This window comes from Eleutherodactylus coqui, chromosome 3 (assembly GCF_035609145.1).
Source record: "Eleutherodactylus coqui strain aEleCoq1 chromosome 3, aEleCoq1.hap1, whole genome shotgun sequence".
Lineage (NCBI taxonomy): Eukaryota > Metazoa > Chordata > Amphibia > Anura > Eleutherodactylidae > Eleutherodactylus > Eleutherodactylus coqui.
Window position 1 is genome coordinate 261,136,704 of NC_089839.1, and position 121,430 is coordinate 261,258,133.

The 121,430-nt window shown below is 46.0% G+C and overlaps 1 protein-coding gene across 2 annotated transcripts; it reads left to right on the forward strand.

The window, feature by feature from the left end:
- The first annotated feature begins 5,214 nt into the window (after window positions 1-5,214).
- Window positions 5,215-118,355, forward strand: FNBP1L (formin binding protein 1 like). Of its 2 annotated transcripts, XM_066597363.1 has the most exons (15): window positions 5,215-5,347; window positions 65,897-66,012; window positions 84,878-84,931; window positions 88,214-88,361; window positions 90,026-90,088; window positions 91,355-91,459; window positions 92,681-92,809; window positions 96,083-96,229; window positions 96,520-96,723; window positions 108,179-108,288; window positions 109,712-109,844; window positions 110,791-110,885; window positions 112,816-112,961; window positions 113,261-113,419; window positions 116,484-118,355. In XM_066597363.1, exons 1-15 carry the CDS (start codon window positions 5,324-5,326, stop codon window positions 116,489-116,491), a joined length of 1,641 nt encoding a protein of 546 aa, XP_066453460.1. In that variant the 5' UTR covers window positions 5,215-5,323; the 3' UTR covers window positions 116,492-118,355. The 2 variants fall into 2 exon arrangements, with proteins under 2 accessions (XP_066453460.1, XP_066453459.1); XM_066597362.1 differs by having other exon boundaries at window positions 113,261-118,355.
- Window positions 118,356-121,430: the final 3,075 nt, after the last annotated feature.

Here is a 121,430-nt window from a genome sequence, read left to right on the forward strand (position 1 = left end):
AGACATATCCCAGCCACATTCAGACATTAACCTCTCACATGCTGCAGCTGTGCAATATGCATAACAAGAGACTAGACAGTTTGCACAGCTCATCTACACAAAAGACATGACATGTACGACACTTATGGAGGGGCCAGAAATATAGACTTCGAGCCACTACACTGTTATAAATAAATGACTTGTCATGTACTGCCTTGGGCCTCCATTCTGGCACAACAAGTGAAGGGCCCCACTATAAACCCCACATGCCCTGTATGCACAGGGTTTCTTGTCATGGAACAATCCCTTTTACGGTATGTTCACATGCTGCGGATATCTCTATGCTGTACACATGAAAATCTACATCACGTTCTAAGACCTGTACATACTAGTATATTCTAAACAAAATGTACAAATGATTTTGAAAACTTTCATTCTGTGCTGAAGATACACCCCCAAACCACAATGTAGATAAAACTCAATGGATTCCAATCGGGTGGTATTCGCTAACAAGTTAACATGTGTCGGGGCAGCCTTAATGTTGGATTTCCACATATTTGATCATTTGTTTCCAGGAGATAAGCGTTTTGCCCAATATGAATATGAATGTCTCTGAGAGCGTTTGGCGAGATAGCTGTCAGGCATCGCATGATCTCATGTGTATGGGAGACCTGACAAGTTTGGTTTTCTATATTAGGAGCTTAATTTGAGGCTGCACCTCCCTTGCCTTTGTAGGACACTCTGTTTTTTCTTGCCTGAAGTGATGTCATTACTATATTTGCACCTAACGAGTATAAAGCATACATTTCAAGTCATGCTCTGGAATCACGAAAACTTTTTACTCCCACAAACAATGGAGTAGATAATATGAAAATATCTTTACTGCCTGCAGCAACCAATCCCAGCTTCCATTTCGTATAGTGCTAATCAAAAATATTGCTATTAGGCCCATTTATATGTAACGATTATCGCTCAATGAATTACAGTGAATGCCAAAAAAAACGCTCGCTTGTCGTTAGCAGTTTGTTAAGCTGACTTTTCAGTCAGCTTAAAAAAACATTGTTGGCTCGCTGGCTTGTTGTCCTGTCTAAACGCTCCCTGCTCATAGTAGGTGAAGCGCTAAGCGAAAAGCGGACAAGAAGCCAGCGATCCAGCGGCAAGTCTTGCTGTGTAAATGCTCTGCACGAGCGCTGACGACCTTAGTACTCATGCAGTTTAATAGACTGTTGGCCTGTTTATATGTCCATTTGCATATCTCCATTGACTTCTATGGGGACTTTTGGTGCGCAAATGCACAGGAAAGCAGACAGTGCTGCATATTTTTTTGCGCAACTGAAATGCACAGGAAAAATAAGCGCATGGGAACAAGTCCATTGAAATCAATGGGTTCTATTCATTGCGTATTGCGCACGCACATACACCCATGTGAATCCGGCCTTAGGTGCACATCTGGCAAAAAATCACAGAGAAAATCCCGCAACATGCACTGTTATTTTGTCTGGTAATATGCTGGGTGGTGTGACAGACACTGGATGGACCCCATTACAGTCAGTGGGGTCTGTCAGGTGCGGCTCGTGCCCCTCATGTGCTGATGAGACTTGGACCATTTCATAAATCTCCACTATTGTTTATGAGAGAGAAGGTTTTTCATGACCTCCAGAGGATGTCTGGGAATCTCTGAATATCCCCGTTACATGTAAATACAGTAATGACAGCACTTCAGCCAAGAAAAAGGGTTCTGTAAATGAAGGGAAATTACAGCCTAAGGCCTCGTTCCACGAGGGACCTAATCACGTGAAAATTCTGTGCGCAAAAAATTGCGGCTAACTGCACACAAAATCGCGTGCATGGATGATTTTTCTATGCAGAAGTCCCAAGCTTTAGCCGCGATCTTTCCACGGCGAACGGGAAGGACTGAAAATATGTGCTGCTGGAAAAAGAGATGAAGGGAATCCCTGGGGAGATGAAGGGATGCTCTGGGGAGATGAAGGGAATGCCTGGGGAGATGAAGGGATGCCCTGGGGAGATGAAGGGAAACCCTGGGGAGATGAAGGGAAACTCTGGGGAGATGAAGGGAAACTCTGAGGAGATGAAGGGATGCCCTGGGGAGATGAAGGGAATCCCTGGGGAGATGAAGGGAATCCCTGGGAAATGAAGGGAAACTCTGGGGAGATGAAGGAAATCCCTGGGGAGATGAGGAGAAACTCTGGGGAGATGAAGGGAATGCCTGGGGAGGTGAAGGGAAACCCTGGGGAGATGAAGAGAATCCCTGGGGAGATGAAGAGAAACTCTGGGGAGATGAAGGGATTGCCTGGGGAGATGAAGGGAATCCCTGAGGGGATGAAGGGAATCCCTGGGGAGATGAAGGGAATCCCTGGGGAGATGAAGGGAAACCCTGGGGAGATGAAGGGAATCCCTGGGGAGATGAAGGGAATCCCTGGGGAGATGAAGGGAAACTCTGGGGAGATGAAGGGAATGCCTTGGTAGATGAAGGGATGCCCTGGGAAGATGAAGGAAAGCCTTGGGGAGATGAAGGGAATGCCTGGGGAGATAAAGGGATGCCTTGGGGATATGAATGCATCCCTGGGGAGATGAAGGGAAGCCCTGCTACAGGGATGAAGGGAGTCCCCCTTCTGCAGTGCTTCCCTTCATCCCCGCGGGGACACAGTGCTTCTGCATTTAGTGGCGTGGCAGAAATTACTCTTCCTCCCTTTTCTTCCAGCTCCCATAGGAGTCTATGGACACTCCTGCGTATAGCACACTAAAGATAGGGCAGGATCTATATTTTCACGCAGCATGTTATTTCAGTTGCTGAATTTTAGTCGCTGATGTCCTATTTTTTTAGGTGCGATTTTTTTTTTTTTTTTTTGTGTGTGCCTAAAATTCCTTTGTCTGAATGTTTCCATAAGAAACCATTGGTCCTAATAGTCACGTGTTTTTGCGTGTGTAAGTTAGCTGTGCAAATTCCCTAGTGTGAACGACGCCTAAAATTAAAGATGCATTCCATGGCTGAGATGGGAATATCCATCCTAACACCCCAACCACCAGTGGCCAGGATTACAGAAAACACCAAAGTGGCCGATCTACTCTGTTTCCGTTACTCTTATAGTTGGCATGAATGGAGTTCAAACAATATTGTAGCTGGGTGGCCGGGAGATCTGGAGGTAAGTGCGGGTCCCAGAGGTAGGACAGACATTTATGGCTTATCTCTTATTATAGTCTATCAGATCTCGCCACAGACATATGATGGTTGGCACGGCCTTACACAGCACGGAACAGAGACAGGTACCATTTAATTGTGTGAGGGCACTTTTATCTCCAGAGGCACAGAGTGAAGATGTTTTTGTTAGAAGCACTACATATAGATCACACATATCAAACACAAGGCCTGCAGGCCAAATCCAGCCTGCCGCCTCATTTTATGCGGCCTGCTGGCCACGCATTAAACCTTAAAGAGGTTATCCAGGCAGTACCCACAGGGAAACACCAGGATCGGAGTGGAACACTGCCCCAGCCCCAATGTATCCTGCCTGGATAACCCCTTGAAAGGAATTTTACTCATCCCCCTTGCAACTCTGGTCCTGCGGAGCAGTGCAGAGCCTGGGACCGCTGACGTGTGCGCTGAGGTGAGAGGTCAGCGGTCACAGACTCAGCAGAGGCTGCCGCCGTATTGTGGCTGCAGGCAGGGTGAGTGTAAGACCTGTAGGGATGCTGCCTGGCCAGAGGCCAATAGGGTGGTTGCTATTGGCCTCTGGTCGGACAGCATCACTGGAACTACTATGGGAGTAACTGGGGCTACTATGTGGGTCATTGTTACCACTGGGGCTACGATGGGGGTCACTGTTACCACTGGGGCTACGATGGGGGTCACTGTTACCACTGGGGCTACTATGGGGGTCACTGTTACCACTGGGGCTACTATGGGGGTCACTGTTACTACTGCGGTCACTATGGGGGGAGGGCCACTGTTAGGGCTCTTTCACATGGGCATAAGCACATTTTGGTCGTGTATACACTGCGTATTTGCGTGTCCAAAAAATCGCTTACGCCCGCATTTTTCAGTCACCCTGGCATGTTTTTATGCCATTGAAATGGTGCGCAAATGCACAGTGAATACTCAGGTTTCCTGTGTATTTAGGCCCCCTGCACATGGGCGGGATTTCCCGCAGAATTTCCGCCTGTGCCCGCCTGCATATGATTGCATTACAAAACGCAATCCTATGCACACAGCCGTGATGTGTCCGTGTGAAAACACACGCGGAAAACAAATCGCGGCATTTTCTATTTCTATGCGGGTCTCGCAGAGGCCCGCACAGAAATGTCAGTAGTGACGGGCCAGCTCCGCTCTGCGCATGCGCCAGCTGGGCGGCAGCCAGCACGCAGCGCAGAGAGGGGACGCCGGGAGCGGGTGGGATGCAGGTCTCTGCAGGGGCACGGGTCTGCATCTCGCTGCGAGAATTTTCACAGCAGGATCTGACCCGGCCGCCTGCGGGCGGCCTTACTGCGTACTTGTGCCCGCCCATTTACTTGCATGGCATATAACGCTGCACATGGCATGAGAAAAATACGCTCAAGTGAACAAATCAATGGAAATGAATGGGTTCTATTCACTGCGTGTTACACTGTGCCAATCCGCTCATGTAAATCCGTCCTGCGTGAGATTGTACGAAGACTGGTGGCTCAGGGGAGTGGGCCATGCCTCCCTCCACCACTACTAAGCAGTGGCTACGAAGGAGAACACTATTAGTATGTGGTGGCCATGGGGGGCAGTATTACCATGGGGGGCATTGTCGGATGGGAAGAGTGTGTAGAGAGGAGTTACGGATGGAAGAATTCTCCATGACGGCCCGGATAGAAAAGAAAAAGGAAGGCAGATGTTGCCAGAACTGTGATTACTGGAGGTAACCGGACTGCAATCACTATCACTGGTATCTAGTATACAGGGATGTTAGTGGTCTACTAAAGAGAATGTGATGTCAATATTGTCTAATAGAACGTATATATATATATATATATAGATGTAGCATTTTATTTCTTGTGCCCCAGTTCAGACTTTGTCCACCATGAACGCCCCTGACCGCGGCTCCACATTTGCCCTCAGGTAGAGCCCAGACCCGCATCTCCAAGCCGCTGGTGGGCACGTTGGCACCTCAGCTCCCTTCCTGCCCATCCCAACCTCCTCCTCCTCCTCCTTCGGCCATTCCCGCCTCCTCTCTCCTCCCTCTCAGGCTTTGCTCCCCCTTCTTCCCAGTCTTCACACAAGGAAGGAGCTGCAAGCCCCGAGAGCCGCCCGTCCTCCCGTGTAACTAACCCCGGAGCTAGCAGCCCTCCTACAGCCGGAGCCATGAGCTGGGGCACGGAGCTGTGGGTGAGTGGCCTCCCGCCCGCCGCCGGCGGTTACCGCGGGGTTATTCCATGGGCGCTATTGTTTGGTGTGAGGGAGGAGGTGGGGGTGTGAAGGTGACTTGGAGGTCCGGGCGGCCACCTGTGTGGGGACGGCAGGACGGACTGGCCGCGCTGCCCCCTCAGGTAGCCATTGCCGCGGCCGTGCATTGTGCTGGCGGTGGGGTGTGTGCACACAGCCAGGTGAAGGGCGGCTTTTGTCTTCCTGCTGCCAGCAGACAGATCACACCCACTGCTCCATCTCGCTCCAGCAGCTGCTGCTCTGGGGGTCTTCGGTGGTCTCACCGGACATGGCAGAATACCCCCAGGTTATGGATGCCGGATTTTTTTTTAACCCTTTCACAGCTTTTCCCATTGTGAATAATAATTGACCCTTTATAATCCCGGCTGGAGTCAATCCCAATCCGCTTCATGTTATGGCCATTTTATGCTCTAGTCGCCAGTGATTGTGAGCCCGTAGGCTGTAGGGCACTACATGGCGGCGTGAGTAGTCGGTGACTATTGTGCCCACTCAGGTGACAGTATGAGGATGACTGGATCTGCTTCTGACAAGGCTATACACCCCCAGCCGGGGCCTCCGTGGGGCGCTCTCAGGGGCCTGCCCTTGTCTGCTGCCAGCCGCAAGGGGTTCACATACTTATGGCACTACAGAGAGGGGATATTTAGGATTGTGGGACGTATTTATAGTCTATACGGTCAAATACGCTTTGTGGATATGCGGTTCTGTGCCTGACTAGTAGGTTGTTTCCTGTGCCGCCGGCCGCCCGGGCTGCAGGATGCTGTTTTATGGCAGCCTGTAGTCTACCGATGGCGCCGGGGCTGTATGGTGGGCTAGGGTGTAAATGCGACCCTACAGTCTTAGGTCGGTCTCACACGACCAGATTTCTGTTGTGGAATCCATGATCGCCCCCCAGGCGGACGACCCGCGGTATTCCGCATACATAGAGAGAATAGAACACTTGCATCTCTGCTTAGATCAGCGGACTCTAAATCGCGGCATGTTCTATTTCTCTGCGGAATCCGTGCGGACGGCTTCCATTGACATCAATGGAAGCTGCCCGACCCACAGGCCTTTCGCCATTGATATTGCAGATAGACCGCAGGTACCCGCGCCATCACCTGGCGTCATCGCGGGAAAAAAGAATACTTAAAATAAATCTGTACTGCGCGTGACGGACAGCCATCCGCCATACAGAAAAGCGTGCGGGGATGTCCGGTTGAGGAGCAGGAAAGGAGAACTCTCTGGACGAACGGATCCGCCATATAACGGAGCAGAATAGCGCAAAACAGATCCCAATTACAATGGTCCGGTCTTCGCTCAGCTGCGGAGCTTTTTACCGGAAGAAGTGCTGCATGCATGGAGGTTCCAGGTAGATGTGAACCCGGCCTGTGGGGGTTTAGGCCTAAATCGGCGTAAGGCCACGCACACACGAGCGGATTTGAGTTGCGTGTTACACAATATATCGCTGCAATTCAGATACATTGATTGTGGCTGTTACGCTCACACTTGCGGTTTTTCATTATGTGTAATACGCAAAAAAAAAAACAAACAGCATGCTCTATCTTACCAAGTACTACGTGTGATAGAGCGCCATTCTCCGTGGGTGCGTACAAAGCGCTGTACGTACAGAATAACACTGCGTACGTGTGGCGTTTGTCACTTAGCGACATTGTGTATACAGTAGGAAATAAGAAATAAATTAAACCAGGGATCCAGTGCGGGGGATACGCTGTCATGCGCAGGCCCGCACTGTGGAAAAATGCTGTTATCCGCGCAGCGCTTTAACCACACGCTCATGTGAGCCTGCTCTAAGGGGGATTCGCATGTCGCTGATTTGCTGCTACAATTGACAGGCTGCGATTTAAACTCCGTATCGCATGTCTTATTTCTGCATGAGAACATAGAACATGAGAACTGTTAAAACATCATTCATTTTGCAGCTACTGCAGATGTCGCAGGTTTTCCTTGCGGGGGGATCTGCACGGGATAACCATGACCAAACCCCCCACACATGTGGAGCTTTAGGGTATGTTCATGTGAGTCCGGCCGAACGCTTCTGGAAATCCTAAGTCTGTTGTAGAACATGTCTTTGGATCACGCTTCCAGATATGATCATGTGTGTCCTCATCTGATTGGCGGTGGTCAGAGTTTTAGGAAGCGCAGCTCCTGGAGGGTGGAAGTTGTGCTTGTAGTTTAGGTTTGGACCCGTAACCACTTCCTAATATTGTATAATAAGCCGGTGCGGCCGCATGCACGGTGGGCTGCAACGTCTCCAGGAGGGATGAGTTTGTCTTTGGTCATCCACTGATTCATAGCAGATCTGCAGATGTTCTGGACACGTCTGATGTTACACGCAGTGTATGTATGTACGTGTGTGTATGTATATATATGCATGCGCTGGATCGCTGGCCGTTCAGGGGACTTGGCCAGCGAATGGGAACGACTCGATCACTTCTTGCACACGAAGACTTACCAACGATTGACCAGTGATTCGTATGCCTGCATAAAATGAACAATAAGCAGATTATTTTTCGTCGTCCAATCACCGGCCGCGTTTATGCTGAACGATTATTGTTAATTTTCGCACAATTCAACCACTTTTGAACGCTACATGATTAGTGTAAAAGAGATATTATACTGGATTGTGATTGGCCGCGGTGCCCTGTTGTTCCTGTCCTTCTATACATTAATATCTCGCTCTTAGTCGGCTTTACACGGGCGGATTTGGCTCGCAATACGCAGAGAATAAAACCGAATTGATTTAAATGGGTTCATTGCCATTTCCGTATTTTGCACAAACACTTTGGTTGTGCAAAAAACAATATTTTTAAGTGTATTTGCGCGCCAGAGCTCCCATAGAAGTCAATGGAAGGTGTGTGATTGTGTACACAATATACAAGGAGAGGCGCTGTGTAATTACGCTGGAAAAATCTGGAACTCATTAAGACTAATTGGCCATTTCAATCGGTGCGTCTCTTTGCCGCGCGCAAATGAACATTCCTTGCGGGCAAAAAAAAGTGTGGTAAAATATGCCGATATGCGCAAAAATAATTCGGTGCAGAAGAACGCAGCACTCAGAGACATGCACGGTGTTGCGTTTTTGTTTTTTTTTGGCGTGTGCAAATGTGCCCACTTTGCACCTGCAAGAAGTACAGTAAACCGCACACGTGTGCGTGCAGATACAGAACACCCTTTGTGTAAATGAGCACATGAATACGCTTAGGCCCATGTGACACCGGCGTTGGGGACGTTTCCATGATTCGTTACAAAATCCGCAGCGGAACGGCCGTGCCGCCCGAATTTTATATGTGCGGAATGTCCGTTTATGTTGCAGATTTTCAGGTGGGTTACTCCTTTTCAAATGAGAGGGTGAAATCGGTACTATTTCCGCCCTGTGGGAGCATACCCTCCGGGGGCCATACTGTGCTTGTCCGTGAAATGTTCCAATATTGTAATAATCTCCAAGTAATCACATGCAGATATTTCCTAGGCTCCATATGACTCCCCGTTAGAGCGTGTGCCGGGCCCAAGCTGGAGGCTCCTGGACTGCTGGTAATATCCGCTCAGGTCCAGTTTCCCATCAGTAGATTGATTTCTGTTAGCCAGGAGTTATTTTGTCCCCTGAAGCGCCATATATTCTCCGACCGCTCACAGGCGGACAGATGCCGCTAGTCACACGAAGCTTCACAACTTCCAATCTGATCCGTCGTCTTGCAGAGCTCTGTTTGTATCTCCGTATTGTGGGCAAGATACTGGATATGACTTCTCAGGATGTACAAGGGATGTTCAGGGTTAAATCTGTTAAAGGATGTTGTGCTGTAAATTGATAAACAGATTCCATGATCAACAGATGACAGTTTGGGTTACTTCAACACAAATTTTGCTATACAAATCCTTTGTGATTGCTACATTGTAGCTCTAACATTAGTGTGAGACCAGCTTCGCCCTCCTGTGTATTGCAGTAAGATCTGGGCAATTCTATCATTTGCATCGTAAAGTGGGCATATTCTCCCAGGCAGGCAGAAACCCTGAGCCGTGACTGCCTTGGGTTGTATAGCTATATATACATACAGTGGTGCAGGGGTAGCAGTTGCCACCGGCCCTGGAGCCTTAGGGGCCCCAAAGGCCCTTCTAGTACATAAGAAGATACCAGTATTATAAATAGCACATGGTAGGTAAGGGGCCCTGTTACACATTTTACATCAGGGCCCGAGAGCTTCTAGTTACACCTCTGTACATACACCCTGTTTTGGCACTCTTTGGTACCAAAAGTATATGATGGCCCAAGTGATGCCACTTAGCCCACAGAGAATGGATGTTAATGCATATTTGCTGCCCTCCCCTTATGCACCCACAGACTTTAACGTCCATGAATACAGACCACAATATAACATGCTGGCATTTGTTTCCTTTTTATTCTCCTTATTTAATTTTTTTATTTAGTTTTTACTTGCAGCATTGGTTAGTTAAAAAAACAACAAAACACGACAATTGCGGTTTCTGCAAGCGGAGGAAAAATGGCAGCATGTTTGGCACATGTTTGTGCGTATTGCACACGGGCAGCTTCCATTGAAGTCAATGGAAGCCGTCCGATCTGCGGCCCATTTGTAATTAATGGATTCTGCGTCATCGTCTTGCGCCAGTGTGCGCAAATTGTTTTTTGAAGGACGATCTGTACTGTGCATGTCCGATGTCGGGTCCATCCGCAGTACAGATGAAGAGAAAGACAGACAGGTATGCACGAACGCCGCTACAGTCCGGGTCGGATTCTGCTGCTGGCTCCCGCATGCGGAATCTAGCTCTGCTGTGCAGGGCGCCTAATGTGTCATACGTGAACCATGTAAATGGCACTTTCTGTCTGTTTTGATGCTTCTGGGCACAGGTGAATGTTTTACACGCAGTAGCAGACAAGTAAGTTTGGCAGTCGTCTAATAAAATAGTCAGCGATTGTCTGGATATGGAACAAGTATATTTCGCAGCTGAGGGTGATGATATACAGGACCACTTGTGGGATAAGGAAGTAACGAGGGCTGTACAAGTACGGATGTAGCTCATTCAGAGTGTCCAATGCTTTCAGTTGGGGTCCGGAGACCTCCGTCATGCCAGGACACACTTGAGGACGCCATCCTTGATACGGATGGAGCTCAGCACAGTGTGGTTCGCCCCTTAGTGAACAGAGAATGGTTTATGGTGCTCACAGGACTGACCGCTTCTGTTTAAATTCTATTAAATGGGGTTGTATCCGATCAGAAAGACCTGGTTGCTTTCTTTCTTGAATGGCACTGAGCTGCAATACCAGATATAGACTGTAGACTGCAGTGGTGCTATTTCTTCATGCACATGGTCGTATTTATATAGGGCCCAAGTGCTGCACCTATGGAAATCTATCGGCCCATGCTGTGCCTTTACAACCCTTCTGAATGATTTTCTAAACGATAATTGGGGCATAAAATAGCAAACGAACTAAACTGAGCAACAATCGTTCCATTTACACATTGGCCAATGACTGGACGACGAGCGAGACTCGTGAGGTTTGCGCTCCTCGTTCAGCTGGTACCGGCTCGGGCGCTCATCGTGCCGTTTAAACCCTGATCATTCAGTATTACGCATAGGAATGTGAAACGCTGAATAAGAAGTCCTCTGAGTCTAAACGGGCTGCCGAGCAAGTTGATGATGTCACCAGCTCGTCCCGTCGGGCAAACGAGAACCATGAGATTCTCAGCTAATGGCCCTTTTACACAGGCCAAGTATGCAAATAGTGCAAAGATTCTAGGGCACCGCCGGTTGGAAGGCAGCTTTCCTGCAAGTCAACATCTGACTTGTAACAATGACTGGGACTGTAAACCAAAACTTCTCCAGGAGGAGACCATAACCATGTAGAGACAGCTGTTTCGGGGTTTTTTGCCCCTCATCACTGTACTGAAGGTTGCTGGCAGAGTGAAAGGTCCATGATACGGATCAGGATGGGCATAGTTGTCCCAGCAATGATTGTTCTGTGCTTTTACACAGGACCTAGCGTCGCTAGTGAACGCAGATGGAGCGGGCCGGAGATTGTAATGGCTCGCCCACCTCCATTCACAGTAAGCAGGCAGCCATTCATAAGTGAACGACTGTTTGCACGGCCGATCGTCGTTCTGTTCTCTGCATGCAGAAATCCGAACAAGAAACAAAAAAATTCTCGTTCAGTCGGGGCATGCATTTACAATGAAGGATAGGCGCTCAGATTCTCGCTGACTCGCAGGAATCTGAATTATCATCAGCCCATATACAATGGCTTTAGTAAGTCTCCTCACGCTTACTAGTTGCTCTGCAGTAGGAGAAACTAGACCTCTCCCAACCCATCCATTTCAGCCAGTATACCTGATCCGTGCACAACTGTGATAGTTGCGTACTATTTGTAGCGAAACATGACATGTTCCATGTTCCATCAAATATATAACGAGTGAGAACCGCGAGGTTCTATTTAATATATATATAAATTTATAGAGAAGTTTATAGGAAAATGCATGAAAAAAAACAGCAACAAGTACAACATACATAAAAAACCACTGACTTGAAAAACACAAAAAATGAGGTTTTAATATTTAATGTTCCCTCTCGTCTAGAATTGGTTGGCCCCGCACCCAGCAAAGTGATGTCATATGCTTGCAGTCCTTTCCCCGCCCCGCGGTGCCTCCTATCTGTAGGTAGTAGTCAGCAGATGACCGGCTGTTAGTGAACTTTGCACACGTTGTTGGAGTATTGTGTACATGTCGTTGGCACCTTACATAGGGGCTGTGGTTTCCAACCCTTATATCGGCTTTGTCCGCCCCTAGAGCTGGCAGTCAGTGGAGGAACAGGCATGACTTGTATGACCCGGTTAGTCTAGAACCCCTCCGATGTAATCTGAGCACCTCCAGCACAGGATGTCGTGGATTACAGCCTGAGATCACTGAATATTTGTGAAGTGAATCAGGAGTCTACGTTGTAGCAATGTACGTTCTTTGTATCTTTTTTTTTTTTTTTTTGCATTAAAGTATCTCTTTCTTCTGAGTGATAGAATCCCTTACAACTATTTCTGTATTCCCTCCGCCGAGTCTTACAATAGTGATGTGAGCTCCGTCTACAGATGTGACTCGCTAGATATGTAGAAAATATTTCAACTTTCAGCCTCGCCGCATGCGAAGGACACCCTCAATACTTTTTTATAGTTGCCATGGCAACTGGTGAATTACAAAGCCGAGAACACACACTGTGCATTTGGATGTTCCTAAGATATGCCAGTATCATTTGGCATCAGCCCCGCTATGAGGCTGGAGTAGAGCTTAGGCGTCATTCTTACAAAGGGCTGCTTCACCGACCGTCTCGTGCAGATTTTAAATAGATTTCCAGCTGAATTGGTTCACATGATTAAAATAACATTTTCTCTTACGTTCTTGTTACTTAGTAATACGATTCGTGGGGTTTTAAGAAACTTTACCTTACATCGCAAATCCTGCCGTTTGCTGCCATGCAGCGTATGGAGAGGTCTTCTGTTTTGAAAAGGTTGGGCGTTTGAGGGCGCGATTTTCTGATGCGTTCTCTGCATTATAGTTCCATTAGTTGGCGCCGCTATGTATGAACGTATTCGATTTATTTAATAGCTGATTAGCATATTTTTGGCAGCTTCTGCACATTTGTAATTGCACTTTGTCTATGGAGACGTGGAGCCGGGTGTGTAGGATGAAGAGGACTATACGTTCAAGTAAACATTTGAAGAATGCAATGGTGTTATCAGATAGATTGTTGCATAATTACTCCAGTAAATGAGGCTCCTCATTCCGGCTCCATTAATCCTTCTTAGAATTGGGTGTATTTTTTGCTCCGGTTCCTGGTATGACGTATCGTGCAATACCGTAATGTCCTTGTTAAAAAGGGATTGTCCAGTTTAGAGAAAAACATTTTGTTCCACCCCATTCGAGAGTCCTGTGTTAATAATCCCGATTTAGCTCCGCCCGTCCCATTGCAAATAGTGGCGAGGGGCGGAGAGGGGGTGGGAGCTCAGAGCACTGCTCCTGACTCTTCCAGCCTCCTCCCCCTGCAGAGAGGGACACTGTATATCTGACGGGCGTGAAAATCCGGCCGATATACGGTCATCTGAATGAGCCCTAAGGCAATAATTGAAAAAATGGCGAGCACACACTGAGATTTCAGATACAGAAACAATAATGTTTCTGTTCAAGATAAGAATAGTAGTCATTAGAAAAAGAACTTTGCCCAAAAAAGAAAGAAGAAAAAAAAAAGCGTGACAGGACACTGCATCAGTAATGGTGGTTTCACGTTTGCGCTTGGGGTTCCGCTTTCCTGCTCTCCGCTTGGGCAGCAGAAAAGTGGAATCCCCGCAGCCGAACGGCTCAGTCTCTGGACAGAACCGAATAATCCCGGACGGACCCCATTGACTATAATGGGGACTGTCCGCTATCCGCCCAGCCTTTTTCTTCTTCGAAAATCCCCGACCGAAGGTTCTGAAGCAGATGTGAAACCAACCTAATAGGCAGAAAAGTATAACAAAACAAATAGCCTCAGTATAATCGGTCTACACATTTCATACCGGCTACTAAGGTATGACAGCAGAAAGGTAAAAGATTAGCCCAGGAAGAAGGGGTAAGAAAAGAAGATTGGGCAGGAACGGAAGAAAGGATCAGTAAAAATCAGCAGGGAAAGAGGCAACATTGTAACAAAGCTGAAGGAGGGGAAAGAAAAGGGAACCAATAGACTACCAATGCTAAGGAGCAGGGAAAGGGATCAGCGGCCAGCAAACGTTGTAATTTCTCTACAATTCTGCTTACATCTTGAATGAGATTTTCACTATTTTTGCATCTGAACTCTGTGTGTTGCCAACCAGTTTGATCGCTAGTGCTAGACTAGCCAAGGCCAGGATTTCATACCGTGCCAACCTTGGGGGGATTTCTCATGCACCGATGTGGAGAGTATACCAACAATGGTGTGATCGAGGAAGAACATGCAGCAAAAGGGATCATGTGGACATAAGCAACTCATCGGCAGGGGTCAGAGGGGGAACTCAAGAATTGTCCTGACCAGCAGGTAGTGCGCAAGCAAACTGCAGTGGAATACAGTGCTGGTGCTCCAACTAATGGGTCCGGAATCACAACTTCTGGTTCCTTAGCATGGATGCGCTATAACGGCAGATGACCAGCTCCAGTGTCATTCCACTGGATTGAACGCCGCAGTAAAGAGTGCCTGTGTGAGAGCGGCCTAAGGGAAACGGACAAGAATCCACTGGTCAAGAGTACAAGTGAGAGATTGCAAGCAGCATGAATTGCTGAACCCTTCCTGTCAGGTGTTAACAGTTCAGACTGATGGAGTAATGGTGTGGGAATGTCTTCTTGGCACACCTCAGGCCTCTGATACCAGTGGATGAGTGCCATCCCAAATTACTGCCCTTCCGAAGACCAAAAGAAGTCCAAAGCCTTACTAGATGGGCATCTGTGTATGGAACAATGTGCTGAGAACACTCTGTATTCTTGGATGTATCTTCATATGGTAGACTGCTATAAATGGTAACACATGAAGTTGTTCTAGCTATGGATCCCCCTAAATGGGAGGCCATCTGTAGAGTTGATGGAAATATAAATGCTTATCCAGAGGTTAGTTTTCCTGTCTGCACGGATCATTTGTACATTTGCCTGTTGTAAGATGTATGATGCCGCCGCCGCTGGGTTTGTGTTGTTGGAATCACACACTAAATGTAGCAGAATATCATCATTGTGCACTTACCAGATATGTCTGCAGAATGGAAATGCAATTTAATACAGTAGGTGCCTGGTAAAAATAAAGGGGATTACCACTAGGCATTTATCCCCTATCTACAGAACGGATGATAGATGTCTGATCGCTGGGGGTCTGATCGTTGGGGGTCACCAACGAATCCAAGACCAGTGCACCCAAATGCCCGATTTGAATGGAGCAGCAATGAATATGCTCTACTGCTGCACCATCCGCTTTAGTGGGACTGACAGAGAAGGAAGTGCTTGGCAATCTGCTGTCACGACATTGGCTAGTGCAGACTGTACGGGCACCATGTGAAGGCCAGACCTGGCTTATAGCCACTCCTTATGGTAAGTTCACACGCTGTAGAAAATCTGCAGCACATTTGTGTCAAATCTGTACCAAATGCTGCAGATCTGTTGCAGATTTCACCCCCTCATTTGAATTATAAGGTGTATTCCCGGTGGAAATCTCGGGGTTTGGCCGCATCGAAAAACCGTGAAATTTCCGCCAGCGGTACTTAGCTACTTAGCTTGGCCGTACGCATAAAAAAATAAGACATGCTGCGGCTGGTGAATCTGCGCCGGCTTCTGCTGGCTTTGCCGTGACGGATTCGCCGTCCTGTGTGGACGAGATTTCTGAGAAATCTTGTCCACATGGCTGACTAATCCTGCAGTTAGCGGCCGCAGGCGGAGCTGCTGTGGTGAAATTCCGGATGGAATTTCCACGGAAAATCCGCCCAATGTGAACCCAGCCTAAATGGACATGCTTTACATTTTAAAGACTTATTGGGCTGGGTTCAAACGGGGCGGATTTGCCATGGGATTTCTGTGCGGCAAATCTGCCCGTGGCTCCTAATTCTGGGATTAGCGAACCACGTGGGCGAGATTTTGCCACTTAAATACGCCTTATAGGAGTACTTCATTTTTTCTATTTTTGGCTGACTGGGATCTGCCGTTTGGGATCCCTGTTTAACCGATTCGCAAGGGTGCAGTCAATGCAAGAAGTAGAAACCAGTGACCATAGTGCGACGGCCGGCAGCTCCCATTTGAACAAGAGCTGCACCTGTAATACCATCCTGGCCACTGCACTATGATCGGCGCTGACTGCAGTGACGGCAGTCCTGGGAATGGGATTTTCTGTGTGGATCCTGAGCAGCAAAAGAAAAAAGTCCCTGAAAACCCCTTTAGAATCTGCAGCCCGGCCCCCGTGGGTTTTCTCTGCAGCATGTGGATGGGATTTCTTAGAATCTCATCTGTAATACTTGTACTGTAAATGCTGTTGGTTTTCTGTGGAAAATCCCCAGCATTTCCGAAGCGTGTGAACAGACCCTTATATCTCAGATAGACACGCAGGTATGGCTTCGCTGTTGGGAAGTAGCGCGTTGCTCTGTTTTTCCGTAGCGCAAGAGTCTGGAAAGATAATTAGCAGATGAAACAAAGCAGATTAGCACAACTGGCATGGCAGAATGGTAAAGATTAGTGCAACCCTTTGACTGCCAGACGGGATGATGAATTGTAGCCTGATGCCCATTGTTCTCTTCATGCTGCTAATCCTCGGTAACTGGTATGTGCAAAATGTGAATTTTAGAAAACCTCCCCAAATTTACACTGGAACAAAAGAAACCGCTTTGCATTCGTTAGTCGTCGTATGTACACGTAAAAAACGTTAGATTCCTGATTGTATTAATATTGGGGTTTGGAAAAATTTTCAGATAATGATCAGATCTGGTTGATTCACCCATCGGGTTATTCCTGTGCAGCGACTATCACTAAAGTCCCACCCTCTGTGATTGCTACCTGGAGATCTTCAGCTGCCTTCTCCGTTCTCAGCTTGTGTTTTGTACATGATGCGAGCGCACTGTTACAAAAACAAACAAAAGAACACAAAGCGAGAATAATCTATGATATTAAATAATTCTCCTAATTAGTAGTCCTGCAGACAGGGGGTGTTGTGCAGTGGTGGAGAGCCCAGTTCCCACCGCACCGTATCAGTGTATGAGCCGGCAGGTATCTCTTGCTGCAGGATTACACAATGACATTTGCTGCTGTCATCGTCAGACTCCGCATGCCGCTCTTGTTAAGCCCTTGGGGTTCTCGGAAGCATTACACTTGAGAAGTAATGTGCAGATCTCAACTGCCTATACAATCCGTCAATATCACCGGTGGCAATCAAAGCTCCGGCGCTCCCATATGCATTTCTTAGTCATACCTAGTTATGTGTAAGGTAGATGACATCCACTATGGCGGATGTTACAGTCCGGACTTGGAATGTCACCCTGCTTGCTTGGAATAACACACTAGGAAGACTTGCCGCTCAGACAACAATACAGTTTCTGTAGGAAAGGGCATGTCCATCATAGGTTATCACTCAGCTCTAATTACACAAGACTTTGAATATAATTTTAATGCCTTGACAGAAGAGGATTCCCCCCCCCCCCCCCCCCCCCCCCCCTATATTTTTGAATAGACAATGTGATAACTGGCAGAAGTGCAAATTGCTCTATTTACCTAAAATGAGTTTGCGTTTGAAAAATTGCTCTAACTTGCTGTCCACTGCCTGTTGTCATGTGAAGTCTGTTTTTAGTAGTACCTACAACCGAAATGGAGAATGGAGTGAAGTAGGGTGTTGTCTTAGAAGTCTGTGGAGGAGGTCACTGCTGGAGGCAGACAAAGACTGGCAGTAATGTGGCTGCACCTTGTAGTATTTTGTCTTCCTCCAGTGCTGTATTCACATCTACACTGCTCAGTACGCCTGTATAATGTCCTCTGCTGCTCCTTTTAGGCCAGCTGCACACAGGTGGATTTGCATTGCGGAATCTGAAGCGGCTGTCTGCCTCCAGATTCTGCAGCAAATACAACCCATAGCATACAGTAGAAAAGCGTTCTTGTTTTTTCCTGCCCACGAGTGGAAATCAATTGTGATTTTTCGCTCACAGAGAAAAAATCACAGCATGCTCTATTTTTAGGCGGATTCCGTGCGGATGGCTTCCTTTGAAGTCAGTGGAAGCCATCCGACCCGTGGCCCTTCCATAATCATCATTGCCAAAGGTTGCAGGATTTGTGTCATCATCGGCGCTGCAAAATCTCTGCTGCGCTTGTGCGCCGGCATGCCAGCTGAACCATCCGCAGTACAGATTACGAAGATTCTGGACAGGTATGCGGGGTCCCCAGGTGGGATCCAACCCATTCGTGTGCAGGCGGCCTTACCTAGAGATAAGTCAGCAGAATCTCCTCTTCTCACTGCAATGTATAGAAGACATCATAGCAACTAGTCTACACCCATCAGCTTAGGGGTGAGAACTGAGAAATGGATCTATATCCTGCAAAGGGCTAACTGCAGGACACCATCATATATAAAGGAAAGAAAGTCATCTGATAGTTTGCCTGCACTTTAAAGTTTCATATGGCTATGCAGTTTCTCAGCAGCCCTGCAATGTGAGGTAGTATGTAGGTCACATATATGTCATACTCTGGGATTTACTCAATCCGTATGTGAAATGATTCATTTATCAGCGTGAAGCCGTTGGGCGCCGCACACTCACCTGGAAATACTGAGCTGATCTGTACCAGCCACCCGACCTCTGGGGGGCGCCTCTGTGGGCTGATATATTGGCGGTTGGAGGATCTATTCAATCCGATACACATTTTATTAGAACCTTGGATTGATATTGTTCATCTTATCAAAGTGAAATTCCATTCATTGGGACGGCATCAGATTTAAGACTAAGGGTAGGTTCACACAAAGCGGAAATGCTTCGGATTTCGTTGCAAAATTGTCCGCATAGGAAAATTCAGAGCATTTCGCCAACATGCGAACAATACCCGTAGGCCGCTCTCACAGGCGCTTGAAAAAGCGCTTCCTCTTTTTACCGCAGCGTTTACTGCGTCTTCAGCTGCGTTGACGTGCGTCCTTGACAGCATTTTCAGCACAAATAAATAAACGCAGCCGAGCAAGCTGATCATGCCAGAACTGGAAAAACGCGCAACCACATTCTACCGTGTTTTCAGCGGCGCTGAGAACGCACCCCATTCATTTCCATGAGCAGAGCATCGCATTTTAAAATGCAGAAACGCATGAAAATGGAACAGGCAGTGCTTGAAAAAGCGGCATAATGCTGCATTTTAATGCTTGGCTGAGAAGCCCCATTGAAGTCAATGGTCGTGATTGACAGCGTTTAGCGCTGCGCTGAAAACGCAGAAAAAAAGTGCCTGTGTGAGCGGCCTATGGGAGCATTCCCACAGCGTTTTCACTACCCAGTGGTATTCTATTTAGGGGTTATATCATAGGTGCCAAAAATGATAGGAATCCCACGTGCAGTGAAAACCGCTGTAGGAACGCTTCCTTAAAGGGGTATTTTAGGACTTCTTAAAAAAAAAAAAAAGGTTTTCTATTGATGACTGGCAGGGAACTGCTGCTCGGATCCTTGTCAAGCAGCTCATTCTCGGGGTTGCTATCCCTACGATCAGTGGAGACAGCACTGACCATAGAGTAGTGGCCTAGGTTGGTACTGCAGGTGCAGCTACTATTGAAATCAGCAGGAAGTACACTTATAATAGCAACCCGGCCGCTGCGCTGTGGTCAGCACTCCCTGTTTCTTGTGCTAACTGCAATGACAGCGACCCCCGGGAGAAGTCCCAGCGGTGGATCCCAGCCAATCATCTAGTGATGACCTCAGGAGTAGAAAAAAAACAAATAGTCCCAGAATATCCTTTTAATCTTCTGATTCTACCCAAACTAGTCGCACCATCTGGAAGATAAAAAGGGCCGTTTTATACGAATCGTGCAAAAAACTGCAATGGCAGCTGTGTATCATATATACACGTTGCCCTGTCGCTTTAAAGACCAGAGACCACCTAGCGGTGCCCGTAGCTTCTGGTGTGTGCCAGCGCTGCCTGCTATTCTTGACTTTGGATGCCAGGGGCGGTGAGCTATTCCTAATGACTCTCATCTTGTGACTCCTGCAGCGACGGCTTCGCACTTCTGCTGTAATAATATTCATAAAAATCAAACGCGATGACAGCCTCCTCGTTGACAAGACGAGCGCCTAGAACTAGAATCGGATATCTTCTGTTTACCCAAATATCCCATGGCGTCAGATGTGAACTGCACCCAGAGGAAAAGGACATAACCGAAGAGAAGCAGCCAATCCGGCGGCCTGTGCAAAGTATCAGCGGAGGAAATTCCCTGAAACTTGTCATTAAGTCAGAGAGTCTATCCGAAATGTCCTACTTTGTCATCTAGTGTTATGCCAAGTATGGCTGGTTAATAAGTGTTCCAAAGCCAAACCCATCTGTCTCATGATGTTCTGCAGTCAGCCGGGCGGTGACTTGTCATTCTTGCACAGATCTGCTAAGGCTATGTTCTTGTTAATTTGGCGCGGTCTACTAACTGAGCGCAGATAAAAGCAATTTGATTATTAATAGCCGCACAATATTGTGGGTATTGGCTACAATACAGCTCAGCCAATTACAAGGAAATGGCTTTTTTTTTTTTCTGCACTCGATCAGAACATCGTACTGACATGTACGGGACGCGGTTTTGGCCGCCAGGCAGACGTGAAGTTTGAAGCCAGCCTGAATCCATTTCCCCCAAGGCAATATATTGGTGCCGGGATAGACAATATTGTAAAAGTGGGTCTCGTTCTGTAGTTATACAGGACTATTGAAATTCTAGATATTAACCCCTTCATGACCAAAGTCAGATTTTCACATCAGCATTTCATACTTAAAAAAACAATACATTCTAATGGAGATTATAATTAAAAACAATTTTGGGGGTGACATACACTTTCCTATGGTACCAGGACAGGCCAGTTTCTTTTAAATTTTATGGGGGTTTTTTATAGCCAAAAATGAGCAGAGATGGCATCAAAACTTTTTTTTTTTTTTCATTTTGTTCTACTTTTAATTCATTGGGATAAATTTAAAAAATTCATACAAAAAAAATTATTTTTTTACCCCTGTGCGTAATGATACCAAATATGTGAACTTTAACCTATTTCATCGCTATAATACCCAGAAACAAAGGTCCCGTTTCTTTATTTCTTGGTATTTCCTGTCATTAGCTGGTATTTGTGTACTTTCACCGCTGTGTTTCTTGCTTTCCATGGTGGAGAGCTGATTATTACATCTCCCCGTCACTTTATTAAGGTCAAACTGACCCAATATTACTGGCAGAGGACTATACCGATAAAGTGCAGGACATGCTGTGTATGTACGGTCTAGCGTAACTATAGAGGGTGCAGGGGATGCGGTTGCACCCGGGCCCAGAAGCCTTAGAGGGCCCATAAGGCCTCTCTTCTCCATATAGGGAGCCCAGTACTATGAATAAAGCATTATAGTTGGGGGGCCCTGTTACACGTTTTGCATTGGGGCCCAGAAGCTTCAAGTTATGTCTTAGTGCAGCATGGTTTAGGTATGGGTACGGGTACAGATAGAGGGGGGGCCCCCAGCTCACGTTTTGCATCAGGGCCCCTGAGCCTTTAGTGACGCCCCTGGTTCTAGCTGTACGTGTGTGTGTGTGCGTGCGTGCGCGTGTACACAGACGTGAAGAGGTTAATGGTCTTTTGGTGGAAAAATGCAACTGACAAGCCCCATTCTTCTGGCCTCATGCACACGGCATGCACAGATTCCGCATGGGGATATTGCTTGTGTACCTTGGTAATGATGCTACGGCACATGGCAGCGTTCCCGGGCGCGGAGTTACGACGCACATTGTGAGAATACTTTGTATCTTACTACTTTGCTCTGAGGAGGTAACTACACATTCCATTGTACATAACTCTTGTAGCTGTCTGCTCTGCTCTGGATACATTTCCTTCCAGATTCCTGAAACAACTAACACATCTGTTTGATATTCAGCGGAGGTCTAAAAGGCCTCCGAAGCCAAAGCACAATGGTAATTTAGGATCTAGTAGTGACTACCGCAGAGAACGGTGGGTAATATAGCGTAGGAGAGGTCCTTTAGAGGGAAGTTGTTCTCATTGTCAATGATCACCATCCTACAGCATATACATGCCAGTGACGTGCAGCGCGATGTGTATTGGGGATTCATGATGGGGATGGATTGCAGAATAAGCATTAAATCACCTGACTAATCTTCCATATTGTAGTTGAGTATAAACAGGTATTCTCCCGTTAACTAATTTGTAAAATTAGAATTAAATGGCTGAAAACAATAAAACAAAAGGTACATACTTGTGCTCAGCTGCACAGACAGCGAAGTCAGGTGACTGCTGCCTTCCAATCAGAGGCTGCAGCATCACTGCCCACTCTCCTGTCCCCGATGGTGTCAAGTGGGCAAGGGGTGACATTGGACTGTCAAGTGTGGACTGCCCATTGAGCATATCAGTAGCCAACCTGAGAGCAGCTTGTTTGGGCAAAAGGAGGTGAGCATGGGAGAAAACACTGTAATGGCCATCAGGCCTTGGATGCAGAGCCAATTGGATAAACCTGCTGACTTTATCCAGGAACGGTTCCTTTTTAAGGCTTCCTACACACGGCAAACGCGATCTCAGGCTGAGAGCCATGCAATGCATTAATGGTCCCATTGAAGTCAATCAGCGTTGCGTTGCGTTCCGATGAATACGAACAGATTAGGATATGCAGTGACTTCTCTTTTGCTCTTGTATATGACTTCATTCGCTTGCCTCGCAATGCGGCCTAAAGTGGAGAACAACCTTTATCTACTTTCTAAAAAAAAAAGTTGCATATTTCTTTGTGGCGGACCTCTGCTGCTTTCCATAAAGTTGGAAAAATGCATAAATGCCTTATAGAAGCCAAAAAGACACTTTTTTTTTTTTTGTCCTCTGTCATGTGAACGGAGGTTGATAGATAATATTTAAAGGGGGATTATGGACACTTAACCCCTTTCAGTACTAATGACCTGATCGATGGGGCTTTGCCATTTGGTATCCTTAGCGATCAATTGATTTCAGAAGTCCACGCTGGGTTCGGAGCAGGAAGTACTATAGAAGACTTCCCTCCCGTTGATTTCAGTGGAAGCAAAGCCTTTTATAGCCCTTCCGGCTTCACCCCAATGCGGATGGAGCTGTTAACATCTGGCTCACTGCAGTGCACTGGAGGGCTGAGACTAGGTGATCGCCGGGAGTCCTGAACGGTGGACCCCCATGGTCAGCTATTGGTGACCTATCCTGAGGTCATCAGTACTAAAGGGTGTTAAATGTCCGGAATATACCTTTAGCTTACACATTGGAAACTTTTTTTTTTCTTTTTGTAACTTTCCGCATGTGAATGCCTCCTTGGTCGTTACTTTTCATCCACTCCTGAGGGTTACTAGCAGTTATAAATATGACTATTTTTTATTTTTTATTTTTTTCCTGCTCGGCAGACAGAATCTAGATAAGGATTTGGGTTGAGTAGGAGGATTGTCTGAGGTTCTGCGACAGAAGACAAATGATAGAAGACAGAGGAAATAGGAAATCAAATCCTTCCCAAGTCGCTGCTTGTATTGTTTACATTCCTTCTCCTAAAAAGAAAGTAGTGGCGGTAGGTGCCAGCTGCGCTCCATTAGAACGTGGTGTGGAATTCCTTTCCCTTCAGCGGTTTTCAGCGGTTTCCCCTTTCGCCTGCACCCCGTAGTGATGACTGTGGGACTTAATAGTGAGACTAGAAAATGGCTTCTGTTGTTCCGCACGTATAAACTCCGTCTTATTTGTTGGCGCAGCTCTTGTTATAAGTTATCCAAATGTAGCAAAAATGGGTGAATGGCGCACATTTAAGGCCGCCGTCCATCTGCAACGCAAAATGGATCCTTGCACTTCTGTTTCTTACATATGGCCATGGCACGTGTGGATTCTGCGAAGACCTATGAGTCAGTGAAGAAACGATTTTGAAATGCTTGCCAGCAATCGCCGATGCAGGTTTTTGGAGGAAACCCACACAGGTACATAAATCCATGCAGAAGGCACCTTTGGTCGGATATTTTTTAAACTTCCTTATTTAGTTGAGGTAGAACAGAAGGGAACGGAGAAAGGACCCCCCAAACCGTGCAAATGTCGTATGCAGGTAATGTACAAACAAGCATGGAGACCATAAACTGATAGTCTATACTGAATGATGCAAAGGTGGGCAACTAGATAGTGGGAGGAGAGCAGAACCCAACTGCTCCCTAGGGTCTACCCCACGGTTTTCAAGAATAAACCAATTAGGAAGTAGAACGGGACAAGGAAGTCCAGGAAAGTGGGAAAAGGGAGAGAGGGAAAAAGTTCCATATAAGGGGAGGGAAAGAGAGGGAGAACGATGAGGGTGAGCGAGGATCTCAATGCCAGGCTCAAGTCGGGCTCAACCGGTTGAATCTTACAGGAAGTCGGCACATTCCGCTGAACTCTGGGATTCCATCCAATAGAACCGGGTTGTAAAAATCTTTGTATGAATTAAACAAGGCTGGGGGTAAGGTCCTCCGTTAGCATGGCATCCTTAGTTTTGGAGAACCATAATGCCATGGCAGGGACTGATTCCTGTATCCTGAATAAAGGAATGTAAGCTTTAGCCATCATCAGCAGGTAACATAATAAAGAGCGCCTCTACAGGGATGGAGAGGGAGTGCAGGCCCCAGATGAATCAACTCGCCTACGATGAAATGTATAAACTGTTGGATTTTATCCCAAAAATGGAGAGCGGATCAGAAAACAAAGAAAGAAGCCCCCCTTGTCACACCTCCAATGAAGTGGGCTTACTGAAGGTATAAGTGCATGAAGCAGAGGCGGGACCCGTTTATAATGGACTTCTTGAAAGTGGGTGAAGACAGACGCTTTACTTGCAAGAATGCAAATATGGTGTCGCTGCTTCAGGGACAAGGACAGATCCAGGATGCCCTCTCATTGCAAAAAAACATGGGTGATTGGTCTTATAGGGGGATTGAAGCAGAGTATAGGAGATGGGCGACACGTGATGAAAGGATCCAGTGCCCGGGCAGAGCTGCTCAACAGCAGTCTTGGGATAGAGATGTGTGGAACTGGAAAGCAAGCAGCGGCAAAACCACCAACATAAACCATCTGCAGAAGGCCAGGCCGCCCGTCACCTAGATGAAGAACCATTCGTTTAGTGGCCAGGACCCATGCAGTCTCGGTCAGATTTGAACCAGGACCGCAGTTGCTGCATGACAAAGGCTGCTACCACTTTTCAAAAATCACTTGAAATGCAAAGGAAGATTGATGTCCAGTAGATTTGGTATGGTGCCAGCCCGCTACATAAAATGGGCTTGCATCCCCAGTAGTCGGGTGGGTGGGAACCCCCCATGTATAGCACATCAGCAGTGTTACCCCCCTGTGTGCAGGACTGTGGAATCTACAATACTCCCCAAATGAATTGACTCCTTGTTGACAACATCCTGTAGACTTTAGATTAGGGACCCAATTTAGGATAAGATTGAATGTAGAAATTGATAGTAGTAAGACTGCCTGAAGGGGTCTGTTACACGTGAGGCGCAGCCGCCATGACCGCACGTGGCTTACAGATGACTGCAGTGCAGTTCAAGCACATTAATTTGCTGAAAATGTGTTCAGTTAGGGCTCATGCCCACGACCATGTTTACACCGGGCATCACAGGCTTGTAATATGCGGTGAATGGAATCAGTGAAAGACAATGGACTTGCGTTGATCCGTAGACCCTGCATATGGGCAGCGTTTCCATACGCATCCCTGCTCTGAACAGAGCGGGAAGTTAAAATGAAAAAAATCACCCTGCATATGCCCGTGTGACTCGTGGGCATGGTCCGTGCCATGCACATCTCTGCCAGCAGAGCATTTGGCTGACAAATGTGTGGGGAGACCCGCAGCGATCCACACATACGGCCGTAGGCATGAGCCCTTCATGTCGCTCTGATGCAGATTTGTTCTAGCAACCCCATGGGTTGAACTAAGATTTAAAGTTCTCTCCTACTTGGTTATCTGATTGCTGGGGGTCTGACTGCAGGGACCCCCACTGATCAGGAGACTGGAGTTCTCCAAGGTCTTTGAATAAATGGAGGGGCAGTCAAGCCCACACCCTTAGGGCTATCTCCAGCAGTCCCATTCATATGAATGGAGAGGGGTGCGTATGCTTGGCTGCTGCTTCATTGACCTAATGGTGCATGGGACCCCCCCCCCCCCCCCCCATTCTTGTGATTGATGGTTTCCGCAATCAGACCCCGCCGGTCAAGTAGCTATCCCCTAGACTCTATATAGTTAAGTAGGGTAATGAGGTAGATAATTCCTTGGTGTTCTGTCCACCTGAGATCTGTACATTCCTGGTATAGACCTTCTTTTTTTTTTCTTTCTTCCTTCATGTGTCTGAGTTTCTGTTTTTTTTTTGTTAATAGCAATGACAAAATTAGAATTAATACTTTAAATTAGTGTTTGTCTTAATTGCTTACTCTTTATTGTTCTCTACACCCCGCGGCTCCAGGAGCTAGGCATACCCCTGACTGCTCGTGTTACTGATTAGTAATTATTGTGCTCGTTTATGAAGCCTCTGCATGTCCCCGTTTTATTATCTCCTTTGTTTCAGGAACATGGGATCTCCCTTGTGTTGGGTTGAGAAATGTGAAGTCTATTCAGAGTTTGTAGCTAGAAAGATACTTTTGGTGTCCCTTTAAACCTGAAATCTCTCACTAAGGCCTCCTGCACACGGGCGGATTTGCATTGCGGAGTTCGCGGCGGGCGTCTGCCTCCGCAGCAAATACAGCCCACAGTATTCAATGGCAAAACGGCATTTCATCTCCACGAACGGAAATCGATTGCGGAGAATAGATCGAGGCATGCTGTGATTGTGTGGGTTATGCACGGCCAGATTTCATTGAAGTCAATGGAAGCTGTCCGTCCCATGGCATATAGTGGCATACGTATCCCCCCCCCCCCCCCCCCCCCCTCAGCGACGGTGGCTACTGCTCATGCGTGGCGGAGGGCCGGCTGGCACATCTGCAGCGTGTGCAGAAGCCACCAGACAGGTAAGCTGGGGTCACTGGCCGGACAGCTGGTCGACATCCGCTGCGGGAATCCTGCATGCGGCGTCCGACCCGCCCATGTACAGGAGGCCTGAGGCTTTTACTACTTTTTTTTTTTTTCCAGTTAATGGAAGTCTTTCGTCGGATACAAATGACATTACTGATAGAAAGTCTAGAATATGTCTGCCATCATGGGTGTTCCTTTTTATAAGATTTTCCTGGGTAGGGAATAGTGGCAAACTAAAAGAGAACAGCCATACTTTCCTCTGAAATGTTCGCCCTACCAGTACAGCCACTCTGATGGACGATCGGCCCGTGTAAACAGGTAACCGTTCTTCATTGAACGACTGCCTGTTTACTGTGAATGGAGGCAGGTGGCCAAAAGCTAGCTTCGGCCCGTTCCACCTCCACTCCCTGAACAATCATGGCTCCTGTGTGAAGCTCATTGGGATGACTGTCAGGCGCTTAGCTTCCTAACAATCCTCCTGTGTGACCGGACTCTTACTTCGTAGAGTTCAAAAAGTTCCTTCTTTCTTGGAGCAGTTAGAAATGGCCATAACTTGATTCTATCCTATACATATAAGGAAACGGTGTCATGAAGTTGGTGCCCTCCGGCCCCTGATGTACAGGTGAAAGTTACACTTCAAAGCTATTGTTTGCAAAACTAAAAAAAAAGTTGAGTTTTGCTGGAGTTTTCCCAACTTGTTGGACAAGTATCCAATACTTTCCTTCCCAGTGCTTAATAGTGTATTAAAGCCTCTATTGTAGAGTCGGACATGGATTTCTCCGCTTATTGTAACTTTTAGCTTAGAGCGAATGTAAAACGATGTGTTGGGAAATAGATGTTCGCAGACTGGAATTCCTATCGCCTTACCTCAGTTGTCCCTGGTGAGGTTACACATCCAGCTTGTATCAATGCCTTGGCAGGAACATGGCCATTTCATTCTCGAGAACATGTCATTTTTTTAGTACTTCCAGCTGAACTGGAGGGAAGGGAGGAATATGCCTTTCACTGAATACTTCCAGCTGAACGGGAGGGGAGGGAGGACTATGCCTTTCACTTAATAGAAGCAGTATGGCTTTTAACAGCTCCCCCCCCCCCTAACAATGATTTTACTGTGGGAAGCAGCAGATCTACTATGTTTTATGATGGATAACAAAAGCTATTCTTTATATACGGCGCTACATCAAGTTTTCTTTTGTTCAATAGTATCATGTAGAACCCTGTAAATGACATTGGTTATTTCCAGGTGTAATTCTGCGCTTTTTCAGAATAAAAACAGAGTTGAGTTTTCTGCCAACTTTATTTCCAGGTCTTTTTATTCTTATACATTGTTGCTTTCAGAATTGTCCGGGTTGCCCTTGGAAACAGACAGCAGTCCATGTCCACTCTGTTGTCAGACATGTTATTTGACAGCTTGGGTGCAGTCATACGGGTGAGGAAATTGTGAGATGCACAACAATACGGCCCGTTATTTGCAATAGGTGTATTTACATGGGTGATTTTTATCTTGCTGCGAGATGGAAAGTTCACAGCATGTTCCATTGCGAGTCTCGCAGGAGAATAGTACATGCAAATGGGCAGTGTCCCGCACGTCACTCAGAACACAAACCGTAATCGGAAAACAGTGCATTATGGGAGCACATATGACGGCTACACTGTCCATATACTTTAGATTGTTAGCGGAACATTTGCTCACCCAACAGCTATCTCTCCTTCCCCCCCCTCCCCCCCCCCCCCCGCCATACACTTGACTCCGCTGGGTATACGTATGTCTTGTAGGTAGCGAAGGGGGAGAAAGCCAGACACCTTGAGTAGCTGAGATCCTTATCTCTCGGAAGTCCACCATATACGCTAGACTAGTTGGTCCCTCCAAGGTAGGTGGGTTAACTGATCTAGATCTGATGTGTGTGGCCACCCTAAGGGTATGTCCATATGGGACAGATTTGCTACAGACACATTGTGGGAGAGATGTTAAAGTAAAGAATCTCAACATGGTGTCTGATAAGCATCAGACAGGAGGCTGCACGGAAGTGACTGCAATACATGGAGGCCTCCACAGTGTAACAGGCACTCAGCTGAGATGGAAAAATGTGTTTCCGGCGGAGCGGGCCTTTAAAGGTTGTTGATGGCAACAAACCAGTTTACTATGTTTTTAACGGGGTTTTCTAACTTATTGATTTATATATAGTCTTGGTCTCCCAATGTCAAACTATCCAACAATCAATATATTCACCGTGATGTCAGACCGCTGCTTTGGCAGTCCAGCACCATGGCGTCCGAGTGGTCACGTCAACCAGCCAGCAGACCTGGTGATATCCCTTAAACCTGACCCAAGGCTTGTAGAGGCCCGAGGCAGGTTTACAGGATGTCACTTAATGACATCCTCGCCGGCTGCCTGTTGGCTGCCGCAGTCAGGTGGGTAAGTAACCCTTGTGCCCGCTGCAGCCTGATGTAAACTGAGACCAGGGCAGCGGGAGATGATATTGTGTTTTACTTTTTTCCCTGGGCAATGTGTACCCCACTACCACTGATGTTAGAGGTTCTTGGAAAACTCCTTTAACTTTCCAAGTTGCCTCAAAAAAATGGTAGATGGATGCTTGGTTGTACTAAGTAACATTCACCCAGTCCTTCTTGTTACTGGATCCTTGTGTGTATTTTTCAGGTGTTTTGTGGTACTGAGAATGCAGTAATCCTGGTGATCACCTGCATCGTGCGCTACCTGCGACACTGGGGGCGGAAGGGGGTTGGGGGGATGGACTCTTCTGATTTCCTAGAGAATCCCGTTACTGTTCACCTATTCAGTAGACAATCTGCTTTGCACGGGACCTTTGTCTGTCCTCGGGGTTAGACCCTTCTTGGATCTCAGACCGACTTTAACCTTCCACCTTTACCTATTTGTGGGTCCAACATGTTGAGTCTATGGTGGCTTGTCGCAAGCATATCTATCGGTCCTTCCCCTTCCAGGATCCTCTTCTTCTTCGTCACCTTACATCCTCTGTAAATGTTGCCGATTCAAAAAAAAAAAAACAAAAAAACCCCCCATCCAGCTTCGTTTTCCCCCATACTACGTTGGGTAGCCGTTCCTAAAGGCGTGTGTAGAAGGAACGATTATTGGTCAAATGAGCGAAAGTGAGCGAATCGTTCGCTTCTCGTTCGTCGCCCAGTTCCTGCAGGTCTAAAGCTCATCGTTGGCTCGTTCACTTCGCCGTCCCGCTTGTTCAGTGCTTCACATAGCGAATGTAAAACACTGAATGAGAAGCGAGCGAGCAGCGGTGACGTCACCGGCTCATGCGGATGACAATGGTGCCGTCTGCGAGGAGCCCAAGACTATGTCATCATAGGAATGTGCAGAGAACACATCCCAGGGTTATTTAATGGTCGCGGCAGGAGCCGAGGTAGTTTACATTCTCCAGATACAATGGAGTCTAATGTTGGTGTAGTCATTGTATAATGATTTACTGGCATTGCTGTAAATCACTCACTGATCCCCAGCGGCTGCCACTTTCCCCCAGTGTCACGGGGAGCACAATGGAGAATGACTAGCGGTTACATAGCGCTCGATCACTGCTGGCTTCTTGTATAAGTATAGGCTTTTATTTCATGTACTCAGCATTACCAGTCAATACTTAGAGCCGGTTGAGACTCGTTTGCTTTATCACGGTGACGTGCCTCTGTAGTGATCCTGGTGAATGGCATTGTGGGGATGCCTGTGACTCTATGTACATACCTGACAGCCCTGTACCATGTGTAGCGCAGAATCTGCACATTCTCAAGATGTCTTCTATGTGATCACAGCTTGGCTAATCAATCATTAGCGGTCATAATAAATAGAATAGCAGCTGTTGGCGCAGGCAGGCTGCCTCCGAAATGATTTTTTAGACTTCCCCTAGCTCGGAAACCGCTATGGTTGCGTTCACGCTTGGCGGTTTTGGTGTATCACAGCAAATAATAAAATAAAACGTGGTTCTACAAAAAAAAAATCATTAGATCGTTAAACTTTTTTTTATTGTGTGTGCATTTTCATTGATCCGTTCACATTTGCATATATACCTTGCAGATAACACGCGTGTAAAAAAAATATGCAGCATGTTCTATTTCACCACGTATAGTGCATGCACATCTCTATGCGTTACGTATTAGACGCGGTGCATAGGCAATATATTGCGTATGTGTGGCCTTTCATCCGCAGCACCGCTAAGGGACAGCGTGGACGTGCCCTTACATGGCCCACATTGCAGCCTGCAGAACACATTTGTAATGTATTAGTGTTTGCTGTGAACCAGAAAAGTAACCTTTGCTCAGAGTACAAAGTAATGGCTCCCCCCCCCCCCCCCCCCCGACCCTTCCCCGGAGAACTGGTAGAATAAATTGCAGCAAGCGTTTAAGTTGTACGGCTTGTACCTTCTGACCACACAACTAGGATCCAAGCATGGAGTCGTCCAATGAACAGGCTGCTAACCAAATCTACGGAAAGCTGATCTCCACATTACAACCCATATCCGGCTTCTCTAATTCAGAGGTCCCCAACTCCAGTCCTCAGGGACCCCCAACAGGTCAGGTTTTCAGGATATCCTATGGTAAGAACACCTGTGGCAATATCTAAGGCACTGATAATAACTACATCACCTGTGCAACACTGAGGACATCCAGAAAACATGACCTGTTGGCGGTCCCTGAGGACGGGAGTTGGGGAACACTGCTTTAGTTGACTCGTTGCTAGAATCCAGCTTGCTTCAGATTCTGCTATTGTAGGAGGCCGTGGAAGCTGCAGCAGTGTGAATGCTGACTGATACTAAAATGTACTCTGTGTTCCTTGTATCCCTTCAGCAAATGTTGCTTCAATTGCAACTGGGTTTTTACAGTCATATGTAACTATTTAGGGTGGAGCTTTAACTTAAAAAGGGGTGGGAACGGGCTCAACTGGATGCACATTTCTGTTTTCAGCCTAGCATACCATGTCAAATGTCGAACCCCCCCCCCCCAAATAAATAAAATAAAAAAAAAATAAAAAAAAAATATATATATATATATATATATATATATATCTCACACACACACACACACACACACCCCTACCCCTAACGCGCTGTCAGCTCCCTGCATGTCTTCCCTGAACCTCCAGCAGACTTGCTTGAAGTTCTGGTCAGGAGTTTGAAAATCCCCCAGGAAACTCTGCCTTTTGATTGGATGAGTTGCCGTGCTCAAGAACCAATCACAGCCATTCATTTATCTCTAGCTGTACATTAGTGCACCTACTGTTTGCAACTTGACAGCCCTAGTAAATGCATGGAATCCCTCACAGCAGGGCATGCTGGTAAGATGCCACCTTTCTTATGTTACAGGCTCTAAGGTACCCATCCTAATGTATTCACTCAAAGCCTTACAGCGGGTGACTTGCTGGGTAGTCTGACGACTTATGACTATCTAACATGAGGGGCGGTCCAATGTCGGTAAAATCTGCATCTTCTCCAGAAGCGGCCCCACACGTCTATGGGCGGTCTGGTATTGCGGTCTCTGTAAAACATACATTTTGTGTTTTGGGATTTCAATATGAAAAATATATAACTCGGACAGTAACTTCTCTTTGCTGTATTAAAATTCTGCTTTATCTATCTCTGATTTCTGTTAAGTTGGACGAAACAGCGCTGCATGCATTTTGTCCCGTAAAATGCCGGACGGGGACTAAAACAGATCCCAGTCTAAGCAATGCAGTCTATTTGGCGCTATTCGGATCAGGCCTAAGGCAGATTAGTTTGTCCGATGGATTGAGTTTTCCTGCTCCCATAACGGAACAGAAAAAAACCCCCACAACACTAATGTAAAGTAGCCTTTAGTGGGAAACGCCTCATTCACCTGGTTTGCGGCTCGTTCACACAAGCGTATAATACACAGTGAATTGAAATGTGCGTTCGCATGACAAAATACCCGTCATTCCCAGGAAGATGCCCCACAAGAGCCCATTGAAATCAATGAGCGTGCATGAAATGCGCAGAAAGTCTGTGTATTCCCTTTGCATATATGCACAAAATGTGTTTTTTGTTTTTTTGCAGGGAAGCCTGCTGGTGTAAGTGCGTTTTGGTCTTGCAAACATGCAACATATTGCACATCCGAAACGCACTTGAGTCTCTGTGAACCAACCCTTAGTTTTCAACCAGAAGATTGAGGCCTGTTTCACACGGGCTACGCGATATTGCCGCAAGAAAATCCCATTGGCGGTCCATGTGGTATCGCTGCGCTTTCTCACGGCGATAGTGATTTTGTTGTGCTACAAAGTTGCATGACTTTGTAGCTCTACGTATGAGGATTTTAAGGACAGATGGGTGGGGGTGGGGGGGGGGGTGGGGGGGGGGGGAGCTTGATACATAAGCCCTACCCCCAAAACAAGCCCTTGCTGCAGGGAAAAAGAACAAAAATAAATACATCACCTAAGAAGCTCTGCTGCGTCTTCTCCCCGGTCCCCAGCACTGGTCTTCAGGTATCTCTTCTGGGATTGAAAATTCCCGCCTCCAGGAAGCGTTGCCTCTGATTGGCTCAATAAATGGCAATGGTGATTGGTTCATTGAGTGCTCAGCCAATCAGAGGCAGTGCTTCCTGGAGGCAGGAAATTTCCAATCCCCGGCCAAAAGTCATACCTGAAGACCAGTGTCAGGGACCAGAGAGAAGATGCAGCGGAGCTGGACAGCGCTTCTAGGTGCTGTGGTTTTTTTTAATTTATTTTAATTTTTTTTTTGGGGGGGGGGGGGGTTCTGCAGCTATGGCTTCGTCTAGGGCTTTGACAGTAGCATTTCCTACTGTCCAAGTTGCTTCGCACCGCACGAAAACCAAGTTTTCATGCAATGTAACAGAGAGCAAGGCTCCATAGGGAAACATGGGCTACAAAACATCGCAAGTCGCGGGCATATTCTGAAATCTGCAAGTTTTTTGTCTCGCAGTGTCACGTTTTACAAATCACCGCAAATGTAAAGGAATCCATAGGTAAGCTTGGGCTTCACATATGTGCAGTTTGTAGCTTTGTCGCAACGCAAAAAAATTGTGCAACCGTGTCGCCTTGTGAAACAGGCCTAAGAGTTAACTATTTAACTGACGAGCCATATTATGGACCATGCAACCGGATGCAGTGTCGTCACAGTGTGCCATCAGGTGCCACTCTGGTTTGTTGCACTTTGTCTCCAGAGGATCTCTGGAAATGGGCCTGGTGACCATGTAGGAAAGGGTCAGAGGATCTGAAGCACGTCATTCAGCAGCGTGCTTCCTGTGCACATGGCTGTTTAATTATACCCGTGTACCAGCGTCTGGAGCTGAAGTCACATGGAAGGAATCGGTCAGGAACGATGATACATTTCTAGACGGATATTTCCAGGTCTTAAGAGAAGCTTCCGATGGTCACTCAGTCAGCGGTTCTGCGCGGTCCGTGTGATCCGCTGAGCGACTATTATAGAACGATGGTCACTCAGTCAGCGGTTCTGTGCGGTCCGTGTGATCCGCTGAGCGGCTATGCTTGTAGCAGGCAGATTTGTTGCAGCGGCTATAATGCTGGATGATAAAGCTGAAACACGTTTGTCTAATTTTATAGCACCTATTGGTAGACTTGGTTTACACCAGATTTGTGGTGCAATTTTGGCATACTTTGCCGCATTTAAGTCATACCGGTTTCCTGCTAAGCCATGCCGCCTTGGCGGGGGAGGCACAGAGGATTATTCTTTTTGGTACATTGGCTTTATAGGTCTCTAAAACTTGGTGCAACAACGTAAAATGTAGCATATTTTCTGCTGTACAAGTTGTAAATGCAGTCATGTTAGTAAATCTGCTTTATCGTGTGCCCGTACACATAGAAGCCATTTGCATAACAAGCAGTTCTCTAATATTTACCTAAAAGTCCGCTTCTGAAAATACCGGAAAAAAAAGGTGCTTAAACTTTTTCTTCTGTTCAAAAGCTGCGCCAAACTTTCACTCGTGGCGTAATCGTTGTGTGCATTCCACAATGGGAAAACCCACAGTAATGACACTGGGAAACCTCAGTGGCGCGGATTTGAAGGTGTGTTTCTTTTTTTCCTCTTCCGGATCTGCTGTAGAGTTTAACCCTTGGATTTCATGGGCCGAGTTCTACAGCAGAAATCGGCGGCATAGGTACGCTGCGGATTTGTTGATCTGCACCGTATGACGGAGGCTTGTGCGATCTCCTCCACATGGCTTGTGCTATAATATGCTGCTGAATTTAGGCAGCAAAATCCGCCGCGTTTCCTACCCGCGTGAAGGCGACTTAACATTTCCTAGAGCTTCGCTGCAGGGCAGCAGGAACCAGCTGCTTTATGGCAGCCTGGATCTGCTACTCCATAGCCATTAGCAACATTGTGTCCAGCAGAGACAGAAATTGTTACTTTCCTTCGGTCGCCTTTCATGTTGCTGCATCGGCACCTCGTGGGGGTGAAATGTCCTTTTCTACTGTTCCCTATTTGTTTTACAAGTCAGCAGCGTTACTTACATTCCCTATTGTTACACTTCTGGGCACTTTCTATTTTGGGTTACTGTTGCTTGTGGAAGGAGTTCTTCAAATATTAACTATGTATTAGGAGGACTGTAGGTGCCGATCTAAGAACACATGAGAATAAAGTAGAGAGCAGGCAGCATGTTGTGTGCCGGAGTCTCATCATGGCTACCATGTTTCCCTGAAAATAAGACCTACCCCGAAAATAAGCCGTAGCATGATTTTTCAGGATTTTTAAGGATGCAGAATGATGTTTTAAGGATTTTTGAGGATGCTGGAAGTATAAGCCCTACTCCAAAATTGAGCCCTTGTTACAGTTAATAAAAAAACGACAATATAAATAGTGTCCAGGCAGCCATACATGTGTAAAAGGAAAATCTTTTGGAGCAAAAATGAATGACACCTGTCTTATTTTCAGGGAAGCAGGGTACATATCTAAACTGTACTCCGACCTCTAACAATACCCAGCTTGTATAATGGGCTTCTAGTCCTCCTTGCCCACTAGTAGGGGCATTTGCAGGACTTCATTGTCTAGTAGCACCAGTTTGATAAAAGCAGCCAATATGTCTAAGTAAAAATAATTACGTATGAGAATTATGTAAACGGTTTGGCAAGTCGGTGGTGACTTTAAATCATTTACCTGGACACACCCAGCCGAGCGGAGAATGCCGGTGATCTGTGTCAGCAAGTGAAACCACCTGCTCCGAGCCTCGCCCTCCTCAATCACTTATCTGAATCAATGGGGGTATAAAATGAGCCGGCAATGCCCGTCCAACCTCTGCTTTGTCTCTGGATGGTGATCTTTATATAGCACCAACATATTCCATAGCGCTTTACAAGTCAGAGGCAACACTGCGTACAGGATTCAGCCATAGAGCTTACAATCTATCACCTTTTCGTCTACTTAGAGGACTATATATTTACATGGACTGTGCTTTTTACTGGAAGGAACAACCCTATAACAGACTTGTAGTCGCCTATATGCCACAGTGCTGTCAGCAGTATACAGATGTTTTAGGAAGCCTGGCTTTTTTTAGGTTATCCATACACATTAGATATAGAACTTGGTCCATGCGGCTGCTATAAAGTATATGTCCAAAGCAGCGTGGACAGCATGGTGGCTCCCATAACCAATCAGGAAATATACGACGGTATAAAATGTGTATTTGTATCTGGTTTAAATGAGTAACATCATAGCTGATACATCCCTTTTTTAAAAGCAAATTGACATTTTGTGCAAGCTACTTCAAATCTGTATTGTGTTCTGCTGATGGTGGAGCTTAAAGCGTACCGAAGTCTTCAGATGATTTTTCAGAATAAGCTGCCATGTGTACATCACTTCATCCTCAGTACATACAGTGACGTCATTCAGTCTGAGGAGCTGTATGGATGTGACTGTGCATGGGCTGAAGTGTTGTTCGACATGGCGTAGTCCTTCAGTGAGGCACAGTGTCTCCAGCATTTGGAGGAGGAGGGAGGGAAGAGATTCCCAGGCAAGTTGGGCAGTGGAGCCTCCTATCAGATGGTGCCGAAGTCACAGACTGCGTGGGAAGTGCAAAATATGGATTTTCAAGGAATGGTATAACTGAGGAAGATATATATATATAATATGCAACTAACAGATGGAACCAACACTTATATATAATATATAATATCTAAAAAGTGGTGGATCCATCTGTTGCATACTATATGTAATGAAAAGTGAAAACCCAAAATATGAGCCTGTAAATGCTATAATTACAACTTGTCCTACAAAAAAACAAGCCCTCACGTAGCGATGTCCACGGAAAAAGAAAATTAAACTTAAGGTCCTTTTTAGACGGAACGATAATGTTCAAAAAAATAGTTCAAACACTTTTCGTTCGTCCATTTTATGCTGACATAAAAATCATCATTGGCTCATTCACTTATCGTTCAGTTTAAGCAGCGCTCGTTCAGTCCTTCTCATTCACTCATACAGCGAATGGGAAAGACTGAACAATTGCTAGTTTGAATGAACCAATGATGTATCTTCGTGTATAAATGGGCTGCAGAGCGAACTATGACGTCATTCGAACATAATGGTTTTGTTTGACGCTTAAGCTCAGGACTGAAGAGGTTAACTGTAGCGGGATCATTAAGGGGAGTTAAACAATCCGTGACAGCATCCTCAATGCCTCCTCGTTGGTCTTGTGTAAGAACTAGGGGTAATTATACATATATAGACCTTGAATTGTCTGCCTGTCTTGTTCTAGGGCCGGTTCGGCAGACTGGGCGGCCCGACACGTTGATCTAGTTTTTTTGTTTTTGCTTTCCCCCTATAATTGTACCACGTTGTGAGAGTGAAACGTTTGTTAAATGGGTTGCTTTTGTAAATAGCTGATTGTAATAAGTATTCTCTGTCGAGGCTTCGCAGTGTTTCCTTCTGTGTTTACATGTGAGCGATGCGAGGCGGGTGTGGAGTATAATCAAATGAATTATAATGGTTATGTCATAAGAATTATTAGGCTTGAGATGACGATCCCGCCGCACGGCCCGCCGCTGCTAATGGCTGGATTAGGAAAAAAACCTTTTTACAAGCACGTGAAGAAGACACTCCTTGTTTGGCGGGTCGCTCTTACTCCTGATGGCCTACTTGTGTGTTTTTGTTTTTTTTTTTTTTTTTTTACAGATTTATTTTTAACTTTTCATAAACTTTCTTTAAATAAATTTCAATGAAATATGAAGAAATAGAAAACTCTTTGGAGACCAAAACATAAATTGAAGAGCAATCCGTTTTATCGGTCACAAGTTAATTTGGTTACCTCTACATGGCCCCGTAGTTGCTCAAATAAGACAAACGACTGCTGAGCGGCTTTTTGCCCAAAGCTTGAGCGATTGCCCGCTTGCAGTGACTGAAGGTGGCCGGGCCAGGCGATCTCCAGCGTGCTCTGCCTCCACTTAAATGGCCACCTCTCCTTTGCAAAGTGCAGGAGTGATGGGCACTTAGTGTAAAGCGGCCTTTAGGCAAATATAGGCACCTGCATTCTTGCCTGGATCGTTCCTGAAGAACCTTCATTTCATTCCAGTGGGTAAAGCCAGCAGTGTGCCAGCTTGCTGAGCCGCCATACACTTCTGCTGCTCTTTCACAGCCATAGCTGGCTCTAGCTGCACAGGACGTTCCAGTTATTGGAACAGCTGCTGATCCGGGTTTAGATATCGGGACCCGACTGGTTCAGTTCCTGGTAACGGCATCTAGATCAGAACCCATCCCATGCTGCAGGAACACTATAGATGGCAGGTCCCTGCAGCACAGGAACGATCAGCTGTCCCAGTAACATTGGGACCTGTTCCCACTAGTACTGTGACAGACGTTTGGGGGGGTTTCCTGCTGAATGGGATAAGTCTAAATCCCTGAATGTGGAAGTGCTTTCTCATTCCGGTGGTAGATGGGGAATCCCTGTGCCCTCAGTGATGATGAGGATTCCACTGGGGCTTGCAGGCATGCAGAGAGGATGTGCATCCTGTCTGTACGGTATATCTGATTACAGTCCCTCTCGGTGTATAGGGACAGCAGGGAACACACAGAACATGTGCTGCCTGCTAGCCTTGGTCTCTATAGACTTAGAGAAAAAAGGTGAAAAAAGACGCCGCTCTCCCCCTACAGAGGCTGCAGCAAAAGCTAAGTGAGGAAGATTTGGCTACAAGAGTTTCGTATGTAATAGCGTTCTACACGGGAGAACCAGAGGATTAATTTTGGGGGTAAATATGAATTGAACAAGCTAGCTTAAAACCTAGCGTGAGAAAATGCATTGGTTTTTTTTCCCTATTGGACAGTTTTTCTCTTAAAAAAATGTAATACCCTCTCCAGTTTTATATAACAAGGAAGCCCTATGTGTCCTCAAAATAAAGGAACAAAGTATTTTGGGCTAGACTAATACTGGGGAAAAAAATCACCCTTAGAATACAGCAATCCAAATGGGGACATTTTGCTCTGCGCACGAAGGCCCAACACACCTCTGGTCATGAAGGGGTTAAGAAGATCCACACCGCAGCGAAGTATAAAACACAACTTCTCTGTCAGATTTCTAAATAGAAAAAAAAGTGTGTAAGCCGCGCAAAAGCCAAATGAAATAGTTTATTTTTTGAATTTCAATATTTATTTTTTACTTTACAGAGGGGAAAAATATAAATTAAAGGCCATTTGTATCAATAAGCTTCTTTACCTCTAAGGCCGCTGCACACGGCTGTGACGGGCTCCGCCGGGGAATATTCCGCGGCGAAGCCCGTCACGGCGCCCCCCAGAGACCCCATACTTACCAGCGGATCCGGCGTCTTGGGTCCCGCATGACGCTTCGGCGTGACGCGCCGCAGCATCATGTGACACGCCGGCCATGTCACAAGACACGCCGGCCATGTCACAAGACACGCCGGCCATGTCACAAGACACGCCCACAGTGTCACAAGACACGCCCACAGTGTCACAAGACACGCCCACAGTGTCACAAGACACGCCCACAGTGTCACAAGACGCGCCGGCGGTGGGCGGAGAGGCGATTTCACGCTATCTTCCGCTGTGCTACAGCGGAAGATAGCGTGAGCGGACGGCTTCCATTGACTGCAATGGAAGCCGGCCGCACGCACACCCGCGGCAAATAGAGCATGCCGCGGGTGAGGACGGGAGATTTCACGGTGCGGAATTCCGCGATGGAATTCCGCACTGTGAGCCCTGAGCTATTAGGTTCAATAGAACCTAAGAGCTGCGGGCAACGCGGTGGAAATCCGTCCGTGGGAAGGAGGCCTAACTCCAGTAGACTGCCTGCCGTTACACATTACGTCTCGGTCCCCGTGTCTCGCACGTCGCAGGCTGCGCCGGATTATGTGTGTCCGGCTGTGTGAAAGTACATGTTTGGAAATGGTTTCTCGTAAACCTGCAGACAATTGCCTCCGGCCGCCCGGCTTCTCCAACGTTCACAGCCTGACTACTTGCAGAATGTGTTGGGTGAATTCCTACCACATACCGTACCGCCCACCACGGGGCACCTCTGGTTTCTTTGATGGGAGCTGCTCTAAACATTGTGATTTATGCGTTCCTTTTTAGTTTTTGGACTTTGGAAGACCTACTGTCCTCAACATATTTGCTGAATAATTGGAATACAAATTCCGATATTAAAGGGGATGTCCGTATTAGAATAATAAAGTGAACTATACTTGCCCCGTTGCGGCCGCTGGGAGGCTGTAGAGTCCCATTCCTGGACTCCTTGCATCATGGCATTCTGGATGTGAGCATAGATTCCAGGGGACTGAACGGTGATGTTACAGCCTCTTATTGGCTGCAGTGGTCACCTGACTTCCTTGAAATCTGTCACAGCAATCACTGGGACCACAGCGGGGCTGCAACGTTGAATCCCAGTGGCTACGGTGGTGTAAATAATCACTTTATTTCAATACAAGGGAGCCTATTCAAGTGGGGTTGTCCAGTAATCAATCAGCCCCTTTTAATTAAAATATCTTTGGGACATCACTGGCGAGACATCAAATTTCTGCACATCACAATCCAGCTATTTCTGTTTACTTCCCGTGAACGCACTGGACTTTGTTTATTATGTTGACTTAATAGCGGGGGCAAATTACATTTTAAACCACACACAAGTTATATGAAATTGATCCGTGTGAAGCCAGTTGATTTGGCTAGTGTGTGCAGGTATATAAGTGATGGTCACAGCTCACCTCCTCCCCCTCACTGCACAATGACCTCTGCATAGGTCACAGAGCATGTCTACAGCATTCTCTTATGAAAGTCAATGGCTCCTCTCCTGTCCTTTTGCATTTATAGCCCTAGAGTTTTGCTGTAAAGCATCCCTAAATGCTGTTTACTGTTGCAAAGGCAAGATGGCCATCTTATAGTCATGTACAGAAAATATTGTAGAAAAACCCCTAGAATCAGAAAACTTTTCACCATAGTATTAATTAACAAAGCACGTGATACATTCCCTATGCCATTTAAAGGGAACCTGTCAACTGCAGCATCCTAAGCTAACTTATGGTGTTAGGCAATGTAATGGAGCCGGATGTTGCATTTTTTTAATACTCGCCCGCTGCCTGGTTCTCGCCCACTGAAGTCCGCATGTGGGACAAGAATCTGACTTTTTCCTATCCCGGGAAAAAATCTAATACGGGAAAAGTATGACATTTTCAGCTGGCATGCAGACTTCAGCGGAGGGCACTGCAGGAAGCGGGTGAGTATAAAGAATGCAGCACCCGGCTCCCTGTCGCCTCACCGAACCCAATCAGTTAGGTTGTGGTGCTTTAGACAGGTGAGAGGTTCCCCTTTAAGAGGTGGATGTTGTGGCGTATGGTCTGTGGTGTGAAGCCGCCCTTATAGTACTGCCGCTCATCTATAGTAAGTTCTGTGAATATCTTGGTGACCTCTCATCACCCTTATTACCAGATCTATTCGGCAGGTCTTTATGACCCCATACGTCGGCCTTGGTTAGCATCAGCTTGCTGCGCGGCGGACAGACGTGTCTTTGCTTGCAGCTGAAATGTTTTGGATGTGTAGCTCTCTAGTATACAGATTAGATGTGAAGATGTTTACAGATCCGGCGCCCCCTGTTCTAAAAGTTAGCGTTACTATAGACTATGGCTTATAAGTCTGTCTTCCTACTCTGTTTTTGGAGAAGAAAAAAGGAATAAAAAATTGGAAATAAATGGATCTGTCCCCCCCCCCCCCCCCCCCAATTGATTTCAATGTTTCTTCTTTTTTTTTTTTATCCTAAAGCTTTCCATTTGGGAATTAGAGGGAATTCATTGTGACCTTTGAACCCTATAAACTACTTTACGAGGCTCAAAGGCCAGAGGAGTCTGGGGGGGTGGGGGTCGGGGGTCATTCTCACCAGGCACCCTGTTCCAGCATTGCTGCAGTAACAGTGACGCTTTACAGCTCGCGGTGTGCGCTGTCCCATTCTTCTCTATGGAAGAGCATGTGCACAGAGCAGGCTGGGGTACCGCTTTGAAAAGGGCCCCCTGGCGCGAATAAAACCCCTCTCCCCAGACTTTCTGTTCTGACTTTTTGAGCCCCGTAACATGGTTTATGGGGCTCAGAGGTCATGGCCGGTTCCCTTTTAAGCAACTTACTAAATAGTCTTTGCTAAAAATTTCCCACCATTTTGCTGCAGTTGAACCTGTACAACACCTTCACATAGTTATAATGGGTATTCCCATTTCCGGGGAGGCCAAATCGTACAGGTCCTAGATGGGAAGAAACGCCTGGGGAGTAGTAAGATGAATTGCATAGGCTGTGTAACTCATGGCAGATTGTTGCACGGAAGGGTTTCTCGCACTCCTCAGCACCCGTGTCTGTAAGTATGAGGGAGAAGGGATGCCTCACAGGCTCTAAAAGTAGTTCTTACAGGAATGAAGCTGTGCCGATACATGAGGGCTAGTGAAGGCAGCAGCATCCTGGATGCACAGACCTCACATCCCGTAGATCAGGGGTCCCCAACTCCAGTCCTCACGGACCCCCAACAGGTCATGTTTTCAGAATATCCTATGGTAAGAACACCTGTGGTAATGTCTGAGGCACAGACAATAATTACATCACCTGTGCAATACTGAGGAAATCCAGAAAACATGACCTGTTGGTGGTCCCTGAGGACTGGAGTTGGGGAACACTGCCGTATATGACTGGGAGGGACACTCGCACGTGAGGAAAGTCCAAAACCAGGAGCCAGTTGCAAATCAGAGGGAGGGTCAGATAATGAATGAAAGTTGATGCTGCAACTTTTAAAAACTCAAGGTAACAACTAATGCGTAAAAATCGTCTTTTCCGTGCACTTGTATCATTAGCGGGTCACAGCTAGCCGGAGCTTTCTACCGCATAGAGAAGGCATCACAGCCGCTTCTTGGGACCAAACCTTTATTCTAGCTATCAAGGAATGGTGGTTGTTCTTAAGGAGTGCCCTGCCATCCTCCATTGCCCAGAGTAGGCTGGATATGACTCTTTAAATCACCATTTTTCCTTTACAGTTCTGTAATTCGGGTTCATCCTCGCACCTTCTGTCAACTTTGTTTATCCTTGTTTCTTTTTTTAAATCTGATTCATCCTGAATGTCATTTTATAAATATCCCCTGTAGCCTGTTGGCAGGAGACGTGCCGATGTGTGATGTGGGAGGCTGACGTCTTTCGTACCTTGCTTTAGGTGCTGCTGGTGTCGGGCTCTGTACATCCTTATGGAGGGGGTGGAGAGAGGGGCGCAGACGCGCTCCACTGCAATGTTGTGGTAGTGAACTGTTCGCATTCGTGAGAGGAGCCGAGACGGTAGCTGCAAGCGGCAGATGGTATCGCTTTATTTAAAGTCGTCCATATGGATGGTAAATGGATATAGGTTCCTCCGGAAGTAGTTATGGGTATCAACAGTCTCCAACAGCTACAAATACCTAGATTTGTGTTTGAGTCTGTATATTAGTACCGCTAGTGCGCAATTCTATTTAGCGATTTTGCTTTTCAGTCACTTTAAATACAACATTAAAGGGGTTGTCCGGTTGAGAGGGTTTTTTTTTTTTTTTTTTTAATTTTTAAATGCAAATGTGTTAAAATGACCAAAGCAGTCCAGTGCTGCTGACCCGCTGTCCTCCTCGTCTTTGGCTTCAGCTGTCAGGTGGCAGCTATTCCAAAACAATCAGAAGCCCCAGAGCTTTGGTGCTGTTCTCCCGACATCACCACTTAGATGCTGGGAGCCGTGATGCCAGGATAACAGCATCAGACTGCTGCATCCTCTGATTGGCTTTTGTAGTCAGGTGGAAGCCATTCCAAAACAAAGACCGGGAGGACCATGGTGCTGCTGCTCTGGACCCCCCTAGGGCAGAGGATGAGTAAGTAAGGCAGTTTTTTGTTAACACATTTGCACCTATATTTAAAAAGTTGTCAGACAACTGGACAAGCCCTTCAAGGCAGTGTTCCCCAACTCCAGTCCTCAGGGACCCCTAGCAGGTCAGGGCTTCAGGATTTCCTCAGTGTTGCACAGGTGATGTAATTGTCGGTGCCTCAGACATTGCCACAGGTGTTCTTACCATAGGATATCCTGAAAACATGACCTGTTGGTGGTCCCTGAGGACTGGAGTTGGGGACCCCTGCTTTAAGGGATTGTAAACTGACAATTGCAAGCTGAGAGAGGATGTTGCAGGCATTGCAACTGATTCTTCATAAAGTGAAGACAAACTGCAATGAAGGAAAATGGAAAGTCCGTTTCTTAAAAACCCTCTAAGGCTTTCAAAGAATTGCTCTTAAAGGGACCCTCATCCAAGATGGCCGCAGCATTTAATGTCTTAGACTACCCTTGCACTACCAATGCACTATGTAGTCAGAGAAACAGTGCAGTCATCTTCCTTTGCAATTAAAGTGAACTAGTATATGCTTTAAAATGATTACTAAGATGGTTAATTTTAAGCCCTTACTGTGTATTGCAATGACAAGTTTTGAAGGAGGAAGGGGTTAAATGTTCATTTTATTGGGTTAATTCAGAAACGTAACTCATAAATGGCATAAAGTGTCAGTTTGCTATAAGTTTAGTTAGACGTTCCTGCGCTCCACGTGTGCACTGTAGGGATTATAGGTTTGCAGAACACGTCTTTGAAGCCCATTGATTTCGGTCGGGCTGAATGTGTCACTGCCTCGGACATGCACAGAGAGTTGCTCATGCTGTCAATAATTACATAGTTATCCCAAGTGTGTTTATACACTTCCCCTCCCTTCAGTGCATCATCTCCGACCCGAGGAGAGTCACACAGGGCTGCAGCTGCACATGAGGAGTTTCCGAACGTGTCGTCCCAACAAGTGAAGAAGGGTCACTGGAAACATCCTCTTAGCAGGACTGGAGAGGAAAAAGTGAAGAAGAATAATGTTGGCACCAAACTGGGAGTAAGACGATACATGGGCCGTCTGAGCCAATCGGGATAATGCATAATTGGGAAAACATTTGGATATATTGTCAATTTAAAGCCTGCGTAATAATATATGTACAGGAAAATGTATTTTTGGCCATTACCTAGTCTTTCATAATCCTGTTCACAGCAAATGTACTTTGCACCTTTGAGACGCAGAAGCAGGATTTCATTAGGTTTTCACACATTGTCGAGTTATGGAAGAATATATTGACACCTCGCAGCGGAGTCTCGGTGTTTACAAGCTGCATGACGGCACAGAGAAAGTTAATACAGCAAATGGCAAGTTTTATACCCAATTTGTAGCGCTCAGATGGAGGGTAGGGGCACACCATTTAAAGTGGCATCAAAGGTTTGGCTGTGTTAATGGGACACCATTTGGATGAGATATTTTAAGATCGGGATGGTTTTCTTTTGTAAGGTGGTTCTGTGCCCTAGAAGGGCTGGTAACAAACCTGACAAGTGGAGTCTATATTTGTAATGCAGTTGTGAAAGAAGGAACCAATTTGTTAGGGCTGAAGGGGGCCATACACATTAGGTGAATGTTGGCGGGACTGGTTGACCATTTTAATATATACGGGGACTTCTCAACTCTCCCCCTATGGTACATGTCTTGGCAAAAAGGGGATTGGGCATAGTGAGTTTCAACATGCCCAATCTTTTTTTTTTTTTCCTCCTCTGGGAGATAAGCTGCCACCAGAGTTTCCCTAGTGAATATGTAGGATTCAAGAGGACTATCTGTTAGTAGGAATAGCCATCGTCCAAAAGAGCTTTCATCAGTAGCTCTTCTTTGCTTGGCTTTGCTGAGCACACATCCATTATGAATGTGAAGAGGGGAGTAAGCTGCTGACATATACATGGTGGTGGCTTATGTCTTCTAAGAACAAAAAAGGATCAGGAGATGATAAAGTCCAACAGCCCGATCTTCCTTTCTCCCAGCATCTGCTATTGGAGGGAAATTCGGGACACCTCTCTCATATATAGATGGTCAGCTGGAATTGGCGAGTTGGTCTGACCCTAATGTAATCCGTAGGCCACATGTAAGAGTCCATTCTTACCATTTGACCCTTGGTAACTAAGATTTGGGGGATCCTGGGATCTTAAACTCCATCCAGTACTGAATTTTCCGATTTTGTCACAAAGTTGAGTTTTCATTTCCAGTTTCTTGTATCCCGATACTGCCTGCGATTAGCTTTGTGTTTGCAAGGAACATTATGGGTAACTGAATGTTAGAAACTAAAGTTTGTGGGTTATTCCGCAGCGAAGGAGTTACTTGATGAAACGGTCATTACGTAATAAGATAAAATAAACTTCTTAAATTGATCTGGCATTAGCTTATTCCACTTTAACAATGTCTTTCCCAAAGGGACATGAGACTAGTAATCCTTTCCAGAAGGAGGGGGGATCTGTCATCTGTTTTGAATTAGTAACATGTCAGATTAGTATTGGATTGGAATGTTCTGGTAACTGAAAACTTAACTCTGTTTCTGTGTAGGAAAGTTTGGTCATAAAAATGTTATGTATATTGTCTGCTTTCGCGCTACTAGGATGGTCAGCGATGGCCGGGCCAAGTCCTGCAAGCAGCGATGACTATATAGATAGCGTTAAATGAGTCCAATGCCTCACTTTTGGTATAATACAGGATTAATAGACAAATGAGTTTACTTAGCCTTTTTTTCCTTCCCTTTCACAAAATGCATATGGTGACTCTCCGTCTCCCGTTCCTCCCAGTCAGTCTACATATGGTGACTCTCCGTCTCCCGTTCCTCCCAGTCAGTCTAAAGCAAATTAAACAGTAGGCGGATGAGACTCATGAATTTTCCATGTCTTCTACAGATTTCCATATGTACCCCTTTAGTGGTGTCCTAATGTATTGGATCTCTGGATGCTCAAGAGCCAAAATTTTATGCATTGCAGGCTTTAGTTGACGGCACTAGACCACCGGCACCTGGAAGCAGGAATGGGGAAGAACAAGTCTGGCTGTACACATTAGGTTGTGAACTGATTATATGTGTGTGGCGGTCTCCTGACTGTGGATGTCGGGGTAGATGGGAATTGGGCATCTGTCCAGTCCCCCCTTTTTTTGGGGGGGAGGAGATGAGCTGCTCTTGCTATGGCTTTCATCCACTCTATATGTGGAACACATTCCTGCTGGGCTTTACTTGTATATGGGGGTGTCGGGCAAAGTGACTGTCGGCTATACGAGTGTTTGATTAACAGCTATCCTACGTGCATGGGTAGCCTAGATCTCAATCCAAAGTTGAACTATGCATTGTTTTTATAGGAATATTTTCAGTAGTCCCATATAAAATAAAATATAATATATATAATATATATAGTAATGTAGTTTGTAAGGCTGAAAAAGGCATCCGTCCTTTTATCCTGCAATGTTGATCCAAAGGAAAGCGCAAAAAAAAAAAGTTATGCGGTGGAAACTGTCTTCCATAACCTCTCCATTTGTAGTAGAGTTTGGCTTTTCCTCACCTGGTTTTAAACCAATTGCACAGCTGTTTGCTTCAGTTTAAAGGGGTTGTCCAGTTGTCAACTATTGATATCCCATATGCAGATAAACTGTTTGATTAGTCAGTGCACTCAATTTATGGCTCCTGCCCACAGACAAATTTCTGCTATGGAAAACTTGGCGGGCGGACGTCCGCTCTGCGCATTTACAGCAAATACTGCCCATAGCATGCTATGGGAAATCGATTCTTCCTGCACACTTGCAAAAACGAATTGTTTCCGCAAGCGGAGGAAAATTCGCAGCATGCTACATTTTTTTATTTTTATTTTTTGCTGATTCTGCGTGGACAGCTTCCAATAAAGTCAATGAAAGCAGTCTGATCCGTGGCCCTTTGACAATATGGAAAGGTTGCAGATTCTGCTTTATCGCTAGGCAATGACATGGTAAAAGCAGGAGTTAAATGAAAATCTGTACTGTGCATGCCCGACGACTCGCCATGCGGACCATCCGCAGTACGGATGCAAAGGAAAGTTAATCGGGTATGCACGGACGTCACTGCTGGCAGAGCCAGGTTCCACATGCGGAATCCGTCTCTGCCTTGTGCAGGAGCCCATACTGAGCTGATTTATGCAGTAAGCAGGCAGCTCCGTTCACACTGCAGTGGCCAGACTTGGTATCCCTGGCAAAGTTCCCATTGAAGTGAATGGCCTGCAATATCAAGCCTGACCACTGCAGTGAGAACAGAGCTGTCTGTAATGAGACTCCAGGCTCATTGAGGGTTTTGGAAAGGGACAATCTTCTCATTGCAGTCTGCAATGTCACAAATCACAAAGGCAGCCCAATAATGAAGCCGACAATGTCATGTCAGAACAAATACAAGAAACCTTCACGTCCGGGGATTATAAATCTGCAGGGGGGATGTTATGCTTTTGGAACCTTAGAACAGAAATCCATTTGAGAAATTGATGTACCATATACGGACTACCTTGTAAGCTCTCCTGGCACGGAGCTGGTACGATAAATGTACAGTTCATCGTTTCAGAAGGTCATTGTTATAATGTATGTAATCGTATGTATACTTCATAAAACGTTTGTCACGGCCGAGGATGAAGTCAATGATCGGGTCCCATCTCTGCTTAGTTTGGTCGTGTTTGACAAGAGTCTCTCTGCACTTTATGTAAACCTCGTTCACCGGCCAGGAAGTTTTTACAAGTTACCAGGATGGGAAAAGTCCTGGAGGAGAGAACAGATGGCCTTGGCTCCCAGCCGTTACACGGAGACCTCATCTAAAACAGACAGAGCACATCTTGTAAGTGTTCATGCTTCTTCATCCAGGAAGCTGATTCACAAGGGTTTGGGTTAACTACATAGAATTATTGTCATTAAGGTCCATGTGAAATGGTCTGTGAGCAAATTATGCCTCATTTTACACCATATGGGTTTGGGGGAAGAAATCCCTGTATTATAGACATGCATTGATGATCCATCGGGCCCGAATGGATACATAAAGGAAAAGACGTGTCAACCCTGATTTAGGATAACTAATTAAATGTCTAACATTCTGAAGGGCTTGGTATTTTTCAAGGACACTGTCTGCCATCTAGTCTCTTCCATCTCTTTGCTACTCTGTTCATGTACATTTGATACATTGTTGCCAAGTAGAAGGGTGCAGACTAGACAGTGATTGTAGTTAATGATACTGGGGTTGGTAGGTGAGATCTAATCAAGAACCTTTGTAATGGGGCCTCCATTTTTATTGTATATGGAACTTTACATATAATTTAACCCATTAGGGTATAGACTGCACTGTTGACAGTTGATTTGGAACCAAACTTGCGAATCGCTACCAGTTTAGGCAGCTCCTCCATTTCCAGTACTAAAATAGCCGTACCCACTCTCTTTTTCCCATTATGACTGCAAATTGTTATTCTTCAAGAAGCAATAAATCTTCTAGGAATGGTTTGACCACTTTTTCTTATTTTTCTTTGTACTGTTTTAGGTTCTTTTTCATCCAGCAGAAAGAGTGGCTCTCGTAGTACTGTAAAAATATGCTGAAGTTGTTCTTGCCCTCCTGCTGTTTTACTACGATGTTATATAGATTTTTGTTTTAGTTTCCTATTGATGTGGAGTTTCCCTTTCAGACCTTTATGGCTTCTGGTAATTCTAGGAGACTAACTGAAAAAGTGACATCATTATGATGGATGGGAAGACTGTAGGATTTCATGGGTTAAAGAATGTGTTGGCTATGCTTAATAGCCAATTCTATCAATAGGGTAATATGGTGCAACAATTGGCAATTTTTAAAGGTATTTTCCAAGATTATACTATTGGTGCCCTGTCCTCAGTATAGCCCATCCTTGACAGACTGGCAGGGGTCTGACACTTAAACCCAATGTCAACTGGAGGGCTTGATTTGTGAAATCTGCATGGAAGATCTGCAAATCAAGCAGCCCATAGGGAAACATGGGTGTCTGGAAATGAAATGAAGCATGCGGATTTGATTTGCGGACTTTTTTGGTCTGGAAAAAAAAATTGCAGCATGCTCCATTTCAGTGCAGTTTCTATTAAAGTCAATGAAAGCCGATCTGTGTCCCATCCGGAATTAAATTGCGGATTCCATAGGAAAGCAGGAGTTTAAAAAAAAATCCACTGCAGTGAAGAAGAACATGAAGGCTCGGCAAGTAGAAGACCCGCAGTGTCCTCGGGCAGGGCCGGATTCCGCAGTGGGCTCCCGCATGCTGAATCCGATCCGCTCCTAGACATGAGGCCTTAAGTGGGACTGAGCTTGCAGGGCTATTACAAGTCATCTGTATAATGTACGAAGCTGTGCTAGTTCCAACCCTAATGAGCAAGTTAACACTTGTTTGTTGGCTGATCTGATCAATCATGTGAGCATAACATCGCTTGCTATATGTGGTTGTACATCTCCCCGTTTGAGCTTGAATATGTACAGTTGACCAATGATAGCTTGCTTGTCCCCATAAAATCGATCTGCTATGTGTGATCTGCAGTGAATGAGCGCCGATCAACAAGCTGCATCAGTCGATCGTCATTACAGCTGGACAATTCTTGCCAGTGTGGCACCTAGGGGACAAATCCCGAGCGGGTCCGTTCTGACATATCGGAATGAGTGGAAAATCCCTTGTATTACATAATTGGTATTGCTGTAAGACTTTTCATCCACATCACCATTTCGGGCCATGGCCTTGTTAAACCAGTATGTCTTTGAAATTACATTTCCCCTAGCAGAATCCTCTTAGTCATAGTTACATATCTTTTACTTGTGGTTTGAAGACTGTCACTGGGTTGGTCCCCCGCCAAAACATAAGTTGATTTCTGACCTTTTGGCGTGTGTTATTGGTGGATGCACAGGATAATTCTGTAATTTGGAGTAAGCTGCAATGGCCGGCTGATTTTACCTGGAGACAATGGCCTTTTGTTGAGTATTACACATCAGTAACCCTATGAGGTCATACTGGAAAAATGATAAGCAAGTGATAATGTAACCCGTTTGCTGCTGAGGCCTGGCCTACCACAACAGAAAAAATCAACTATTGCCATTTCTGATGGATGAGGGAGGTATTTTTGTCTGATCACTGGGTGCACTACATACAGGGCAGCCAGTGTCCTTTTTAGAAGGATACTGATAATGAGTATGCCCGCTCATCTCTAGTTAAGGGCAGATACCCAAGCGAGCATCGTCCTTTTCAAGTACCTGATCTCCTTCAGAAGCTGATGTTGCGCTATTTCCAAATCAAGGCTGCTGTAATAAGTGTTCTGAAGGCCTTTTCCACTAATGCACAGAGCTGTAGGCCGGCTGTCCACGGGCGTTGCGATATGCCGCTGTGGGAGAACACTTGGTCACGGTGATTTTCTGTGATGAACCTATCATTATAATAGGTTTGTTGCGGCGTGCCACGATTTTTATATGCAAGCAGAAAATCGCTGTGATTTTCCGCTCGTGTACATCGCGCTGAGCGTTCCATAGTTATCCCATGGAAAGCATTCATTGCGTTATCCGCGTGCGGATTATCTCCGCGGCTAACGCAGTGAAATATTGCCCGTGGACAGGAGGCCATAACCCCCTCAGTGGAGGGTCACACAGGCTGGTTATTGGTCATTGCTACAACAACAAAAAAGAAATCTAGCACATATTTTAGTTCCCCCCCCCCCCATATGCACCCCATACTATATTTATGGTGGGATGGTGGGGTAACGTGGTCCTGCTCATGTTTGCGGATTATTTAGTGGTAGATGGAGCCCATACAGCTCGTGCCGCATGCAGGTAAGGCTGCTTTATACGAGCCGATTCTCGTGTGAAAAAGCGAACAAGCAAGTCGCGTCGCCGTTGTCTCGTTCGCTCTCATGCAGCCTGTTTAGACAGCCAGACAGCCCCCCCCCATCCCCCATGATGACCCTTGATTAGCAGAGGAGGTTTTACTTCCCTTATTTAGGCTACCTACACTCAGGCGGGTGCGATATCGGGCCGCACTTGGCAGCTTGCGTTTTATCCGTGGATGTGAGGATAAAACATAAGAGGAATCCTGATGCTTGATAGAGGATGGGAAGTATATGCCTCGTATCACACGGCCGGCCATGCATTAAAGGTCCCATTGAAATCAATTGGTGTTGCATAATGATGCTGTGTGGGCTGACATCGCTCGTGTACAGGGCGCCATCCAAAAGAATGGGCTTCATACTCACACGAGATTTGTGTGTCCATCCTTGACCCTGTATAGAAAAGGTGGGCAAAACTGAACTTTGTGAATTGCTGCCTCTTTATTTTTCCTGCCTTTGTTTTATCTGTATTATTATTATTATTTATTTATTTTTACATTTTTGCAGCTTATTTTCTAGCCTTTCATGTAAACTGCAGGACCTACAACCCTGACATCAACTACCATGTTTCTGGGGTTTTTAGTATAAAGGACTAGTTTTTGGAAAGTCATGTGATCCTTGGATTTAGACTCCCTCTCCAGTTCTAGAGGATACATCTTGCAGCGTCTCCCCTTTCCATTCCCGATGTTGTAGACCAAGGGATGTAATGTAACCCCTCTCACCGGACTGTCATGCCGGCCGTGTACATCTCTGATACAAGACTGCACTGTATGGCGCTGCCGCTCTGCAGAGCCCCTCTGCGGAGTGCGAGGCAGCGGCCTGGCCGTGTACTTCTCTGATACAAGACTGCACTGTATGGCGCTGCCGCTCTGCAGAGCCCCTCCACGACATGCGAGGCAGAGGCCCAGCCGTGTACAGCTCTGATACAAGACTGCACTGTATGCCGCTCTGCAGAGCCCCTCCGTGACGTGCGAGGCAGAGGCCGGGCCGTGTACATCTCTGATACAAGACTGCACTGTATGGCGCTGCCGCTCTGCAGAGCCCCTCCGTGACGTGCGAGGCAGAGGCCGGGCCGTGTACATCTCTGATACAAGACTGCACTGTATGGCGCTGCCGCTCTGCAGAGCCCCTCCGCGACATGCGAGGCAGAGGCCCGGCCATGTACAGCTCTGATACAAGACTGCACTGTATGGCGCTGCCGCTCTGCAGAGCCCCTCCGCGACATGCGAGGCAGAGGCCCGGCCATGTACATCTCTGATACAAGACTGCACTGTATGGCGCTGCCGCTCTGCATAGCCCCTCCGACGTGCGAGACAGAGGTCAGGCCGTGTACATCTCTGATACAAGACAGCACTGTATGGCGCTGCCGCTCTGCAGAGCCCCTCCACGACGTGCAAGGCAGAGGCCGGGCCATGTACATGTCTGATACAAGACTGCATTGTATGGCGCTGCCGCTCTGCAGAGCCCCTCCGCGACATGCGAGGCAGACGCCCGGTCGTGTACAGCTCTGATACAAGACAGCACTGTATGGCGCTGCTGCTCTGCAGAGCCCCTCCGCGACGTGCGAGGCAGAGGCCGGGCCGTGTACATCTCTGATACAAGACTGCACTATATGGCGCTGCCGCTCTGCAGAGCCCCTCCGCGACGTGCGAGGCAGAGGCCCAGCCATGTACATCTCTGATACAAGACTGCACTGTATGGTGCTGCCGCTCTGCATAGCCCCTCCGACGTGCGAGGCAGAGGCCGGGCTGTATACATCTCTGAGACAAGACAGCACTGTATGGCGCTGCCGCTCTGCATAGCCCCTCCGACGTGCGAGGCAGAGGCCGGGCTGTATACATCTCTGAGACAAGACAGCACTGTATGGCGCTGCCGCTCTGCATAGCCCCTCCGACGTGCGAGACAGAGGTCAGGCCGTGTACATCTCTGATACAAGACAGCACTGTATGGCGCTGCCGCTCTGCAGAGCCCCTCCACGACGTGCAAGGCAGAGGCTGGGCCATGTACATGTCTGATACAAGACTGCATTGTATGGCGCTGCCGCTCTGCAGAGCCCCTCCGCGACATGCGAGGCAGACACCCGGTCGTGTACAGCTCTGATACAAGACAGCACTGTATGGCGCTGCTGCTCTGCAGAGCCCCTCCTAGACGTGCGAGGCAGAGGCCCGGCCGTGTACATCTGATACAAGACAGCACTGTATGGCGCTGCCGCTCTGCAGAGCCCCTCCGCTACGTGCGAGGCAGAGGCCCGGCCGTGTACTTCTCTGACACAAAACTGCACTGTATGGCGCTGCCGCTCTGCAGAGCCCCGGCCGTGTACTTCTCTGACACAAGACTGCACTGTATGGCGCTGCCGCTCTGCAGAGCCCTGGCCGTGTACATCTCTGATACAAGACTACACTGTGTGGCGCTGCTGCTCTGCAGAGCCCCGGCCGTGTACATCTCTGATACAAGACTGCACTGTATGGCGCTGCCGCTCTGCAGAGCCCCTCCACGACATGCGAGGCAGAGGCCCGGCCGTGTACATCTCTGATACAAGACTGCACTGTATGGCGCTGCCGCTCTGCAGAGCCCCTCCGCGACGTGCGAGGCAGAGGCCCGGCCGTGTACATCTCTGATACAAGACTGCACTGTATGCCGCTCTGCAGAGCCCCACCGCGACGTGCAAGGCAGAGGCCCGGCCATGTACAGCTCTGATACAAGACTGCACTGTATGGCGCTGCCGCTCTGCAGAGCCCCTCCGCGACATGCGAGGCAGAGGCCCGGCCATGTACAGCTCTGATACAAGACTGCACTGTATGGCGCTGCCGCTCTGCAGAGCCCCGGCCGTGTACATCTCTGATACAAGACTGCACTGTATGGCGCTGCCGCTCTGCAGAGCCCCTCCGCGACGTGCGAGGCAGAGGCCCGGCCGTGTACATCTCTGATACAAGACTGCACTGTATGCCGCTCTGCAGAGCCCCACCGCGACGTGCAAGGCAGAGGCCCGGCCATGTACAGCTCTGATACAAGACTGCACTGTATGGCGCTGCCGCTCTGCAGAGCCCCTCCGACGTGCGAGGCAGAGGCCAGGCCGTGTACTTCTCTGACACAAGACTGCACTGTATGGCGCTGCTGCTCTGCAGAGCCCCGGCCGTGTACATCTCTGATACAAGACTGCACTGTATGGCGCTGCCGCTCTGCAGAGCCCCTCCGCGACGTGCGAGGCAGAGGCCCGGCCGTGTACATCTCTGATACAAGACTGCACTGTATGCCGCTCTGCAGAGCCCCACCGCGACGTGCAAGGCAGAGGCCCGGCCATGTACAGCTCTGATACAAGACTGCACTGTATGGCGCTGCCGCTCTGCAGAGCCCCTCCGACGTGCGAGGCAGAGGCCAGGCCGTGTACTTCTCTGACACAAGACTGCACTGTATGGCGCTGCTGCTCTGCAGAGCCCCGGCCGTGTACATCTCTGATACAAGACTGCACTGTATGGCGCTGCCGCTCTGCAGAGCCCCTCCGCGACGTGCGAGGCAGAGGCCCGGCCGTGTACAGCTCTGATACAGGACTGCACTGTATGGCGCTGCCACTCTGCAGAGCCCCGGCCGTGTACTTCTCTGACACAAGACTGCACTGTATGGCGCTGCCGCTCTGCAGAGCCCCTCCGCGACGTGCGAGGCTGAGGCCCGGCCGTGTACAGCTCTGATACAAGACTGCACTGTATGCCGCTCTGCAGAGCCCCTCCGACGTGCGAGGCAGAGGCCCGGGGTGTCGCTGCTGCAATAGTTCAGCTGTAAAATTGGTTGAGCATTTAGTCTGGGCTTGAAGTCAAAATGACTGTATAATATCGTGTGTCTCGCAGAGCAGAACCGGCCAGATGTTTTCTGCCGTACATTCGATGCTTTGGAGGAGGAAGCGAGATGCAACCGCCGAGACCATGGAAGCCGCTTCTTGTGCCTCCGCCATTGCCAAGCATAACTTGTGATTAATGCTCCGTATTGAACCTTGTATTAAAATTGCATAAGTTCCTTAATTACAGCAGAATGTACAAGGGCAGGAGAGTGTATTCATTGTTTTACAAGCCGTTAAATAACATGCTCTTTGTTTTGATAAATAGGTCTGTGAAAGCATCCGGTCATCTGGACTAAGTGCATTCTCTCATTAGCATGAGTTGCCTTCACTTAGCTCTGATTTGGTAAACCTCTGGTACATAGGGGGCTGTGAAAACCTCGTCTACACAAGATTGAGGCTGCGTTCAGCTGTAATGTATCGGCTGATGATTACTAATAAAGATGATAAAGCACCAATAACAATGTAGCTCGCTGCGCCATTTTTGTAGTTTCTATTTCTTTTCATGGGAGCTACGGAAATGGCATAACGCGGCCCGCTCCGCTATCTATATCTGGCTTGGTGGGTTGCATGGGTTTAGAAATCAAGATATGTGCTGGCCCAGTAGTGAGCCGACGTCTTGGACCTTTCATAGAAGCCCGTTTTGGATATGCCAGATGGGAATACGCAATTAAAGGGGTCGTCCAAAATACAGCTGCTTTATAAAAACGGGTTCCTGTGTGCAAAACATAGTGTAGAGATTATATTCACTGCTCGCCCTCCGCCAGCAGCTCTGGTTTATGTATTATTTACAGGCTGCAGCATCCTGTAGACCTGCTGCTGCAGCCAATAAGGGCAGCGGTGGTCAGCTGGGTTCCCAGACATTGGCCAACTATAGGTCCTCAATATCCTAGTCCCTGAAAGCCTATTTATTACATTATATGGCCCACAGCGGCCTTGCAGAGAATTTGAACCCTTGCTGTAAGGTTACCCCATAGACTACAGATAATCAGATGGGGTTCCGGCAGTGGGATATCCTGGGAACAACTCTCCTTGTTGGGGATCCTTCTAATAAATGTATATTATTCAAAGCGGCAAAAGACCTTTTTTTTGTTTGTTTTGTTTGTTTTTTTTTCTTTACCGAATCCTAACAGTTTTATAAGTGCTGACAGTAATTCTGTATGTACGGAGAGCTTGAGGAGAAGGGGGGGATTGAACTCCTGTGGTTTGAGTAGTGTGATTGTACTTTCAGGATCGGCTCGTGGAATGGTTTATATTTGAAAAAAAAAAACAAAAACTAATTCCCCGCAGACATATTTCCAGCTAATTGGTATTTGTCTGTGTTCTTTCTACAGCAGGAACAAGTGCTGTACGCTGCCGACAAGGTGATAAGTTGGTGTTTCTCCATGTTCTACAATTAGGCTCTGTAACGGAGGACCATCTCCTGTTTCTAGCTGAGCGGACTATTTGTCATGCACTTGGCTAGATAGTGATTCAGTACGTTAATGTGAGGGCGCTGTGACCAGTTCACCATGTCCTATGGCTAGGATGACTTTACCAGCTACAGGAGAAGGTAACTCCTGCAAAAAAATAGAAGTGCTCATTGCTAGAATTTCCCCCCTCCCAGAAGAACATTGTAGATTGTATTAACCCGTTATTGTACCTTTTAGCTGCAGCTAAACTGAACCTGTCAGGTCCCCACTGCGCCGTAAACTAAGTTATGGTACTGTTAGGGCACATGTCTGGCACACAGGTGATGGTTTTATTTTCTTAATACTCTCCTGCTTCCTGGCTCTTTTTCGCGCACTCGTTGTCTCTCTGCTTTCTATAGACTTCTATGGGCAGCAGGAGTTACTGCCCCTCCTTCACTTCCTGTGTTCCATCTTTAGTAACAAAACGGACAGGAGTAAACAGCAAATTAGAAGGGAGACCCCCTAGTGACCGGCACTTCGGAGGGATATAATTTAAATAAAGATAAATGAAGTGATTGGCACTTTTGCTACTTTTCACACAAGTTGTGTCAAAGTGCAGTGACCATTTTTTTTTTTTTTTTCTGCTAATAAATGGCAAATCGGTAAGACTGGTTCAACCAAGATCCATCAAAGCCAAATCACAGTTCTAAAGCCATTTTGAATTTTACGATACATCAGTGGGACCTGCGCTACTTGTTGACGGGGTTTGCAAGGCATACAGAATCACAGTCCATGGGTATATATGGAGGACATGGAATTGGTGAACTCCGCTTGGTAATGCATCATTCCGTCACTTCTGTGGAGGCCAGCATCCGTGGCCAACTTTGATGAGACAGCGACCCTAAGTTATTATGGTAGCGGTTCGCTTCACCTCTTAATATATACTAGGCTGGAATAAGATGCGCCAAATTTAAGAGATGCTTGCCTCTTAATAAATGTAGTCCCTCTTATATCCGCTTGCGCGACGTATCAGATATACTATGGCGGGTGCAGATTTGTCATCAACAACCCTACTTTCTGGGGTAAATTCTGGTACATGTATGGCTGTAGGAAGGTCGGGTGCTTCCCACGGAGCGGAGCCCTTTTTAGTCTTTGAAAAGTGGCATAAAAATGGTCGCCATTTTTTTCACACGTTTAATTAAATTTGCATCTTTTTGACTCCAGAGAACTGGTGCGACTGTGTGTCCCCCAACCCAAATTGATGTGGAACTTTACTACAGTGACTCCCGCCATGTGAACGTACCCTGAGGCTGCGATCACACGGTGAAAATCTCCCGGAATGACCGCAGCGGGACTGCATGGAAATTCGATGAGATTTTCGTGGCAGAAGGGCAGCCTTAAAATCCGCGGGGTTTTTAAGTGGCTTCGCTGCCTGTATTCTGCTGCGGCGATCTCTCCCCATAGAGAGGAGAGAGCCCACAGTGGAAATGGTGATACAATGGACATGCCGCGGCTTTAAATTCTGCGCAGCATGTCCACTTCATCGCGGCTTGGCCGCAACGGACTGTCCGCAGCATGTGGACGAGATTTTTGCCAATCTCGTCCACTTTGCTGCTTAGGCTCGGGTTTAAGATTGCTGGTGGAATTCCATGGCAATGCCGCCCCATGTGCACTCAGCCGGAGAGCTGCTCGCTATTACAGTGACACTTTTGAGTTTTCTAATATTTTATCCCATCAGTCGTTGATCATCTTACACTCCTACTTTTCTGAAACTTCTTCTGTAGTTGTTACCCCAGAAATCATCTGTAAATATTTGGCAGGCGCCGTGATTTGTGGAGGTGGCTGGAACACGTGGAGGCACCTGAGGTCCTTCATACAGTATATACCTAGGAAGGCTTGTATACAAGTGATCAGTTGTTTGAGGGTTAAACTCCCCATGTAATAGTTTATCGATGTACTTGTGCCGTATTGGACAGTCGGCGCAGGAGGCGTTTAATCCTCTTCTTTTTTGTAAACAGCAAGGAGCGACTCTTGTAATTAAACAGCGGATTTGTGAAAGGGCTTAGAGTAATTAAACCTGTAGAACACTTCTCACTTCAGTTCCGCTAATGCTCATGGCCTTTTTTTTTTCATCTTTTGTGTTGGTCATGTCCCTAAAAGCCCTCCGTGCCCACGGCGGTCATCCGTGCCCGGCGGCGGCCCGCTTGCAGCTTCTGTTGCTTGGTAATGCCTCTCACATACAGACTGGTAAAGTCTCTGGCTAATTGTCGGCCTCTCGTTCCCGGTACGCTTCGTGTGAGGCCTGCCGGGGTTTACTGCTCCGAATTCCATTTCTGCTGCATAATACAACTTGGCAAGCTGCTAGAAATTGGGGTGGTGGGTAAAGGATGTGCCGCCACGTGTCGGGTTTATTTAGCTTCAACACTTTATTTATGGTGTGAACATTATGAACCTCTTCTCTGTATCAAGAGTCTTCTAAAATATAAGGCTGTATGCTGGCCGGGGACGTTCCTGGCGTACACTCCGAATATGGCTATATGCACCCGGCGACCTGATATGTGCTCCTTAGTTTATTGGAACAAGTGCAGGACAACCACAGAATCAGACTACAATGATTGCTTAAAGGGGTTGTCCAAGATGTCGTCTTTTCTTGTAAACACCCTGCTGTTCTCTGTGCCACAAAATAAGTTGTAGAGCTTTCTCTATCCCCGGCTCACTGCATCTTCTGCACCACTGCTCGGTCTTCCTTGCCTGTTTGCAGGCAGCCTGTGTATAAGAGCTGATGAAAGAGCTCAGTGATGAATCGCTGGTCTCTGGCATTGGCTGCTGCAGCCTGTGATGTCCTGTAAATAGGCTGCTGCAGCCTGTTAATATTACATCACGGTGAAGACCTGGAGCGGCAGCGCCGGACGCAGTGGGAAGCTGGGGGAAGGGAAGTATATGGCTGTTTTGCCATATTGTTCAGTGTAAACACAGCCGACGATCAAACGATGAATGATTCATTCTCTTAGCGCTCGTTTCATGTGAGCATGAAAACAATTGTTGGCTCGTTCGCTAATTGTTCAGTTTAAACACTGATTTGTTCAATCGGTCTCCTTTAGGCCCCCTGTCCACGGGCGTTGCGGTATCCCGCAGCGGAGCTCCACCGCGGGAGCCACCACCCAGGAGCAGGAGCCGCACATGAATCTCCACTGCCACGCTAATGACTGTAAAAAGCGGCCTGAATGTGAATGAGCGAATGATTTATCTGCCTGTATAAACGGGTGGAACGAGTGAATTCTGACACTGTTCACTCGTTCGAGCGATAAATCATTAGGTGTAACAGCACCTTTAGGCTAGGGCTACATGGCGACTTTGGGTGCAACTCGCAATTTGCACAATCGTGACTCTGTCCCAATAAAGACCAGCCGGTTTGGATATCGTCCACTGATTGGTCACAGTGCAACAGTATCCACTTAGATTACATGTGATACAGGGAGGATGATGCGGTGATCTTTGTCCTTCTACAAACAAAGATGACCACACCACTCCTCTCACCCCCTGTGTAACGACCTGGTGCGTGTTCAGAGCTTCTTGTAGTAACCAGAGCGGATAGATAGCGTAGTCAGGAAAAGCCAGATGTCTGTAATGAGTAGGTATCTGTTACAGTACGGAAGAGCGGGCAGGTAGCGTAGGCTGGGGAGGCCAGAGGTCAGTAACGCGTAGGTATCTGTTGCAGTACGGAAGAGCGGGCAGGTAGCGAAGGCTGGGGAAGACACAGGTTGGTACATGGTAGTAGGTATCTGTTGCAGTACAGAGGAGCGGACAGATGGCGTAGTCAGGAGAAGCCAGAGGTTGGTACAAAGCAGTAGCAGTTCCGTTCAGAGGAGCGAGCAGGTGGTGCAGCTTGACTAAGCTGGGAGTGCAATAATCACGCAATGAGTGAGGTATAAGGCCAGGCTTAAATAGTGTGTTTAGTCAAGGGAATGGGACGGAGCCAGACAGGGAAACAGAAACTGGATGGCAGAGGTAAGGAACGTTAAGCCAGATTTATGGAGGGGAGCTATCCAAAGGGCTGAATAGCTGAATAGGAAGAGCTGCTGCCTGGAGTTCAGGAGCTCCTGGGTTTGAGCCCTGGCCGGCTGGATGCACACTGTGCATTAGTATGCTTCATTACTGTACGACACTACACTTTGATTAACCAGTGCTGCCCACGTGAGCAGTGTGTAGTGTTGTAGGCTACCAATGTATACTAATACAGTGTGCAGCTGGTAATCAGAAGTGGTGTGGCCATCTTTGTTTCTCCAGGGTCACTTGAATGGGCAGGAGTCTGTGAGCAAGATGATGGTCTGTCGGGGTGCATTCGTGTGCGGAAGTGTGATATCCGTCTGAGAAACTTAAGCAGATTATCGCACTTGCAAACCCACGATTTCTCCTGCAAGTGCGATACGTTTAGCGAGAGAAACTCCTTGCGCCGCTGTATGTGTGATTTTCACGCATGTGAAAATCGGATGTTTCGATAGGAAAATTGCATCGCACTCAATGAAAATCTCATCTGCATGTGAGTGCGATGTAATTATATTTTTTTTAATCCCATAGGGAAATTGGCGCATGATAGAAAAATCGTTGCATATCCTATCTGTGCAAGTGGGAAAAAAAAATCAGTCATGTAAATTAACACATAGAAACCAATGGGTTATTTCCCCATGTGAGTTCCATCCATATCGCAGTCAGACAGAATTTGCGTGGGGGAGGGGGAATAATTTGTGAATGCGCGCTTGGGGCTTATTCACATGAATAAACCCATTGATTTAAATAGGGGTATGCACCTGTGCATATTTTTTACAGTATTTTGAGTCACATGTCCTATATTGTGCGTGTTATGCACCAAAATAGGCCATTGACATGAATGGAACTGCGCGAACATGCATTGCATACACATGAATCATACGTATTTACTGTGCGTGTACACATTAGATTAATGGGCCACCTAGTGTTTTTTTTTAGGGGGGGGGGTGGACACGTTAATACGTTGCATATTTGCGTGCACAAAACAAAGTGGAAGAAACGAAATACACCAGGAGTCGGCTAAAATATGCTCACGCCCCATATCAATGAGCCTTTGCTCTCCTATAGAACAAAGACCTCACGCGAATGACTAGTAGATCAATCACTCAACCGGCTAAATTGAAATAAGGTGTTTTTTTTTTCCTCTTTCCTTCTTCTAAGAATTATGCAATTTCATAAGTGGTCATCAGCAGTGGCTCTGAGCAATTAATCTTGGGAGATTAAATTGTGCCGGACGTCTTCGTAGACACAAGACAAAATGCTCCTCTTTACCCTTTCCTAAAAGGGTGCTGGTTGACCTTCGCCTCCATACAGGCCGGATCCCTCCCATATACAACAGAGCCATCCATATACAACCTGCTTTGAAATTCAAATGTTGACATTGGAAACCTTGTAGCTAACCTGGCTTCCTTGTGTAATTAAATGTATTAATGAACCGCGGTTCACAAGTTCAGCTTCTTGTTGAATAGCTTCCTCAGACTCCTTTCCCCAGGCCGCCGGTGCCATAAATGACGCATCCTTCTCCTGGCCTTTTCCTGTGTGGACCTTGACCGGTTTTCTCTCCCACTCGGATCGATAACCATTTTGTTTGCTTTGGCCTATGACCGGGTTATGTGACTTTGCAGAGACAAATCAATAGCGATCTTCATCACTTCCATTATGCTGGAGTCCTGCGCAAATCCTGGACTTGTTTTCCATGTTAAGCATGAAAATCTAAAGAATAGGGACTGAAGCTGGTAATTACGAAAGGATCAGAACTGGAGAAAGAATTGCGCAATATACATTAGTTTTCATCCGTCCACCAGCCCTTGACTCCAGATGTGTCTGTTAGGGGTATGCCCACTCTTCAGCAGCGGGGTACATGTAGAATGAAAGGGGTTATGCAACCTATTAAAATTGATGGATTATGGCCGGTTTCACACCAGCGTCGCAACCTCCGGCCGGATGGTCTGTTGTAAATCTGGCGGCAAGTACTGGAAGAGAAAACGCTGCATGAAATGCTTTTTCTTCCATCCCAAAACAGGGAAGTGGAGGACCCCATGGGTCCGTCCAGTGTTCGCTTCCATCCATAGATGGAATCGTTCGGCCACTGGGATTCCCCTTTCCTGGACTGAACAGGAAAGCGGAATCCCCACACAGGATAGGCCACTAGTATCGGATTGGCGGAGGTCCACCGCTCAGAATCCCCGTCCATCTGCTAATAAAAAGGGGCCACTGGGCTCCAGCAAAGGGTATTTTCAATGTTCATGTCAAAGCTTGCTTGTGCTTGTACTGCAGAGCTCCATATTATTGATAGTAGCTGTTCGAAGTGCTACAGGTTTTTCCTATTCACTTTCATAGCTGACCCCCCCCCCCCCCCCCAATTTGGATATTGATGTCGTATCGTACGTTTTGGCCATCAATTTTTTGAAAAAGGTTGGATGACCCCTTTTAAGGCCTTTTACATGGGCCAGTCATCAGACGCGAACATTCGCTCGCATGTCTGTTTGCCAGATCACATCGCCTTGTTTCAATATGCTAATTAACCAGCAAACCCTTTCGTTAGCTGATTGGATCATTCATAAAATATTGCTGGTCGGCAACGCCTCTTCCTACAATTGTTCTGCCCCCGTACTGAGCAGGAATGATGCTTGCCCACATTCCAGGAATCGCTTGCTGATATGAATCTACTGTGCAAATACTTGGCATTTGGAGCCTTTTTATACCAGCCGATGACGGGGCACAAATATTCGCTCGTCTCCATGTGGCAGCGATCTGACCCTGAACCAGCAAGTGCTCGGACCTCGGTGACTGAATAAAAATACTCGCCCGTCGGTAGCGGATCTCCCCGTGTAAACGGTGATCTGCTGCCAATGAATGATATCCGAATGCGGAGGATTGATGGTTCGTCCTCCATGCACGCCATCCAATGCCTAGGTGGGTGAAGGATCACTGGTACGATTACTTGATCGGTGCTAGTTATCATGGGACAGTTCTGGTTCAGGGTGTAGCCTTCATGGTTCTGCAAGTTGCGAGATGAAGTTGCCCTTGGGTATTACACAGAGCTTGTTGTAGGGGATTTGCTTTCTGGAAAGTACATGCAATTCTACTAGTAATGTGTTACTGTAAATGGGTGTGTAGTCATATGTTGGGTAATCGGCTATTAGCAGGCAGTAAGACGTAATCTGTACATCTATGCTGAGCAAATTATGGTTTTTTACACAATTTCTTCCTTATCCTTTTTTATATATATATTTTTTCTTTTTCTCTTTTTTGGGGGGGGGGGGGGGGGGGGGGACTTTAGAATCAACATGCAATACAATATTTTGGCCCAGCTATTAGATTTGGACACATCTTGTAGATCAGAGCGCCTCTGAATGCCAGGAAATGATGCTGCCATAGTTCTATATAAGATCTGCTCCTTGACAGTACTTTTGAGGCCACTCTGTTAATCTTTATATAACCAACCCCCCCCCCCCCCCCCCCCCCCAACCTCCTTCCCCCACTAGTATAGATGTCAGCAGCCAGTATTACTATAGTTATTTCTTTCAAACTGAAACTTCCTGGAGTCTTCAGGTGGGTCCTGTGCTCTCATTCTGACCACCGGAGTTACTTGGCTGTATGTTCCCTCAAGAAGTCCGTTTTTCAGTCAGCATAATTGCTATTTGATATTATTACATGGACTCTACCATGCAAGTTCTTCATTGGGGGTGGAACAAACTCCTCTCAGTTACTGCTAATGATCAGAGGCTCCAGTCGCACAATTATAATGGAGATCACAAATCCTCCTCCTGACTGTGTAATTATGGAATATAAATTATGGAAGGTAAGGGCAGTGTCCTCCTAGCAGGCAGAGATGGTACAATCTCTAATTGATCATGTGATGCTATATTGATGCATCAAGGGAGTGTTGTAGCATGCAGAAAAGGGAGACAAGAGAAATGTTGGCATCAAGAAGGTGCCTGATGAGCATCAGACAGGAGTCTGCACTGTATTAAAATGACCGCAATATATAGGAAACCTTCAGAGTGTGTCGGCCAATCAAATGAGGGGTGCTGGAATGGAAAAATTGTTTTTTTTTTTTGTTTTTTTTTTAATGCCGGAGTGGCCCTTTTTTTTTTTTAAAGAAACTTTGACCAATCTTTTAATATCTCGTTGCTATGTAGTCGGGGATGGTAGACCAGTGTGGTCGTGGTATAATGTGCAATAGAGGACTACACAAATAATTGTACTTAGTGTGTGTGTATGTGTATATGTATATATATATATTAATAATGTGTGTGTGTGTATATATATATATCCAGATTTGTACGTTTTTAGGGTTGACCATATGCTGTTAATCTAGGATGTGCCTCTTGTTTAATACTTCTGTCTTTATATTACAGGATCAGTTCGATAATTTAGAGAAACACACGCAATGGGGACTAGACTTCCTGGACAAATATGCCAAATTTGTCAAAGAAAGATTAGAAATTGAGCAGAACTATGCAAAACAGCTTAGGTAAGTGTCCGCCCACTGTAGTATATAGCTACATGTGCACATTCTGTATATGTTCTCACACATTCCATGAAACTTCACCTCATTCACCAACTTTACTGTTTAAGATCTGTCTGATGTTACTTTGTGTCAGAACAGAGCTGGAGACGTCTCTGATCGGCTTCTGAACAATGTATCCGCTAACTGAGGACTGACGTTGTTGGGATCTGTCCGTGATGGACTGTGGATTTGGGGTGCCTTTTACACAGGATGACTGTCTGGAATGACAGCCGCCCCAACGACTGTTGCCCCTGTGAGCGATAGTCATTCAGTGAATGAAGGCGGAGGGCGCCAGAGATGTCTTCCTGCCACCCGCCTCCATTCACTGTTAACAGGCAGTTGATCATAGATGAATGACTGAGCGAGAAGTTGCTCATTAGTCAGTAAGCTGAAACTAAGAGACTAGCGACAAATGAGTGATATTTCGTACAGTTCCCTGTCGGGCCCTGCTTTTGCACGGGATGACTGCAGGTCAGAATCGCTAGTTTGAGCAATTTTTCGACTGACCTTCAGCCCGTGTACACTGAACAATTATCATTCAAAAAAGTTGTTGAATCGAGTGATATTGAACGATAATTGTTCAGTGTGAACGCTTCCAACAATTAAACGACAAACGTGAATTTGTTCGCTGCTTGCTCGCCTGTCCTTGAGCGTGAACAGCAATCGTTTAGGCGTTGACGTTCACTGGTACAGTGAGTGTAAGTGACGTGGGTGCGCAATTATCAACACATTGCTGAACGATTTGCCTGTATAAACGGGCTGCACAAGTGAACCAGCGAACTCTCATCGGTTACTTGTGAGCCGTCTGCAGTTTGATATATACAGTGATATGTAGAAGCTGCAGAAGCCATATTGTGCAACATTTTTTAATAAAACGCTATTGCAAAAATGATTTTCAACCCAAATAAAGTTCAGATAAAAAAAAAAAAAAAAACGCTCCAAGAGTTGTCCATGGTTTACAAAAAGTGTTTCGTCAACTGGTTTCGTGTAATTCCTAGGTTTATTTAAGGGCGCATTCAGACGACCGTATATAGGCCGTGTATTCACGCCGGCCGAAATATGGCATCCCTTTCTGCAGAGGGAGGAGGTTGGAAGAGCCAGGAGCAGTGTGCTGAGCTCCCGCCCCCTCTCTGCCTCCTCTCCACCCCCTGCACTATTTTCAATAAGGAGAGGCAGGGTGGGGGCGTAGCTAAATTCCAGAACTTAGCCCAGCCCCATCCCGCCTCCTCTCATTGCAAATTGTGCTGAGGGGCGGAGAGGGGGCGGGAGCTCAGAGCACTGCTCCCGACTCTTCCAGCCTCCCCCCCCCCCCTGCAGAGAGACTCCTCCAAACAGATCATGTCTTCAGGATTTCTGTTGTATTGTGCAGGTAATGTAATTCTCTATCTTCAACTCATGACCTTTTAGGAGGGTCTTGAGGACCAGAGTTGGGGTACATGGCTCAAAGGCTTCTCATGCCTTATGCAAGATGAGTATCGACAATGATGGATAAGGGGTGAAGAGCAGCAACTGTCCCACTTTTACTAGTAGCCTGGTATGTAAGGCCGAAAAATGACACACTGTCCATCCAGTTCAGCCTATTACCCCCCAAGGTGGTGTTATGTAGGAAGTCTATCGCTGCATGGTTTCCACCCGTGGTGTGGGATATGCACAGCACCCATATTGGCCAGAAGGACAGGCATGGGACCCCAGCACGTTCCCACTCTGTAAATGATATCTAGGACCACCAGTGGCGTCATCTAGTGAAGAACCCTTGAACACTATTTTTGTCCAGGAAGTTGTGACAATGCGGAGGCTCGGAGCCCGCGGGTAAATGATAGGTTTCCTAAGAATATGTTTATTCCGCAGTGTTTGTCTCCTTCTGGCCCGTGATGGTGGGAGTATTTATAGCTATTTATTATTGTCCAGCTTGGTTATTTTAACCATTTTAATTTCATATCTCAATACTTGTGACAGCAAGTCCTTGACACCTCGCACACAACACAACGTCTTGGTCAAGGACACTTCAAGGTAAAAACAAAATGTGCGCGGGCCACAAATAACCGCGCAGTCCTCCGGCTACTTGGAACAATCTGAAGCCTGAAGGAGATTTTAAGACTATATGAAGGGGGGCTTTAGGTGCACAACTTCTGGTGACTTGTCCTCAGGATGGATCCCCAATAGCAGATCAGTGGGGGTCTGCCGATCAGATGATTACATGGGAGACAGCTGCAATACTCGTGTCCTTGGCATTCAACAAATCGTCGAAATAGGCGAAAATAAACGATAATTGTTCATTTTATGCAGGCATAAAAATCATTGTTGGCTCGTTCGTTGGGTTTCGATACCGATCGCTCAGTCATTCTCCACTTCAGTGAATGTGGATGTCTGGATGGGCTTTAACAGGGGTGATCAAAGCTGGTTACTTTTTAAATTCCGGTTTCCCAGGCCTAAAAATAATAAAAGACCATATGTTCTCCTCTCCCGGCTCTCTGCAGCTCCAGCACCGTGGCTCTGTTCTCCGCACCATTTGTAGTCACAGGCTGCTGCAGCACTGCCACTGGAACCCAAACGGGTCCCAAGAGCGGTATTAAACCGCTGCAATGTCAGTATTGCGGTTTAGAATTGCATCTCCATTAGGCCGCTTTCACACAGGTGACAAAATTGGGCAATGTTGCCGTGATGTGATAAGACGTGGTAACACATGTGTGAAGTCCATAGATTCCTTCACATTGGCGCTGTTTTCTCTGATGCTATCTTGTTAGGAAAATGAATTGCAGCATGCTGTATATTGTCGTGATTTGCAGGTTTTTTGAGGGGATGGGGGTTTAGCCCATGTTTCCTTATGGAGCCTTCGTTTTTGAAACTAAGCCCTAGCTGCACGCTAAAGAAAATAACTTGCCTAAAAGGCTTGGTCCGGGTCCTCCTACTTCTGTCCGGAGCTCCGCCGTGCATCCTGCAGTTTTCGTTTGACCACAGAAGATCACTTCCTGCTTGCTGGATTAATAAATCCTGCCTCCAGGAAGCGATGTCTGTGATTGGTTCATCCAGCACTGTATTGATTGGCTGAGCAGTGGTCAAAGGACCAATCACAGCTATCGCATTGCTTCATCCAGCGCTGCATTAATTAGCTAAGCAGTGCTGGATGAACCAATTGGAGCCATTGCTTCCTGGAGGCAGGATTTATAGAATGAAGCTAGGGCTTAGTTTCAGGGTAGGGCTTAACCTTCCTGTGACAACCACACGATTTTATTGCGGACAACAATGATGGGATACACGATTTTTCACAAAACTGCATCGCTGACGCTGCAAAATCACAGGAACAAAGCTGGGATATCGGCATGATCTTGTAGCGGTGATATCGCTGTCGCCCGTGTGAAAGAGGCCTTAAAGGGGTTGTCCCGCGGCAGCAAGTGGGTCTATACACTTCTGTATGGCCATATTAATGCACTTTGTAATGTACATTGTGCATTAATTATGAGCCATACAGAAGTTATAAGAAGTTTTTCACTTACCTGCTCCGTTGCTAGCGTCCTCGTTTCCATGGAGCCGACTAATTTTCGCCGTCTAATGGCCAAATTAGCCGCGCTTGCGCAGTCCGGGTCTTCTTCTTTCCTCAATGGAGCCGCTCGTGCTGGATGCCGGCTCCTTGTAGCTCCGCCCCGTCACGTGCCGATTCCAGCCAATCAGGAGGCTGGAATCGGCAATGGACCGCACAAAAAAAACCCATTTCGGCGCGGGACAACCCCTTTAAGGGTATTTGACAATCATGTCCACTAAGTGGTGTTATGGGGTCATGCAGTATATCCAGCAAGTATGTGCCCCCCTCATAGCCTAGTGTATCCTGAGTAGTAACGCCTCCTTCCTGCTCCCACCCTTGCTGATCCTGACCTTTTCCTCTTGGGTTGTTTATCTTCACCTCTCACCATCCCTGCGGGAGGAACTCTTGTTTGTTGGAGTAGAGCTAGAAAATGACTGTTTTCAGTAGTTTGGAATTTCACATGAGTTCCGTGTTCTGCCTGGGGGCTGCTGGTGAACTGCAGACCTCATACATCATGTCATAAGGCTGAGCGCATCGGATGAGGACAGACGGGATCAGCTGTGGTGCTGGCTGAATCACGAGGCTGCGTCTATAGCTTTAGGGCTCATCCACACAAGCATATTTAGTGTTAGGCCTCATGCCCATGGGCGGGTCAGATTCTGCATGATGGAGCCTGCAATGGAGTCCGACCCTGCTTGTGGCCGAGGACCCTGCGTACCTGTCCGGGTCGTCTGCGGATGTGTGGGGAAGTGCCGACCGGTGCAAATGTGCAGTACAGTTTGAAAAAAGAAAAACTCCTGCTTTGACATTGTGGGAGGGCCGCGGATCGGACTGCTTCCATTGTCTTCAATGGAAGCCGTCCGCATGGAATCCGCACTAAAATGGATCACACTGCAATTTGTTCTCCGCATGCAGAATCTGGAAAACGGATTCGCATGTGTAAATTCAAGTGCGGACGCCCATGGGGCACCTGCGCAGATTCCGCAGTTTAAATCCGCCCGTGGGCACTAAGTCTGAATACGCAGCGCATGCACAGACCGAAATTCTACGTATTCCCTGCGTAAAATGACGGGGTTATGGTGGTTTTGCACTCGTATTTTCTGTGTTTTCTGCATCCATGTCCCATCGATTTCATGCACAAATATGCATGCGTATTCGCTGCATATTTCCGCAATCCCTCTGACGTAATGGGCTCATCCAGTCTGTAATATGGACCAAAACAGGACCTGGTGCTTGTTCTCACACACAAGTAACGCAGGTCTCAATACCCCAATGCAAATCAATGAGGTTTCAGCACTCTTTTGAAAGGGGTCATAGACATGACAATCCGTCCTGCTTCTGATTGATTGCAGAAGCAGGGGGTTTAATCCTACCCTCCGCTTGCAGTACTTTTACAATTGGCTGGGATTAAAGCCCAGGACCAAGCGCCATAAACTTACTGTGCTTGGTCCTTAATGGGTTAATGACATGAGACCGGGTGCAAAAGCAGCAAGCGAGAGGGTGAGGAGAACCTGGAATATTTTAGAAATCTTGTTGAAAGCTCATGTATGCCTTAAAGGGGTTGTCTGCCCGTTGGATAGGTCACCAGTAGATGGACTGGGTTCCTGCTTCTCTGTTGCTGAGAATTGGATGTGTCGAGAAGCAGGAAATGCCGTAGTAGCGTGGCTGTACCGGTGATTTAAGTGGGAGTGAAGCCAGTACTCTCTCTTTCCCCCGTCTGCTTATGGCAACGTCCGGCCCCCTGGACGATCAGATGATGGACGGCGTTCCTGAGCGGCGGAACCCTGTCCCAACTACTGCTGACTCCATCTGCTGGATAGCTCATCAGTGAAAAAAATGGGCAGCCAACCCCTTTAAGCGAGTTGTGGATGAAGAAGACGTATAGTGGTGATAACATGGTGTGTTCATGGAGGAAATCTCAAACAAATGAATCAAAGCCGATCCGCAGTCAGAATGCAGTTCGGCGGTCCTCACAACCGGGGGTTTATATTTCTGTCTCTGTAGCCATATGCCTCCCACTAATGACTGCAGAGAAGGAGAACGTTAGTGGGAATTTACATAGGAAATGTTTGCAGCGTTGTGTTAAACATCTGCTTGTTAACTGCAGAACAAACCTCTAGTAAATCTAGTAGATGATGAAGTGCGGAGTCCCCAGCCCTGTACAAACTAGTAGCATCCTGGTGCTTACCTGACCTGCATGCTGATTGCCTCCCGGCCTTTCACCATTGTGGCCTTTTAATTAAAGGTGACAGCAATTTACTCTCCACCATAGAAACAGTCTTTATGTAGCGGGGAAAGCCCGACTTCAGCCTTGTGTATTGGACTGTCATAATATTTTACAGCTGTAAACAAATGCTGCAACGGTCCGAATTAAAATGACTTGTCTCTTAAAGGGGCAGTGACCTTTTTTTTGTTCCCCCCCCCCCCCATTTTTTTTTTTTCCAAAGTTAGATCTTGCTCGCAAACGTTGGTCTGTGTTCTGAACAGGATTTTAATGCTATATTTGCACCTTTAGTTGACTGAATTCTAGCTTGAAGGGGTCCTTGAGATCATTTTTTTTTTGTTTTTGGGCCTTGCTAACCCCCCCCCCCCCCCCCCTCAGCCTCCGGATGTCCCATAATGCTGAGTCCTTCTATATCAGGGCTCATGTGACCGTATTCTAATACACTGTGTAAAAATCGCAGTTTAGGGAACTGCGCATTACTGCGTATTGCCACGTTTTTCCATACACATGCCTGTGCATGAACAGCGTATTTAACACACGCTGTCATGCCTTGGCTTTCTGGTTTCTTTTTTTTTATTTACTTCTATTGTCACTTAGCAATGTTGCGTAAAATCTCCTCACATATGCAATGTAATTGCGAATGTACAGTATTTTTGTACGCACCCATAGAGCCAATAGGGCTCTATCACATGTAATATACGGTAAGATAGAACATGCTGCCTTTTTTCTTCTTCTACGTGCGCGTTATACGCAACGAATATACAAAGGTGTGAGTGGAACAGCGAAAATCAATGTATGTGAATTGCCGCAATTTACTGCGTATTAGACGCGATTCAAATATGCTCGTGTCGTGAGCCACCCAAGGTCTGGAGATTGTGGTACTGTAGGACCCCAGTTGGGATGTATGTTGTAGGGTCAGAGTTCAGCTTGCGCGCTTGCAGAGATGGGACTGTGGATGAATGATGGAACATCCTGTAGACACGAAGCGGTTTCTTAATATTCACTTTGGTAGCCGTAGGACGGCGCATGAAGGTTGCAGATCTTTGGACGGCAGTGTGAGCTTCCATACCGGTTCAGTAGGCTCTTCTAGTAGCAGCACATGAGTTAATCAGGACTACGAGGCGGTTGTATTTGAGTTGTCATGTACACAAACGCTCTGCGTCACCTCGTGGTTGCCTTGCCGCCTTTTGTGGTTGTGGAGGATGTACTGAGGAGAACAAGGTTTATTGATGGTGTAGGCGGTGACCGTGCGCTCTGCCCACTCTTCTCCTGCGTTACTTCCGGCTCTGTATTCCCTTTCTGTGGTCTTACTGAAGAGTACCTGCACTTTCACTTCGGGGAGTGTCGGCTCGGTCTGCTGACGAGGGACCGGTTAACCCTATATAAGCCCTATAAGGGGTCGTCTTCAGCAGTAGGAGACGAAAATGGCCAACGGAGGGGAAGCTCTCCAAAGTGAAAGTGCCGGTACTCTAGCTGTTCTGAGGGAGGTAATTAGGCCATGCAAATATCCTCTCCAGGCTAGCATGTATGATAAACCTCAGATAAGCTTACTGGCGTTCCAAACTGGCACTGAACTCCTTACGGTGGCTTCACAGCGGGGCTTTTGGGTTCTAGTTTCCTACTTCGTCACTCCCAAAGTGAACCATCATCTGATGGAACCATACTGACTCTATTGACACTAATGGGGTCCATTCACTTTCTAGCTAGGTTTTTGGAATGTTAGTGCAGCATTTCCTACCCCGTTGGGCAGGTGATGGTCTGTCCTTTATGACGGAACCGCAGCGCGCCGAGCGGACCCCATTGGCTATAATGGGGTCTGTTCGGTTTCTTCTTAGCTGCCCGGCTTTTTGCCGGAAGAAAAAGTGCTGCAATTCAGATGTGAAGCCGCCGTTTTTGCGTTGCATTGAAATGAACGGTAGTTGATGTTTCTATTGGTTGTTTCCTTTATACTGTTCTCCGTTGGCGCTCGGCTTTCTACAACTCTTTTTAAAAGTCACCAGAACAAACTGTAAACTGTAACCCCTTTCAGAATACATTTAAAGGAATGTTCTCATTTTGGAAAAATTTATTTTCAAGCTCCCAATTAAGGAAATCTGATTTTAATTTAAGTTTTTCCTGTTTAGCAAATTTAAAGGCTGATTGCGTTCAAAGGGCACATTGTGTAATGCTTCATGTGGCCAGCAGAGGCGCTGCAGGGGGTGCAGAACTTACTATAACTGATACCAGGTTCTGCTACACATCACAGCTGACCGCTGGAGGTCCCGAGTCACCATGTGATCTGCTGTATGCGGGTTCACAGCCCCATCTAAGTCTATAGCTACATAGTCACTTGTTTGATAAGAGCCAGGTAATAAGTCGGCTGACATTATTACAATCCCTGTAGTGCAGCCTCCGCTTTGGGCCTTCATTGTCAAACATCCTGAGGCCGGCTTCACACGACTGGATTTCAATTGTGGAATCCACAATAATCACCTGCACGGACAATATGCAGTATTCCATATCTAAAAGTAGAACATTCGCATGTCCGCTCAGAGAAACAGATGGCGGTTGTGATTTACGTGAGCGTATTTAAAATCGCAGCGTGTCCTATTTTTGTGCGGTTTCCACACGGACAGCTTCCATTGGTATCAATGGAAGCCATACGACCCGAAGGTCATACGGGCGGGCGCTATATCTGGCCAAGAAATTGTGCCAAATATCGCACTTGCCAGCGTGCAATCCTTAGGCGCATGTTTCACGCATGTCGAAGGATCACATGCGTTTCCCATTGATTTCAATGGGAAACATGACGCCGCACGGCATGAGTGCCATGCGATATCCTTTAACCCCTTGAGTGGCAGGTTTCCTACCACCCTGTCGTGCCCACCAGGGCAGGTTTTTTAAAATGGTCTAATCATTGAATTTCAACTAGTTTTGCAGTTGCGTCTCAAGAGCCATAACTTTTTCATTTTTCCATTGACATGGCCATATAAGGGCTTGTTTTTTGCGGGACAAGTTGTGATTTTTTAAACAAGGGGGAGGAAAAAAAGAAATGGGGAAAAAAGAAAAAAGGGGCCATGTCATTAAGGGGTTAAATAATGTATTAACTTCCTTCTCTGGGTCATTACGACGCACATGGATACCACATGTGTGATTGTATTTTTGATTTTTTACAAAGTAAAGGGAGACAAGTGTTTTTTTTATTTTTTTAATAATTTTTTTACTTTTTTAAAAAAAAAAATTTTTTAAATTTTTTTATTTTTTTTTGTCCCTTTAGGGGACTTCCACAGGGACCCATCAGGACCCCTGATCACATTCCAGGGGTCCGATGGTGACAGCCCTTTACATGCTGCAGTGACAGCCCTTTACATGCTGCAGTCACATAGACTGCAGCATGTAAAGGGTTAACACAGCAGAGATCGGAGGTTTTCTCTGATCTCTGCTGTAAGAGCTGGTACCTAGCTGTCAGACAACCAGCTCTCCCTGCCACAGAAACCATCGGCTTGCTTCTGACAAGCCGATGGTCTCTATGGCAACCTGTAAACAAAGCAGGACATTGCCGACATGTCGGCAATATCTTCTGCTGGTTTTTCAAAGCCCTTGCTTTGTTCTCTGTGGGACTGTGCAGGCAGAGCACACTGTCACAGCTTGTGGCATTGTGCTCTGCAGCTCCCACAGTGATACATAGCCCGGAAATCTTCCGGGCTATGTTGCTATGAGCAGTGGAGCTCGTCACGGAACTTTTCCGGGCGTGCCACTCAAGGGGTTAAGGTCCCATTGGAAACAATGGTGATGCATTCCGCTGGAACGCCAAAAGATAGAACATGCTGCGATTGTGTGAATAAGTCCATTCAAAAGAATTGAGTTCATATTCATGTGAGTTTTATGCGTCTCGCACTGCGCAAAACTCGTGCGAGATTCTCGCTTGTGTGAATAAGCCTTGAAGTGGAGCATTATCAGCGATTTGCTTTCTTCCCAAGCTTTGATCGAACTTTGAGACTGACGGCCTTCATCTGTTGAGGTAATAAGAAAACTTTGTAAGGGTAACGTGTTGCAAGCGAGAAAGTTTGTTTGATAGCGACAAGACGATCTACTTGTCCTTACATGCCCCGGCATGTGCCTGTAAAAAGTCAGTGGAAACTTTACCGTAACCATGGTGGAACTCATTTACATAGACTAATGCTGCTTCCTCGCAGAGGATAATGCACATTAAATGTTTTACATTAGCTCATTGTTATGCCACCCGCACGCTACTGCGATAAGACACAACCCCCCCTCATTCCCCCAAATATATCCCAAATAATCGGAAGGCAAGTTTACAAGTCGTTGTGTTGTCATACTGCTGCAAAGTAACAGAAACATCACTGCAGAATCCGACTACACCGGGTTGTTTGTAGTCTGTTACCATAGAAAGACACAACTTGCACTGCAGCTGTATACACAAAACGGTAGCAGACTTTAATCAGATTCGCAAAGTCGCTTCATTTTAAAGCTACATTAGAGCAATACACTTTCAAGGTGGACACGACCTTATAAGAACGTGCTAGCTTTTAAAGAGCTCATTGGCTTTCCTCATTTCTTCACTGGCCAGGTCCGCCAGCTATCTGATCACAAGTGATCTTGCTGTAGGAACCCGCGGCTGTCTACTAAAGCCCCAAAGACATGTCTGTCTACTGGATGAGCATCCTGAATGGGGGTCCTTCTATCCCAACTGTAAAGGGTTTTTTTTGTTCTGTTTTTTTCCCCCCTGGCAACCTATTTAATGACCCCTCAGTATATATAGAAGGACTTGTAAATAGAATTTTTGTTTTCCAGTTATTGCTCCCAGAAACTTGTGAATCATTTGACCATGGGGTGTTACTATTTCCCTGGTAGGGTGCACAGGTAATAAAATAAAATGGGAGAGTAAACAGGTGGTCTTATATAGGTATTCTCCAGTGCGCCCCCTTCCTCACATGCACAACCCCCACCCCCTAAAATGTCTGAGAGCTACTTAGGATAGTGGGAAAACAAAAGTGATATTCTCCTCGCCCGATCCCTAGTCACTGCCGGTCAGACAGAGCGCCATCCACCACCGTTCACCGGATTCACACGAGTTCATGCGTTTGTGCTCACATGAGCGCAGCGTTTTTGTGGAACAGACGTTGCTTTTTTTGCGCATGCATTGGTGTATTTTACTGCACTTTCTCCGTGTGCAAGAAAAGATGCTCCCAGCCATAATTATCCTAATGAGTTCATGATGTGTGTTTTCCTGCGCAATTAGTGTTTTTCACATCTGCTAGTGTATTGTGCATATTTATGCATCCCCATTGACTTCTATGGGGGTGTGGAAATGTGCAGGAAAATAGAGCGTGCGTTTTTTTGTTTTTTTTTCTTGCGCAACTAAAATGAACAGAGAAGAATATGTGCGAGTGAACCAACACATTGAAATCAATGGGTTTTATGTGCACAACACTATCATATGAATCTGGCCTTAGGCTGGTGATTAGCTGTTCAGGTCATCATTCCTGCGGACCGGACACCATTGGAACAGCAGTGGGATTGGGTGAGGAAACCTTTATTTCTTCACCATGCTGACCAATATATGTGCTGGATAACCACTTTTTAGGGTGTACAAGTCCATAGAAAATGTTTTGAAACTATGAATATATCTGAATATAGTAAACCTTGCGGAGTCCATTATAAACGCTCCCGATAACATTTAGTGGCCTTGTTAGAACAAACAGTCCATGAACAACGACTTCTGAGCGGTGGAGGAAAGCTTCATGAGCGTTGAAGTCGGCGGATCTTCTTCCTTTGCCCGTCCCTTTGGTAACACATTGTGCGTGACAATGTCAGAGACAAGACCGTGAAAGAATGAAATGTATTCTAATGTATGCAATCACAATAAGTGTTCCTCTGCTTTAAATATTTAATCAAGGTGCTCTCCGCTGGCAGCTTTGTAGCCATCACAGGGTAATGGTATTGGCATAGCTGTGATTGATGTGTCTCCTGGGTTCCCGCTGCAAGAAGAGTAAGGAAGTAAGCCGCTTGGAATCTGGAAGGAGGATTTTTTTCATGAATATCTATAGCAGACTTTCTTTTGAAACTCAGGTTGAGGACATGAAAACCTCTTTAATAAAGCCATTGGAGATATTCTAGTGACAGGTTGGACTGCAAGATCTTAATTCCTTTTATGATGAATTAACTATTAACCTTCCGAACAGTGGCAAAAGACAATAAAAGTCAAGAGCCTTCAGTAACAAAGTCACTTGGAAATAGGAGATTGTGAGTAGTGAGGTGAGTTTCCTCCAAGGGTAACTCTGTGACAATAACTATTGCAAGTGTCCCAGTCGTTCTGCCGGGTTGCAGTCTTCAGTTCAGTCCCAAATTAGGAAGGATAGCTCCTTTCTATGGCCTCTTCCTGGAATAGGATTTTGCAAGTGAATGGATTTCTGAAACTGGTTGGGCTATCAATACAAACCAATTAGACGTCAATGAAGATGATTGTCATGTAATTAAAGGTGACCATACACTTTAGATGAACATCAGTTGAACTTGCCTGGGACCAGCTGCCCATTTACTTCAATGGGGCACCAGTGATTGCCGAGCACTTCACCTAGGCTCAGGAGTGAAGTGAATCAAATATTTAATGAAGGACAGCACTTAGATGTAAACATGAATTTCATGAAAGAGTAAAGTACTTGGGACCTTCCTGGTGCGTCAGAGGTGTCTGGATGAACATCCCATCACACCCGGGGTCCCAGAGAGCCTTGAATCAACTAGTATAATTCAGTTCACAACACCCCATCTACCAAGAGGAAATGCAGAGAAAGAGGGTGAAGCCAAACCTGCATGATGGTGATTGGATAAAGGAGGAAGCAAGGACTGTAGAGATTCAGGTGGCGCTGAGGATAGAAGAGGTGACGCCCCACCTGGGTGAACGGGAGGATAAAACTAATAGAACTGGTTGTTTGGGGCAACCCTCTGAATATAGAAAACTATTGACGATAATAAAGTGTATGAAACCTCTCCTTCTTATTGAATAATGTGTGTAGCCAGCATGGGAAAACGCATTTCGGAGCAACGCCCCTTCATTAGTTCAGCTGGTTAAAATATACAAACCACTTGAGACCCAAGGATGGTAAAGTCCGAAATGTTAAAAGGAATACCGAAAGACCGGTACGAGGAGGGACTGCCGGGACCGGAGAAGTGTTCACTACACATGTTGTTGAATAAAGGAGAAGTTTCATACTTTTTCTTCAATATTTATCTATATTCAGAGGGTTGCCCCAAGCAACCAGTTCTATCCTATATCTATACTTCTATCCTCCCGTCTACCAGGAGACCTCCACATTGCAAGCACTCTTGTCCTATCCCAAAATTCGGCAAAAAATGAAACCTATACCAATAAACAAGCGCTCAGGGGTCAAAGAAAAGTTATGGTTTTGGGAAGCTAACTTGCTTCACAGAGGGGTGGTGATGAACCCCCCTGATCTAGGATCGCTTGTCAAGCCTTTAGGCTCTGGATATCGCACACAAGACAGAGCCAGGACTTTATTGCGGTAACCGACTGTTGAGCGATGAGTTTCGGAGTAGCAATTGCCTCCTTTTATCAAACATCCCCTGTAAGTGAATCGTTGGGGGTCCCAGCAGTAAGATCCCAACCTATCATCAAATTATCCCTCCTACCCAGTGCATAGGGGATAACTTACAGAGATGGGAATACCCCTTTAATAATGTGGTGAGCACTAGGTAGGGGTTTTCTGAGATTCATACGTATCTTGGAAAACCCCTTCAAGGAACATTTCCACTCGATATAGAAACAAAGTTTGCTAAGTAAAAGGGGAAGATAACATCTGACTTATTAATATATGGGAAGCTAGTTTATTAACCTTTTTATACACACTTGCACAGCTGCATCTGACAGTCCGTACTCGGCTGTATAAACACCGAATATTTCTCACTATTGAATTAGCCCCTAAATCTCGAGGGTGCAGGCATGGCGCTCTTCCTGTGCACTTTTCAGCTGTCCATGATAAACAAGACTTTCGCTTCCTGAGTGGGACTCCATCAGAAGACATTATACTCCTTCTATAAAGGGAAGTGTGTTCAGGAAAGTGCCGAAGCCAAGAATTACAATCTTCAAATATCCAGCGCCAAGGTGACATTCTTCAGTGTCCTCTCCTTTAATGTATTGCAGCTAATGCCTGTCTCCTGTGTAAGTACAGAGCAGTCCTGGCCATTATGGTTTATGTTACTATTAAACAGTTGATGGTTTATTATATTTAGCGGGTAAGAATAGACTAGTGTACAGTATATAATCACCTTTTTACAAGAATTTCTAAACCAGTATGTTTTACAACGGCCAGTGCCACACCGCTCTTCCAGCTTATTTCACCATTAGGGATTGTCAGGGGCGATTTATCGATGTTGGGGAATTATATCTGCATTCCCTAGTATAGTAGCTTAGGTTCTCCAAAGTTAAATCCACAACTTTAAAATTCATACCCAATTCAAAAATACATCTTTGAAATACTTAACTTGAGTTGTCACACTTGGGATGTGTACCCCATCTGCAAGCAGGACCGGAAATGGGCATTCAAACCCAGGGAGACTCAGTGGTTAAAGAGAACTTGCACTTTCAGGAAACTTTTGACATGTCAGAGATACATATTGATCAGTAAGTGTTCCGCTGGTGAGACCCCTTTGCTCTCTAGAATGAGGGGGGACTGCGGTGATCAACCAAGCACTGCACCCCCTCTGCTTTGCTCACCTGTCTTTGGCTGCTTCTGGCAGCTGAAGAGGGCCTCCATAGAGGTGAAGAGGAAGCGGATTAATACTTTTTGACGTGTGTCTCTATGACATGTCAAAGGTTTTCTGAAAGTGAACGTACATTTTAATTATCAAGGGTTTACTTTTGGACAACTTTTAATGCAAATTGGCTCCTGTAAGCCAAAAAAAAGACTCCTTAAAAAAACAGCGACCCATCTGTAGACAGAATTTTTGGGTTCTTATCCCTTGTCTGTACAAAGCAGGGTGCCAAATACCTGTGAAGGTGAAGTTGCTTCTAATTTGCACCCATCCTCTGGTCTCAGTTTAATAAAATTAATTGCACAAACCACTCAACACCTATAAACAATTAGGGAGTCATTCTTGTAGGCTGTGCCGACCTAGTGATGAGAGGTGTCCTCCCTATTGTTATGGGCCTGTCCAAAATAGAACCCGTGCAGACTGCTAAGGCGTCCATAAACATCAGATGTTTGTCAGTTAGACCTGCTAATTATCTTGGGTTACATGGGTGTCTCTTCGGAAATCAATGGGTTTGGCCCGGTCTGCGCTAATGGGTACAGCCACCCAAGGGTCTGTTCACATTTGTGTTTTAAAAAAAAAAAATCTGTTTGCCCCCCATCACAGAACCCAAGCAATGATGATGGAGGACATGCCGGATCCAGCAGATGCTGGAAACCAATGGCACTGATGGATCTTATTTACTTTATTGCGGTCCAACAAGCTTGTGACACACCAGGCATAAGCGGGGATGAAATGGCATAGCATGCTATATTCTGTTCCTACTAGATCTGCCCTGGAGACTTCGATGCGGATATGAACAGAGCCTTAAAGCGGTTGTCCGGTAATCCTGTTCCATCACCCATCCATAGGAAAGGTGATAAAATTCTGGGGAGTCTCACTGTTGAGTCCCCCACCAAATTCTGAGAATAGGGGTCCCATGACTTCCCCTCCTCCTCACTCCACCCCTCAGAGCATGGAAGTTGGTAGCGGAGTTCAAGTGCTTGGCGATTTCCGGTAGCCTCATATAAATGAATGGAGCGTGTCAGCGCTTATTCGGCCACCGCTCCACTCCATCCCCCCGTCCTGCACCCTTACAGCATTTCAGAGTAAAGCATACATAGAGGTAATGATCATACCTGTCTTGGGTCATGTTGCCTGTGGATCGGTCTAAGTGAGCCTGGTGACAGAATCCTTATTAGAATTCTTTTGGATGTGTACTTTGGGTCGTTATCCAGATAGAGGACTCGTTTTCTTCAACTAGTTTTCTTACACTTAGGAGCTTATTTAGCTTTCAAATCCTCTAATGATCCTCTGATTCTATTGTTCCTGTTACACAATCGAGGCTCCAGTCCTAGAAGCAGCAGAACGGCCCCATAATATTATAGAGCCACCATAATCCCTGTAGGTAGACCGCACATTTCCATGTAGGCTTCACTTTGTTGGCAAAGTTCAGTGTTAAGTTGCACTTTTTTTTGGGCCTGTCTTTAAGCAGCGGGTCCTCCTTGACATACATATGGTACGGGTTGCAGCCATCACTCCGGGTGTCTTCAGCTCAGCCTGAAGTTCTCTGGATATGGCATGTGGTTTCTTGGCCCCATTTTTAATGTACTTTTGTATGGTTCTCGGAATTGTTCCCCGAGTGATGAACTTCTTGATAGCATTTTGAAGTGTTGAAGCTTGATTGCCAAGAATTTTGTGCTTCATAATAGTAAAACCGCTCTGGTCTTCGCACCTGTGAACCGGGAATAAAACTATCCAATACAAGGTGGGACCAGTGAGTCTACTTGTGTCTCAGGTTATTCTGGTCTTGTTCTGATTTGGCCCTTTTGCACTTTATGATCACCGTTCAATTTTTGGGTTGTGCAAAATAATTGTTCAGTGTAAACACGGCCAACGATTTAGCGACTAATGATAACTCGTTCACATATAGTTCGTCCTTCACTTTATGCAGGCATTGATAGTAATTGGCCTATGTACACAGCCCTGAGCTCTCCGCCTCGATTCAGTCAGTGATTATCGTTCCTGTAGGCAAAGACTGTTGGGCGCTTGAGCACCTGACACCATGTAGAAGGACCCTTTTAGGCTGGGTTCCCACGGACCGAAATCTTTCAATGTCTGCAGCGGGACCACATGGAAATTCCACAAGCAGAAAGGCTGCTTCAAAACCCGTGCCATTTGGCATGGGATTAAAGTGGCTTGTCCCCCTGTAGTCCACTGCAGAAAAAACTCTCCCCATAGAGAGAAGAGCGCCTGCAGCGGAAACGGCAATACAACTGACATATCGCGGACTTGAATTCTGTGCCGCATGTTAGTTTCCGTGCGGCTTGTCCGTAGCATATGGACGAGATTTCTGCAAATTTCATCCACTTTGCTGCTTAGTCTCGCTGCGGCATTCTTAAGCCCAATTCCGCCCCGTGTGAACCCAGCGTTCTTTCAAACTAAACAGCGGGCGGCGAACATTGGTGGCTCGCTCACTTCTCGTTACGGTTAAGCACTTCCCGCTCGATGTATCACATGGACTGTGAAGTGGCGAACGAAAAATGAACAATTCTCTGCCTGTCTAAATATTCTGTACGAGCGCGTACCACTGCGAAGGAGTTAGCGGTGACGCTTGCTCGAACGCAAATCGGCTTGTATAAAAAGTAGCATAAGTGTCCAATCATCAAAAGCTTAATGCTGAATTTACATGGGACGGCTGTCGGCCAAACCACAGATTGAGCGCAGACGTCACGGCTAAGGTTTTTGGCTTTCGGAAAGCTTGATCTCTGCTTACATCTTGCTGTATGTGAAGCGCTGATTCGGGATCGTTTACACACAGCGAGAATTATACTGGTTTGAAAGTAAGCGATAGCAAAAAGTAAACTAATATTTAATAATATTGTTTTTGCGTTTAGATGCAACTATTATCGCGCATTTTAGTTCGTTTAAACAACTTTTGCGCGATGTGTCCTATGCAAATGGCCCTTAAGGGAAAAAAAATCACAAAACTGTTACGGTGCCGATGTAATTAGACATTTAAGCCCGGATTACCCCCGAAGTGAGTTGTCCAGAGTATAACATTGAGCCAGATTCTCCAGGCCGCTCCGGAGTTCACGGCTTTCACAAGTTATCACCTCTTATTTGCATGCTCTGTGGAACCGCTTTCTTCCTGCTATCTGTAAATGCCAGAAGTCCCGTCAGTGAAAGAGCAGTCGCTCCGTTGCTAAGCAACCACATTGTTATGTATTTCACCTAATGAATAATAATGAGATATGCTTTGAATTTACATGGGAAGAAAAAACGTAAAAACTTGACAAACTGATATATTGGGGATCTGCAAGATATAAATAGGAGGACTGTTTGCGATCATCAGTTTGTCTTACGTTCCCTATAATAGGCACATATATCATGGACTGCACTAACGGGGCACACGATTACACAGGGTTCACGGTCTGCACCCTAAGGGCCCTTTTACATGGGCAGATAAATCAGATTCCCAAAACCCAGCGAGCATCTGAATGATTGTTGTCCAGTCTAAATGCCGCAGCGACGGACCGCCGAAAGGTAATCGGTTTACTTATCATTCAGTTTCTGCAGGCAGAAAAACTGACCGGCCCGTGTAAACAGGCAGACCTTCGTCTATGAACAACTGCCTGTTTACTGTGAATGGAGACGAACGATCCCCGGCCCGCTCTGCATCCATTCACTGAGCGACTATGGTAGAAGCGCAGGAACCATCCTCACTGGGACGACCTGTTAAGCGCTGATGTGTCCCGTGTAAAAGGGCACAAAGTAAAATAATATGGCTGTCTGGGGCATATAGTAACGAGGACGATGCCAATGGGTTTTGTGACTACCTCTTATGGCTTTGGGTTTTGCCGTTTTAGGCTACCTAAATACAGGCGAGCACGATAGTGAGCTGAGAACCTTGGGTGTAGAACGAGTAATTGCCCCATACCGGCCTGGCGCGCTGCCTTGGTGGACTTGGGTGCTTAGGATAGTCTATTGCTGGCATCCTAGGTGAGGGGTATTTTGGGAATAAATGGTCAATTCCACACACTGATCAAAGCTTTCTTTTATTTTATGCTTTTGTGATATATATAGTTTGAGAATCTTACGGAGATTAAGGTTTCAGGAATCGAGGTTTAGGAATAAAGAATGGTGGAACCACGAAGTTATGATGAAGTCTCCTAAAATGTCCATCTGTAATGTTTTAGCCGGGGTGTCGGTGTTTTAGCATCTTTGCTGTTTTTTAAGGTTGTGCACAGTGATGTTTTTGATGTGAGAATGATCGGTCTGGGAAATATTCATCAATCACCGTTATTCATCACTGTTATACATGTGTTTTATTTTAGGAATTTGGTGAAGAAGTTTTGTCCGAAGCGTTCTTCTAAAGACGAGGAGCCCAGGTAGGTCTGGATTTTAATTTTATGAATGTATAGAAATATATTTTTTTTTATTGTATTTTAATACTGCGATTCAACCAATCAATAAATAAAAACTGACATTTGGTGGATGACCACAATGGATGTAGTGGGCGCAGGTAGTGGCCAATGAACAGCTTCTGCAGTTGGGCATGGAGTGGTGGTGGTTTGCAAACTGTCCTTCAGGGTTAGGTGCCCGGAAGTGTCTTAACTAGTTTTGCCTTTTTCAACCTTTCTGTTACCCATGCAGCCTGCACAAGACCCCCTTCCTGACTTCGGGAAGAATGTACGTTGAATATGTGACTCGTAGCCTTTTTGTTCGGAGGTATTATGAAGTTGCAGCGAGTGGCTTCGGTCATCACCCGGCCCATTGCTGGTTGTTAGTGGGCAAAACTTTCCATAAGCTGTGGAAGAGAAACTAGACCCAAACCCTAATATTTTTCTGTTGGCTGAGAGTCAACTGAATGCCTTGTTTTTCACACCCCTGATCTCACATTGTGGACAGATCAGTGGAGCAAGATTTCTGCGTAACTAGCTGCTCTAGAATTGGGGAGCTTAAAGGGGTTTTCCCAAGTATTTTTTTTATTTATTTATTTTTAAGTGGAACCCCATTTCCCATGCAGTAAAATACCCACCCGCCATAGACTCTCCTTTCACCGCTCCTTGCTGTGCCCCGCATCGTGTTTGTTTACAGGCTGCAGTCCCATCTGTTTATGGGACATCAAAGGCTGCTTCTACCAATGACAGAACTCGGCGATCGATCGCTGAGCTCCATCATTGGCTGCAGTGCCTGTAAACATGACATCAGATGAGACCCGGAGCAGCAGCGTGGGACACAGTGGGGAGGGGTGCGTGCCTGTTGGTTATTTTATGGGGAACAGGGTTTTAGTTATTAGTCTTTTGTGGGGGCTTCACAGTAAATGACTGATTTGTAGTTTTTAGCAAACCTGTGAGTAACGGCGCTCTTTGGCCAGAACTTTATATTTTGGGCTTAGTTAATACAATGAACTTTGGGTAGTGGATTGGATGTTGAGGAGCAAAGCTTGAAATAACATTTAATTCTTCTTTTATGCAACCCTCTAGTCCTGGACAGACAAAGATTGTGGAATGGCTTCTCTGACTACCTGATGCACACTAAGCATTAGTAGACAATGGTAGTCTAAGACCCTACATCTTGCTCTGACTGGCCGGTACTGATCATGTGGGCGCTTTAACCCTTCCATGACCAAGGATGATTCTTGCACCTGCGTCCAGGTCACATTCTGCAGTTCTGGTAGTCCCAAAAAAAAAAAAGTAACTTTTTTTATTTTCCAGCAACATATCTACAGTAGATATAAGAAATCTACACACTCCTGCTAAAATGCCATGTTTTTGTCATGTTAAAAAAATTAGACAAAGATGATTATTTCAGATTGATTTGCACAATTCCATTGAAAAACAAACAAGTCATTTAGGGTGGAAAACCCACAGATTTTCAATGGGATTCTGGTCTGGGCTCTGGCTGGGCCGTTCCAAAACTTTGATCTTCTTCTGGCAAAGCCATTCTCTTGTTGATTTGGAGATATGCCTTGGGTCGTTGTCATGCTGAAAGGTGAAATTCCTCTTTATCTTTAGCTTTTTAGCCGAGACCTGAAGGTTTGGTGCCAAAATGGACTGATATTTGGAACCGTTCATAATTCCCTCCAACTTGACTAAAGTCTCTGTTCCAGAAGCAGAAAAACAGCCCCAAAGCATAACGCTTCCCCACCATCTTCGGGTCTGGTGTTCTTTTGGCTGTGTTAATGCGGCCTTTGGTCTCTTCGCAGTTTCCCCGACTAATTTTCTTCTGGTCCCTGCCAATGTATGGCGTACTCTGCTCCTGAGCCTGCTTCATGCACAGCATATGCGGCCGCCCAGCAGTAAGGAGCAGGTTCTTGCTTGAATGGCCTGCTCCAAAAATGACGTAAATCAGGAAAAAGATCCTGTGCTCATAGGAATCTATAGCATATACAATTGTTGAAAGAGACTTACTTCCAGGAAAGGTCCCAGTCCTTGAGACCTCCCTAAAACCTCAAATGGCAGGAGACAAAAAGGAGATTCCACGGGTTTTCCAACACAGGGATTTATTTTCTCCAAAAAATGATAAAGATTTCCAATATGCAAACACAATACAAACAAGGTACCAGAGTCCAAATGGTGTAGATAATGCAACGCGTTTCAGAGCAACAAACAGGGCCCCTTTATCAAGCTAAAGTCATAAGTTTTATAGTGATGGCTCATGGGTGGTGTAGTGTTCTTCCTGCAACACCCACACCTCATGACCTCATCGGAATGCGACCGTGTGTGGTCCATGATCAGAAATGCTGTCTTTTCTCCTTAGGGAGAGCACCTAGACGGTGAGTGAGGAGACTCAAAAGGCCATTCATGCTCCTCTGGGTAATATGCAAATAAGGGAGATGTAATGATAACTCCACAGTGCCACCTATTGGAAGGCACATGGAATACTACATCATGCTCACTAATACAGGATACAAATGTCTTAATGGATACAGCGGTACTTAAAAATAATAGTTAATGGACGTTTTTAACCTGAAGAAGAGGATGAGAATCCAGGAAGTGGTCGGGCTGGCATTGTGACTTGTTGCCGTCATGCGTACTTAACGCTGCGTTCCATGTTGCGTTCCACTGTGTTTCAAAAAAGCATTCCACTGTGTTAAGGCCCATTTAGATTCAATGATTCTCACTCAAAATTCACTCAAAGCCATCTTTTTGGAGTGATAACCGTTGTGTCTAAATGCACGGACATCATACAGTTTTCGTGCACGATTCGTTCCTCGCTCAATTCTAGTTTTCTAGAATTGAGGGATGAACTCTTATCAGCAGTGCAACCTGTTATCACAGTCGGCAGCGCTGATAAGATTCTTTCAGCTCGTGTCCCGCTGGTAGTTCACAGCAGGACGTGAGCTGTAATCGCAGAGAACAATACAGCTGTTTGCTTATGCAGAACAGCTGTATTGTTCCCCGAGCGATAGCGGCAGTGTCCCGCTCCGCCTGCAAAGATCTTTAGTAGCCAATTAACTACTATAGACTATGCAAAGATGATCGCTCAAAACTGTCACTTAGACTGTCGTTTGGGTGATTTTTGAGCGATTTATCTTTCTGTTTAATTGCGGGATGTACTTGATAGGTGACATTACTGGGCCGGAGAAACCACCGCATGTACAGCAACAATTAGGGATGGACTGCGTAACCCTAGGAGACCTCATCAATCTCTTCTTTTCTTGGCAGATTTACATCATGTATAGCATTTTATAATATACTGAATGAGCTGAATGACTATGCCGGACAGCGGGAAGTTGTGGCTGAGGAAATTGGACACAGAGTTTATGCAGAAATAATGAAGTATTCCTACGAGCTGAAGGCTGAGCGAAAATCGGTATTTCTATTATTATGGCACTTCATAAATATTTTATTTTCTAAGACTGCGGCTTGGTGTTAAACTGATGGATGTAGACGGGCTGGGGACTGATTGGGATATGATTTACTGTTGGGTGAAAGATGATACAGTAATAGTTAAATAAAAACTAATAGCCGTTCCATTACAACTAGATCATGGGGAAGAACAGTCTTTTTTTCCCCCTTCTTTTGTTACTTTTTTCTTCTTTCAATGGAAGTTACTGATGGTTCCATGTAACTGTATGACACCCGGTTTTATATGTCCAGGCTAGACATCCAGCGTACACACCGGAAGAGGCCTAATACCTGGTAGCATGACTCTCATCTACAGGGAACCCATATTTAGGCAAACTTTTAATATGTAATCACTAAAATAACGGTTGTGTAATGGATACGCCTCTCTTTTAGCAATAAAAGAAATCCCCCCCCAAATAACCGCGCAGCTGGGGAAATCAGATTTTCTTTGACTTCATTGTTGGGCAACAAAGGGGGGTCTCCTGCCGCACTGGTATGGACAATTAAGGAATCAGACGGCACACATCCTTAGATGTTAAAGGGGGGCCTGTTAGGTCCCCCAGGCTGTGGGCAGCAGGGTATAGCGACACACTGAAATCAGTGATCTGTCACTTATACCCATCAGTTTAGTGGTTTTGCAAACTTGCAGGACTGTAGAGGAGTCCAATGAAGCTCATGTATATTCATATATGCCCCCATCCTCCGCCTCCTTCCTCCAGATGCTGATTCACTGGTCTTTCCATGTGCATTGTAGCACAGCAGGACCTGCAAATCTGCATCTGGAGGGAGGAGGAGGAGTGGTGTGCATACATTAATATGCATGAGATCATTGGACTCTTCTCCAATCCAGTCCTGCAATGCTTCAAAAGTGGAATTTGCAAAACCACTAAGCCGACTTGCCTTGCTTTCTGCAGCCCAGGCTGCTTGGGGAACCTGACAAGTTTACTTTTAACTTGTTATGAATGAACACTAGTAGTACAGAACCCCCTCTTAATAGTGTGTCGTGTGTGTGTGGGGGGGAGGGAGGGGGGCTCCCGATCTCCCGATCTCCCGATCTCCCGATCTCCCGATCTCCCGATCTCCCGATCTCCCGATCTCCCGATCTCCCGATCTCCCGATCTCCCGATCTCCCGATCTCCCGATCTCCCGATCTCCCGATCTCCCCTGACATTAAGTCTCCTGTTGATACTTACACTGCAATGTGTATATACAGTGACTTGTAGAAAATGGTGCAAAAGTTGTGCTCAAACCTCCTTACAAAAGTGATCGTCAGCCCAAAATGCATGCATTTCAGTGGACAAAAAATATTTTTTTGTGTTTTTGGATGCAGTTTCCTAGATTACATGAACCTAAAAAAGAATAGTTCTACTTCCAAAGCATCTCTGCCCCGTGCCTATAAAATCCTATGCATACAAATCGCCAGTTGTTGCATGTATATTGGGGGTCACTGCAGTCACAACTTATTTTCAGCTTTGGAGTTGGCTTAGAATTCAGATTTTTCTTCGAAGTATTAGCATAATGCACAATTTGATTTGTAATGTGATAGTTTTTAATATCCTGTAAAATGGGTTTTTTTTGCTTGATTTTCAATGAGCAGAAATTGATATTTCCTTTTTAATCCCATGAAAGCATCTTCAGGAGGGGCGGAGAGCGCAGCAGTACCTTGATATGTGTCTGAAGCAGATGGACAGTGTAAGTGATGCTTTTCTTGGTTATTTCCGTTTTAGCAAGTAGTTTATTTGTGGCAGAGGGAAAGGTTCTGCCGGTTTCTTGGGAACGAGTTCATGTAGTTATAGCTCATTACAAGAGAGCTCTGGTGATGCTGAACTGCGAGGCCACGGCGAGATGCGGTGTATTTGTTTCAGATTCCACACATTGATAGTACAAGTCGGTGAGTTTTCAAAACTTCATCCACATGTGCAATTATGCAGTAAGCCCCTAAAATCTTGTGGATTTTGCAATGCAGAGTCTGAAATCTGTGAAGCAATCTGTATGTTAGAGCTCCTTCACTCTGGCCATCGCGATATCGCCATATGAAAATCACTGCAAAATCACAACTTTTTCCCGGCGCTGCTTTGAGCATCAGCACTGCTTTTTCTTGTAAAAACATCATTGACACTTGTGTTTTTTTTTCTCTTGCGTATTTTTTTCATATGCACTTTTTTTTTTTTTTTTTCTTTACGCGACAGTCAATAGGAATAGGAAACGTGAAAAGTAAAATAATGCAGAAAGATGGGACATGCTGCGATTTTCCCCCCACAACATTTTGCATTTTTTCTCGCAACAGGAGCCTAATTAGGGTTGGGATGGGGTATCCTTTCTCCCTGCGTAGAGCACCAAGGTGTATGAGGAGACTTGGGACTCCTGTCCACGGACGATAGTGCATTGCATTACTCATGGCGATAATCCGCCCGCAAGTAATGCAGTGCACACTTTCCACAGCGTTGCTATAGAAAGCGCAGCCCCCCGTTCACGAGCAGAGAATCATAGCGATTCGCATGCTGCGATTTGCCATGATTCTCCGCGGTGAGCCTATCTGTTAGATAGGCTCACCCCAGAGAACCGTCAGTTTTCTCCCCTGCTCCCCGGCAGCGGAATATCGCTAGCGGCCGTGGACAAGGGGGCCGTATAAGGCCAGCCATGCTCCTATGGGAAAATGGAACAATACCTCAGCAGCGCCACCTATTGGAAGGCAGCATTCCTGCAAGTCAGTGTTAGACTTTAAACAAGTCTTATAACAATGACTGGGAATTGTAAGCCAAAGCTAGAATAACCATACACAGCCAGCTGTTTCAGGGTGATTGGCCCTCATCAGTGTGCAGTAAGTTTCTGGCTTGGCTAGTGAGAGGCCTATATACGAGGGTCAGGAAGGGTATAATCACATTGAAAATATTAGTTTCTGTAACTTAAAAAAAAAAAAATTCTTTATAATAACTGAAACTATTCCAATATCCACAGAGTAAAAAGAAGTTTGAGAGAGAGTGCCGAGAAGCTGAAAAGGCGCAGCAGACATACGAAAGAATGGATAACGATGCCAATGCTACAAAATCTGATGTGGAGAAGGTAAAGGTTACACGTTTAGGACAATATGCAGAGTTTCCGTTTCCATGCAGGTTAATGTTCGGCCCCTGTTGTGTTAAAGCAATCCTTTGGGATAAAACCTGGGATATTTCCACAGTGCTGCAAAGTCGATTTTTTTTCCTCAAAAATGAAAAGTAAGGTTTGTGTAGGGATAAGCGTGACTTTTCATAGCCGCAGGGGGTCCAAGACGACGTGATGTATATTGCTATTTGCAGGTTCCTTACTAAGTGCTGACTTAGCAGTCCCTGCGTCTGCAGGAGGGGAGATCTGTTACGGAAGGAAAATGCCTGCTGACCACAAAGTAATATCGCTGTGCAGCTCCATCCCTGAAGAACCGTCACAGTTCAGATGAGGAGCAGAAGCAATCTGCATGCATTTCATGTATATCTTACAGCCGGCTTCACTCTTCGCATTTCAAAGGATGAAATCTGCATCAAAGACCATTACAAATCCGTAGTGATTGACGGCTTCCGTATACCCTGTGCAGTATCGGGTATTCAGTCCTCTCATGGATATAGTGTACTCCTAACAATGAATTATGATCTTCGTTAGGCCGGGCTCGCACGCAGAATCCTCGATCGCTGCGGTAAAACGCAGCATTGTAAGACCTACATTTTTGTTTTTTCGTTCACACTTGCGGATACGAATTGCGTATTCCTCGAGTGGAAGAAAAAATTGCGGTGTGCTTTTTTTTTTTTTGCACGGATTCCACGCAAATGACCCTCGTTGAAGTCAATGGATGCGAGTATTCCGTCACCCATATACAATTGCGTATGAGCAGCGGAAATGCTTGCAACGTCAAAGGAAATTCCAGCTAAAGGTGAGAAAGAGGGATCATTCTTCTGCGCGGATTATACGCTGCGTATAGCGTACATCCGCACAGGGAAAAACGCTCGTGTTTGTGATCATTCACAATTCTTGCCTTCCTCTGGATCAACAAGGGGGTGTGGAAACAGGCTGAACTAGATGGCCATTTTCTCCCTAATATACTAAGTTGCTGAGAAAATCCGTATGCGGAATCTGATGCGTTCGTGTGAGCCGGCCTCGGGCTCTACTAACCAAGTGAGCACTTAGTTTTTTTGCGCTGTTTAGTAGACATGTCCCTGTAATATACTGCCATTCAATAGAGACACATATCCAGCTGACAGATCGGCTTTAACAACTTGTGTAAATTTTATTACGTTTTTGTCCCCATTTTCCCAGGCAAAACAGCAGCTGAACCTGCGCACACACATGGCGGACGAAAGCAAGAACGAATACGCAGCACAACTACAGAACTACAATGCAGAGCAACACAAACATTTCTACATAGTTATCCCACAAGTTTACAAGGTACGCGGCGCCTGTTCTGTGCAGCGCGGTTATAAACATTCTGTTTACCTCGTTAGTCTGGTAAATATTTACTGGGCCGGGCGTACCCTATAGGATAAAAGAAGGGACTGCCTGAATGGTTGGTTGCGTCATACAGATTATACATGCATAGAAATAAACCACAAGTACTTCAATATTGTAAACAGAGAAAAGTTCCATTTGTTTTCCTCCCGCATCGCCGTGGACAAGGATTTCAGGGTGTTTCCTTTTTATGGATTCTTTGCCGGTCATTAGAAGATGTTTTGAACAATGACTTTCCTTATAGGTTTCCTGTTTATATTACTATGGGTACGTGTTCACTGAGGCAAAGTCACTATTTTTTTCGCGCTTGGCGTGTTAAAACAAAAAAAACTATTATTTTATCCAGCCCTACTCTTAATTCAGTATAAAGCAGCCATATTTTCAAGAAAAAAAAACATGAAATCATGCGTAGTTTTTTTTATGGTTAAACCCACTGTATTAGAGAATTTGGAGTTAATGGCGGTCGCCTCCATTCAGGAACCTCCCACATTAATTCTAGCGGAGAACAGCTACAAAGGGTTTGAGTCTGGAGCGCCCCTTCCTGTCCATGTATGACACCAGCAGAGCGCTTACACTGGGAACGGTGAAAAATTATTTATCTGCTAATGGCGCAGAAAAGTGAACACTTTCTGTTGGGTTCCCCCAAGGTTCACAGCAGATCTTCTAGGTCTCCCCGCAGTAGTAGCAACTTCACTTTAGGCTAGAAAGGCCTCCTTATGATATGTTTGACCCTTTGCAATTCATTCTTGGATTCAGATTTTTCCTAGGGGACTTTCTCTTTCTGCCATTGTACAATGGCGCCATCTGCTGGCTAGAGCCAGTACTGCAATATGTGACATGCTGGAGAGGCCGACAACAGAGCGGCCAGTAATATACAGTAAGAATACCCTAACGGACGTCTTCCGACATCGGAGCTGTACAGCCTTCAATCAGAATGTCTTTAGACGTCAGACAGTGGATTGGAAAGGGTTAAAGTATGAAAACCCCCTAAAACATTTGTTTCTTTTCCTTACAATGCTGTTGCGGGTCACCAATGTACAAATATCTTTTAACCCCTTAATGACACAGGGCGTACGGTTATCTGCAATCGTTTGATCTCTCCTAGAGCTATAAAGGCAATACCATGGTATTGCATGTCACAGGCATAGTTTGATAGGCAATCAGCCATGGCAGAGCTGGGAGCTCTCAGAAGGCCCCAAGGTTGCCACGGGAGGTGGTGAGTTCCTCTTTAGAGGCTGGACAGACATCTGTCTGGGATGATTTAGTGATCCTGCATTGAGCAGTGGGTCGGACCCGATGACCCTGGAGGTCCCTTCCAACTCTACCATTCTATAATTCTAGCTGATATTGTGCGGCGAATGCGGGGAGTAATGTGTGGTATCATATGACCTCTGTGCCTGCCTGCTGCTGCTCCGTTAATGTTGCGCTGGTATTTTGTGATTAAACCTCTAAGTAATTGTAACATATTGGTTCCACTTGCCGAGTGCTTTCTATTTATAGAGACCTGTTAATGTGAAGTCATAGTTTTGTCCCAGACATTTCCATACATAGTAAGTAGTTGGCTTTTCAAGGAAGTCTGATAAGTATACTGCACTCATTGTATCCTGTATTTATGCTGAAAAGTCAAGAAGGAAATGCAGAGGAATAAGGGTCAATTTACACGCAAGGATGGTCGCTCAAAATTCATCAAAAACGGACAGTTTTAAGTGATCATTTTGCAATGGGTACTAATGGGTTAATCAGCCCATTAGTAGCTAACTAGCTTCATTTGCATGTCTTTAGAGAACAGCAGGTGGTCTGGGTTCTCTAAATACATCACTATTGTTCTCCAGCTGGACAGCAGCTGAAAGAATGTTATCAGCGCTGCCCACGGAGAACTCAGCGTGTGGTACGTCTTATCGGTCCTGATGGAGTTTAAGCTGAGCTGAACTTGGCGATGGACGAAGAGTGCCCGATGGGCACACATTTACATGCAACGGCTATCGCTCAAAAGCCGTCCTTTGCATAAATCGCTGCGTGTAAATCAGCCTTAAGGGTCCCTATTTGAACGCGTGAGTGACGTCACCAGTAACACCTTCGCTCCCGTGCAGCCGGTTTAGACAGGCAAATGCATTTTTCGGCTCGTTCAAACAAGAACCCTTCAGTTTTTTATACGCTGTATAAGCGAACGAGACGGACTAAACGATTGCGGTCTAAACCAAATGTAAGTAGAGATGAGCGAGCATACTCGCTAAAGGCAATTGCTTGATTGAGCATTGTCCTTAGCGAGTACCTGCCCGCTCGAGAGCAAAGGTTCGGCCGCCGGCGCGGGTGACAGGTGAGTTGTGGCAGTCAGCAGGGGGGAGCGGGGGGGGGGGGGAGAGGGAGAGAGAGATCTCCCCTCCGTTCCTCCCTGCTCTCCCCTGCATCTCCCTGCTCGCCGCCGGCAGCCGAATCTTTGCTCCCGAGCGGGCAGGTACTCGCTAAGGGCAATGCTCGATCGAGTAATTGCCCTTAGCGAGTATGCTCGCTCATCACTAGTCATCAATAGTTGATCGGCTAGGGTCCGTCGCTCGGGACCCCGACCGATCAGCTGAGTGGGCGCATGCTGTTAGCACCGCAATAGCAGAGGTTGGCGCAGAAACCTCCGCGCCAACCAGTGCTTGTAACTGCAGGCACAGCTTTCATTGAAATCACAAGAGGCTTCTGCTCCGACTTCTGTGTTGTTGTGGCGTTGACAGTATGTGCCCACTCAGCTGATCGGTCAGGGGCCTGAGCGATGGATTCTGGCCGATCAACTATTGATGACCCATCCTGATTGGCCATAGTATTTTTCTGAAAAAACCCTTTAACAGTCCTCTGGCAGGCATAGTGTTTGAAAAAATGAGAAACTGATAGACTATCAATATTAGGTTGGTGAGGGTCCGACCGTCTGAAGGAACCACGGTGCTCTGGTGAGTGCTGCATCCTCTATATAGCTTACCTGGCCCAGCTGTTACACTTCTAGATTTTCAGTATTCGGCAAACCAGGGACTTGGAAGATTGAAAAAAAAAAATCATGATTTTTAGTTTGGGGCCAAACCACCCGGCCCCAGTGTGTATATAATATGTAACTTCTATTTTTGTTCGGTGTTTCTGGAACGAGGGAGCGGCTCAGTTCTGCTGCATAATCCTCTTTACATTAGTTTATGTCCATAAATTCTAACTTGTTGACCCTGTATTTCCTATTCACAGCACCTTCAGGAAATGGATGAGAGGAGAACTACGAAGCTGAGCGAGTGTTATAAAGGTTTTGCTGATGCCGAGCGAAAAGTTATCCCAATTATCTCGAAATGCTTAGAAGGAATGGTGCAGGCGGCCAAGTCTGTGGACGAGCGCCGGGTGAGGGAGCGTTCTCTTTATGGAATGGGTTTAACCCAACCTCGCTTCTGCACTCCATGTATTTCATGGCTGATGTGAATTGTGACCGTATGGTGTATGCAGTCACGTATCGCGCTCATGCTTCACACATCTGCTTTTTAGTTCTACATGCCTGTCCAAATATGTATTGGGGTTTAGTTTCTTCTCCTTGCATGCCATGGTTACAGCTGTAGAGTGTGTTATCTTACTCATATCCGCCATTATACTTTTTCACCTGTTGATATACCGTTTTTGCTCCTTCCTTCTCCCAGGACTCTCAATTAGTTGTGGACTGCTTTAAATCTGGATTTGAACCTCCCGGAGATTTCCCTTTCGAAGACTACAGTCAGCATATTTACCGAACTGTTTCAGATGGAACAATAAGTACTCCAAAGCCAGAAGTAACAAGAACTGACCCCAAAATAACTATGGGAAAAGCGAAGGGCAAACTGTGGCTTTTTGGAAAGAAACCCAAGGTGAGATTCTGTGGTCTGAACAGTTTGGTCATTTTGCTTCTTAGAGGGGTTGTCTGTTCTTAGACTCCCCATATCCATATGACCTAGATATAAACTATATGGGAGTACCCTGTTTGGGACCCTCTCTATTAGCAAGATCGGATAGAAACTGCAATGAGGCGTTCCCTCTCTCTGGAGTATCTATATTGGTAGTTAATGGCTCATTTCTGCTGTGAGCTCTTGTGTACAATTTTGTGTGGTTTCACATCCGCGCAGGAACCTCTGGGGGTCCCATCGCAGATCGGGCACAAAGTATGGAAGAAAACGCTACCAGGCATCTGAGCGGAAACCAAACTATTGATCATAGTCAATGGGGTCTGTTCATCGCTGTTTGCTTTAGTCATTAGACAGAGCCATTCAGACAGGTATTCCCCTTTCCTGCTCCCTGAACAGAGCAGGAAACCGGAACCCCCAAGGCAGATGTGAAAGCCCCCTATCCCCAGCAATAACCGTTAAATACACGGCGGCACGTGGATTCCTTACATTTGTGTGCAAGTAATAGGAAAGTCTATTTTGTACTCGGGACTCCATGGTTCTATATAAATGTAGCCGCCAGTTCATGGATTGAAGATGAAGATGTTTGTGTCCTGTGGTTGGCTTTGACTAGCATGGTGCCCGAACCGGTGTATCGCTGTAACGGGAGTGATATTTAAAGGCATATTATCAGAAAGTGGCATATCTACATCTACGGAGTCTGAAATACTGCAGTTTTCACATGTGCTGACACCTAGTGGCCAAACGGGTTACAGCACAGACTTGTCCGAGTGCGCGTCTCATTTTACAGCCTACAGTAAAATCGAATTGCATCTATTTTATCACTGGTAGGCGGTGGATTAAAGACAGATCTTTGTACTTCCCCATCTAAAACACAAACAGAAGCGTGTTGATAACGTTGCCGTCTCAGTCAGCGCCGTGTCAGCTAGATCAAGTTCCAAATTTCAGTTATTTGACTGTTGAGGGGAAGCTGTGGGGTAGTTCCCCTTATTGATTTTCTCCAACAAGTACAGTTTTTTTATTCTCTAAGTGAGAAAATATTTTTGGCCGTGGCCTCTTAAGTCTCTTTCTGCATACACTAAAGTCCTGAGATCCTGAACAGTCATGCCGTGCCATCTAATTGTTGCTTTGTTAGATACGGTATTGTATGTATTACGTAGCAGCCAGTATTTGTGTTTTTGTAGTCTAACGTACGGGTTTTCACCCCAGCTTTTGCACTGTGACAATAAATACCCCTTCCCAATTGTCTGCATATAAGCATTGCAGGGAGAACTTCTCCACCGCTTTGCAGTTGTTGCTTCTGGCTGGCGGCGATCACATTTTAGTTTTTCGACCTCAGACATCCAGTTCCCTGCATGTGTCTGCGGTAGGTGAAGGTGCCTGCAGAGGAGTCGATCTAAATCACATTCATACTCTCTACAGAGCCCTGTTTTTTCAGGATTACCTTTTGCCTGCACTGATTGATGCACCACATATAGCAGCAAGTACAGTAGAGGACCTCTTGCTGGGGCTCATTTTAAAGACCTGTCTGTTTTTAAAAAGGGGGGGACCACCAAGATTACAAGTCATCACCTAGCCACAGGATAGGCAATAACTTTTTGATTGATGTGGGACTCTCCGCTGACGCCTACTATTTCTAGAACGAGGGTCTTGTGCCCCACTCTGCCTGTTACTCTGGGTTGGTGCACTCCCACAGTGAGGAGAAGACTGAACGGAGCACTGGACGCACTAGCACTCCATTCTCTTTCATTGGAATGGCGGAGATGGCTGTGCGACATGATCTGGGGTATTTCCATCAGCCCATTGAAATGAATGGAGCGCTGACTGCCCATGCTCAGACAGGGCTCGGTTCATTCTGACATCACTGCGTGGGCAGAGGGGATAACGTGTAACCTTGGTTCAACCCCTTTAAAATGTCTGTTTTTAGTAATTACATTTAATCCCCATGACTGTTCATGAGCTCAGTATCTTAGAACGCAGTATTGTTCAATTCCTTTCCTACTTGGGAATGTAGGAATAAATTGAGCACTGGTTATTCCTATTGTTAATAGGATGTGTCCCGTGTAGGGGACCCTGTTGCCAAGGGGAATGGTGACACCCAGTTGTCGGTCTATTCACTTTCAGGAGGAATAGCAGAGGAACAGCTGTGTTCCAGAAGTGTTTCATGAGGATTCCAAGTATATACTAAAGCAGCTCTTACAATCTGTTTTGTACGTTTGTCTGGTAACGGAGTAAATAAAGTGGGGACAAAAGGTCTAATCCTTTCTATTTCTGCATTTTGGTAGAGAATGAAAAGTTTTTCATGCCGTTATCAAAGTTATTCAGAGTTTGCAAAGTTTGGTAATATTTATTGCAAAATCAGGACTGTATTCTGCCCGCGGTCGCTTGTATTTTAGGAAACTTTGAGATTAATTCTATTTTATGCGCTGCTAGGTCTGAACGTCAAACAGCTCATTGCAGCAGCAGGTGCAACTTTCTACTATGTACCCCAGCCCAATTCTGCCTGCTGCCGGGGGTTATAGATCCAGCCAACCTTGCCCTCCATCATGAATGTTGCTCTACAAAAGCCCCTCTGTTAAGAGGTTGTAAAATGAAGGGGAGTTCAGTTTCTACACACTTATCGTTTCAATGCTTGGACGTTAAGATAAATGACTTGGACAACACCTATAAGGAGCTGCTGTAATCATGTTCGGCCCCTGTAGGATACGTGCTCAGAGGGTTTAGCTCATGCATTCTTTTTTGTATCAGACTAGTTCCCCTCCTGAAGTCTATGAGTCTAGCGGTCCTCATTGCACTCTGTCAGACAGGGACTTAGTGGGTGAGGCGACGGTGTGCAGGCAGAGGGTGGCTTCTTTTAGAGGCCTAAGAAGAGCGGTAAGTTGTACAAAGTTTGCTGTGTGGAGAGTGTAATGGGGTTTCCTCTAACTGGGCTGAACTGATGGATTGTCCATGTTTCTATTGCATTTCTGGTTTGTTTTTATGACACTAATAACCTAGTTGGTTTGCATAAAAACCCCAGACACCTGATCTGACATTGAGATCCATTAGGGTTTGTATGTTGATAGATCAGTCATTCCGGTTATGGCTGTTAAAGAAGCACTGTGATCTTTCTTTGAGAAATCATCACAGACCTTTTTGTGTGAAGAATCTAGTTCTGTAACTCGCCCTTCATAGCTCTGTTTTCTGCACTTTTCGTCTGGCCTCCAGATCACATGACCAGCACTCTGACAACAGCCAGTGCCCTGCAGTAACTGTCATAAAGGAGAACTGCATTTCCTGCCCATGGAAAGCTGTTACAAGATAGTTTCAAGAGCACAATACTCTGACAAGAAAGACAGGTTTTTTGTTTTTTTTGTTTAAATGAGTTGTCCTAAATCTGTCCCAGTAACTGCAGGGCACTAGAGTGTTGTCAGAGTGCTGGCCATGTGACCCAGCCATAAAATAAAATGCAGAATACACAGTCTGGAGGGACGAGCTGGATTCTTCACAGCAGAGATCAGTGGGTTAACCTGGAGTGCTCCTTTAAGCCATGATGTAGATGTGAACAGAGGCTTAGTAATTCCACTGTTCTGTAAACCTTGGCATGTAGAAGACGGCACATATGGACAGCCGTCTGTTCACATCTGCAGTGTGGTTGACCTTATATATGGAAGCCACACCGCAGCTGGTTTTGTTGCATGATGGCCACCAGTGGACTCGATGGCTCCCACTAACTCAGTTGGGTTTGCTGGCACTTGCTTCTACCAAGGTGTTTGTTGTCCTGACTGCAGAGTATTGCAGGGTCAGGGCTATTTTACCTGCTGAATCTGGAAAGGATTAAATTCAATAATTGTGAAAAATAGCTACATAGGCAAACACATCCATTATGCATCTGTTCAGCCGGGTTTCTCTTGGCTTCTCCTAAGAGAAGTTCTAAGCTGTGAGCATACATCTCTTTCTGTATGGGGTGTGTGAACAAGACATTCCTGTAAAACTGCCTCTTATGGTGTGTTTGCGTCTCTTCTGTCACTATGGATGGTATGGGACAGGCTACCTATATGTCATGCCCCCCACCTTTGTAGTGCCGTGCATGGGGAGGTGCATGTTGTGTGGTTTGTGGTGCGGTTACATGCACATTCATAAAATGCCTTACGTCGTAAGACTTGGACTAAAATATGAACTGCCAACTGGTTATCGTCTATGTGCTTCTATTGGGTTATACAGGCCGGTTTCACAACTGTGGCGGAACCTCCGCTCGAAGGTTCCATCACCGATCCGAACATACGAGAAGAGAGTGCGCTAAATGCAGCGCTTTTTTTCTCTTCCATCCAAAGGCCGGAAAACAAGCTGACCCCATTGTATTCAATAGGGTCCATTCAGTTCCATCCAAAGACGGAACCGCTCAGCCGTGGGGATTCCCCTTTCCTGCTCCCCAAATGCAGCAGGAAAGTGGAATCCCTGCCGCCGGTGTGAAACCGCCCTTGCCTACACTTCTTTCCTAGAAAGCATCTGATAACCTACAGAGACCGTGAGCTGAAGTTGCCTCCATATTCCTCCGGTCTTCAGTACAAGAGCGGCTGTCATTGTCATATCTGCATTAGGAGCATTCAGTGCTCTCTGTAGGCTTGATGAATGACTCGGGTCCGTCCGTTTCATCTTCGCTGGCCATATTTTTCATCGTCTGTTTAATCCAACATGCCTTAAGATTTTGGAAATGCATGGTCTCCTTTTGATGCAAATATTTCCTTTTAGGTAGCAGATTTTTGTCTGTTTTTGCCCCTATGTAAATCTGGTCCCCCTTAGATGCATTAGGAACCCTTCACATGGGGCGGAGTTCTGCAGTACGCAGCAGTGTTCGCCCCTGTGGAAGTTCGCATTAAAATCTACAGGTCTTCAATTATACATTAAAGTTTGTCCACTAGACGCGTTAGGTTTGTGTAATTCTCTGTGCCGTGGCCGATTCCCCTCATTCTAGGGGACCGCTCTATATATACGGCTGCAGTATACCCAGCTCCATCAGGGGTTCTCAGGGGGCACACTGCAATTCTCAGTAATGGAACAGTATAGTTAAAATGTAAGGGGGTGTATGACTTGCCGTTTGGAGCACTAGCCTCAGGCCGCGTTCACATGGCCATATGTGAGATGCACTTGAGATTCTGGGGCCTAAGTTGCATCAAATAGCTAGTCACCCCGTCCATGTGCTGTCCGATGTGACATGCCTTGTCCTACCATCGCCCGTGAAGCTGGTAATATAACATGCTACAATTTTATTTTTTTGCCTGTGTTTTTTTTTTCCCCTTTGCATCAGACGTCTGAATATCCCAATTGCTTTTAGTGGCTCTGAGTTTTATCGGAGTTTGCGTGGTTGCCAACTCTGCCAGTACTGTGATCTTAACCCTTTCCAATCCACCATCTGACGTCTTCCTACATTCTGATTGATGCTTGTACAGCTCCAATGTCAGAAGACATCCGACAGGGTATTCTTACCGTCTATTGCAAGCCACTCCGCTGTCGGAGCCTCTCTGGCGCGCACACACACTGACTTAAGCCTGCAGATGGCACCGTTGTATAACAGCAAAGAGAGAAAGCCTTTTAGGAAACCCCAAATCCAAAATTGGATTAGAAAGCGTTTTAAACTCGCTCATGTGAATTAGGCCTATAGGAGACTTTCTATGTGTATCACATACTTTACCAGACCTATAAACGGATACTAGACTTACTGCTTTTGTAAGGAGACAAGTTGACTACCAGGATGGTGTGTATTTCGATACATTCATGTTTTCTCCTGGATTGTGAAGGGGAGGGATCTTGCAATATATTTTCCTTTTTTCCACACTATTAGAACAAAAGTCTGCACTATCTTTCAGTAACTTGCCGTTTCTTTTTGCTGCTGGGGAACGGTTCAGTGGTCACTGAGGATGGTAAGCAAAGTGTGCTGGTCTGTGTCCCATCATGCCAATGTGAGTGTTACTGCTTGATACTTTTTTTTTGTCTGTTTTTTGTTCTGACTTCTGTGGCTCTCAAGTGTTCATGAGGGTGATTATGTGCTTTAAAGGGGTTTTCCCACGAAAAATATAATTTATAGTTAAATCCAGCTCATAACGGTAAGATTTTTTTTTGGATTTACATTTATTAAAGTTTCTTATGAACGTATATTCCAGAACTACTAACAGTGTAGCGCCACCTGCTGTTTCTATTGCCTTTGTGTCTGGTCCACCGCAGTAATTGCTCTAAGGTGGTCACACATGCTCAGTCATGCTGTCGCACTCATCACTTGCTTACCACGGAGAAGACTCAGCAACTTCAGAAGCGGCCGCTCACTGCAGCGGGGATCCCTCCACATACCCAGTGGAGAATGGAGAGATGCATGAGTGAGCGTGTGCGACCACCTGGAGTGATTACGGAGGTGGACACGGGATAGAGGCAGCACTATTCTAACATTAGTCCTGGAATATCTCTGGATAGAAACCTTTTCTTTAATAAGTGTAAATGCAAAAAATGCTTCTAATGTATGGGCTGGATTGAACTGTGAACGATACTTTTTGTGGGACAACCCCTTTTAGAATTCTCCATCTCTTTCCACAGCCAGTAGATCTGGAACGTCGTGCCCTGAGTGATGCACCTCTGTTATGTCAGCGCTGTCCATTTGTGTGACGCTTGCTTTGTAGACCTCTGCAATTGTTTAATAAGTAAACAATACCAGTCCTGTAATATCACGCTTTCACCTGTGGGGGTTATCCTTCAGCTTGTGTGTTGTGCCCCTCCTAGTGGTATGTTTTAATGCTACATACTTGCAACTTGATTAAAAGTTCATCTTGTCCATATTTATGGAATGCTGCATTTCCAGCCTGATCAGGGCCATATTCTGTAATGGAGTGTCTGATAAAAAGAAAGTATTACAGTTTTGCTATGGGGTGTATATATGTAGGAGTATCATGATAAATGCCAACGATCGGGTCTGTACCCACTGATCTTCTGAACTGGGAACAAGCCGTAAAGACACTTGTAAAATAATCTGGTCTCAAGACGTTTTAGGACTCGCTCTACGAACTACTGGATACAAATAGCATCACTGCTGTTACACAATGTTGCAAAATGTATTTATCTTGCTACTTCCTATTACTCCAAAAGAAGGGCTTATAAACTATATAGTGCATTACAAGGCGGCAACACATCTACTTGGTATAAGGCCCGGCTCACATGACTGTATTGTAACAAGCAGCTATAGACGGACTTTGTGCCGCTCACACACACTGCGCAAAATGCATCCGCAGCATGTATTATCTTGCCACATATCACTCGGGTATACACGCCAAGCTAGTTCATGGGATTGGCAGCCCGCAGCAAGCGTGCAATGTTCATTGAGTGTCTCTCGCGGGCGGCACGCAGCTTATTATGGTTGTCTGAGACCGGCCTACGACACAGAACAAAGTTATGGATAGAAAAAACATATTTTAGTACAAATATTTACCAACGATTATAAAAGCGAGGCAGCGTCCACACAGTCCGCTATGGCCCCCTGCACACGGGCGGAAATTCTGCAGCAAGATTTCCCACAGAATTTCCACCCGTGCCCGCCTGCATAGGACTGCATTACAAAACGCAATCCTATGCGGACGGCCGTGATTTGTCCGTGTGAAATCACACGCGGAAAACAAATTGCAACATGTGCTATTTCTGTGCGGGTCTTGCGGAGGCCCGCACAGAATGGTCAGCAGTGCCGGGCCGGCTCCACTCTGCACATGGGCCGGCTGGCCGGCAGCCAGCACATCACAAAGCCGGAGCCGCGGGAGAAGGTGAGAACCACACTGGCCCCTGCAGGGGCGCGGGTTCGGTCCCGCCGCGAGATTTCTCGCAGGGAATCCGACCTAGCCATCTGTAGGCGGCCTATATGTGGGTATCTGAAATCACAATAATAAATTGTATATAAAGATATGGCTGTCATGGGTAGCATATACCGTATTTTTCACCTATAAGACGCATCCCCGTTTTAGAGGGGGAAAAAGGTTTTGAACTCGCAGTGCAGGGGATAGTGCCAGGAGACGGAGCAGCAGAGGTCTGAAACACCGGAGCTCCATGTCACAGTGGCGCTTATTCGGTAGGAGGAAGGGAAGAAACCGATGGGTGGAGGCGGAGGAGAAGGAGCGGTTCCTGACTGCGCTCATCACCAATCAGCAGCGCGTATGGGCGGTAGTGGGGAGGAGAGAGAACTGCTAACGGTGTGCACATTTGTTTACATGATCGCGAGTTTGTGTGACCGTGATTTAGTTAACGCAATCATGCGTTTAAACTTGCGATCAAATGGCGATGCAGCAAATTTCTGCACGTTCACTTTGGAAGATGCAGCAACTTTTCCCCCCACGGCTTCCATTGAAGTCCTGTGTGAACAATGGTTCATCCCCTAATAGGGTCTGAGTTGGCCCGAATAAAGGTCCATTAGAGGAGCACTGACCGGCACTCATCTACTGGAGGGAATTACTTTGTAGAAATTAACCCTTCGTTCACATCCTATTTCTTGCACTCAGTAGCAGCATATACCAATGTCTAGGCCCAAGAGGCTTCAAAAAAAGCTTGCCTACTATTTTCTTTCTGCCTAGTTGACCACTACTTGAGAACGCTTGCACTTCATTCATACTTGTAGGGTCTTCTGTTTTAGCTCTGTCATCGGAGCCAGACAGTGAAAATAAAGCTGACATGTCGTATCGGTACATGACTGGCACTAATGCCGCCTGACGGACACCGTTCACTATTGAAAGTTCTTTGGATTTTAGTCATGCCCTATGGCATCTTACCACACACAGTAGCCGTGCATGCTGCACTAGTTTGCCTGGCGTTTTCTGCCAGAGGCTCCATATGTGAACATGGCCTTAGCCATCTATTCTCAATTGGTCACAAGAAGGTATTTAAACCCCATTTGCTGTATGTGTGTTTATATTAGAGTAACTTTGTAACTACATTGTTTTAGTTTACTTTACTTACTTTACTACTTTTGTGTTGATCCTAACTGTATAACAGCTGCATTCACAATTCTTTAGGCTTCAGAGCTGAAATCACCCAAAATGTTTGTTTTTTTTGCTGACTGTGTCTGGATAGTTTTTACTTTGTTGGTGACTTGCATCGGGCACTGTGCAGTAATCTGATACCGGATAAGGTGGCCATACACATTAGATAGATATCGGCTGAGTCCATCTAATATGTATGAGGGTGTCCTGACTTCCACCAACCACAAGATGTTGGGGAGGGTGAAGAGGGATTGGGCATGTGGGATTTCCAGATGCCAATACTTGATCAAGGTAGTTGTCTGCCGTTGACCTACTCCCTTCTCCCTAATAGAGAACACCTGCATCCGTGGCTGAGCATCTGCTTGTATGAGGGTTGATGGGAGTAGCAGCCAGATGCCAAATGAGTGTTTGGCTGATGGCCATCCAAAGTGTATGGCCACCGGCCACCTTGACTGTCCCGCTGCATTTTATGACTCGCCTAAGCTGGTTGGGGCGCTCCTCTTGGCAAGCTCGAAAGTGTCCATTGGAAACCAGAATGATTACTGCCCTGGAATGTATTACAGTTGATTAAATTGGCTTTTCATACTGATTAAATGAATATATAAAGCGGAGATTGGTGTTAAAGAACATATTTAAGGTATACAATTGACTTTCTCCATCCAGTTCCAAGCTTTGGTTCCCTCACAAAGCTTGGATTGTGTCCTCCGGGAATATAATGTATACCCCACCAAGCTGGGACCTCATTTTACCGACCTCGGAAGGATGGAAGGCGGAGTCCACCTTGATGCTGTTACCTGAACCAGGCGGGGTTCTGCTGTGCTATCTGTCCTACGCCTTTACCGATCCTCTGTGCGTCCTACTCCCCTCCCAAAGAATCCCTTTATCATATTCTTGTTCTGTCGTAACGATTCCTTGTGGAACAAAACTGTTCAGCGGTGATTTATCTACTGAGCCAGGGACACTGCAATAGGAAATACAGAACCGTGGGTTTAAGTCAAGCATTATTTAGTAGTTGAAGTGCTCGTCAGATTGAATATGTTAATCACACCTAATATACCACAAGTCTTGGACGATGTCGGCGTAGTGCGTCACTTAGTTATAACTAACGACTTGTACAAGACACTGTAGCAGAGGAACAGGAGCGCCGTTAATAAACTGAAGGGATGGCGCACATAAATTAGTCACATTTACCATTCTCTATGTTTTGGTCTAACCCCAATAATCCTATTTTACTGGTAAAGTGGGGTTGCTACCAAGTCGGCGGCTTGAGATCCCAGATATTCTGTAAATTGCTGATGGGACTGTCCTCCATTGACTCTCATTCAGTTTATGCAGGAAACTTGGCTTTTGATTTAAAGGGGTTTTCCAAGATTTTTGTTAGGGTTTTTAAATCCTTGATGACCGATCATCAGTATAGTTCATGAATAGAAGATTGACGAAGTCTGGGTTGAAGTGAATGGAGCTGAGCCTGCAGTACCATTCCTGGCCTGCTACACAATATATGGAGCTGTGCCGGGGCTCCGGCAAGCAGATGATTGGTGGGGGTGCCAGGTGTCAGACCCCTGCCGATCATTTACTGATGACATAGCCTGAGGATAGGGCAATAATCTGGAAAAGCATGCATATTGTAAAAAAAAAACAAAAAAAAACAAAGTTGTGTTGTAACCTGCATATTTTTGGTATTTCCCTTCCATTTTCAACATTTCTGTACATTATCATTCTCTCGGTCACCGTACTGAGTCAGCGGGCTGCTTCTAGTGAGGAAGTAGAGAAGTGAGTGTCTGTTCTTGCCAGTTATGCCCGTTTTACATGGCACGATTCTTGTTTTTGAAGCGAGTGACGTCACCGCTAGTTCGCGCTTGTGCCAAAATTTTAGAAATGCAGATCATCGCTCGCTTCTCACTCCTATGTACAACGCTGAGCGGGGAGCGTTTGGACGTAACGAGAACTGAGCGACCCGGCAATGGTTTTGTATGCCGGCTGAAACTGAGCAGCAGCACAGTGTGCGACGGCTCGCATTTAGACGGGACTATAATCGCGCACTTTGGTGGTTTGGATGAATTCAGAGCGACCTTTTTACGTGTAAATGGGCCGTAAAATAGTAGTTTAGTGACTCAGATTGTTCCAAATGTTTATAAAGAGCCGGCAGACGAGAAAAGGGGAACTGCAGGGTGCTGGAAGGGGTGAGGGAGATGTCACGTTCCCCTTTTGTATCCGGACACGTAGCCGTCGCGCTCGGTACGTCTGGCCTGCTGAGTGTTCCTCACTTTGTACCATTATCTCGGCCGCATTGTGTATTCTTTGTCAGTCTGTTACATCAGGCTTGCAGGAAGCCCTAATAAATGAGCTGTGGGACTGCGCTCGTTCAGCGTGCGGCTCTGTTCGCCGTTCCGCTCGCTGGCTTCCATTCCTGTTGCTCATTTTATCTTTCCTCTACACAGGGCCCGGCCTTAGAAGATTTTAGTCACCTTCCCCCAGAGCAAAGACGGAAGAAACTGCAGCAGAGAATTGACGAACTGAACCGGGAGCTTCAGAAGGAGATTGATCAGAAGTAAGTGACTGCGTCTTTGTCGGCCATTATTCCACCTTCGTCAAGGAATCGCCGCCGTCTTCAGACCAACGCTTCACGCCTGCAGGATCTCTGCTTCTTGTCTGATACCTGAAGGAGCTGTGAAAGTAGAAATAACAGAATCCCTTTTATATTGGTTTCCAGTAATCTTTAATCTTAGTGAAACTTGTACAACAACATAACTTCCTGCAGATTGTTCTAACACCAGGCAGGGATATACGAGTATATATCCTCTATTGGCGGCTTACACTTAACATGCTGTTTTCTTCATTGACCACTTCCTTCCCAAAAGTGGATGGGGAACTCTAAAAATATCTGCCATTGGGGGCGGACGTGTCTTCCTATAGATGTCTGGCCTCCTATGACACGCGCACAAGTTCCCCCTCCGGCACGCTCTCATCTGGACGTAGGACTGCCAGATACTTAGAACACTGTTATAAAGAATGATCTAAGGAGCAGGAACTTACTATGTGTACTCCTATGGAAGATATATGGAGAAGGCTGAGAATAAAGAGACCGTTTCTAGTAATTCCGGATGCGCTGACGGTAATTTTATCATCGTAGCACACAATAACTTTTCTGTCAAACTTAGTTAAAGCTGTTGGCTTTGTTGCCAGAGTAACAATCCAAGATTATCTCCGGTAGCCCCGTATGCACATCTAAGCTACGGGTCAGTTGCAGAGCTTTGTCAAAATATTGCCAGGTCACTACAGCCCTGTCGCCTGACTTTGTTCGTACATCTTCAGCCTTAAGGGGTTGTCTGGTTAAAAAAAAAATATATATATATTAGGTAGAGGGGTCCACTTTCTACCTGGAGGTCCTAGCTGTCCATTTCAGGATAATGTATTCATAATTTCCCCTGTGGGGGCGCTGCAGAGTGACCGATACTTGCTTCCAGGTTTCCCTACAGGTTACAGCAGATAGCTGCTCTAGCAGGGGAATAGCCTGTGCTTGCTTAAAAAGCACCCACAGCATGCTCCATTTTGTGCGGTTTTCCTGCATGGACTGCTCCCGCGGCTTCCATTGAAGCCAATGGAAGCGTCCGGACCCGCGGCACACCCGCAGCTGTTTTTTGTGGTGCTGTGGGAAAGCAGGAGTTTAAAAAAAAAAAAAAAGGATTTGCACGGCGCATGCAGACCGCCGGGGTGCCGGGCAGAAAAAAGTAGATCTACTTGCGACGGATGGCAGACAGACCCGCAGCATCCGGGCAGGTGAGTATTACCTATTTCTTGGCCTCATGTCTGCGGGCCTGGAGGGACCCCCTGCGGGATTCTGCACGGGGAATCCGTGCAGACCCGAATTTCCTCTTGGACATGAGGCCTAAGTGTGTTTCACTTTGCTCTGTACAACACTGAGCGGGGAGCGTTTAGAAGTGAAGTGACATATTCTTTCCTTCCTGCCATAGAGAGGCCCTGAATAAAATGAAAGATGTCTATGAGAAGAGCCCCCAGATGGGAGACCCCAGCAGCTTGCAACCAAAAATAGCAGAAACCATGAATAACATTGAAAAGCTTCGGATGGAAATACATAAAAATGAGGTCAGTGTAATATTAGTAATACCCAAAGGCAGAATCATTATTTTTAAGTATTTTCCAATGCTGTAGTTATTAACCCCTCCCACACTGTGGCATACATTTACAGTGCTGGCAGATGTAGTTCTGCTGTGTGCCACAGGTGTGTGACGGGGGCTCAGGAGCTGCGCTCGTGCCATCTGCAGCAGAGGTCAGTTGTACCACGCTGTTGGAATCGGTGTAACCTTCATATTCAATAGTTAAACCCTAGATATTGTAGCCATACTGAATGCGGATTTTACAGGAGGAGGAATTACTCATAGGGTTGTATTAGCAGTTGGGGACTAAGAAAGACTTTTATAATATTCAGTACAGTAGGTATAAAGGATCACTAAGGTCACAAGAGGTGGATTTACTGAGGATTTTCGGTCTGGACTCTGTGGCATTCGCAGTAGCTACAAAGGGGATGACCTTTTCAAATCTCCTCCCCACTGCAGAAGAAATCCACACAAAACTTGTGGAAATCGGCCTGCAGGCGGGTTATGAATCCGCAGCGTGTCTGTTATAGTGGTGGGTTTGCAGTGCGGTTTTCATAAAAACCTTGGCAAAGTCCTCACAACATAGTGTGGGTTTTGATGCTGATTTTGCTCTGCAGATTTGCTGTGGACACTCCGTACCAAATTCTACTTGGTGCGGACCAAGTCTAAGGAGCCAAAGCCCCCCCCCCCCCTTCCTGATTGATAGCTGACATTTATAAACCATTCACAGACAACAATTTGAAATACACAACACACTGCAAATACATTTTGACATTTTCATTACGTAGGTCCTTCAGGATGGTTGTAACAACCTCATAGAGATATTATATTCTCTCTATTTCTTATTTCCCTCCTGTTGTACAAGTGTCTATATGTTACGCATGCCGCTGCAGTTGACATCAAGTCTTACAATGTCTTCTTGCTTTGATTTCCAGGCCTGGCTGTCAGAAGTGGAAGGCAAGGTAGCACAGAGGAGTGAAAGAAGGCACAGCGCGGAGGCCAATCATCTGGTGGCACAAGGAAGAGAGAGGTTAATATTGGACTTAGGAGCCGGCCTTAGGCGTTCTCCTCCACTCATGGCCTTTACAATCCGGATGAGCAAATAATAACGGCTTCCCTTTACAGTCACTGAAACACAAACATTAACCCTTTCCAATCCACTGTCTGACCTCTGAAGACATTATGATTTAAGGCTGTGCAGCTCCGATGTTGGAAAACATCCGCCGGGGTTCTCTTACTGTATATTGCCAGCCTCTCTGCTGTCGGAGCCTATCCAACGTGTCACCTCATGCAGTACTGGCTCTAGCCAGCAGATAGCGCTGTTGTATAATGGCAGAAAAAGAGTAAGCCCCCTAGGAAAACCAAGATACAAATTGGATTGGAAAGAGTTAAGCCTAGATATGGGCAACTTACCATAAATTACCCAACTACATGTAGGCTAGAAGGGTTTGCCTTGTGGCGATAGAGGGGCTAATAGGGAATTTTATTCCCTATTGGGACAAATGGAAATCCTAAGTGGGGGTCACTGCAGTCATGACCCACTTCTTAAGAGAGAACAGCGACACTACTATCAAGCGGCAGTCTCATTGTAGTGAACCCTGTCAGTCCGTCCGTGACAAGGGTGGCCATTCATCTGCAGGCAAGCGTGCGGCCGGCTACAGCTTCTTCTTGCACAATTTGTTTGTTTGGGAGTCCTTTTTTAAAAAAAGTTGTCTATCTCATAAACTTGTTGCATATTACTAGGATATGTCATGACTTTCTGATCAGTGCAGGTCTGACGGTCACCCCATTGTTCCCAATCAGCACATCAAGTAAATGGGGCGTTTCTGTAATGGAGATATAGTGCTGTGGTCTCTTAATTCTCAGGATGGATGGCGGTCCCAGAGATTGCACCCAACCAATGCTATATCCTAGTGAGACGCCCTCCATTTATGAGATGGTAATGACGGTTTAAATGCTCCTTTAAGCTGGAAGTACTGGGAAACTGCAAGCGTCCTACACATCGGTTTAGAGGACTAAAGGGAGATTTACAGTGTTGAAATCCCCTATAAAACGGTACGAGACGAGGAAACTGTGAGCTTTACCTCTAGGGTATACAATGTGTTGTGGAGATGTGGTACGTGGGGAGGGGGGGGGGGGGGGGGCGAATCTGTGGGATACGAAAGAAGAAATAGCAGAAGCCTGGAATCCCCTGCTAGCCGGGAAAGCCTGATAGATACATTGTGGCTTCCCTTTAAATTGTATCTATTTCAGCTTTTTTTCACATTTCAGTCTGCAACATTTTGGAGATTTCTGTAATGCAGCACTACAGGGGATAGTAGGCGTTACTCATAGAAATGAAACAAATTCCACTTATCTTTTGCACCAATTTTGCTAAATCTTAAAAGGAACCCGTTAGCATGTTTGAGCGCCATAAACTGTTATGGCGCTCAAAGGTGAGGGGACAGGGGTACGGGGGAGCTGCTGTTTATATTCACTGGGTCCCCCGTTCCAGCTTTGTGCTTCCGAGAAATCGGCGCACAGTGTGACTCTTTTGATCGCACTCTTATTCATCTCAATGGGACAGCGTACGCACAACCAAGTCACGCCGCGTGTGCACACTGCTGTCCCAGGGGACAGTGTGAGAACGGCAGACTCGCTCCCTGGAATACTCTTTCCTCTCCTTTGAGCCCATTAATTTAGTTATGGGGCGGACCGGTTCCCTTTAACCAGCGGGTTTCCGAGCTTGTTCCTCGCAGTTTATGAAAAGGAGCAGACAAAAACAAATTAGGTAGCACTTGTGTAGTGAGGCGTCCCCACCGTATGTCACTCATGGGATGAATCGATCTGTAACATGGCAGCCACTGGAAATACTCCCTGGCATGGTGGCCATGGGGTTCACTGGTACCACCTCTACAGTGTCTGCCCATGTGCCCGCTTGACAGAATGGATGAGTAATAATTTTCCATGTCTCTCGGCAGTCCGGAGGGTAGTTACACAGAAGATGCAAATCAAGAAGGCAGAATCCAGCCTCAGCCTTCCGTTCATACAGAATTTGATGACGAGTTTGACGATGACGACCCCCTACCAGCCATTGGGCATTGTAAAGCGATATATCCCTTTGATGGTATGTATAAAGCATCTAGGGAACCGTATTACCCACTCTATTTACAACCTATAAAGGGATGTGATAAATGCGCCATGGCAATGTCCCCGCTGTAGGGAACAGTATTTCAGAAATCTACTTACACTTACCACTAGAGGGCACTACGATTGTTTGGGATTCTTGTCTCTACTTTGAGGAAATATATATATATTTCTCTTTTTTTTAAATCTGTATATTGATATTTTCCGTGCACAGTTCCAGTGTTTCAGGTAGGCGTTATTAGATATGTATCTTGACATTCTCTATATGCTTCCCTGTAGGTAATAATGAAGGCACGCTGGCTATGAAAGAAGGAGAAGTAATGTATATTATTGAGGAAGATAAAGGAGACGGCTGGACAAGAGCAAGACGGCAGAATGGCGAGGAAGGCTATGTGCCCACATCTTACATAGATGTTACTCTAGAGAAAAACAGTAAAGGTGCAGTAACCTATATCTAACTACACCAGAGATTGTGGAGGAGGAAACTTCTGGCTGAACAGGAGATAAACTTTTTTTTTTTTCGTGAATAGAATATTTTTGGTGCCTGGCAGATATTGTTCACTGTGTGAGCACAGTGGGATATTTGAGGCATCACTAAACTGAAGAGCGGGGTCAGTTCCCCTTTTATGCTGGTTTCGCCTTAAGCCACAATGTGCTTTAGGGTTTTACACCCGTACACTGACCTCTATTATTTTATAGAAGGTTTTCTACTCCTCAGCTGTTGGTTTAAGCTGCAAAAAGTCAGTAAGAGTGTTCTATTATTTAATCCGCACTCGTTTTTTGCCTTTTATCATGGTTTTCAGCAGCTCTAGAGGTCTGTTTATGTGTGGGCGAGGCCGGCCGGCATCGGACATTACCTGCTCCCCTCATAAACCCGTTTTTAAATTTTATTTTAATATAAAAAAGAAAATACTGAGCCAAAATAAGAATTTTTACTAACTTTGTTCATGTTTGTGTCAGCGGGGGATGCCACGGTTGTAACGGATTTTAGTCCTGCGGCATTGTGCCGTTTTATCCTGTTCTATTCTCCAGCGGTCTCGGAGCAAATACCTGTTTAATAGCGCTGCAAATCTGTGGTTCAAAGACTTCCTCTTGTTGCCATTTCCTCTAGCCGCCATTTTTATGGGGTTTTCATGCTGGACTTATTCTGTAAGGATGTTCCCCTGTGCATTCGGTTGGGATAACCTGGAAGTTTGCTTTACGTTGAGCGCCTGGACCTTTTTGCAGCATTGCATAAATGCTTTATTTCTTTTGCTCTTTTAAGCCAATGTGTTCTGAATAAATAACTTTTTTTTTTTCTTACCACAATACAATAAATCCGATTTTCTTCTGGAATCTTTTTGGACGTCTGCTTCTGCTTGTCATATGAGGCTCAGCTCTTTGGCTGCACAATAGCTAGTAGTGACTGAGTAGCCTTTTGGTTTCATGTACACTTTTTAAAATTTTTCTTCTTAAAAACAGCCGTTTTTCATGCAGTTTTTTGAGCCAGCGCGACATGGAGTCAAAAGATACGGATGATACAAATGAAGTACTTCTGCCTGCTGGATCCACTTCTGATTTTTAGCTTAAAAAAAAAAACTTAACACAAACTTAAAAAACCTGCTTTGCCTAGAAGCACTCTAAGAAAGATGCACAATGTAGTAATTCCTCCGCATGTTCAAATCCAACAGGAGAGTTAGCATATAGTCACGCACTGTAGATGGCGCAATGATACCTTTGAGCCTTAATCGGAGCAAAGATGCTTTTAATCAATGTATCGCTCGACGGACAAAACAAAAATCATATTTATGTCTTAAAAAAAAAGTGTACCTATTGTTTTTGGTTTTAATAGATTTTTTAATCTGAAAGGTCATTTATAGTCTTTTAAGGGTTAATGTTTAGTCTTTCTGTTACAGCCCCTCCAATCTCCTGCTTCCTGTAAAGTAGTTATCCCACCTGAAACATTTATGAACTATCTACATCAGTGTTCCCCAACTCCAGTCCTCAGGGACCGCCAACAGGTCATGTTTTCAGGATTTCCTCAGTATTGCACAGGTGATGTAATTATTGTCGGTGCCTCAGACATTGCCACAGGTGTTCTTACTATAGGAGAGCCTGAAAACATGACCTGTTGGTGGTCCCTGAGGACTGGAGTTGGGGACCCCTGATCTACATGATGGGTGATAAATGTGTTGCCTCTGGGGGCCCGACCATCTTTAAGGATCCTGAGAACGGTGCAGCTCAAGTCCTCTTATGGCCCTTTTACACGGGACAATCAGATATCCGCACTCCTGCATGTAAATGCATGTTGAAAACAGAATGACTGTCAGTTTACTGTGGATGGAGGCGGCAGAGGGAGTACGGTCCCCGGCCCGCTTCGCCTCAATGCCGGCAGCACTGCCAATCATGCTCGCTCCTGTATAACGGCCTTGGAGCGAGCATCACTGGAGTGTCAGGCATTGCTTACCCAACAGCTCATCCCATGTAAATAGAGCTGTCTGCGTCATCACCCCTCCATTCTGCTAATGGACTGAGGGAGATAGCTAAGCGCACCGCTCCGCTGCCTCCGTACACACTGGATGCATCAGTATCTGCACTGTCGCTCTATTCCCTAAGGGGACTCGGGGGGGGCGCCGTTCTCGTTATCCCTGAGAATCCAAGCCTTTGTAGCGCAAGCTCCTCATAATGGGGGCTGATGGCAGCCAGAGTTCTGTTTTTACTCTACAGCTGTAAGAAGGAAAGCAGCGGATCTTGAGTTCTGTAACAAAAAAATGGAGCCGCAGCGCTATAAAGATAAATTATGAAATCACCCAAAACGGAATTTGGGGTCTATTTAGATAAAAAAAAAAATAGGTACACTTAGTAATATGTTGTAAATGCATAACTGAAGTGTGCGGTTTATTACGTTTGATACATATATACATTTAGGGCTCATTCACATTGCGCTTTTGCTTTTCCCTTTGAGAAGCAGAAAAATGGAAACCAACGGTTCCATCTACATTCCCACTGATTTCAGTGAGGGAAGCGCTTCATTACAGCTGTTTGCCTCTATTCTGCTTGATTTCTGTTTTTAAGCGGAAATGACGTAAAAAACGGATGTAAATGGAAACGCTGCTTAAAAAAAAAAAAAAGGGATCTGTTAACAAAATGGAAACTGTGATTTCCGTTCATTTTCATCCGATTATGCTGTTCTTTCCATTAAAAAAAAATCCAAAATATAAACCATTACGCTGATGCTAATGAGCCCCGCTTTTACCTCTTGGAGTTTGTATCTCCTTTAAGAGGCCATTTAATTATCAGACCCTCATATGATATCCTGTATAGATGACCTGAACCCATTCCATCCCTTTCCGTTGATGAAAGCTTCAGTTATGTGTCATATCCCACAACATATTGCGCCGTAGCGCTGTAATTCTCCGTAATTTGATTTATATTTCAGCAAATATAAATATCTTCCTATGTAGTACCTTCATAACTGTCCTCTTCCTTTTTTGTTTTTGTTTTTTTCCCCCTCGGCCTGCAGGTTCCTGAAGAGGGTGTCTTTGAATCTGGGCGAGATGTGGAAGGCGTTTACATGCAGCTTCTTTTAAGGGGAGGGGAATTAGGCCGGGGACAAATGTGAGAGCAGCGACACGCATGAACGCATGATACATACCGTTATTCACTAACTTCCAGGCGCCCTGATTATTTTTTAATACGGTGCAGTTTTCGCTTGTAACAGGAAATGCACTTCATTCTCACAGAACATCATTCCATCTTTAATATACGAATGACGGAACTGGAAAACAAACTAGTGAATGTTGTATCCTGCTGCACCTTGATGGTTGGTTTAATTGGAGCGCTTATCACATGGCTCCCAAATATCATCTGCGATCCTTTGGATGTCGCCCCTTCTTCCACATGACTGAGACATCCTTGAAGGCTTTTATAACCCCCCTCCTCCTCCAGTCTTTACATTTACAGTCCCGCTGTTTACATGACCCTTGTTCGTCGCCACCTAGTGGCTCATCATTGGTGCAGCTCGGCAGGTATTCACTAGAGTGTTTTTGGTTTCCTCCTTACATCACGTTGAGGCTTATTGTCTGCAAGTATTCATCTTGCCCGTGTCTGCCTGTACCATCTACATTCTCGACCCTAACCCTTTATAGATTTGCATGATACTTGTTTCTCACCATTACTTCCTTCCAAGCCTTTATTTTCTTCTACAGTCTGATCGCCTTCCTATCAAAACCACTATTGTTTTTTTTTCCATTTGACTACCGATCACTAAGTATCTTCAAGCCAACGCTCCCATGTATTTTTTTTTTTTTTTGCTGCTACAACTATCCATCTTTTCCAATAACTTATTACATTCCAGTTTTTATTTTTGGACATCAGTAACCTTGTATGTGTCTGTATAACTTGTACCTGCACCGTTCCTGGGCGGGAGAACTCTTCAAATCTGGTTGAAAAAGTTGTGCTCTGTTGTGATCCCAGAAGATCATTCCGTGTGTTGGGGGGGGGGCACACAGCAACTGGCCAAAGACTGAAGATCTTCGATGTTCTGTAGACCACCCTGACTACTTTCCATTCAGACGCTGCCTTAAACTGGAGTGCCTAGGAGGTCATTGCCAACGTATTGCTACCAGATCGATTATTCCATAGTTATCAATTGGCTTGGCTCAACCATTTGTAATCCTGTCCTCAGGGAATAACCTTTCTAAGATCCTACTCTACTCGTCACGTGGACCAATTCATGCATAGACTTTGGTTCATTTCGGCTAGTTGTAAAGCGTCTGGTTTCTGAGGATAGGGCTTGAGAAGAGCGGTTTTCCCTTTTTTCTCCTCTTCGGTGTTTGGAAGGCCTGACGCGATCCCTTCTGCACCGGCGATGTCTACTGTGCCACAGCTGCTGAGGCGGCCATTGTAGGTGTTCATCGATGGTTGAGTATTCTGCATCGACCAAGCTAGAATCCAGACCATGTAACACAATCATTGTATTCTGTTGATTGTCTTTAGGACTGTAGTGTATTTTTTGAGCTAGGAAGTAACCAGTCCGTTTTCTTGCAATGTTAAAAGCTATTGCCAGGCAATCTTTTTATTGTATGGACCTGATGAAATGACAGTAATACTTAATAATTCTCTGTGCACTTTTTTCTTTTATAAACAGGTGTATTGCTGATCTGTTTTATAATGTACATATAGGTGTCTGAGACCACTTTTAATCACTAGTCTCTATCCAAATTTGTGAATTAATGTGCGTGTAAAGAACACTACCTGGCTTAATGTTTCATTGGATGTATTAAAAATATTGTATGATTTTTTTTTTTTATGTAGTTGCCAGAAAAGCGTATTTTTTAGCTGAAATATTGGCCGTCTGGCGTTTAAATAAACTGCTAAATTACTATTAAAATGATCTTTTGTGTAAGGTTTTTCTCACACCGCAGTGGAAGGCCAACTCTTCATTTACAACACATTAGCTACATCTTATATGTGAGGTATAATGTATGGATTGGGCCCTCCAACTAAGTACCCCTCTAGTGCTTAATGACTTTCCAACGGCACACAAATCCCATCCAAGAGCTAGATTGGGCCTTTATGTACTAAAACATTCTCACAAAGAAAGTGGTCTTGCTGTCTATAGCAACCAGAGTCTACCTCCCGTATTTTTCAAAGCTTAACCCTGCTTGCCATAAGTAACAAAGGCACTCTCTTAAGGTGTATCCAGGACTTAGGCCGCTCACACACTAGCAGTTTGTACCACGTATCACATGAGCGGTGTTACTGTGTAATACGCGTTAACTAACTTTGTTACTGCCAATTATGTATCTCACACACAGTGCGAAATGGCGCATGTTACATGCCGGCAAATGCTAGTATGAGAGCAGCCTTAGAGACCTGTCATTAGGATAGGTCACCAATATCTGATCAGTTTGGTTCCAACTCACAACACACCACTGATCAGCTGTTCTCCCCATCACACCCCCTTCCAACTCCTAAAGGGGCTCTCACAGCCCACTTTTTACATAGTTTAGCACTAAACGCTGTTAAACGCCTCCGTTGATTTTAATGGGGCTTCACAGACTAGCATTCTGACGCCCTGATTTTCGGCGTTTATGCAGTTTTTGATGCAATGCGTCGCCCATTGAAGTCAAAAACGCAGTAGATGGCTGTGTACAGTGTTTTTGAGTGCAGCGTTCTATGTCACCGGGAAGGAAAGTGAAAGTGGCGTCGTCTTGCGCGTGCTTTGCCTGCATTGCACCTAATAGCACAGTAACAACACAGGCAAACACTCTCACTAGGGCCTCCCTCACACAGGCGTTCGGCAAAGTGCTGCTACTTTACTTTCACTTTCGGATGCAGCTCCCTACGGCTGGTAGCGGAGTTTAGTGTACCTTATCATGGATGTAGCGTAAGTAATAAAGTCCCACCTTACGCTGGTCTGCTTCTCCTCATTCCATTCACAGGTATGTTCACAGGTGAGTAAACAGCCTTCTGGTCATTATGGTTTCTTATAAGAGATACATCCAAAAAATTGGGAATACATCCTTGTGTACAAAATTCCTGTTTTTATTATTAAAACTCGTGCTTCATCAAGCACCTGTGATTAAGCACAAGTTTTAATAATAAAACAGGAATTTTGCACACACGGATGTATTCCCAATCTTTTGGATGCATCTCTGATCATGGATGAAGTGTTCTAAACTTCAAAAATAGAATGGACTCCACTTGAAAATCGAGCAGCTGTCTGAGAGGCTCCACTGAAAACTATGGAAGTGTTAGACTGCAATTAGCATAGCGCTGAAAACGCCTGTGTGAGGGCGCAAATAGAGAAACAATACTGGTAGCCCGGCACGGTTCTCCATTGACTTTCAACAGGCAGTGGCATAAAAAATTTTGTGTCAATCTGTTGAGATTCATTAGAGAGTGGCCCAGACTACCACTATTGTTTTTCCATTATGTCCACTGGTCAGCAGCGCCTCCTAGTTAAAGTTTCTCACACATCCACATTTTTTTCTCTTCAGCTTCTTCAGACTTCCGGTCCCTGGACAGCCTACCGTGTTCCGGATCCTCATATGCTCCACCCCTTTTCTATCTCTTTGTCCTATAAGAGAGGGAGGCCTACACACTGTACAAAGCATCTCTGCCTTGTTTACTGATGCCCGTGTGAGCGTGGTCTTGGGTCACTCGCCCACTCAATGCTTTTTATAGCATTAAGTCGTGGTAAACACTGTACACCACCTCCATTATTTCAACGGGGCTTCATAGACTTTAGAAATGCCATGATTTTGGAGCGCCGTGTGTTTTAAGCACATTTTAACGCACTTCCTCATCTATTTATAATGATGGGGTGCATTAAATGCTGTACAATGCAATCGAAGATGCTGCTCAAAATCAATATTTCTCCTGCGTTTTATACAGTTGTCCCCTCGCAGCTCAAATGCAGGTGTGAATGAATGGAAGAAAGAGTCCATAGACTTGCATCGCCTCCATTCACCACATGTTATGCACTGACAATACGCTCATGTGAATAAGTGCTTCAGTATGTGTTTATAATCAGCGGGAAGGGGAGGAGGTTGTACAGGGCAGGGCATGCTCTTGAAAAGAGGAGGAAGAGATGGACTGTAGTGAGAGAGAAGAACCCAAGGTAGAATCTGCAGGAGAAGAGGGGAGTGTATATCAGCACAAGGGAGAAGAGCGCCCTTATAAGCAGTAGACTGAGAAACTAGTCCAGGAGTGAAGCTGTGTCCACACATGACAGCAGCATCTAGGACACACACCTCCCATCCACATATTACTGATGGGGACAAGTGTACAAAAAGTCTGAAACCAGGTGCAGGTGCCAAACTGCATACCGTTTCCCTGAAAATAAGACATAGCATGATTTTCCAGAATTTTTGAGGATGCTTGAAATATAAGCCCTACTCCAAAATTAAAGTGGTTGTCCTGCGCCGAAACGGCTTTTTTTTTTTTTCAATAGGCCCCCCTGTTCGGCGCGAGACAAACACAAGGGATGGGTTAAAAAAAAAAAAAGTTTAGTACTTACCCGAATCCCCGCTCTGCGGCGACTTCTTACTTACCTTACCAAGATGGCCGCCGGGATCTTCACCCACGATGCACCGCGGGCTCTGTGCGGTCCATTGCCGATTCCAGCCTCCTGATTGGCTGGAATCGGCACGTGACAGGGCGGAGCTACGCAATGACACGTAGAAGGGGGCAGGGCCAGAACGCCGCTCGTGCCGAGACCCAAGAGAAGGGAGAGGACCCTTCTGCACAAGCGCGTCTAATCGGGAGATTAGACGCTGAAATTAGACGGCACCATGGAGACGGGGACGCCAGCAACGGAGCAGGTAAGTGAATAACTTCTGTATGGCTCATAATTAATGCACGATGTACATTACAAAGTGCATTAATATGGCCATACAGAAGTGCTGAACCCCACTTGCTTTCTCGGGACAATCCCTTTAAGCCCTGCTAAGTTAAAAGAAAG

Coding starts and splice junctions, on each gene's coding strand:
- FNBP1L (XM_066597362.1), top strand. CDS start 5,324: ATGAGCTGGGGCACGGAGCTGTGG. Junction 66,013..84,877: donor AACTATGCAAAACAGCTTAG/GTAAGTGTCCGC, acceptor GTTTTATTTTAG/GAATTTGGTGAAGAAGTTTT. Junction 109,845..110,790: donor TGGAAATACATAAAAATGAG/GTCAGTGTAATA, acceptor TTTGATTTCCAG/GCCTGGCTGTCAGAAGTGGA.